This window comes from Stegostoma tigrinum, chromosome 5 (assembly GCF_030684315.1).
Source record: "Stegostoma tigrinum isolate sSteTig4 chromosome 5, sSteTig4.hap1, whole genome shotgun sequence".
NCBI classification, from domain to species: domain Eukaryota; kingdom Metazoa; phylum Chordata; class Chondrichthyes; order Orectolobiformes; family Stegostomatidae; genus Stegostoma; species Stegostoma tigrinum.
Genome location: NC_081358.1, coordinates 49,453,607 through 49,597,785, shown reverse-complemented (window position 1 = coordinate 49,597,785; position 144,179 = coordinate 49,453,607). Strand labels below are relative to the sequence as shown.

Below are 144,179 nucleotides of genomic sequence, written 5' to 3'. Positions count from 1 at the left end.
TCTCCCTCCACTGAGGTGTTCCATCAAAACCTTGAGTTGCAATTGCTTCTGTGGGCCAGGTTTCAGGGAGGCACTGACTTATGGAGGGAGAAGGAGATAAGAATTAGTTGGTGGATGATAACTGCATGTCAATGCTTCGTCGGTGTTGGGGGAAAGGTTAGTCAGACCTAGAGATTGTTCCCAGTGCTTTTGCTTTCATTTCATTTTTAAAATTTAAAATGGGGTGCAGGAACAGTGGGAGCTGAGTGTACAGGTGCACAGATCATTGAAGGTGGCACACCAAGTGGAGAGAGCAGTTAATAAAGGAGATAATGATTTCAGCTGCATTAATTGGGTACAACAGCAAGGAGGTGATGTTGAGTTTTTATAAGACACTTGCTGGACGTCAGCAGGAGTATTGTGTAGAGTTGTGGGTGCACAATACAGGGAAGGTGTGTATGCATTGGAGAGAGTGCAGAAGCAATTTACCAGAATGATTCCAGGAATGAGAAACGTCTATTTCGAGGATAGACTGAAGAAGATGGGACTGTTCTTCTTGAACAGAAGACAACTGAGAGGAAATTTCAAAGAGGTTTTCAACAAAATGACCAGGGCTGGATAGAGTACATAAGGAGAAGCTGTTCACACTTGCAAAAGGAACAAGAAAGAGAGGACATAGATATAAAGTGATGTGCAAGGGTGATATGAGAAAACGTTTTTCACACAGCAAGTAGTTAGGGCACGGAATGCACTGCCTGGAAGTGTAGTGAAAGCAGGTTCAATTGAGGCATCAAGACTGTATGAGACAATTAATTGAATAAAAATGGTTTGTAGGGGACTTGGGCAAAATCTTGAGATTGGCATTGAGTATTGAAACTCATTTGCAGAGCCAGTGCAGACACAATGGGCCAAATGGCTTCCCCCTGTTCCACAGCAATTCTGTGATTCCCCACCAAAATACCCAAGCTTCACCAATATCTTTTAACCTTCTGACATAGTCATCCTAAGAACAAGAAATGCTCTGTATTGTTTGTGAAGCTGTAGGTCAACTAAAATGTCAAAACATCAAGATTGCTGGATACTTATTAAGGAAGATTTTTAAGGTGTAAAGAGCAAGGCCTGTTAAGTGGAGTTAAGGTGCAGATTGCCCATGATCTACCTGAATGGTGAAGCAGGCTTGGAGCCCTGACTAACCTATTCCCGTCCTCTGTATCTCCATTGATACAGGAACAAGGCTTATTTCAAGGCTGGTCTTATTGTATTGACAGAAAAATTCATTGCACCATCCAAACTGTTGACAAGGAAATGTCCCCCTAAAAATAATGTTTGCAATTAGGCTCCAAGACACTACAAAAGCTATACTGCAGTCAACAAAGTGACAGCTCAGAAGTTACTTATATAATGACGTTACTACATGTCAGCCTGTCCACTGTCGTATCACAAATACAGTTGTGTGGTGAATCAATGAAAATTTAACAATGTCATTCAGTACTGCACAGGCTGAAAGAAATCCTTCATGCATTTGCAACATAGATTGTCACCGTTAGCATCACTTGTGCATTTTAATTCATTACAAATTATTTTAACTACTATAGACTCTTTTCATTATGAATGTTTACTTATTCCCTCTTTTGTAAAATGCAGCAGTAACTTTGTTCCCTTCCTAATTTGTCATGGTCCTCCTCATCTTTCTCAGTTTTCTTCAGGCCCAAAAGAACAAGTACCATCTTGACTGCCTCATCCAAGGGTGATTGGTCAATAGCAAAGAGCAGGCAGTTGTTGAGAAGGTAGTGGGGGTCGTGTGGGTTAGCTGGTGGCATGGTAATCAAAGCTGGGCCTCATCTTCTCCTGGCTCCCAGTTGTACAAGTTACCTTGAAATCGTGAGGTACAGAAATCTTAACTATTTGCCCCAACCACTCCTACACCACTGGATCAGGATATACTGTCATTCACCATCTTCCCCAAAACACTCATGCCTAATGCGCTTCACAATTGATTCATTAATGATCTCTTGATACATTTAAAAGCCACTTACTGAAGGATAAATGATGGCCTTTTCGGTGAGGATCTGATTTGGAGACTGATAAATTAATGACAAAGGACAGGACCAATGAAATAAATGACAAACTTTCAATTCTGCTCCCACATATTATGAAATCCAATATTTTGAGAATTTATGAGGAGAGATTAAGATTATAATCCATTGCATAAGAACAGCATACAGAGGAATTACCTGAGAAACTAAAAGAAATTGAATCACCAAAGGATCTTTGTTATGGCAAACAAAGCTGTATCACAGTCCTATCCTGAACACATTTCTATTATCTTTCACAAGATAGTTACAATGAGGAAGACCATTCGTGCCAAGCTGTTCAGCCTTTCCATACAAGTCAACACCTGCTTCCCAGTAAACAATCTAGTGAACTTTCCCTGGACTATTCCCAATGCAAGCACATCCTACCTTTAAATAAAGAGACCAAAAGTGTATACAGTACACCAGATGTGGTTTCACCAATGCCCTATACAACGGTAGCAAGATTCTGTACTTTTATACTCTTGCAATAAACACCAACGGGATACTAGGATGAATGGCTTTCCCCCTCTGCTAGCTAAGACCAATATGAAATTAGTTTGGAAATTCCCAACTCATCTCAGTCAGCTTGGGTTCACACTACTAAACTGCTCCATAATCTGAATTATTAAATCCATACGTGTGGCTGTTAATGTTATCGAATCATAAAATACCACAATATAGAATGAGAGCATTTGGGCTTTAAAACTGTGTCAACTGTTACATTTATGTTGTTTCTATGATTGTTATCGTTTGGACAGCATCCTTAATATAGGGCCAAATGATAAAAATTATGGGCTAGAGAATGGGACTAGCTCGGTAGCTCTTTCAAGAGCCAAACCATGCACAATGATTTAAATGGCCACCTTCTGTAATGTTAAATTCTGTGATGCTATGTTCCAAAATTTGCCAAAAAACCTGCCCGGTTGAGAGGGCTATTAAAGATTAAAGGAAGGCACAGATTGCTTTGTTAGAAGGAGCATTTATTGTCTCCTAGTGTAAGTCAATCATAGCAGATATAGTGGATAGACCCAAAATCCCAGGAAGGTGTTGAGGATGTCAGATTGTAAACAGTTATGCTTTACATCCTGACAAGCTCATCCCTTTACATCCGAGATAGTCTCAAAGATAGCGAACAGTGCTTCTTCCTGGATAGGAGACCTGTGTGTCTCATGTTAGAATGGGTGTAGGCTTTGAAAGGGGAAAGGTTTCTGAGATATCCAGGAGGCCATAAGATATAGGAACAGAATTAGGCCATTCAGCCATCAAATCTGCTCTACCATTTGAACATGGCCGATGTGCTTCTTGATCCCATTCTCCTTCATTTTCATCATAACCTTTGATAATCAAGAACCTATCTATCTCTGTCTTCAATATTCTCAATGACTCTGTGGCAATGAGTTCCAAATATTCACCACCTCTTGACTGAAGAAATTCTTCCTCATTGCAGTGCTAAAAGGTCATCTTGTAACTCTGACTGTGCTGTCCGATCATAGTCTCTTCTACTAGTGGAAACATCTTTGCCTTGTGCGCCCTATCCAGTCCTCTCAGTATTTTGGTTTGTTTTAATGAGATTCTCCTCCTCATTCTTCTAAAGTCCATTGAATATAGACCCAGAGTCTTCAGCCATTCCTCCCATGACATGCCCTTCATCCCCAGGATTATTCTTGTAAACCTCATTTGGATCCCCTCCAAGACCAGCACATCCTTCCTTAGATACAAGGCTCAAAACTGCTCACAATATTCCAAATGCAGTCTGTCAAGAACCTTATACAGCCTCATCAGTATGTCCCTGCTCTGGTATTCTAGCAATCTTAAAATGAATGCTAACATTGCATTTAGCTTCCTAATTGCCAAATGAACTTGCATGTCAACCTTAAGAGAATCCTGAGCTAGGATTCCTAAACCCTTATTGCTTCAGATTTCTGAAGCCTATTGTTGAATGAATTGGTCACAGACACGGTTAATCTGGCTGTAAGGTATTCTCTTTCTTCTAGATCTTGTCAAATATTTCTATGGTTCACCATTCAGGAATGTGGGTGGGAGCTCAAACTGAAATTTAAAAGGACAAATTTTTTGAGCAAGTCAAATGAGGCTGGAAGATTTGCGTACCTTGCACTAGAGAATTAATCATCAGGAAATGTCTGCACCTGTTCAGGGATTAAAATTTACCAAGTTGGGAAAAGAAAGGAAAGAAAATAAACCCTCAGGAGTTGAGAATCACTTTAGACTGCGTTCAGGAAAATCGAATGATGACTTCATCAGACAACGCACGGCGTACCGGTGAAATGGATTTTTCTGCTATGTTAAAAGTAAAAGTAGAATGTTCTGTTTCACTATTTAAAGAATAAGATGCAACCAGCAATTCCTTTATTTTTAATTCCAGTTGTGCAGGTCACCAAAGTCCACGTGTAGCAGCAACTTGCAGAAATGGAAGCCACCTGAAAGATTAGCATGCCAACACCAATTGCTGTATGTGGAATCTTGGCATGGCTACATGCTACAAGAATTGTGTCTAGTCAATAGTGCTATTAGTCTGTTGCAGTAATCATCTTGTAATATAAAGTATTGTCATATCATCCTATTAGCAATTAGGAAGTTCAATTTTCTTTTTTAAAAGTCATTGGTCTCTACAGGTATCATGAACATTGCTTTCAAAGAACTATCCAACTAAGTCCCATCCCCCTCTCTTTCCTTACAACTCTGCAATTCTTTTTCTCCTCCAAGTCTTCAAGGTTGCTGTTGAATCTCTATCTACTGCCTTATTGGGCAGCCCACTGCAGATTCAAACCACTCAATTGTAAAAAAAAATCTCATGTTACCCTGGTCCTTTTCTGAGTCACCTTAAATTTATGCTCTCTGATTATCTGGTCTTCACCCATTGAAAACAGTTACCCTTCATTTATTCTATACAAACGCTTTGTGATTTAAACGCGTTGATCGAACTTGCCCTCAGCCTCCTCTGCTGTAAGCAGTTATGATTTAGCTAAAGGGAGTTTAACTCTGCATGTCTACATCTGTCATGGGAGTGTCTCTTGCTGACACCGTGAAAAAGCTGGAAAATATTCCATTCCCCAGCAAGAACATCCTTCATCTGTATGCTCATAACATTCACACACACTGAAGGAAAAGGTCACTCACTTGTAAGATTAAGAAATAATGGACAAGCCACCTAGGACAACATTGAAGAAACTTAGTTATTGACCAACTGGGAAAAAAAATCCCCATTATCCAATTATAGATAAATTAACATCTTAATTCACAAAACATCAATACATGTGTTGTGACCTCTCATGTTAAAAGGAAACCTTTATGGCCCCCAGTATGCATTGAGATTTTCTTTTCATATCATTAATAGGATCCTTATGGATTTGACAACATGCTGTTTATCAATGTGCAAGCCCTTTTCTATATTGTATTTAAATTAAATCTCACCCCTTTGTTTATTTATCAAGGAACTGGAGCCAAAAGTGCAATCTGCTTTAATGTTATCCATGATTCAGTTGTTTTAATATGCAAGGAATCTACAAGAATAGACTGACTGATTACAATAAAAGCAATTATTAAATATAAATTTAAACTGTTGGAAAGATAATGTTAATTCGTTAAAGCATGGAATGGAAGTGTCACTGTTTCTGCTGGGGCTAGGTTGCAGAGACTGGGAAGTGCAGCATTACACAATAGATCAGAACATCCATTAGTAGTTTTAATCATGCATCCTGCTATCATAAAGACATTTGTTGTCTTTCACCTTGCTGTCTGCTGATGCTGCTTCAGGCCAGCTGTTTTGTCAGGTCATTCAGCCTTATGGGAAATTAAAATTCAATCAAATCCACTCGATGGGTCTAGACGGAGATATCGATTGCTGATTACCTTGCAAACTGGAATTTATACAATCTGCTTCAGCAGCTGGCAGATGCTGCGGCTTCTTTCCTGCACACATACTTACGAGACAACATTTCCAGTGGCAGGCACAGGAGCATTGGGCAATATAACAGTGGCATTTCTGCCTTGAATCTACGATTAATAATGTATGCCCAGAGCAATACAATGGAAGCTCTTCTTAACTGTAAGGGCCTATTAGTACAAGAAGAGGCATAGGTCTACAGATTTGCATCAAATGAGGCTGGAAGATTTGCGTACCTTACTCTAGACAGTTAGTCATCAGGAAATGCCCTCACCTGTTCTGGGGTTAAAATTTAACAAGTTGGATAAGGAAAGAAAAGAAAATAAACCCACAGGAAATGCATTAAAGATATCTGGGGTGGCTACACTGTTTTTAGAGAAATGCTTTTTATTTTGTTGACATGTAGATATTGTTCAGATAGATACGAGGTTGACTTTGCATCTAACATTCAATAGTTGTGGGTATTTGCTGGGGAAACTGCTTGCCTCAAGTGCGAGGTGTTTTAGAATGCATTGTCTGTGTCCTCAGTAGCTTACCTCTCTCGTCAATTCACCCATGTCTTTGATGGATTCACTGTTCTGCTTTGAAATCTCTCATATTGCTCTAAGGCATAAGGAGAAGGATGTTGTCAAATTCCTAATGAATGAAGAGATAGTTGAGACTCTGAATGGGTGAGAAAGTGTTAAAGCAGAGATGGTAGAAAGAGTCTGCATTTAAAGTTGGTAAGTCAAGGCTGAATAGAGTCATATAGTCATACAGCATGGAAGTTTCCAAGTTTCCCAAACTAAAACATTTGCCTATGTTTGGCAAATACCCATCTAAACCTTTCCTATTCATGTATGTCTCTCTGCAAATCCCTTTGTTCAAAAGCATTAACCAAGAAAGTACAAGCCTGTTTGTTTAAACTGAGCAGTAGTAAAAAGACTCAAAATGGCAGTCGGGGAAAAAAATTGAAATTACTGAGCAATCATGCATTAATTAAGAGAAGCTGCTAGGGATTTGCTGAAAATGAATCATATTGACCTACCTTGACATTTCATGAAGTAATGGAGAGAGGTGACAAGGGTATTGCTGTTGATGTAGCGTACATTGACTTTTAAACCAAATTTGATAAAGTGCCACAGAATAGACTTGCCAGAAATGTTTAAAAGAGAAAGAGATATCTTGTATAGAAGATTGCCTGAGAGGCAGAGAGACAGGAAACAGTGAGGAATAGTCTATTGATTTTTTTTTGGACAGGACAGATGTTTATTAATGGCATCACCAAGGATCAGTGATAGGGCCACTGCTTTTCTTGATATATACTACTGAACTAGATTTGGGGGAATGGGGCACAATTTCAAAATTTGCTGAAGATAGAGAACTTGGTAACATTGTGAATTAAGGAGTATACTGATAGACTTCATGAGGTAAGAGATAGGTTAGTGGAATGGCCAGAAACATGATAGATTATGCAGAGAAATATAAAGCCATTTATATTAGCAGGAAGACTGATGAGCGACAATACAAAATACAGGATGCAATTTGAAAGGCAACCCACGAAATGAGAGCTGTGGGAGTATGTTGGTGCAAGCGATTACAAGTAACAGGACAGGTTGAGAAGGGTTTTTAAAACAAATCCTGGACTTCAAAATTAAAATCAGAGATAGAAAGGCAAAGAAGAACTTCTGCAACACACACATTCAACCTCGAAAGGAGTACTATATCTATATCAGGAAAGATCTGTAGGTTTTCTAGATGATGCAGAGAGGATTTGCAAGACTGTTTCCAGAGATGAGGGACTTCAGTTATGTGGAAAGAAATAGAAAATAAGGACTGTTCATCTTAGAACGGAAAATTAAAAAGAAACTCAACAGGGGTGTTCCAAATAATGAAGATTTTAGCCAGGGTGGGTAGGGAGGGGTAAAAACCACAGCAAACACCATATAAAGTGAATAGCAAAAGAATCAAAGGCAACAAGAGAAAAATTGTTTTTATGGTTAGCATTTGTAACACACTGCAAAGAGGGGAGATGCAGATTCAATTGCAGGTGCTCAAAAAGGAATTGGTTGAGTGCGTGATAAAATGATTGGGAGATTATGCAGAGGGTCAGGAGGTGGGATTAAATAAATGGAGTTTGCAGAGAGCATGCACAAGCAAAGCAGATCAAATGGCTTTCATCTGTACTGCAATTATCACATCATTCCCTGGCTTCACCCATGCTATCCTTTGCACCTACACTGGCAATGACTTATTTTCTCCATAGTTCTTACTGTGAAAATTTTTCTTTAGTCTTAGAAAAGTCTCAGACATTAGGAGAGTTCAGACAACTGAACTAATTGCTGTCTGTTTCCTTGTGCACCTTTCCCAATATAGTTAAGATGCCACATTCACCATCGATTAAACATAGTGGGCAGATTCTTGGGCCCCAATTAAAAAATTCAACCACATTGCCTTCCCCCATCAATAACCATGTAATTGATTGAGAAGGCAATAGCCTAATGGTATTATTGCTGGACTACAGATCCAGAGGTCCAGATAACATTTTGGGGACCTGGTTTTGAATCCCACCATGGCAGATGGTGGAATTTGAATTCAATAAATCTCTGGAATTAACCCATCTGGTTCACTAATGTCCCTTAGGGAAGGAAATTGCCACCCCTACCTGGTCTGGCCAACGCGTGACTCCAGACCCACAACAAAGTAGTTGATCTGAACTGCCTTCTGGGTAATGAATGCTGCCTAGCCTGCAATGTCCTCATCACAAGAATGAATAAAGAAAAATGCCCATTAGAAAGATGGACATTGTTGATGTATGTTGGCAGCAGCATGGATACCTCAATGTGGAGATGCTCTCCGAAGACTACTCGGAGGCGAACAGCATAGAAGGGGTGCCCCTATACAGGGTTGTTATTGATTGTGGCTGTGGTCTTCCTGCCCCAGTGTGATGATGGGATTGAGGAGGTGTCATCCAGGCATCTGTCTGGCTTCAGCCTCAAAAGGGAGCCTAACATTGGCAAGATCCTACTTGTAGTGGCTTCTTGCCCACAAATAGTCCTTTACCCAGTCATAATTCATTATTTATTGCCAATTGGACACCCTAAGAATCTGCTCATTGTCCTAGCTTCAAATCTGCCTCCATGAGGCTCACAAATTTTGCTGATAATATGCAGCGTATTTCAAAATCTTTCTATTTGAAAGGCGGTGCAAAAAGATGTACAAGGAGGATACCAAACCAAGAGGTTATTCCTGGCAGGAAAAGCTGATCAAGCTCATGGCTCTCTTCCCTAAAAACAAGAAGATAGAACAGAGAACATAGAACAGTACAGCACAGAACAGGCCCTTCAGCCCACGATGTTGTGTCGACCATTGATCCTCATGTATGCACCCTCAAATTTCTGTGACCATATGCATGTCCAGCAGTCTCTTAAATGTCCCCAATGACCTTGCTTTCACAACTGCTGCTGGCAACGCATTCCACGCTCTCACAACTCTCTGTGTAAAGAACCCGCCTCTGACATCCCCTCTATACTTTCCTCCAACCAGCTTAAAATTATGACCCCTCGTGTTAGCCTTTTCTGCCCTGGGAAATAGTCACTGGCTATCAACTCTATCTATGCCTCTCATTATCTTGTATACTTCAATTAGGTCCCCTCTCCTCCTCCTTTTCTCTAATGAAAAGAGTCCGAGCTCAGTCAACCTCTCTTCATAAGATAAGTCCTCCAGTCCAGGGAGCATCCTGGTAAACCTCCTCTGAACCCTCTCCAAAGCATCCACATCTTTCCTATAACAGGGCGACCAGGACTGGACACAGTATTCCAAGTGCGGTCTAACCAAAGTTTCATAGAGCTGCAACAAGATCTCATGACTCTTAAACTCAATCCCCCTGTTAATGAAAGACAAAACACCATATGCTTTCTTAACAATCCTGTCCACTTGGGTGGCCATTTTAAGGGATCTATGTATCTGCACACCAAGATCCCTCTGTTCCTCCACACTGCCAAGAATCCTATCCTTAATCTTGTACTCAGCTTTCAAATTCGACCTTCCAAAATGCATCACCTTGCATTTATCCAGGTTGAACTCCATCTGCCACCTCTCAGCCCAGCTCTGCGTCCTGTCAATGACCCGCTGCAGCCTACAACAGCCCTCTATACTGTCAACGACGCCTCCAACCTTTGTGTCGTCTGCAAACTTGCTGACCCATCCTTCAATCCCCTCATCCAAGTCATTAATAAAAATTACAAACAGTAGAGGCCCAAGGACAGAGCCCTGTGGAACACCACTCACTTCCAGGCAGAATATTTTCCTTCACTACCGCTCGCTGTCTTCTGTTGGCCAGCCAATTCTGTATCCAGACAGCTAAGTTCCCCTGTATCCCATGCCTCCTGACCTTCTGAATGAGCCTACCATGGGGAACCTTATCAAATGCCTTGTTGAAGTCCATATACACCACATCTACAGCTCAACCCTCATCAACTTTTCTAGTCATATCTTCAAAGAACTCGATAAAGGTTTGTGAAGCATGACCTGCCCCTCACAAAGCCGTGTTGACTGCATTTAATCAAGCCATGCTCTTACAGATGGTCATAAATCCTATCCCTCAGAATCCTTTCTAACACCTTGCAGACGACAGACGAGAGACTTACTGGTCTGTACATACTGTTTTCTACTTAATAGTATATCAGGGCTTAAAGAGTTTGATTAGCGATACTGTATATAAACTTGGGTTATGTTTCCTTCAATTTTAATGCGTGAAGTAATCTAATCAAGCTGCTTTAAGTTATAAAGTCATTCACTTGGGTAGAGTTCTGCTCTCTGTGAAAGCTTCAGAACAGTAGGTCATTATGTTAATGATACTAGCAAAGGGTTGTAAAACAAAATGTATTAGAAAACCATGAGCTCTTTCTCCAAATGTTCAATTTAAATTAAAGATACAACATTTAAAATTATGGAATCCGATCATAAGGGAAATTTGAAGAAGTTGCTTCTACTTTGGACAAAAGTAGTATAACAGACCATATTTATAAAACATGACTCACAAATCTAGTAAAATTTTGGGCAAATTTCTTTATAAAGGGAATAATGTGTGGAATTTGCCACCACATAGATAATACAAATAGCATAAGTGCATTTCAGGGAAATCTAGGTAAGTACCTGGGGGAGAAAACAATAAAACATATATTGACAGGGTTAGAAGCAGAAAGGTAGGACAAGGCATGCGTGGAACAGAAAAAATGCTTGTTTCGTAAAGTCTATGTTGATTGAGAGCAATTTCCCTCCACAGTCTTTGTTACTCTGCACCAACTCTTTGTGTCACCTACAGATTAAATTTATTTCCAGCAGATCCTGTTATAATGTTTTCAAATATTAACTTACCAAATGCTGTCTTCTTCCCAATTATAAGCTGGCCTCCAGAATACTTCTTTGAAACATATTGAATGGAACCTCATCTACCAACCTAAACATCCACTCCATTCACTATCAACAATCTGCAAGGTCTCCTCTGAGCCACATAAAACCCAATCTTGGAACTAAATCGTCATTCCTTTAACATTGCCGGGTCACAATCCTGGAATTCTCTTCCTTAGAGCACTGAGAGTATACCTACATCAGGTGGACTGCAGCAGTTCAAGAAAGCTGCTGCCTCCTCAAGGGTAACTAGAGAATGGTAATAAGTGCTGTTTAAGTGATGGCTCATCTCATCGCTGAGCAGAAAAGTTCTGTTTCTTACTTTTTGCTCTATATCTCCTGATATTTCAATTAAACACATAACAACCAATCACTGTCTTAAAAGTTTCAATTGCCCCGGATCCTCTGTTTTGAAAGGGACAATTCCTACAACCTTTTTCAGACTTGGAGCCATATTATGATGCAAAATAAATTTACAAGACATTCTTAATCTATCGCACGATTTCTCAAGCAAAATGAAGAAATAGCAATGAACAGATTGCCTGTCACTAGTTTGATTGATTGTTCACTTGCTAACATTCCCTGTTAATCACTTGGAATGTGCCTCAGGTGTAAAAGTTCAGGCTGCGAAGGCCTTGGTGACTGCTAGAAGCTCCATTCACTGATGGAGGTTGTTCACAGGTCAGATTGTGCTGGTAGGACTAATCTATCACTGCCTCCACCATGTTGAGTTAGAACTTGTAAAGACATGTTTCTCCTAAGCATTTCCACATCGTCACCAAGCACAGGCAGTCCTATCCCAACACAGTCGACCCCTCCTTGGCCATCTCACCATCACCAAATGGTAAGAATACAAGAGATACCACTGCCATTTCATATCTAGACCTTTGCTTTAACTAATGAAGTATCTTTCAAAATAAAAACCTGAAACAACAACTGACAACCCCCAGCCCACAAGCCAGGAGCACTTTCAAATTCAGTACTCACAAGCTCAAAGTTTAAGACCTTTTTATTCTTAGACAATGCTGCAAGTGAAAGTACTGCTTTAATTTCTCCTTTTAAACATGGCCTGCCAATTGGAACATTAGAAAGAGGAGCAGGAGTTGGCCATCTGGCCTCTGGAGCCTGCTCCGCCATTCAATAAGATCATGGCCAATTTTTTTCTGAACTCAGCTCCACTTACCTCCTGCTCAGTATAACCTTTAATTCCTTTACTGTTCAAAAGCATATCTATCTTTGCCTTAAAAACATTCAGTGAGGTAACCTCAACTGCTTCACTGGGCAGGGAATTCCACAGAGTCACAACCTATAAAATAAGGAAGGCCTATCAGTGAGGAACACATTGAATCCTCGCCTCCTTGTTGCCTGGACAATGTAGATGCATGGCTTAATCCAGTGACAAAAACAGTAACTCATATCCTGCTCTCAATCATACACTGATGTATTGTAATGAATGTCTGGGAGGGTTTTGTGTAAGAGTAGTTTGGTCTAGCTGAGAGATAATGTGTGGTTCACAATGAGTTTTCTTTTTAATTCATTTGTGGGACATGGGTGTTGCTGGCTGGGCCATCATTTATTGCCCATCCCTAGTTGTCCCCTCAAGAAGGTGATGGTGAGCTGTCTTCTTGACTGTCTGCAGTCCACCTGCTGTGGGTTGGCCCACAATGCTGTTAGGGAGGGAATTCCAGGATCTTGACCTAGTGACAGTCAAAGAACAGCAATATCAAACCAAATCAGGGTGGTGAGTGGCTTGGAGGGGATCTTGAAGGTGGTGGTGTTCCTATATGTCTGATGCCCTTGTCCTTCCAGACGGAAGTGGTTGTGGGTTTGGAAGGTGCTGTCTGAGGATCTTTGATGAATTTCTTGTTGGTTATGCTGTTTAGCATACAATTAGTCTTGTTTGGTGGCTTCAATAGGTTGATACCTCACTTTCAGGTACACCTGGTGCAGCTCCTGGCATGTCCTCCTGCACTGTCCGTTGAACCAGGGTTGATGCCCTGGCTTGATGGCAGTGGTTGAATGGGGGCTACGCCAGGCCATGAGACTACAGATTGTGTTAGAGTACAATTCTGCTGCTGTTGATGGCCCACAGCGCCTCTTGGGTGCTCAGTCTTGAGTTGCGAGATCAGTGCGGTGATAGTGCCACATGACAAGATGGCGGTTGTTCTCAATGTGAAGGTGGTACTTTGTCTCCACAAGAACTGTACAATGGATGCTCTTATCAATACTATAATGGACAGATGCATCTGCAGCTGGCAGATTGGTAAGGATGAGGTCAAGTATGCTTTTCCTTCTTGTTGATTCCCTCACCAGCTGCCACAGACCCTGTCTAATAGTTATGTCCTTTAGAACGTGACCACCTGAATCCGTAGTACTGTTGCTGAGCCACTTTTGGTGGTTTGTAATGAAATCCCCTACCCAGAGTACATTTTGTACCCTTGCCATCCTCAGTGCCTCCTCTAAGTGTTGTTTAACATTGAGCAGTCATGCTTCATCAGCTGAAGGAGGACAGTACGTGGTAATCAGCAGGAGGTTTCCTTGTCCATGTTTAACCTGAAGCCATGAGGCTGCATGGGATACAGTCAATATTGAGCAACTCCCTCCTGATGGTATCCTATTGTGCCACCCTCTCTGCTGAGTCTGTCCAGGCAATGGGACAGGACATATCCAGGGATAGTGATGACGGTGCCTGGGACATTGTTTGTAAGGTATGATTCTGTGCGTATGACTATGTCAGTCTGTTGCTTGACTAGTCTCTGAGACAGCTCTTCCAATTTTGGTACTAACCCCCAGATGGTAGTGAGGAGGGCTTTGTAAGGTCAACAGGACTGCTTCTGCCATTGTCTTTTCCGGTGCCAAGGTTGATGCCGAGTGATCCAGCCAGTGACAGTGATCTACCCTCACCTTTCCAGCCACAATTTCTCATTTCACTCATCGTTGTTGGCTATGGTGGTTGGAAAATTTATTGTAAAAACTGATTTTTTAAAAAAAATATAGTTTGTTGCAGATAAAGACGTAAATAATCAGTACGATGTATTTATGTACTTATTTGATGTGGGCCCTCTAGCTTTAACCCTTGGTAATCATCAACTCATCCAAAAGTCTGCTGCTGGGTCACTCACTGATTGCCTGATTGAGAGTCAAGATGCCCATGTTACAATTATGTCCAAATCCCACTAAGGCCCAGCCAAATACCACACTCCCTATTCACTACAGACACCTGTCTCTGTGACCATCTCCAGTTCTACAACTGTCTGAGATCTGTGCACTCATCCACCTCTGCTCTCGTGCATTATACAGTTTTATCAATCCACCAGCTATTGACTGCCTAGGTTTTAAATTCTGGGGCTTTATCCTTAATCCTCTCCACCATGTCTCACCTCCTTTGAAGCATTTCCTTAGAACTAAACTCTTTGACCATCTTTTGGTCACCTGTCCTATTATTTCAGTAGCTGATTCACTGTCATGGGATTTTTTTTCAGATTATGACTCTGATGGGGCATTTTTACCATATAATTACACCAATGCAAGTAGTTGTAATGGGAAGTGAAACTTACTGAGTGACATTCAGAACAAGAGTGTTACTACTTTCCTGAAATTGTCTCTGCTCACTTAATGAACTTTGTCAACCCATTAATTTTACAACATTTGTTAAAATAGCAAAATAAAGACTATTAACTAGATGTGGTGATATGATCAGACTAATATTACACCAAGATCTATCGTGTGTTAAGGCACATACTGGAAATTTAAGCCTATAAATTACAGGCAATGTGAAGGATTACAGTGGCAGCTATTTCAGCAACAAAATTAACAGCTGACATTCTGAATTTCTGGCAGCAGGCTGTAAATGTGGAACCTTAAGACACCACAACGTGGGTGTAGAAGTAATCAACGATTTTAGTGTCAACCTGAATGCTAATATAAACCTGATGTATTGTAAGGGTCCTATGTGTGAACCTGCTGCATCCTTTACCGTGGTGGATGACTGGTGTTTTCTGTATTAAGCTAGTTCTTCCTACGTTCAGTGTGTTGAGGGGCATTTTGGGGGTGGAGGGGGTAGTTACTTACATTAATTTTTAAGTGCATTCCGTCTCTTCGCAGGTCTGTCAAAAGCAACTTCAGCTTCTTGCTTGTGAAATGGAAGGCTTTTCACACAAAGCAATGGTCAAATCACCAGCAATCAGGAGACCAATTTGCACCAATGCCTTTTCTAGTTGAAGCACCTGACTGTTAATCACTGTAGTGTAAAGAGTTAATGTGAACATATGAATGAAATAGTTTACATAGGGATGTAAATTTACATGACAACTGCGAGAGGCTTCTGTCCAACAGCCTCATGGTAGAGGTGATGTATTGAAAAATGCTCCTTTCTTACAGATTGCCCCATTCTTCAAGAATAAAATGTCTTCGACCAACTATTAAAGTTTGTGTACATTCTCTTCGTGCGAACTGAATTGAAGGCAAGTAAAGAAATAAAGTTCACAATGTCAGTTGAAAAAAAAATTGGTCTGGAGCTTTTTTGATGTTACAACTAGAACATTGGAGATTTTTTCTAGTATCAATGCACAATTTTGACATGAGAAGAGAGAGGAAATTTTCTTTTTCACACAAATTATTCTTGAGTATTACTGAAAAAGATACAATTTAATCAAAGCCTTATACTTTTCAGGACAATTCTCAAGAAACAGCAAAGAAAAACCAATATTTATTGCGTGTGAGTGGAGAAAATCATGGGATGCCCACTCGGAATAGAATTCTTTGTTGGGTTCCATGAGAAATGTGTTTCCAATGGAATGACATTTAATTTCCTACACCTCGCACATTTCCAATATGTGAATGGTACTTTTGCTATATTTAAATCAACAATTGCACATAAAATTAAGACACAGAAACAAATTCTTATCTATCTTTTGCTCAAATTCACCTTTGAGTTGGAGCAGTCAAATAGGTTCCCTTTCCTCAATGCCCCAGTTGAGGAAGTGGCCAAGTGTTCTGTCCCACTGCATGCTGAAAACCTACCTTCACTGATCAGTTTACACACACCGTAAGACTGGCTTTATCAACAAACGTATGATAGATTCCCAGCCATATCTCACCATATAAATTTGATGTTGAAATCAAGTGTATCAAAGACAACCTGGAGAATAATGGCCGTCCTGATTGGATCATTTCTTATGGCATATCGCAAAACTTACAATCAGGCCAAACGCCATCTCTTTCAGGCCTTAAGTGTATCCAGACTCCTCAGTTTATCCAGGAAGGGCAAGGTACCTCAACAGGTTGGGTAAAAGGTAAAGCTAACTGCTTCATGCTGCTATTGTGCACCAGCAACATGCATGGTGTTCGTCACTAACAGAATGCTGCCATCAAGCTCAAAAGGCAATTTTCGTATGACACAAATGAGCAATGCTGGAAATGACTTTCAGTGAGCAAGTGATGTTAGATATATAGGCTGTATGCCCCAACAACTGGTGGATTGAATTAAGCAAGTGACACAGTGGCTCACAGCACCAGTGTCCCAGGTTTGATTCTAACCTGGGGTGCCTGTCTACATGCGGTTTGTACAGTTTCCTCAGGTCTGTGTAGGTTTCTTCTCATTGTCCAAAGATATGCAGGTTAGTGGGACTACAGGAAGATAGTGTTGGGTGGGCTGCTCTTCACAGGGTAGGTGTGGACCTGATGGGCTGTATAGCCTGCTTCTACACTGTAGTGATGTTATAATCTATGCACATATCCCTTTAGCTGTTTGCAACAAGCAAGATACTAACTGTACCTAACCAGCTCATGCCTACAAAATTCACAACACAGTGCCCAATATTAGATGTGATTTTGTAATTGAACAACATTTTCTACATAATCACGAGTGAGCAAAGAGCTTTGCTGACAAATAATATAGGATTGTCAGTTGTTTTTTTCAGTATGGCACACTTAGTTGTGCTGGAGGCTACATATATTAATAATCAGGCTCTTATTCTTTGCAGACAGAGGAATATGAATATTTTGTGTCAGTGTATACTGTAGATAAGTCTCTGAGACCTGGTCAGGTGTATTCCAGAACATTGTGGAAGCTACCGAAAAAATTGTGGTGGCCCGAGCAGAAACAGTTGTATCATTTACAGCCACGGTGAAATGCTAGAGGATTGGAGAGTGGCTAATATTATGCCTTTATTCAATAATGACTGCAATGAAAAGGGTGGGACCTATAAACCTGTTAGTCTGTCATTAGTGGTGGGTATGTTGTTGGAGGGGATTCTGACAGATTGGATTTACAAGCATTTGGAGAGGCAAGTACTGATTAGGGATAGTCAGTATGGCTTTGTGCATGGGAAATCATGTCTCACAAACTTGATTGAGTTTTTTGATGATGTGGCCAAGAAGATAGATGTGGGCAGAGTGGTAGACATTGTCTGCATGGATGAGGTTCCACATGGTAGACTGGTCAATAAAATTAGATCACCTGGTATTCAGGGACAGCTTGGATACAAAATTGGCTTGATGGAGACTGATGATGGTTGTGGAGGTTATTTTTAAGAATGGAGGTGTTCTGCAGGGATCAGTGCTAGGTCCACTGTTGTTTGTCATTTATATAAATAATCTGGATGAGAATTTAGTAAGAATGGTTAGTAAGTTTGCAGATGACACCAGAATTTGTGTAATTGTGGACAATGAAGAAGGCTATCTAAGATTACAAAAGGATCTTGATCAATTGGCCATTGGGTGGAGGAATGGCAGATGGAATTTAATTTGGACAGATGGGAGGTGTTGTATTTTGGTAAGATGAGCAAGGGCAGGACTTATATAGTTAATGGTAGGGTCATGGGGATTGTTGTTGAACAGGTAGACCTAGGAGTTTATATACTTAATTCTTTGAAAGTTACATCACAGTTAATGAGGGTGGTAAATAAGGCATTTGGCATGCTTGCCTTCATTGCTCAGACCATTGAGTATAGGATTTGGGAATCTTTGTGATTGTACAGGATGTCTGTGAGGCCATTTTTGGAGTACATTGTACAGTTTTGGTCACCCTGCTGCAGGTGGGATGTTATTAAATTTTGAGGGTGCAGAAAAGATTTAGGAGGATGTTACTGGGATTGGGGGTTTGGGTTATATACAGAGGCTGGAATAAGTTAAGGGGAAGATTTATTGAAGTGTACAGAATCGGGAGATCTTTGTTTTTCTTTCAAAAAGGAGGCATTGAGGTATTATGGCAAGAAAACAGATTTATGCAGGGTGAAATAAATTGTAAAGGAATAAATGATACCATTTTCTGTTGGTCTTTAAGATTCTAAGGAATTGAATCTCTGTGAGAAATCTTCACCAGAACATCTATAGAAAATATGAGAAACCTTTTAATTATAATTCCAGTGGAATATGCATCTGTGTCATGGCTAGATGGCATGAAGAGAAAGCCCAAAGAAAATGTTCATATATATTGCTTCTTCAGGTTTAAAGTTCTGATTCTTTTAAAAATGGACAGCCTTATTAGGCTCATATGTCCAAACTTGAGCATATTTCCAGAAGTTTCATAACACTCTGCTTTGTCAAGGCATTCTATCTAGAGTTGATACAAAGGGCTGGGGATGAGCTGTTAGCCTCCAGACAGTTCTGGACACTGAAAAATATCAAGTCCCATTATGCTGAAATACACAGTAATGCTTTCACAGCTACTCTGACAGTACCTGACAGTAGAAACTCTGATGGGGGAGGTAAAGCTACTCCTAAGATGCTGCTTGGCCTGCTGTGTTCATCCAGCTCTACAACTTGTTATATAAGTTTATTGTACTTCTGATTACTCCTGATGCTTCTTTAGCACTAAAATATGTGCCTTTGTCGCATGACTGAAAGCTGAGGTTGTTGAAATGTTTAAATATGTGGTACTTTGTGATTCCAAGTCAGTTGCTATTTGACCTCCAGAGAGAGAGAGAACTCCAGACAGAGTTGATTATTTTTCTCAAACTCTTCACCTCTGTCTCCAGGTTGCTAATTGAAAAGGTGCCTGTACTTTACCCACAAGAAGGAAAAGAAATGGAACTGGGCTAATATAATGATTTTAGGACACTGATCTCCTAGCAGTTGTAACTCATATAAATTGATTTTAAGACCTCATGACCGTAAACTTAAGAGGGGGGAAGCAGTCATAATTTAAACTCATCTCCATTTGCCTGAAACATGCAAAAGAAGCACCCTAACTATCTTCCACTCGGTTTAACACTGACCAGGAGGACAACAGATCCTGCATCAACAGGATCACCTAGGTTATTACTCATTCAAATGTGATGTAAAGTCTAGGCACATCTCCCTTCTAGCCAATATTAAAACATTTCAAGAATAGAAGAGCATTCCCTGTTGTCTTGACCAATATTTGTCCCTCAATGCATAAAACTGCAAAAGGTTTATCTGTTCATTTGTGTTTGTGGGAGCCTGGTGTGTTTAAATTGCTGTGTTTCCTGCTTTACAACACGTCACTTAAAGTGAATGAGCAGTGTGAGCTTGAGGTTGTGAGAGGCACTATATCAATGTAAGTTCTTTCTTCTTTAGACTGTTGTTTCCTCCTTTTAATGTACAGTCCTGGAATTCAAATCTGGGGAAATCTAAAATCTCCTACACCCATGCTGCAGGCTTTGCTGTGAGTAAGAACAGTTCCGTACAGGGGGTTTTAAGAGGAAAGTCCAAGTGTTAGCCAAAGTCAGAAGAGATTTGTAATCTGCAGAACAGAGATAAGCAAATCTACTATGTGTGACCACACATCTCTTTGGATCCTAGCCCTGTGCATTCTCGACCCATGTGGTCAGCTGATCTTTTACATTTCTTTGCATCATAACTCGGGCAGTTGACAGTCTCACATGAGGTATCTAAATCCTTTCATTGCCTTACCCTGCCTATCACCTCCAGACCTGCAACCTAATTGTAAAAGGAGCAGTGGAACACAAGACTGAGGTATTCACTCAAATAAATCCTTGTAAGTGGCAGGACAGATTGATAGGGATATTAAAAAGCATGTGGGTGCTTGGCTTTACAAATAGAGTCATATAGCCAAAAAAAAAGGAAATTGCAGCCAATGCTTCTACTAAACTACATGCATGAAATATTAATGGTATGGGTTGTTAGGACACAGAGGTGAAGGGCATTGTTTAATTTAAACCAGTAATAAAAAGAGACTGCTGTGACACTGGATTTGCAGGTAGGAGGTAATACCTCATTCGAAAAACAAACCAGCTGGTAAGAAAACAATTTACGTCTAGTTTCATATTATGTACATGTCTCAGGATTCAATTAACATACCGGGCTGTACCAGCCTAGAAGATGCCTTGCAAAGCTTTTTTTCTGTGGCTACATTACGTGATTGCTTAGCTGAGCAAGAATATTTAAAGGTAACATGCATTTAAAGCACTTGCAGCATATGACAACAAAACTTGATTAGATCGGTCATTGTAAATATTTATAAACCAGTGGTTAAACCTTAGCAGGCGTATTGTGTCTGATTCCACGCAGCAGCCTTTAGGAAGGATGTCCCATCTCTGGAGAGACACTCAGGCACTTTGACAAGATGAGGGCCTCCAGTTCTTGAGGGGAGATTAGTGAAGCTCTTTCATGCAAAAAGAACTCAAGAAGACATTTGAAAGATTTGTTCCAAATAGTGATAGGTAGGGAGAAAGTCTTTGCATCAGCAAATACACACAGATCTATGATCAGAAAATGCAGAGGCATGGGGGTGCAGGGAGGCCAATGTTGTTAGGTGGAAATTTGTTACGATACAGAATGCACTAGTTGAAATGGTGGCATAAACAGATCAAACCAAAACTTTCAATTGCAGAGGAGAACACTGCAGTGGGGTTGACTAATTGAATATTTCTTTCAAGGAGCTGGCACAAACATAGTGGCACTGATCACCTCCTATGGCTATGTATGGCCTGAATATTTAATCTAGCCCCTCTGTTGAACCACCAGGAATTCCCTTTCCACCACTTCCTCAGTTGCTTTAAGACTCCTGTTAAATTCAATTGCTTCAACCCAAGCTTCTGGTCACATCTTTCTTAGCTTGGCATCTTATTATTCCCTTGATTGTCCCTTTATGTATTGTGTCAGGTAGACAGATCTTCATCTACGACAACCATGTCTGCTTCTTCCTTCATCTGAAATTTACAGACCCGTGCATATAAGGAACAGGAGCAGGAGTAGGTCACATTATCCTTTGAGAATGCTCTGCCAATCAAAATGATCATGGATAATTGTCTAACTCAACTCCACTTACTTACTCCAACATAATATCCATTGATATCCATTGATTCTTTTATCTATCAAATGCCTATCTATCTCAGTCTTCAACAAACCTAATGGTTTAGCATTCAGATCATTTTGGGGTAGAGAATTCCTAAGTTTCACAATGCACAATAAGGGTATTTCTCTCCTATCTCAACCATAAGTGGCCACGCCTTGACCTGACACTATAGCCCCATAATTCCAAACTCTGTGGTCAGGGTAAAAAAAAGCCTCGACATGTGATTAGTCAAACTCGTTAAACTTGTTATGACTTTCAATAAGGTCACATCACATTCATCTAGACTGTAGTGAACATTTTATTCAAACTCTCCACTATATACAATACGATACAGCATAGGAACAGGTCATTTGGTCCACCAAGCTTGCACTGTTCCTAATCCTTATTTAGACCTGCTGCCTAATGCCCTTACGTGATTTCCACCCTCTCTTCGCTTCCCATTCGTGTGTCTACCAAGATAAGCCGTAACTGTTGCCAACACACCTGCTTTCGACACCACCACTGGCAGTGTGTTCCAGGCATCCACCACCCGCTGTGTGAAACATTTTTCCCGCACTTGTTCCCTAAACTTTCCCCCTCTCATCTTCAATCTGTGCCCTCTTGTAGCTGAGCTTTTCACCCTAGGAAAAAGCCTCTGACTATCCACCCTACTTATGCGTCTCATAATTCTGTAGAATTCTGTCAAGTCACTCTTCACCCTCTATCTTTCACCCTCACCCCAAGAATCATCCAATAAATGTTCAGTGCACCTCTGCGAGGCATGTATATTCTTTCTCAAAAATTGAAACCAAAACTGTACACAGTGCTCCAGCTGTGGCCTCTTCTTAACTGCAGCAATACCTCTTTACTCCTGCATTCTAATCTTTTTGCAACATAGCCTAACATACTTGCTTTCTTTTGTTTATGAGGAAGTGAGAAACTCCCCTTTAAGATACTAATAACCCTCTCAGTAATCAGGTAAATGAACCCAGATTGGCAGTGACCATTAAATTCCGTTCAATATGTCTTATTAAAGGGTGTTTCCCTCTGAAGACAAATCTTGACCTCTTCAAAACTTGGTTTCTGCTGTGAGGTTTGAAAGCCAGTGTGTTTTTAGGTTTGGTTCTGCTTTTCTCTTTTGATTATTTTTATAGATTGCTCAAGTGTTATAACTTACTTATTTTATTCAAATAAAAACTTAAAATTCCACACAAACCTTGGTCAAAATTAACTTTATCAATTATGCTTGTGATGAATCAGTAGAATTTGCATAATATTTCTCATTGTGGTTGATACTGTGAAAACATAACTTTAGAAGTCTTTTTACACATCCTTAAATCCTTAAAGGTCCTAATCTTTCATTACTCATAAATCATGCTGCATTCATCTCACTGAAATCTTTAAATCTTACAAAACTAAAGAGTGCAATAAATTTAATGGTTCTGTGTCAATAAACCAGAGAACTGGGCATATATTCCAGCAAACAATAATCCAAATCACACCATTGACAACTTGAAAATTTGACATGTTTAAAATGCAATCTGGAAAACTTGGTCTTAATAAACATAACTTTGAAGCTGATGGACTATTGTAAAAGCCTAACCAGTTCATTCATGTCACTTAGTGCAGTGAAGTTGCAGTTTGGTGACTCCACCCCTCCATCAATGTAGTTTATTCATAGTTGCTTATTCTGACATGCAGCTTGGGATGGACGATAAATATTTGTTTCTTTACATCGTGAGAATGGAATTTTAAAGAAGCCTTTGCGGCTGCTGAGACATTCAACCAAGGTGTGCCGGTGTCATGTGATCTGGTGTCACATGAGCAAGCAACAGAGTTGATTCATTTGCTGCATTTTCTTCAACTGGGCAATTGGCTCAGGGTAGGATCTGCTGTGCTACATCTTACTTCTGTTGGAATGGTTATCGTAAGTTGCTCGAAGGTGAAGCAATATCAATAAATACATGATGCTTGGAAAAGTGCACTATAGTTTGGTATGGATGGAAAAGGGATGCTTTATAGCACGTGTAATTTATTTTTATGTCTGAAGTAATGGCAGGCTCCCCAGATACAACAACCTGATTCTCACACGCTCACCCTATCCTCTGTTTGATACAAACTAACCCTACCCAGCACTGTAGAGCTCTGCTGCAGGATAGGTGCATTGAAGACTGTTACAATACATACTTCCAATGCTGCAATGCTTCCAGAAGCTTGTACAAAGGGACATCATAAGACAAGGCCACTAAGCTCTTCCTGCCCACAATAATGAGGTAGCTCTTAATAACTGCAGACGAAACCTTATTGCCTACAATTTACAATCCTCAGTCAATATCTGAAGTTAGTCTTGAGCTTGGTCCAGGGCAGTGTGGGTAAGATCACAGCTCAATGGTTTGGACACTACAGCACTATAACTGAAAATTCTGCCCAGTTGTCCATTGAACATTCAAACCATCGATTTCCTTAAGGGACAATGCTTTACTTTCATGAAATGCACAAAGAACTGTGGATGCTGGAACAAACAAAGACAGAGTTTCAAATAAATCTAAGTGTTTCTCCAGGAGCTTCTGCTTTTGTTTGTTGCATTTCATGAAGCTTTTCAGAAGGATGAAAGGACAAGACAAGTTTTTCAACTACTGAGGTCTCCCTATCACTGTAACATGGACATCTAACCTCGCGTCCCATTAACAGGTAATAAACCCAGCCTGTCTGGGTTATTTTCACAGGATTTCTCTACAGATCTTTTGGAAGAATACAAGGCATTGTGAAAAATTAGGACAAGTGTACTAAAACATGGAACATGAAGCTGAACAAATCCTAGTAAAGGTTCACGCTCAGTGGCACCTTGAGAAAAGATCAAAAGTCCAGCAGAAAGTAACGAGAATACTCAGAGAAAATGGCAGCTTGTGACCGCCCTCAATAAGAGGAGAGAACCCAGGGATGGATGTTCTGTAAGCTCACAAGCAAGGTATCCAGCTATGGAATATACAGGTAGGTCACATCAGCGTTTTACATTGAGGAATATAAGATGCCCTAAAGGGAATAGACAAAGCAAAGTTAGAACAGATGGTTGTCAAGCAACCTAGAATGACGGGTCAGAATTTTAGAATAAAGGGGAGCAGATTTAAAGTAAAGGTGAGGAAAATTACTTCTCTCAAAGCGTTACGAATCTTTGGAAATCACTCCCTTACAGTACAGTGGATGCTGGAACATTGAGTAAATTTGAGGCGAAAGACAGGTTTCTAATTAGTAATGGGTTGAAGGGTGTTGGAAAGTGGACAGCACGGTGGATTTGAGGCTGAGATGAGGTCAGCCATGATCATATCAAATGGCAGAGCAGGCCCAAGGGGCTGAATTGCCTACTACACCTCTTAGGTCCTCCTAGCTCTTAGGTAGATACACCCCCAGATCCCGGTTACCCAACTGCTGAGAGCAAGAGACAGGTCCAAAAGGTCTACCCATGACCCTGCCATCATGGGCAGTGAGATTTTAAGGAGCAAAGAGACCTCTAGGTTCAGAAGGCTGCCAACGTAACCAGCTGAACCACATTTTGACTGTATCCACTAAGCTAAGCTGTGTCAGACATAGATGCCCTACCCCCTCCCCCTTTGTCCTCAGTCCATTGGCACAAGTCAGGACTATGGGGCAAGATTTGGTGCTGTTAAATGGCAAGAAGGGAGTCAAGTAGGTGTGACGCTTCCTGATGCCAGCTGGTTTGCTGTGTTTGCTTAACAGCCCAGATTCTCAGTCATTGTCTGGAGGGCAGATTGATCACCAGTGAACTGCAGCGGAATTTCTCAGTACATTTAATTAGAATTAGAATTAGAGTTTATTATCGTGTGTACTCAGGTACAGGGATACAGGAGTACAATGAAAATTGTACAATGTCACGATCTTAGATACAACGGTACCTAGGTACAAGATATTAGGTACAAAGTGGAAAAGTAAGGAAACATAGGTATAAGTTCGAAGTTATGTCCTTCTTAGTATAAAATAGAAAACCAAAGAAATAAATTTAAAAGTTCAACATTGCTGGGTTCGCATTCTCTAAAAACTTTCGATACCTTCCACACTGGGGTCAATCTCACTGCAATCTCTACTGCCATAGATGCTGGGGATCCAATTACGAGGCCCAATAAAGGCTGTTGATCAGAAAGCAATGTGCAAGTTTCCAGTTGGCCAGAGCTGCCTGACAGCATCAGATGGGGCCAATGCTTTAGAGTCACTGTGAGGACCTTGTGACACCAACATCTCGACCCGTTGAAGCTGTGATTGCTGTTGCCCCTTCACAACAGTGGTACAGAAGCTGTGGTCAGTGCTTTTCTGTGCTTTTGTAAATAAAAATGCTGAGGGGGCTCAAGGTAAAAAGCTCCCTCTTTCTCTCCTACCCACAAAGGCAGGCTGCAGCCTTTTATTGTTCCATCTGTAAATGGACAATGTTTGCACCCTCAGGACACTAATTAGCTAATCTCATAAAAATATCTGTCACGTAGTCCTGGGTCAGGAAAGACTTTAGATCCTTATGTTAGGGTCCTAACCCCAAACAGAAAGTCCTGCCCAAGGTTTTGGCGATTATTAAGCCGTGTGAACATGCCCCAGAAAGCCAAGAGTCAGTTTTCGCTAACCACATGCCAATAGAAGTGCAATTGTTCTAAAAAACATCAATACTACTTCCTAAGCTATGAGCCGCTGCTCCTGAATGAATAAAAAGAGTTTCAGCAGCAAGCAATTAGACAAGGATAACAACAACCTGCATTTATATGGTGCTTTTAATGGAGTAAGACGACACGAGGTCCTTAACAGGAGTGCTGCTAACCAAAGCTTTGCGGTGAGCCCCATGGGCAATGTTAGAGCAGATGAGAGAGAGCAAGAGAAGCAGAGAGGTAAAGTGGACTAAAGATTGCATTTCGGAGTTTTGGACCTAGACTGCTGTAAACACTGCCAGAAAAGGTGAAAGGATTCCATGGAGATGCACACCAGACTTGGAGCAGTGCAAATATTTCAGAGGATTGTCTGAGATAGAAAGAGATTAGACCAAAACCGAAGACTTCACAATCATCAATTTATTATCTAAATTGTTTAGTTAATCGATTACTGAACAAATTATATTAGAAGTGATTCTATGATACTGGATCAAAAAATAAATACTGATCAGTAGAAGAAACATGAAATGTGGATACGTAATATGTGAAAAATGAGAAGGAATGGGAGCTAGTGTGATTGATTATTGATCATTTCCTAAAGACTAAACAATGTATTAGTTCATCAGGTTAATCTGTAACATCACACATCCATTGCATTGTGAAGTCCATCAATTTTTGGCTGACTGAAGGGAGAAACACGTAGAGGCACAGGAAATAAATAACTTGTTGAATCAAGAAAGCTATAAGGGCATTGAGGGCTTAGATAGAGAGATTTAGAGTGCATATGAAGTCTCAGAAAGTCTTAAGTACAGAGAAACCATTAGACTGCATCTTATTCAAGTCAGTAAGAAAGCCTACTGAATTGAAACAGCTTGTACATTCTTTATTTTATTTAATAATGCGTAAGTATATTGTATTGCTAGAATTAAATAAACAGGATTATAACTATCAGCCTGCATGCGGACCTTACTGCAAATTAAGCGGTTTCTTAAAGTGGATCAGGTCTCAACTCACCAAGTGTTTGTTCAGGTATATCTTGGTTCAGAATGAAGAAATATACATGTGATAGATTGAAGTACCCCATTCTAATCCCACGCTTTTTGTTTATCCCTGAGTTGCACAAGTAAATAGAGGGCAGTTCACTTTCTACAAAAGTTAAGTGCTGAGATCCTTTAACGACAGACCCCAAGAATACATAGACTGCACAAATGAATTTATAATATGGCTAAGAAAATATGAATCCATTTCTAGGCTAACTTGAGTCAACAATGTTATTTTAAAACTGTTCAAATTGATAGGAATGCATCTGGAATATAAAAAATAAATTTGTGTATGCTACTTTCAAAAGAAATGAACAGTCGCTCTGAAGAATCTAAGACTTCAGACTTGAAAATTAAGAAGTGGGTCAAAGAACTATGCTCGTTTTAAAAAAAAATCAAGTGAAGAGTAAGATGATTGCTTTAAATGCTAACAGTGCAACTTCTGTTGAAGTAAAGTAAGACTTTTCTCTTGTCCACTCCACATTGCCTACTTTGACCTTCATTTTTAGGAGGAGGTGAATGCCAGAAATGTCATTGTAAAAGGAGATCCTTCAGCCAGTGATGCCTCTGCCAAATCTATCAGGAGAGATGGTTCTCTTTGCACCTCAGGTTAAGACCTTGATGGGGCCATTGCATCCAACACAGTCTCAGGGGCAGTAGCTAATTGCAACATCAAATGTCATATCAAGCCACAGAGCAGCAAAATCACCTTACTTTTAAGATTGAATTCAGTTCCCAACTTTCACATCATCTCAAGCTCTGCATTGCACATGTAAATTTTTAAGTGCTAACCCTTTATCCATGAACACTGTACAGAGACTGACATGGGGCAGTAACATTCGGGAACAGCATGCCACTCAGTGCTGTGCTTCTAATTCACCAACAGTTGGATCAGTAAATACAGATCAGGTCTAAGAATATCTATACCTACCTTGCTATAATTTTATTAAAAGCTTGAACTGATCTTTTGCAGTAAAGTGGATTCTTGCTTATATTCCGATGTTATGTAACTAGTTAAGTGACAGAAAAGGTGCTTCCAGTAAGTCTTGCAGTACAGTGGATAACTTTCCAGTCTCTGAGACAGAAGGTCCAAGTTTGAATCTCAGTCTTAGACTCAATGGGCAAGGAAGACACATTCATAATATGACCAAGCAGTTTGAGAATTGCATTCTAGGCTGCCCACCTGCTGTCAGTGACTCCTGCGATATTTCAAAATAATTTACCTCAATGGTATCGGCTAACAAATCCTTCCAAAGTATAACAACACCAGGCAGTAACTCATAGAATCTCTACTGTGTGGAAACAGGCCATTCAGCCCAACAAATCCACACCACCCCCTTCAAGGAGCATTCCACCCCAACTCATTCCCCTTACCCCGTATTTCCCGTGTCTAACCCACCTAGCCTAAACATCCCTGGACATCAAGGGCAATTTATCATGGCCAATCCACCAACCCTGCATATCTTTGGACTGTGGGGAAAATAAACAGAGCACCGGAGAAAACCCAGGTAGACACAGGGAGAATGTACAAACTCCACACAGACTGTCATCCAAACATGGAATCTTACCCAAGTCCCTGGGTCTGCAAGGCAGAAGTGCTAACCATTGAGCCCCTTGGTTGCACAGTTGCTGTGGGTCAGATCAGTGCCAACAGCATGATAGTTTGGAAATAGCAAGCACTGCAAATGCTGGAGCCAGAGTCAACACAGTGCCTATCCACCCCACTCATCCCACTGACCAATCCCCAACACTCCCAACCTGCATTCACCTGCCATATCCCCCCATCCCACCTCTCATCTCTCCATTTATTTCCCACCTTCTTACCCCTCTCCATTTCTAAAGAAGGGTCCCGACCCAACACGTCAACTTTCCTGCTCTCTGATGCTGCCTAGACTGCAGTGTTCCTTCAACATGATGGTTTGACCTTGTTCTGTTTGTGGTGAATCTGGGGTCTGCCCTCCATCCCCGCAACCGTAGTGGAAGTCAAGCCGCTCTATGTTGGGTCTGCCTTGAGGCTGAGAACTTTAAGTGAAAGGTGTGTCGGTACTTTTTATTACATTTTGGATACTTAAGCATGCGCTCTCATGATTGTGCCTTGTACCTGCAAGCTAAGCTTCTGACATCTCAGGCACTAGAGCACCTAGAGAAGATATGGGTCAGGAGAGGTGCAAACAGGGGAATAAACGGTTAGCAGTCTTCAAGATCGTGGAATGGATTGATGGTGGATGTAGAGTGGATGGGCAATCTTATGGAAGGACTGGAGAGGGGTGGTCTCAGCTACTGGCTAGAGAGCTTGTGAGACCTCGTTTCACCAATTTCAGAGAAGGTGTGCTGCATTTTGTGCCAACACGGCACTATGGGCCAACAGTGGGGGTTAGCCCTGGATAAAGGAGCATGTGAGCAGAAGACTAGTCTAACAAGAGCTGGTAGTCTATTGAAAATCCACAGTTATTATGAACTCAGTAGTGTTTTGGGGCAGTGATGGCTGCTCCCTGCGTTACATCTGTCTTTATTTTAGAAGAGGTCCAGGTGCAGACAGCGATGGCAGGTATAAGGTCAAGGGTTTGCATTAAGAGGAGAAGTGGAATTTGCTTTCTTTTCCTACTTCCCTATATCAAGTCCTACGGTTAGGCTCCTGATGGGACGTTGCAGGGAGTCCTTGGAGTTCTCCCCGCCCGTTAAGCTCTCTACCTGTCCTGAGTCAATGCTAACAGCAATTGAATGGGAGAGTGTTAATTGACCACGTGGGAGTGTGGTATGAAAGGCCATCCATGGGCCTAACTGTGTTAATGGTGACAAGGTCCCAGCTTACTAAAAGCCCTTTCATTAGAAAACTCATGGCAAAGGCATAAGTTTCCATCTGATTCATCGCCCCATCTGGGTGTGATCAGACCTGGAGGCCATAATTATTTGATGGTGACTAATAAATCTGGCTGGAAACGGAGGAGGACTTCTGTCATACAGAGCATGGGTAGAATGTGGAACTTGCTATATACTTGAACTTGAACAGATGCATTTAAAGGGAAGCTAAGCGATGAGATGAGGGGTAAAAGGGTAAGGTAAATTGATAGGATTAGATGATGAGTGGGAAAAGGAGACTTGCTGGGTCATAAACTCTGGAAGACTAGATGGATGGAATGCGTGTATCCATGTTACTAACTTCTTGGTAATGCACCACTTTGATTTTTTGATAGCTTTGAGAAACTGTGGTCAATGGAGGAGGTGTAGTTAACCCAGAAACCCCATTCTACAGCATAAAGGTGAGACCATCACCACATATAAGTTCCACCCCAAGTCATTTTGACTTGGAATGATATCTCCTGATTGTTGCCGGAACTTCCTTCGAAATAGCACTTTGAATGCCGCTACACACCAAGGCCTGGAGCTGTTCAAGAAGTAATGCACCCCACCTTCTTTTTAAAAGTGGTTAGGGATGACCAATAATTTCTAGTCAAGTCCCATTGATGAAATGAAAAATCCACCTGGGTGCTGGAATTGGAATGTCTTCTATTGCTGATTATGTTATGATCTTTGGAGTGATGTTCCTTTAAGAGTTCAATTTTCAATGAACCATTTACCCGGATATTATCACATGACCCTAAGCTTTCCACATTGTTTGTGATTGCAGCCCAATTTAATTGGTTGTATTTAGGCACATACTCTCTAAATTCAGCATGGGGTTCAAAATAGCTTTAATAGATGGGGTTTCATCAGTTAGCTGCCTATACTAACGTGGCCATCTCCAAGATACAGTTTGTGAAGAAATCTTATTCCCTTCTATTTTCTGTACAATGGAACTTGTGGAGTACAGTTATATTTTGTTTGCCCTGTTCTACAACTTCCAAGCTAGTAAAGATTTTTGTGTTATCCAACTACAACACAAATGAAATATGTTACTTCCATTTACTTAAAGATTTCTGGTGGGTGTATTTACAGCTAAACTAATATATCCAGGCACAGAGAGATAACTTGAATACATAACCCACTGAGCCAGGGATGCGTGTATAATCGACTGTCCTGCAGCTAACACCAAGAGTCAGTGTAAACTGAGATCAGCTTTAAAATTCACCAAATAACTCAGCCTCAGAGTGTTAATACAGCTGTCACAGATAGCATTTTTCAATGTCAGAGTGTCCCTTGACTTTGCATTACTTTAGCTTGTTCAGTTTGATGAATGGAAAATATCACCAAAAATTGTAAACAAGGTGAGAATTGTGTCACAGAGTATTCACGGAATGGTATTTTTCCAGTCCTTAACTGGCTTGTGCTTGAAATACAAATGAGGCTGAAAACAATTTAGGGCAGAATCTTCCCAGCACCTGGATGATATAGACTATGCAGAAAAGAATTGGGAAAATTGCAGTAGGTTTTTCTCAACATCAAAACCAAAAAAATCATGTATTCTAATCAAGTCCTGGTTGCCAAGTTGAGATTCTCGCTAATGAGCAGAGAGAGGCATTTTAGCATGGATTATTGCTCATCATCACTTTCATTAGTACTTAGCCTCACTTCACCGGTGTTTGGCACAAGTTCATCATTTGTTCCTCTAGGTCTCCATCTTGAACACCAATCACCAGCATCTTCAGGCACCCTGCATGGACAATGACTATGCCTACAGAGGTTGGCACCTGACAAGTACCAGTTTCACCGCATCACCATGGCATATTTACAATCAACTCACAATGCACTTTTGCTCTTTAGTCCTGCAATTTTGGAGCACATCAGCAAATTTCTTTGGAATGCTACTGAAGGTTGGGGATAGCACCCATATCATAGATTGGGCTAGGCTGCATCTCAATGTCCATTGCACTCTCTTTGCACTCACTCCCCTTGAGCCTGTTTGGGTGCTCACAATATCTCTGCCTTGACTCATCCCTTTTGCATACTTTCCCCTCAGCTATTGGTGAGAGGCTCACACTGCTTCTATCTTGATTTAATTTTTAGCTCATTCACAAAGCCAGGCAGCTTATCCTGGTTATCAGCAGTAATGATTCAAAGTAGTGGGCGTGTTGTTGTATGGCACATGCTATATCAATCTCTCTCCTGCACCATGTGCCAGTCATTGGGGTGCCAAGCACAAACCACATATACTTCAAGCAAACGGGCATTTTCAAAAGTCTAAGAGGAGTTCTCCTCAGTCAAGTCAAGGGAGACACCCTTCAGTCACTGGGACCCAGCACAGTCAACCCAGGACATCAGCTGATACCTGTCCAGGGACTTGGGCACAGTCAGTCAGCTGCTCAGGGCAGTCATGGTCAGTGCCCATTTCTTCTTGGCTCTTCCTAACCTTGTGAGGGTTACATTCTCCTGGAATGAGAGAAAGGGAACGATTGAGTGAAATGAAAATGGCTGGCATAGTTGATGGTGTTGGTGCAGGTTGTGGGAAATGTTGTGAAGTGTCAGTGATTGATTGAGGATAAGGTGCAGTTGCCATGCAATGTTGGGAGGGGTGAAATTTTTGGTAGGTGAGTGTGAGGTGCCATGGTGAGAGGTGCAGTACCAGAGGTTACGGTGACTGTGAGGTAGCAGTTGGTGGTATTTAACCTGGCACAGCAGAGAAGATCATTGACTTTCTTGTGACATTGCTGGGTGTTCCTCCAGTGGTTAAGATCTGACTGACCTAGGTGGCAATCTTGGAGCAGCCTGGCAGGGTCTAGGCACATGGCCTCTTCTGTTGGTGTTGGGGGAAGACAATGGTCCTCCTCTGTGCTACCCTATTAACCATATCCTCCAGTCTGTAACGTAAGCCCATATTACCCCTTATCTGCCATGTTCAGGACATAGGGCAGAGGTGTACTGACGATGTTACCTAGCAGGGTGATGAAACATCTGCAAATCAAACACATCAGTTCAGCGAGCAAGTCTACAACTTCATCCACAACCCGAGCTACAAATCCTCTCCAAAACTTTATACGTGATATTTTCCACGTGGCTGATAGTTATTGTTTTTATCATTTTTATGCAGCAATGAACAACCTCATTGGAGGCAGAGCAATCTGCTACCAGGACGTGGCCTGTTCAGACTCCTCAGCAGAACCCAATAAAACTAAGCCATAAGATTCAGCTGTGATTTTGTCAATTTAATTTATGGCTAGCTTTTATTTGCTGCTGAGGCATTTTTATAAATAGCTGCGGAAACAATATAGCTCCAGTAATTGAGGTTTCCAGACAAATAATTCTTCCTTTCAAAGTCACTTAGTGCTGAAAGGTACTGACTTTATATAACTACTTGGAGAGTAGTACTGAGCAGTTTCAATTGATTCAGCCTGATACCCATATTTAGCAGCTAGTTTGTGCAGAGTAGCTGAGTACCTATGTCTTTGATTTAGCTTCCACCACCCGATTTATTCTCTGAACCTCTACTCTCCACTGAACATCCATGGTCCACCTCATAAGATTCACCTGGGCCTTTTATTACAACCAGACTCCAGGAGAGTTGAATTGTAAGTTCCCAGGTGAGGAGGGATAGAACGAGTGTCCTTCTTTGATTAATCACATGATCTTACTTTCCAAAAGATCTCCTCCCTTTCTCCGAGTGCAAGTCAACTTATGTTTTAAAACAAACCAGTTTAGCTGCGTTTTCTTAAGTAAAAGCGTAAGTTACGAAGTGAGAAAAGAACTAACATGCCAGCACAAATACACACAGGTTAGAAAAGAGGAGTCGACAAAATGCTAAAGGTTAAAAGATGTACAGATTAGTATTTGGGTCATTCATGAAGAATAGACAGTGGACCGTTGATAATCAAACAGTCAGTTTTGATAGCCTTGGCTCTGTAGGTTAGTCAAGAATCTTTTGTCCTGTTCCATTTTGATGGTAGCTGGTGACGAGTGGTTACAAGATTGGGAAGGGTTTAGAGAGCTATGGGTCAAACACTGGCAAATATGAGTAGATCGGTTTAGCATAGCTAGTCAGCAAGGATGAGTTAGACTGAAGAGTCTGTTTCCATGCAGTTTAACCCTATGAGAAAGTTCTCACTACTAACTCTCCAACAGCTGCCAGTGCACTCTTAGTGATGAGGACTCAATGGGCAGATTGCTGTTAGCCTTCCTCTACAGCACAGCCACGATCAAGTGGGGCTCCTGAGCTCACTATAAGAGAGTTAAATACCTGTAAGGCAGGGTGACTAGTGAATGGTTCTTTGACTGTGACCTTCACAGCATACTGGCATTCAAAACCAAGTTATTATACACAAGCATCTCAGTCCATGAACACTCCTCATTCCACTGGCATAAACTAAGACTGAACTGATTTTTAACCCCTGTTTTTCTGTATACTTTTGTGCGTACCCATTCTCTTTTAAAAAAAAAGCACATGTTGGAATTGACGTTTGAGATGTCCATCAGTGATCCGCTATTATGATCCCACAGTCATGTCACTTGACATCAGTGCAAGTCAAACCTGCAAATAAGAGATGAGAGGCTGCCTACCTCAGCCAACCAAGAGGCCTGGGCGAATGCAATTCTCAATGTTCAACCACAAATGTGAATGTGGAAGAGAAAGAGCCTGTTTTTCACAAAGTCAGGACATCACAGTCTATGAAGTATTTTTAAAGTGTCTAGTGGCAGCTTTCCCTCTGGTAAGACAACGTTTTGTTTCATGGTGGTCAGTTAGCTACAGTCACTCAGGAGCCCCACTCGATCATGGCAGTGCTGTAGAGGAAGGTTAATGGCATTCTGCCCATTGAGTCATCATCACGAAGAGTGTGCTGGCCACTGCTGGAGAGCTAGCAGCCTAGAGGTAGCCCTTTCATTAGCTATCTCCCACAATAGCCACCATAAGGAGCAGGACCTCACCAACAAGCAAATCCAGATCCAAATATCTTGATTACACAGCCTTCTGATTTAAAGGAAAGTATGCAAACAATGAAGGCCAGATTGAAGATCTTTATTGCACACTGCTCCAGTATCTAACAGGCAGTAAATGGCTGAGCCAGTGATCCCCAAGTGGGGCAATAGAGACTGTCATTAAATAGCATGGACCATTTGGAGGGGAGGATGGAATTCTCATGGTGCCAGGAAAGGCAAGAGTTTTCTCCATGCATTAGGGGAGAGGGATTAGTTGGAAAGCTCATTCAAAGATTTGGTATGGGCACATTGGGCAGAATAGTTCACTTGTACTCAACAGTTTGTTAAATTTGTGTAGAAAGAGAGCCAAAAGCAAAGAGAAAAGGGAGAAAAATCAACCCAGTCAAAACTGAGCTGAAAATCTGTTCCTTTAGAAAATAGCTCAAAAGTTTACATCTCCCACTATATATAAATTCAATCTGCATTACTGTATTCTTAGTTCAAACTAGTTAAGTTAGGTTGCTCAAAAATAAACAATGAAACAGTCTAGTGCACTGGAAAAGCTTGATGATGGAATTCATGGGCAAGATCAGAAATCACAAGACACCAGATTGTGGTCCAACGGGCTTATTTGAAAACTGAAGCTTTTGGAGTCTTATTACTTCGTCAGGTGTTATATTGAAGCAAGGCCCAAGATATATCATCACTGAAGGGACGCTGCATTAATTGCCAATATACATGGCCCCACAGAGAATATGGAAATCGTTAATTAAAGATTTAATTAAAGCAGCAGCAGTAGATAGTTTTCTTGACAGAAGCTCTCTTTTCACTCAACAGCATTATTAACGCTGATTTGCCAAATCGTAGGAATTGTGAGCAAGTGATCAGATAAACAACAACATTAGGAAGTGTGACCATGTGGCTGAATGCAGCAAGAAGTGTGATGAGACCAAATGTCAGGCCAGAATCAGGCCACTCAGCCCAACTGCTCGAAAATTCAATTAAATCATGGCTGATCTGACAATCCTCAACTCTATTTGTTTACTATAATGTACAATTCCCTTACTGATTAAAAATCTTTCTATCTCAGGCTTGGATACACTTAATCACTCAGCCTTTGCACCCCTCTGTGGTAAAGCTTTTCACAGTTTCACAACCCTTTAAAAGACAAGATTCCTCCTCAAATCCATCTTAAATGGGCGACCCCATATTGTGAGATCATGCTGCCTGGACTGAGAGTCTCCCATAAGAACCACTCTGCATCTACTCTGTCAAGTCCCTCAACGTCTTGTATGTTTAAACAAGGTTGCCTCTAATTTTTCTAAACTTTAATAAGTACAGGCCCAATCTACTTAACCTCACCTCATAAGATGTCCATCCATATCAAGGATCAGCCTAGTGACCCTTCTCTGGACTGCCTCCGATGCTGATATATCTTTCTTTAGATGAGGGGTCCAAACCATTCATAGTATTGCAGGCGTGGTCTGACTGATGTTTTGTAAAATTTTAGCAAGACTTCCCTAATTTTGCACTCTATTCCTTTTAAGATAAAAGTCAACATTCCACTCTTTGGATATAGATGTTAACTTTTTGAGATTGATGTGTGAGAACTCTTTAAATTCCTCTATGCTGCGGTTTCCTATAGCCTTTTTCTATTTAAATAATATTCACCTCCTCTATTCTTCTTGCCAAAGTGCATCACCTCAGATTGTTTCACTTGGCTTAATCTGCAGACTCTTTGAGTAATCCCCACACTTGCCCTCCCATCTCTTGTGTCATCCACAAACTTAGTTATCATATATTCACTTTCTTCATCCAAGTCAATAATATATATCATAAATATTTGTGGCCCCTGCAATGATACCTGTGGAAATCCATCATTTACAGTTTGCCATCCTGAAAATACCTCACCTTATCACAAATCTCACCTTCTTTTAGTCCGCCAATCCCCTATCCACATTAATGCACTATATCCAATACCATTGGCTCTTGTCTTATTAAGCTGCCTGATATGTGACACATTCTGAAACACCTGTTAAAAATGTAGATATATTACATCCACTGTTTCTCCTTTATTTATCCTGTGCGCTACCAGTTCATAAGGATTTTACTATATTTTGGCAGGATTGATTTCATCTTTGCAAGGCAATGCTGACTCTGCTTGATTTTTCAAAGTATTTCTAAATGCTCTACTATTATATCCTTGATAACAGATTCTAACATTTTCCCAATAACATATATTAAGCTAACTGGTCTATAGTTACCAGTATTTTTGCCTCCCTCCCTTTGTAAATGAAGATGATATACTGGCAGTTTTCCAAATCTTTGCGACTATTCCAGAATTTAAAGATTCCTGGAAAATTATTACTGGTGCTTCCATTAAATCCGTGGCCTGTTTTAATATCCTAGGATGCATCTCATCATGTTCAAGGGTCTTATTTTCTTTAGCCCTATTTGTTTCTCTAGCACTTTCTTCTCTATTGGTAGATATTCTATTTATTTCCTATTCTCTTTATTTATTTAGTAATTTTGGAATGGTATTTTACCTTCTACTGTAAGGCTGATGCAAAGCATTTGCCATTTCCTGGTTCCCTATTGTTATTTCCCCAGTATCTTCGAAAGGCCTATGTTTAATTTTGTCTGCTTCTTCCTTTTTAAATATTTAAAGAAGCTCTTTCTGTCCATCTTGATATTATCTGCAAATTTACTGCAAGTTAAACTTACTACTCTTTATTACTTTTGCTCATGTTATGTTGGTTTTTAACATTTACAAATCCTCCGTCTCACCACTGATCTTTACTCAAATGAAAGCATTATCCTTCTATCTGATGTTATCCTGAACTTCATTTGTTAACTGTGGTTGGGTTGCCTTCTTCCTAGAATCCTTCTTCCTCAATGGGATATATCTTTGCTGTTGAGCCACAAACTATTTTGTTAAATATATGCCATTTTTCCTCAACCAGAATTACCTTCTCCAGTCCATTCCAGCTACCCCTGCCTTCCTTTATTTGTACTTGCCCTTATTTAAACTTGGCACATTTGCTTTGGACCCAAGTTCGTAACTCTCAAACTGAATACTAAATTCTACCATGTTATGTCCATTGTTTCCTCAGGGATTGTTTGCTCCTACACCATTTATTAAACTTACCTGATTACGTATTACCAAATCTAAAATAACTTGATCTCTGGTTGAATCCATAACATATTGTTCCAGAAACAGTCTGAAATACACTCTATGAATTCTTCCTCTTGATGATCTGTGCCAATCTGACTATCCCAAAGTACATGAAGATTAAAATCACCCATGATCAATGCACTGTCGTTTTACAGACCCTTAATACCTTTTGATTTGTTCTCTGTCCCTGTCATATAGCGACACTTGGAAGGCCTATATACTATTCCCATTAAGTGTCTTCTTCCCTTCTTTATTTGTTACCATGGCCTACTCAAATTCTACATCTTCCAATGCAAGATCACTTTTGCTATTATACTCCCGCTCCAACAATGTTACCCAACCACTTTTACCTTCCTGCCTGTCCTTTTAAAAAAGTGATCAATTTATATAAATGATTTGGATGAGAATAGAGAAGGCATGGTTAGTAAGTTTGCAGATGACACAAAAATTGGTGGCATAGTAGACAGTGAATAAAGTTTTCCAAGATTACAAACGGACCTTGATCAAATGGGTCAATAAGCTGAAAAATGGCAGATGACGTTCAATCTGGATAAGTGCAAGGTATTGCATTTCGGTGCAACGAACAATGGTACAGCTTATACAATCAATGCTAGGGCCTTGTGTAATGTTGTAGAACAGGGGGACCTGCTCTCACAAGTCCACAATTTGTTTCTGTTCTGGTCCTGTCCATGTTAACTGCAGAGGACAAGAATATTTCAATTTTCAGCTTTCAACCTTTCAAAGGAAGAGTACAATGTTAATCAATTTCCAGAGTTTGGGAATAAAAAAATTTGTACAATGACTTTCATTGGAAGAATGAACCTAACAGCCCATTTTTATCAGCTAAAAAATGACTCATTCCCACTTTTTGACTTCCTCACCTGCTGCAGGGAGGGGAGATGATCTGATCTGCTCATCAAATGACAGTAAAGAAGCAATGTCAGTGGGATGATAATCACCAGCTTCCCCTGAATTTACGAACATAATCACAATCCTGTACAAAATGGCTGGAAGGTGCAGTCAGTGCACAAAGGTGACAAACTGAGCAAAGATTCTCGCTGTCTTTAATGACTGATTGTTAGAAGTTTGTAACCCTATAAAATTTTATTGGTGCCTGTGTAAGAAATCTAATGTAATATTGCTTCTTTTTGCTTGCTCTTGTTCCATTCTCCATAACATCGGTTTATCTTTTTAATGGAACTGGATCATTAGCCAAGCTTCTTTTCTGATGAAAGCAGGCTGTTGGCATTCTGAACACTGGCAATTATTGGGTTAGGCATGTAACACTATCCAAGATTCATTCATAAAATAATTGCAGCCATAATTGCGACACATTGTCTGCAGGGCTACATATTATTTATTGTGCAATCAGAAGCTGATTCGTAAAGGAAGCAAGCTGCTATCCTGGTTGAACCATTGAAGAAATAAATCATCTTACCCATTTATGGCAAGCTAAATAAAATAGCAATCTGGGTGAATCTAATTCAATTGGGTCTGGGCGAGGGGTCTCAATTTTTTTGATGTCAACATATATTACTTTTTACATTGGTCACTACTTCACCTCTGCCACAAGGCTGCTAGAGAGAACCGAGTAAAGGTATCATAGTCCTACCAGACCACAGGGCTGCTCTCTCATAAGAGAGAGACAGCTAGTAGTGGTTTAACCCGAGGGTCACCATAATTCAGTTGACGGGAGAGATTGAGAAGAAGAGACCTTTGTGGTAACCCCAGCCAGTGAGGAAGTTGAGCCCAAACTCTCAATATCACTCGGCATTGCAAACTAAGCATCAGCACAACTTAATTGGATCACTGTCTGAACCTTTAGAAATTCGTCATGATAATTTCTCACAAGCAAATGTCTCTTCCTTTTTGGTGACAGCTCATACAGTGTTAAGCAAGAACAGCTCTTCTAGTTTTCTCTTCTAACTTTACATGCTCTATTGAAGATGTTGACTCACTAACCAGTGCAGAGGGTTTTGCTGGCTGCCCTATCATACTGGACCCAGGCAGCACTTGTCCATGTGTGAGCCTCTGGTGAATATGAACAAACCATCATGGTGATGCCTGATTCAGTCTTTATTTTGTGCTGACAGATGCATTTTGTCAGTAAAATTTCTGTGTGGTGGGTACCCATGATAATCCTAACTGTTTTTACACCTTCCTCAATCTGGGAGGGCTGCTGACTAATTATAGTGTCCTTACTGTTGTCCTGCCTTAGGTAAGCTGACAGCACAGACTGCCCATTGATATTCCTAGCTGTCTGCAATAAGCAATTTAATTGGGCAAGTGCATAAAATATGAGATTTTCCAAATAATTTACCCTTTTATGACACACGCTTTATAGCTTCTTGGCTCTTGCCCACTGATGGAAGTGACTTAAGTGCTTTTAAAAGGCCTAAAGGCACAAGCTAAGTCATATGCACATGACATTCTGTTATATTCTAAAGGCTTTATCAGCCCATAAAATGGGTGCTGACTTCCCTTACTTTCCAGCATGTTTTAGCAGGTTATCCCTGTTCCACCAAAGTAGGAAGCAAGTAGAAACGTTGTTGAAATTGTACTCATATCTCAAGACTTTGCATAGACTCTATGCAAAACAATCTATTTTCTTTTTAAATGTCAGTGCATTTTCGGCTAACAGATCCTGCTGCCTGTTTAACATTTCAGCTGAGAAAATATATATGAGAGCCAACATCAGTGTCTTTGCTATTTAATGCTCCACCCCACGTTTACAAGGAAAGGGGTAAATTTACCTCTGTGAAATGGAGGATGTCCCACTGATCATGCATAAAGCACTTTGTCTCTGAAAGTGAATCAGGCATGTTGTATAACAGGTAACTAATTCAATATAACATGATCAAGCAGGTTGATTATCAGTCCTGTGAGTCTTTCTTTATCCAGGATGGCAGGCAGGAAGAGCAACAAACTTTCATGGTCAACCTTCCTGCAGAAAACAATGGCTAACTACTGCAGTCCTTCACATATAAGCATGAACCAATCCCACAGAAGTCCATGGCACAGCCCTTCACTAACCCAGAAGGTGATAGTGGCACAGTGGTGATGTCAGTCATGCAGTTATCTAGAAGGTCAGACTTATGCTGTGGGGAGCCTTGGTTCAAATCTCACAACAGCAGGTAGACCTTAGATTCTACAAATAGAAAATCTACATGATGAAAGCAAATGTTAAAATCTGTGCTGATTTATCTTTGATTTCTATTCTTTCATCAATTTTGATTTGGAGTTATGGACTGGGAAATGAGAGCTAGGAATGACTTGTGAACTTTGAGACATCTTATGATAAAAGGAAAAGAACAGGCCAAACAAGCTTTGTTTGTTTATGAGGCCGTATCTGGAGGCTAATTGCATGCTAGGTCTTCATTAGAAATGTCCCAACAGACTCACCAAATCTGAGAAGAATATTATGTTTAAACAAAAAGCAGTGATTGGCTACTAACAAGGTCAGTAGCTAGGAATTGTCTCCGGCACGTCTGGGAGAGATCTTATGTTTAAGCAGGTGGCAGTTGTTGAATAGTTATGAGGACTTGGGAAGGGATGGTCAATCTAACAGAGTGGAACCAGAAAAGAAAGTTTTTTGAGCTGTGTTTTCTGGGGAAACAATATTGGTTGCTGACAACACAGAATGAATAGTAAAAAGCTTTCTGCATAATCTCTGGCACCAGCTTTCAAAAACCCAAGGAGCAGGAAGTTGAGTTAGAAGTATTACAACCTATACCAGAATGAACTGAGAAGGTGACCTAATCAGCAGTTTTGGAAAAGTAGTCAGGGAGACCACATCTTTGTCTGTGAAACAATGCGTAGTGAAAGCCATTTCTCCCCATCCCTCTTTTCTGATGAAGGGTCTAGGCCCGGAACATCAGCTTTTGCGCTCCTAAGATGCAGCTTGGCCTGTTGTGTTCATCCAGTTCCGCACTTCGTATTTTTGGATTCTCCAGCATCTGCAGTTCCCATTATCTCTGATCAGTAATCAGGCCAGTTTAGTTGTTTTCTTTCATTTATCCCTTAACTGTTTGTTTGTGTTTGTCTTTTGTGGTGATGGTGGCTGGAAAGAAATGTTTCACATTTAAAGCATAGGCATTAATTAGATTATTAAGCTGCTTAATTTTCTCTCTGCTAAAGATGCTGTGTAGTTAATAAATAGTTAAGTCTTTTGTTTAAGATACAAAACTGGTGTCTGGAAAACAATTATTTGCTGGAATTGAGTATTCAAAACTCCTGTTAGGAACCAGAGGAGTAATTAGTGGAGTTCTTCAATGGTTTTGTTTCACTGTGCTGTGGATACGGAGAGAGAAAGGCTGACTTGGTTCGGTCATCTGTCTGTGTTGTAACACAATTCTAATAATAATGATAATGTCAATTGTTGTAAATCCTAGCTGGATCACAAGACCCTTTTGTAGAATAAACCCTGCCATTCCTGTCTTGCCTACATGTGACTCCAGATCCACAGCAATTACTTACCTTCTGAAATGGCTGATCACCCAATTCAGTTCAAGGTGTAATAAGGGATGTGAAATTTATAATAGCTCATTCACATATGAACAACAGAGAAGCTTCAGAATTTTTTCCAGCCAACAATGTCGTAATATCGGTGCAGTATTGGATTATAGTGTTTGAAGATTCTGTTCTATCATACATGAAGGATATCTCAGAGCTTTGAATATAGCACATTAGGGGAAAAGCATCAAAATGCAAAAAACATTAAGCCAGATGCAGTCATGGAAAAATTTCAAAATGTCATAAACTGGCCATAAAGAGGTGGTTCAACAACTGTGGACAACTGGTGAAATGCCATCCAGAGAGATGTAGACCCTTAAATCCAAATTGGGTAATATTGAACATTAGAGACTACTCATCTGCATAAATGTCAACTGAGTTCTGCGTGTGAGCCTCATTAGCAAACTATGGAAATGCTTAAGATAATAAAATGTGAGGCTGCATGAACACAGCAGGCCAAGCAGCATCTCAGGAGCACAAAAGCTGACGTTTCGGGCCTAGACCCTTCATCAGAGAGGGGGATGGGGAGAGGGAACTGGAATAAATAGGGAGAGAGGGGGAGGCGGACCGAGGATGGAGAGTAAAGAAGATAGGTGGAGAGAGTGTAGGTGGGGAGGTAGGGAAGGGATAGGTCAGTCCAGGGAAGACGGACAGGTCCAGGAGGTGGGATGAGGTTAGTAGGTAGCTGGGGGTGCGGCTTGGGGTGGGAGGAAGGGATGGGTGAGAGGAAGAACCGGTTAGGGAGGCAGAGACAGGTTGGACTGGTTTTGGGATGCAGTGGGTGGGGGGGAAGAGCTGGGCTGGTTGTGTGGTGCAGTGGGGGGAGGGGACGAACTGGGCTGGTTTAGGGATGCAGTAGGGGAAGGGGAGATTTTGAAACTGGTGAAGTCCACATTGATACCATATGGCTGCAGGGTTCCCAGGTGGAATATGAGTTGCTGTTCCTGCAACCTTTGGGTGGCATCATTGTGGCAGTGCAGGAGGCCCATGATGGACATGTCATCTAGAGAATGGGAGGGGGAGTGGAAATGGTTTGCGACTGGGAGGTGCAGTTGTTTGTTGCGAACTGAGCGGAGGTGTTCTGCAAAGCGGTCCCCAAGCCTCCGCTTGGTTTCCCCAATGTAGAGGAAGCCGCACCGGGTACAGTGGATGCAGTATACCACATTGGCAGATGTGCAGGTGAACCTCTGCTTAATGTGGAATGTCATCTTGGGGCCTGGGATAGGGGTGAGGGAGGAGGTGTGGGGACAGGTGTAGCATTTCCTGCGGTTGCAGGGGAAGGTGCCGGGTGTGGTGATGTTGGAGGGCAGTGTGGAGCGAACAAGGGAGTCACGGAGAGAGTGGTCTCTCCGGAAAGCTGACAGGGGAGGGGATGGAAAAATGTCTTGGGTGGTGGGGTCGGATTGTAAATGGCCTTCCAGGGTCTATTTTCAAAGTTTTCTACTGTTAAAGATAATGAAATTGTATCTTTTCCTGCAGTCCCTGGAACAACATCAACCTACATGAAGAGCAGCATCCAGTTAAAGCAAGTGTGACACTCCTCCAACTACCTAAAGGCCTGGGCAATTCATATCAGATACCTAAGAGCTTTGTCATACACCCCTGCCCATTTTGAAAATCATGCAAGTGGTAACATTGCACCAAGTATTTAGATTGTCAGCAGAGGCTGAAACTCCAATCTGCCAAGATTTTTCCCTTTTAAAGCGTACAACATAAAATTCATCCATTCCACCCATTTTCAGTAAGAGCTGAGATTATAGATTTATGCCTGAAGAGACTTGAGAGGGAGAAGTGGGAGTGAAGAGTTAAATATTAATGGTCCAATGTTAATGGTTAAAAAAGGTATTGTGAGGATGAAAAACTTAGGGTTGGGTCATTGTGGTGTAAAAGTGCTGTTATTCTAAAACAATAGCTGCTCAACATGTGCATGAGCAGCTATGCTGTGAGAAGATGATCGTGAAATGTCAGTATGCAGGGTTTCAGGCAGGCTTTCTTCATACCTTCTCTGGTATACTGTTCTTTGTTTAATAAAATACCTGTTAATGTTCACATACGTGATCTTACTACATAGAGCAGAGTTAAAACAGAATTAAGACCACACAATATTCAGTTAGGAGGTAAAGTTACTCACCATTGTTGCCCAAACTTATGTTTGATTTGACAATTGTTGCACATATCTCACTGTCAGTACAGACAGCTCGAGAGACTGAGAGAAGTGAATTTGTCCACTATCATGGATTCAAAAGCATATTGTTTTGTTGGATGCAATTCAGAGAAGGTTCACTGGGATGTTCCCTGGTATGGACGAATTGTCTTATGACCAAAGGCTAAACAGGTTGGAACTCTATTCAATGGAATTCATAAGAAATAGAGGTGATCTCACTGAAATATGCCAGATTCTTAGGTGACATGCTGAGAGGATGTACCCCCTCATGAGTGAATCCAGGACCAGAGGGTATAGTCTCAGAATAAAGATGAGGAGGAGTGCATTTCACAGAGAACTGTGTGGTAGAGTTCATGTGTATATTTAAGGATGGGATAGATCAATTCTTGGTTAGTTGGGGAATCAAGGATTGCGGAGAAAGAGGAGGAAAGTGAATGTGGAGAATTTTAGATCAGCCATGATCCTACTGAATGGTGGAGCAGGTTCAAGGGGTCCTGTCGCCATTTCTTATAATCTTATGGTCTCAACCTTCGGCTCAAGATGGTGCTTGCCTGGAACAGGTTAATATGTCAGTTTCCTTCAGGTATTTTCTAATCAATCTGTTTGGATCTGTTATTATACACCTCTGGGGTAGGTGGGTCTTGAGTCCAGGACTCCTACCTCAAAGGCAGGGACACTAAGAGTCCTATTATTTCAATCATGCTGGTTGCAAGGCTAAAACTGAACTGCTTTTAGAAAATGAGAAGACAGGAAAAAAATACCAGACACTGAGGTGCTCACCTGCACTAGATGCCAAGCATCTACATCAGTCTGAGACAGTCATAACTGAGTTGGACTGGTCAGGTAGCCAGAACACGAGATGCTTGCTTAATATATCTGTGTGGAGTTTGACCCTGGGATGTGCTGACATGGCACTTAAAGGAAATGCTGCATAGATCCTCTGATAGCTTTAGCTAGGAGCTTTGATACTGATTTTGAGTTATGGGAGAAGCTCACTGTGATCGTCACAGTAATTGTTGCCAGTTTAGAATTCCACACACTTTCACCAGGCAACCTTACTCCGAAGAATCCATATGTTCAATTTCAGCTGGACTGAGGCTGGAAGGGCTCAGCAGTGCTCCTGCCAAGTCCACAAAAAGGAGCAGGGCAGCTGAGACACTGCGTCCCCTTGTCTACAGTAGCCCACCTCTCCTCTCTTTGCCTCTCCCCTGGCTCAGAGCTCAGACAGGTTGGTCAATATTGCCATGATTCCCAGATCTCAGTGTATCTGTTTCCCATATCCTTCCTGCCGAGTCTAGTTTGTGCTGCCACGAGGCTTACAGCTTAGGGTCCTATTCTGCATGTTAGAAAGATATTTTACCTTGTCTCTTCTTGTAAGGTTACCACTGGAATGGTTTCTCTCCTAGCTATGAAAGACTGCAATCTGAATCGGATTGGTTTCTGTACATTCTTTTATTTACATTATTGTACATAACACTGCTCTCTTTCGGTATATCTCTCATCAGCATGGACTGTTGCCACTTTGAAATGATGATATGCCTCACCATCTCATCACCATGACCATCCTCACTACAGGACAAAATGTATGCTTCTGAGGCCTGGCCTTCAAATCAAATTAAGCATCCAGTCAGGATTCCTGGCGTCATAAATTCTCTACTCCAGCCAACCTCATGAGCTCTGCCCTAGAACAGTGGGCAACATATCCACCCAGGTGTCTTAATGTTTATCCATACAATTTAGTCATTGAATGTTCAACTGTTATATGTATTAGGTGATTGGCTCTCACCAATTGTGATTAATTTTGCTGTCCTGGGTTAGTGTAGCAAGGCAAAAAAGGTACAAACTGTGTATCTGGAATGTTGGATTGTTCATCTGCTGATCATTCCATACATTCTTTAACCTGGCATTATACCTTACAATAGTGCTATCACTGCCTTAATGTACTTCTTATTCACTCCCATGTGATACCCTGAAACCTTAGGAATTCAAATTAATCAGATGTCTTTCATGTGGAACTTAATGAAAAACACTCTGAAATTCTGAATAAATCTTTTTTAAAAATACAAGTTTCATTACCTGCAATGCCTTTAAAAAGTCATGAAATATTGCCAGACATGTACTTCCTAACTTCCTCAGTCCATGACGACAGTGCATTTTGTTTTAATTTTCTAACTGGAATCAATGTCTGGGGCATTGAGGAAGAAAATCTGCCCAGAAAACATTTTAAACTCATCCAGTTTCAGCAACTTAAGTGCATCTTGAAATTTCAAACCTTTGCCGAGAAAGAATACATACATACATACATACATCTTTCTTATAATTCTTTGATGAAGGAGGATTTGTAAACTTCCTTATAAATGGTTCGCATTGCAACTCAGAACTGCAGTAAGTTAGCCGAAATTGGTTAAACAAGAGTTAATGGGACTCCTACCTGCGGTTACTTGTGTCTCTGTATTCAGCTGCCTGGAAGATCTGAGGAAGTTTTCACAATCTCCCACTGTAATTAGGAAAGTCTAATGCAGTGCATGAAGAAACAGGAAAAAACACCCACCTGCACCTCTGACCATCAGAATGCATTGAGCTTCTACTGAACTTATGGTGAAAGATTGCGAGAGGTATGAGGAAATTTGATTTAAGAGAATCTACAAATAATAATCAGTCCTCATTTCATTTTTTTGTTAATGGGAAGGGGCAGCATTTAACTCTCAAAGGGACCAGAGATAAGAAATAAATTTTGTTATCACTCCACCTGATCTATCTTGTTCTTAACACTACCTGCAGAACAGCAGAAAGGGCAGGAAAGGCAAGATTTGATACTTTAGGGAAACAAGATTTTTTTCTTACATTTATCTATGAAAGTGAAACTGTAATTGAAAATACTCATCTTCATGCATACAAACAACATTCCCAGAGACTGGACTGCTTAAGAGTAGCTGGCCAGCAACAGATCCTATTTATTTTGAGGGGATACAGTCTCAGTAACATTGAGCCAGAGTCTGCAACCATATATTGTGCACACCCAAGTCAGCAGGGTCCCTACAATATCAGGCCATTTGGACCTACTCTGGGATAGGAGAATATAGAACCAGGTGGCCAGCAGGCCTGGTCTTGGGATGGCGAAGAGCTAGTACAACAGAGGCCCAACATGGTTTCTATGGAGCCTGCAAGAATATATGTGAATAAGTATGAGCAACGATTCCCTTTTCCAAGCTCCTTTGTTAACAGTGGCCAGGTAGTAGCACATGGTATAAGTGCAAAAGATGATCCACCAAGTGTGCTCCACAAAATGACACCAAGGCCTGGAGCCACGATTTAAATATCTAAAAATGTTGTTCTTTTTCTTTGGGCAAGGGTTAACCTCCACAGTTGTTTAAGAATATCTAGGAGTTAGGGCTTAATCTTCCAGGGTATTGCTGAAAGCAACCTAGGAAGAAAGAAATATGACCTGTAAACAAAACTGAGACTTTATGTTTTGGACTTTCATCAAATCCCTCCGTTGTTTAATTCTTGCAGGGATGGGATGTGAAAGCTCTTTTGTTCAGGTGAACTGCAGAGGGGTACCTTCCAGTTTGTTCCTGTCCCCCTGGGGTGAGAAGACAGTGTCCCTGGAAGATCAAACTATGGTGTGAATGAAGTTGGGGGTTCAAGGTGGAAGGTTACATACTGAAACCAGGAATATTCCCAACAAGAGTTGATAACCTTATTTCAAAAGGTTGCCTGAAGTACCTGATCAGAGGGCTCTGGGATAATGCTGCAGTTTTGATGTTGGCTGCTCAGTAAGTTCTTTACTAAGCCAAGCCATTCGGCCTTTGCATCAGGCAAGAGACCTGAACATTCAAACCCAGATTTAACCAGACAGAAATAAACAGAAGAAAGCATTTGTCCAAGTCATCAGTTATCACTGATTGGGCAATCAGAAATTGACCCTGGTTCGTGATTTCCCTGATGACGCACCTGGTGCTGTGCAAGGTTCAGCACTGACCTTTCTGCAAAGGCTTTAATCACAAGCTGAATCTGCACTGATGAAAAGCAGCACTGAATAAAACAGTTGGTGAATATTAACCAAACCTATCTGCAGGGATCAATATTTCAACAGGCCCCAACCCCATGGAAATGCTCCTATGCTAAAAGTCACAAGTGACCTTTATGCATCCAGCACAACATGTTTGTTATCAGAAGTTGTCAGCACACAGCCTCCTGACGTCCTCACTGTCATTGTTCAGCGTCAACTAGCCAGAAATACATTGACAAAAGCAATGATTTTCTACATAGAGTCAACAGAGCAACAGGAAGTGGGTGACTCAGAAACATAAGATTTTGGACAGAACTATCAATGATATTTTATCAAATAGGATTGCATCACTATTAAGACATTGTTTTTAAGCCTGACTGGAGAAAATCTTCAGCTGGAGCCCCTGCTGGATCATGTCTGATGAAATCACCAGATAGATAGCCAAAAAGAACTGGCTAGGCCCTTTTCCCCAGTTTTTTACTAATTTTCCATCCAAGTTATGGCCAAGGTTCCAAACAGCCCCCACAGCAATTCAACCCCTCCCGCCCTTGGGCCTGTGTGAAAGCGTGTCCATTCACTACAAAGCAATAAATAGCCAAATTGACTTTGCTGATTGTGGAGGCCAACACAATTCTAAGCCTGGGCAATACGGTTTCATAACTTCAACCAATCAGTTCCGAAATAAAACTAAAGCTCAAATCTGTCCATTCAGTTAACCAGACCATAGATATAAAACAGAAACAAATATATGATGCTATAGGGATCAATATACTAAGTAAACCAACTTCACCAAACAAAATAGATATGCTTTTGTGGCTTCCTATATGTTAGCCTCTATAACAAACACCATAGAAACTAAGGTTCTTGCTGAGTCAAATATCTTGAACTTTATTTACATCATTAATTTATACTGCTACAATGCCACTGGTGGGCACATATAGCCTGGGTTCTGTGCTTTTTGAAGTTCCAGTACATGTATACATATAACTGATATATTGTCTCCATTGCATAGTTAAAATCACCTGTCATGATGTTTTGTAACCGTTTTAAAGGGTGCTGATCTGGATGGTTTGGAATCTATACCATAATACTACAAACACCAATAAAGAATGCAATGGAGAAGATTTAAATTTTTATAGTTTCAACTTTAATAATCAAGTCAAAATCAACATAAATTTATCATGAGTTAATGAGTGAACAATATACAAATTACCCATTAAACAGCTGATCTAACTAAAATAGGACTCACAAATTTATCAGGCAGCCCATCTAGCAAATGTGGCACCAATTTCAGCCACAAATTCCTTCAACACTCATCTTCCTCAGCCAGAACTCCAGCTCCATTCCTTCAAGAGTTTAGACACTGAAACTCACTTGACAACAGATACCCTACTCAATGGTGATATTACAGGTACAATATTTTCAACAAACATGAATGTTCTTAGCATTACTTCAGTTAGTATTGATTACATGGATAGACTAGAATCACTTTTATCTGTAACCACAGTAACAATCTTGTCCACTTTACAACCATTCTTGATCATTTGATACTTTAAAAGTAACAGAAAGAGAAGTGAAATCTTATTTTTGCTCAGCTCCTATCACAGATTCATCCTTAGAGTCCTCCTTCTCCAGTTGTACCCCAGCTTCCTCAGTGCAAACCCATGAGTTCCATGGGTTAGTTCCCCTTGTTCACGAGGTTGCAGCTTTTCATGCCCTTAACCATTCTGCACAGAATCATCTTGATGTTGTAGTTCTTCATCCAGACCTTCTGTTCGCTTGAAGGGAAAAACTTCAAGCCCAGGCCACTGGTCTGCAATGGTCCTTCCAGGAAGCCTGAAATTCATGACGATTATAGGTCATGCCAAATGGAGTTGCTGAAGTGCTAGGCTGGAGCTCAATGGCCCAGCAGGGCTGAAGTGTCAGGCTGGTTACTACCTGCAGCCCCACACTACACCCCTTAGGAAGCTCATCACCCCCCTTAACTCTGTAGGTAATATTCACCATGACCATCACATTAGCCAACTAGATCACTGAACAGACCAACCTGCACTACTGCAGTGACCAAGTAGATCACTGAGTGGATCAAAATTAATTGATGGTAATTGTGGGTCTAAGCAGGGAAAGTGACCATGATATACACAGAAAAGTGTGTTTTTAAATATTTCTAACATTTTAACAGGAGGACATGGCTGAGTTTCCAGATAGATGAGGGTCTGGATATAATGATTTGGTGCGAATGAGGTGTTTTCTATTGGGAGCATCCCCATGCATGGTTCTCCAATTTGTCACAGCTCCAGAAAGCAGACATCAAAGGTCCCAGGGTGTGGGGTGGGGTGGATGAACTGGCTCTTACTGGTTATTCACCCACTCTCTTGGTTGGTTGCAACAAGCTTCTTGTCAACAGGATGACCTAGCTTTCTCCCAGATTCAAATGAACTGATGTTTTAAAAGTAGACTAGGATTTCTTAATTTAACAAAAAGAGGGAGTTTATTCATTCTTAAGCAAGGGAAGTAATAATAATACAACACATATATGGACAGATTATAAATAAATCGAGAGTCTAAAAGGATAAAAGTTAGGAAAAAGATATATGGATCCATCAACTGAACTGTTCCTGAACAGCAGATAGCTAAACATTGAAGTCTTTGCAGTGGATGTTACCACTGCTGGAATGCCCTCCCTAACAGCATTGTGGGTCTATGAACAGCACATCAACTGTGGCAATTCAAGAAGACAGCTCACCACCACCTTCTCCAAGGAAATTACTGACAGGCAATAAATGTTGACCCAGGCAGTGATGCCAACATCCTATGAATGAATAAAAAATAGTAAATATCATCAATATTATTTATTAAACAGAAGGTTTTGAGAATCTTAGCTTTGTAGGTTGATTGAAGTTTCTTTTTCCTGATTCCTTTTGCATTGACTGACTGGAACACCATGAGTGTGAGAGAGTGTTTGCCTTACTTTAACTGCAGTTCAGGGACATTTGAATGGCTATTCTCAAAGTTAAGGCTCACACAGCACTCTGGTCCAAATACCAGAATGTCACACTCACTTTTAACCCCCGTCCCTATGTACGTATGAGACAGAGGAAAATGCATATGTACCACTTGTCTGGACTCTCTTTTTTTAATGATCATGTTCTCAGCCTGAGATACCTCAGGAGATTATTAATTCAATTTGAATGCATTTTTTTACCTAAAAGGCTTCTTTGACTGTTTGCCAGGTGTGACATTCCAGAGTCTCTCTCTCCAAGCAGTCATGGATTTTACCAGGTCAGGCAAATTTTGGCTGTATGGTCTTTCTTTTAAAAGGAAAGACATATGCATGATAAATAAAGTTTGATATGTCAGGAGGTGATCGACATCGATCACCTGTGATGATAACACTTCATGTTGACCCCAGTCTAGCTAGGTTCACGTTGGAGATCATTAGTGAGCAATGCTAATGTAACCATCGCATGTAATTCTTCTTTGGCTGTCTCAATAATCTGTTTCATGTGGCTGATTATTCACCATATTTGGCTCTGTCTGACTGAAGGAAATCAGCCACCTAGGAGAGTATATAATGCCTCAACATCATCCGCTGCTGGCTGAAATACATCAGTCTTCTTCCACAGTACAAAACAGTTCCAGAAAATTGTATGCCACAAGTCCCTGTGTATGAGTTAACCTTTATCCTATGGCATAATTATGTAAAACATAAAAAAAATTCTTTTTTTCTGTTTTAGTCCCATAATTTGCTCTTCTCTCATTGTCTATTTGTTTGGGTTATTCTAAAGCATTCTTGCAATTTCATGGGAATCGTTTCCAAAAAAAAGTGAAACTGTGGGATCTTATTTTTTCGGCAGTTTAATTTACAGAAAACAGTGGAAGGTAACTGAAAATTGGATCATTGGAAGAAGAGTAAGCCATTTAGCACTACTTCACTATTCAGATGATAATGGCTGATCATTCACTTTTATCTGCACCAGCTCTGTCCATTATTAGTGTCTAGAAAACTGTGTATCCCTACCTTAAACATACACAAAGGATGAGCTTCCACAACCCTCTGGGATAGGGAATTGCAAAGAATCACAACACCCTGAGTATTAAAAACTCCTCGTCTTGACAGTAAGTGGCTTTTCCTTATTTTGAATTTGTGCCCCCTCGTTCTAAACTCCCCAACAAGGGGAATATCTTACCTGCAGCTGCCCTAACTCTCTAAGTATTTTGTATATTTTAACAAAAACAGCCTTCATTCTTCAAAACTCTAGAGATCTCAGGCCCAGTTTCCCAAATCGCTCTTCATAAGATAGTCCTTCCATCTGAGGAACAAGTCTAGTGAACCCTTACTGTTGCTGTCTCTCAATGGCAATCCTATCTTCACAAAGGGAAGGGATTTAAAAGCTGCACACTTTACTCCAGGTGAGGTCTGACCAAGATCCGAAATACAACTGAAGACTTTGCCACTCCTATATTCGAATCATATGTGATAAACCCTATAATTAGCTTTCGTAATTGCTTGCTGCACCTGTATGTTAATGTCCAATGACTTAGTGATGAGGACACCCTGATTTCTTTGTACATCTATGCTTTCTAACCTCTCACTATTTAAGAAATACTTTGCAGACCTGTTCTTCCTGGCAAGTGATTTTTTATCTCATAGTTTTTCACCTTATTTCCTATCTGCCATACTCTTGTTCACTCATTAAGTTTTTCCAGGTCCTTTTGAAGTCACTTGCAAATGAAGCCAAATTCAAATCCTCTTGAAGGCACACCATTCTCACAGCAGACATTCCAACCTAGTGGTTTGTTATGTGCAAACTTGGAAATATTCAATTTAATCTCCACATATAAACCATTTATATGTATAGTGAACAGGTGGGGTGCAAGTGTGATCATTCAGTGATCTTCTCAGAATATATATGAAAGGTGAGTAATTGTAGCTAAATCTGGGAAACCATAACCAAAATGCTCAACTATAATAATAAAAAAAGGGGCTTTATGTAAATAAATCTATTAGCACACACTTAGGAGGAAATACAGAAGAGATTACGCTGTTGTTTGATTTGACCTTATCTGGAAAGCAGTGTTCAGTTACGCTCATTCAATGGCAGTTAGAATATCCATTGGATGCGATTTTAAACTGACCTCTTACCTTCTCTCGAAAATGGACACAAAAATTCCACGCCATGATTTTGAAGAACAGTCTCCTTGTCTCTAAATCATCATTACTGAAACAGATGATTTGGTCGTTAGCTCATTGCTGGTTGTGGGAGATTGCTGTGTAGAAGTTGGCTGCCATGTTCCATAGATTACAGCAGTGACATTGTATTGGCTGCTCATAGCTTTAAGGCAGGATCGTGATGGACTTGCATTTATGCAACACCTTTCTGCTTCTTTGAAAGGTGCAGTAACGTACAACAAAGATAATTGCCCAAATAAAATCCTATTTTAAAAAGGAAGATCATTAGGTGGAGAAATTCAGAACAAGAAAGCACAACCTCATGATTTGAATTAGGTCCAGTTGGGAGAAAATCAGGAGGCAATTCTCCACGCACAATGCAGGATGTAGAGTGGATTGGAGAAAAGGTGAGTAAATGGGTATGGAGGTACAGATTAATCATGAACTTATTGAATGGTAAAACAGGCTGAAAGGCTGGAAAAATGAAAGGTGGTGAGGTGACGTCAGTTTTCTGGATTACTTGATGGAATTGACATCCAAGTCGAGTAAAATACTCACTGTGATAATGGATTTAACTCACAAAGGACAAATTATATTTGGAAATTGTGGGTTACATGACAGGAGAGGCCACCGAGTCAAATCCTTAAGTGGGTTTGCAAAGCAGACTGAAAGAAAGTCTGAGAGATATGAAGAGGAGCAGCTAAAATCATTCAGAAGGGTGTAGATTATATCTTAATCTACAGAGTTTACTTGTTCTAATTATCTACCAAAATTACATACTGACATGAACATTAATTTCAAAGCCAAACATTAGCTCAGCCCAGCATAAATGCAGCACCCACTATGTTCATCTAAATACAGTGGGTATGAAAGAAAGCAGGAAAGAGGAAAAAAGAAAGACTTACATTTACACCTTTCATAAGCAATGGACACCTCAATGAGCTTTATTGTCTGTAAAAAAAATTTGAAGTGAAGTCATTGTTGCAATCATGCAGCAAATGTAGGTAAGGTAGCAAACATTCCCACATTCACACAGCAAACTCCTATAAATAGCAATGCAATAACTGCCAGATTAAGTCTTCTTTCGTCATGTGGATTGAAGGGTAAATATTGGTCAGGAAACTAGGGAGAACTCCCCCCTCCCGTGTTCTTCAAAATAGCACCATGGAATATTTTAAATCTGTCCAAGCAGGCAGATTGGGCTTCAGTTTAACATCTCATTCAAAAGACTGCACCATCTTAATACTGCTCCAAAATGTCTGTCTTAACAATATGTTCATTCCTGAAGTGGGACTTAGCCATCTGTGAGTTAGCCAGAAAAGTTTTACCAACCCAGTTACAGTTCACACACAGGAAGAGAAGTGGCACAGACCTTTGTTCATTCCGCTCCTGTTTGTTTGAACAGAAGGAATACCATAAGTAACAAATCGCACTATCAATTTCAGTGCATCCTCCCAGAACTTAGGTCTGGAAGAATTCTAGCTGTACAATATCATAAACTTCATTATTACCTAAGCATGTCACCCTGTGGCCAAAAGGTTAATTTATGGAAAATTGTTTCAACCTAGAGAATGCAGTAATATCAGCAGATATTGCATTAAATTAAAAACTGGATTATTCGCAGATGGTATTGACAGGTAACTTCAGACAGCTGGTTAGATTAAGGAATGAGAATTGCTTAAATTAAAGATTTTCCCTCTATTACATCTATTGCTAGACATAAGCACAGTAGTGTCAAGATTATATCAACCCAGGCTAAGCTTCTTTGTTATTCCCAAGACAGTGCTGTAACACAGCCTGAGAACCATTCTTCACTACAGAAGTGACATCTCTGCTTTTCTCAATCTGAATACTACAGACCTGTGATTTCCGAGTGGTAGGGAGCCTCTACTTGCAGGTCTTCAATCACTTGTTAGTAAATTGCAGACTTCAGACTCATTTCTCTGGTGGCGCTAACAGCAATCTGTCAGCAATGACTAATGGACACTATCCGAGATTAGGGTTGCCAACTCTGATTGTACGTATTCCTGGAGGATTGATCATGTGGTCTTTGATCACACGATACTCACCATTATCAATGTACTGCAAACCCTGGCTCATCATGTTTGTTATACAGCACTACTGGGCAACAGTCTTCAGAAGGATTCTAGCACTGTTGCTATGGTGAGCAATCCTTTCACAGAACAGAGCGTCCATCCCCAAAAGTGCCTTAGCTTAACTTGTGGTAAAGAAAAATTTCAAATTCATACAGTGGGCAAAATACTCCAAAACCAATAGAATTTTCCCCGGAAACTGTATAGCAAATTCTGAGTTGGCATTTTATGTTATATCCTCAAATCTTCCCATACCCCCACCCTTCCTTTCATATAATCTATAAACACTATAATAAAGCAAACTTCAAGCTTCAGCTTTACAATAATCCAATCTCTCAGCCCTCTGATATACAGTCTGGTCAGTAAGCAAACTGTCAGGAACCTGCTCACACCCATCTTCCACACAGAGGCAGAAAAGGCCCAATCAAAATCTGAACTTGCTGCATTAATCAGTTCCTCCAACCAATCACAACATTAAAACAGCGATTTTGTAAAACAAATACATTAACAATTATTCTTTCCTGGGATATGGGCACTGCTAACAGGGCCACCATTACTTTTTATTCCCAGCTGCCCAGGAGAAGGTGGTGATGAGCTCCCTTCTTGAATGACTGCAATCCATTTGATGCAGATAGATCCACAATGCCACTAAGAAAGGAATTATTGACCATGGAGTTCCCAGTTTCCAATCTATTTTTCAAATAGTATTTAAATGGCTGGCCCAGTTCAGTTCTAGTCAATGGTTAGCCATAGGATGTTGGTAGTGGGTGATTCACAGATGGAAATGGTAATGAAGAACCAAGCAAGTTATACAGAGTAAAAACACAGAACAATCTTAATTTGAAACCATTGGATAAATGATAGACAGATGCCACTTTGTCCAACATATCTCTGGAAGCTCTTTGAAAGGTCAATCAATTTAGTTTCATTCCTTTGACCTGTTCCCATGGATTTAGACATTCTCCCCCCATTAATTTAAATAGCAGAAATGCTACGAGAGGCTTACCCCTATTCTTCATACATTAACAAAAACTTTGCCTTCAAAAGGAAAAGTGAAGAGAGTTCAGCTTTTATGCCTAGTTGGATGGTTTTAAAAGTTATCTTCAGTTAGTTGGTGGTCTACAGGAAGATAATATGAGTGGTCATTCAAGGTGTCACCAAAACACACAATGGAAAGAACATGTTGCTCATGATTGCTGATTCTAAGAGATCCTGGAATAATCTTGGAGTGTTGATAACCTAGAACAAAAGAACAGTACAGCCCAGGAACAGGCCCTTTGGCCCACCAAGGCTATACTGGCACATAATGCCTCTCTAAACTAATTATCTTTTGCCTCTATGTGGTCCATATCCCCCAATTCCCTGACTATTCTTGAATCTGTCAGGATGCCTCTTAGACAATGTTATTGTGTCCACATCCACCATCTCATACGGCAGCACATTCCAGGCACTTACCACCCTCTGTGTAAAAAGCTTGTCTCCCATATCCTTTTAAACTTTCCTCCTTTTACCTTAAAAGGTATGTTCCCTAGTAATTGACAATTTATTCTGGGACTATCCATACCCCTCATAATTTTGCAAACTTCTATCAGGTCGCCCCTCATTCTTTGCTGTTCAAGTGAAAAATGCGATCTAAACTAAATTATAATCCGACTCTGGGGTAACTTTGGGGCATGGTGTAAATCTATGTGCAGTGTGGAATCAGGTTTATCCCAGGAGAATTTATTTTCAAAGAAAGCAAGGGGAACCATTGAAAACTGAATTGATACTGTCAATCTGAAAAAAAGTTAAAGTCCTTCCAATTAATTGCATCTTTCACCCACTCATTTGGTTTTACTTTCCTGCTCCAAACAATGACAGTAAATAACTAAATAGTACATCAAGACAGCCAAAGCATAATGGAAGACAAACAAACAGTCATACAGCATAGAAACAGGCTCTTTGGTCTACCATTTTCATGCTAGCCAACAAACACCAAACATTCCATTTACCTCCACGTGGTCCAGAGCCTACTATGTTTATTTACATTTTAAATGCTCATCTGAAGGTTCTTATTTGTTGGACGTGTACCTCCCCCCACAACCTTTAAGGCAGCACATTCCACATATCTACCACCTTTTAGGTGGAAAAAAAATTTCCTCAGATCTCCCCTGAAACCTAACTCCTCACTTTAAACTTCTGCCCTCTGATCTTAAATGTGTCTGTCATGGAGAAGAGATTCTCATGATCTACTCGGTCTATGCTTCTCATATCTCAATCACACCCCTTGTCAGCCTCTTCTGCTCCAAGGAAAATAACCTCAGCATTCCCAGCAATTCATCATAAATGAGACTTTTCATTCCAGGCAACATCCTGGTGAATCTCAACTGCACCCTCTCCAGTGTAATCACAGCCTTCCAATAGCGTGGTGACCAAAACTGCACATGGTATTCCACGTGCAGACCAACAAATGTTTTCTAAAGTTGTAACAAGACTTCCTTTCTCCAATATTCTACACCCTGGCTAATGAAGGCAAACAACCCGTATCCCTTCTTCACTACCCTGTGTCTATTTGAATTGACACCTTCAGGAATCTATGAACTTGTACACCAATGTCCCTTTGTTCGCCATACTCCCGAGGACCTACCATTCATTGTGTATACCTTTCCTCATTAGACTTCCAAATATGCATCATATCACAATTTATGAGATTTAAATTCAATCTACCATTGCTCTACCCAATTTACCAGTCAGTCAGTAATCAGACTGGAGGCTGAGTCCATCCTCATTACTATCAACAACACCCTCAATTTTTATGTCATTTACAGACTTACTAAATATACATTCTACATTCACATCCAGGTTGTTAATGTATATAACAGTCAGCAAGGGACCCAGCACCAATCCCTGTGGTACACAGCTGGTCACAAGTTCAAGTCATAAAAACATGTCTGCACCATCACCCTTTGCTTCCTAAATGCAAGCTAATTTTGGATCCCGTTTGCCAACTTCTCTTGGATCCTATAGGATCTTATCTTTTGGACTAACCTTCCATTTGGCACCTTGTCAAAGCCTTACTGAAGTCCATGTGATGCACATCAAGCCTTTGGAAAGTTTCAATCGTGTTTTGTCATTGCTCAGACAGCACATTTCTCAAATCTGCGACAGTAGCATTTGCTCTCTTATGGTGCTAGGCAAATTAGGATAGAATGTACCTTCAAGGGAACAGAATATTGTTTGCAGGCACTGTTGGGTGTGTGTTGCGGGTGGGGAACACAGTTGCGTGAGGAGGACAAAGAACAGGTGGAGGTAGTACTGCCACACATTTCTTGCCAGTGCCAGTGTGAATTTCTACCTAGCCACCTGTAATTGTTCAGAAATAAATCAGTAGTTTGTAAGGCACATTGTAAACAGCAATAGCGTATTTTTGGGTGGTAACATTAAGGCAGTAAACATCTGAAAGCACTTCACAGATGTGTTATTAAAATATAACACCATATGACATAAATTGATTATTAGGTCAGCTGAGTAAATGCTTGGTCAAAGATTAAAAGTGTCTTAGAAAAGGCTAAGAAGTTATATTAGCAGATAATTTTAGCGAGTCTATTACCCAGTTTAAGTCCCAGGCAGTTAAAGGCACAGCCACCAGTGATGGAGCAATTAAACCAGGTATACACAAGAAGCCAGACTAGGGCAGCATGGGTTTGATACCAGTGTTGGGTGACTGTATGTGTGGAGTTTGCACATTCTCCCCATGTCGGTGAGGGTTTTTACCAAATACTCTGGTTTCTTCCCACAGTCCAAAGATGTGCAGGCTAAGTGGGTTGGCCATTCTAAATTGCGCAGTGGTGCCCAGAGATGTGCAGGCTAAATGGATTAGCCATGGGAAATGCAGGGTCATGGGGGAGGGGAGGGGTTGTGTTGTGATGTTCTTCAGAAAGTCAGTGCAGACCAAATGGGCCTAAAAGCCTCCATCTGCACTGTAGGAATTCTGTGATTCTAACCCATGATTCTGGAGAATTGTAGACATCTCAGAGGTTTAGGGTTGAGGGTGATTGCAGATACAAGAGGAGTGAGATGCAGGAGGAAAATAGGATCTTATTCCTTTATTATTTCAAGTCTGTTCAAGGATGTTCATTCCAACTTTGAGTGTTAAGAGTAGAGGAGAAGATATCAACACAACTAATTGTTTTACCTCTCTGTTGAAGTCAGAGCTGAAAATTAGTAAAGATGGATAATCAGGAAAGACTTGATATCACTCATTTTCCATATTTCTCTAAGGCAAAATTGTCCCCAAGAAGATAGTCAAAAGTGTATATTGTATCATTGGATATAGGTGGTGAGTAGTTTACTTTCTCCTTTCTCTCGAATTTCAGAAGAATGCGATTTGTACTAACCCCTATGTATGACTCATCATTGCAGATATGTTCCTAATCAACTTGTTGCAGAGATGTATTATACACCTCTGGAGTAGGTTGGATTGAGCCCAGGTCTCCTGTCTCAGAGGTCAGGAAATTACCATGCTGCTGGGGTTCATCATTGCATTACCTTATGCCCAATTTTGCTTATCTGGAGCTCCCTGACATTTTGCTGGGAATTCTAAAACAGCAGAAATACCACATGATGCCCTTCAGTTTAATCTGGACGCCCAGTTCTTTACAGACGTATATAATGAGTAAAGGAGTGGATGGTAGTGTGTATGCTATCATCCATATCCTCTAAGTGTGTGGTTTCTTTCCGAGTTTGCATGACCTACAAGGCCCTTTAGGTCTAATGAGAAAAGTCTGGAGTTTATTGCATCTTTGCAAGTATTTACATGTTATAATTGGCTCTGCATTACTGCACAGATAGTCGAGTGAATCTAGCCTTGGCTCCATCTCCCACAAGGTCCTACTTTACTTTGCCACCAATTCCTCATGACATCTTCACAGTGGGTGGGTCTGATTGCACTCAGTCAGATATTAACTCTTTCAAACCTTTCCTGACATACACAAAAACAAGAAGTTATACTGACAGAATGAGATAAAGAGAAAGTTATGTGAAGCATAAATTTAGGTTTCAATGTTGACCATTGGGCTAAGTGACCAAATATACATGAGAAAAAAGCATCTATATCAAAGAGGCAGAATATTCAATTCTTAGTCTCCAGAGTCAGCAGAAATAGTCAATGTTTTTTAGCACAGTTAGGAAATGATGAAAATGGTTTAACATTATACATAATTAATTACTGAAGCCTGAACTTAGCATTGTCGATATGCCTGAAGAAAAGAATATTGAAAGGTAATAAGTGATTCTATTTTTTTTAATGTTGTGAATTAAAATAAAAGACTAACCAAGATGGCTATCCCTTGACTCACTGGTAAAGATTTCACTGGTGCACTTAAGGCAGGAGAATAAAATCAGACAATGAATTATTCACCAAGGTCAGTATTAATGGCAAGGTAAAGCTTTCTCTGTATATATTATTCATACAGAAGAGTCTCCCAGTTACAGATTAAGTGCACCACGCTTAAATGAACAACATACATTGTACGATAGTAAAGTGCTTTCAATTCTAGTCAGCAAATGGAGCTTTCCCTCCTCTTAGAACCTTCTCCCTTTTGCACATCAAGCCACAGCCATTAAAGTAGAATCAGAATGTGACTGTATAATTAAGGCTCTGCTCTACTCCCTACTTTTCCTGCTTCAATCATGGTAATACTAATGTCCTTCATTTCCAAAGTCACTAGTTGCTATCAAGCTTCAAGCCATTTCCTCTCTAAAAGTGTGAAACAGTGAAAAAGTGTGAAGTTCATTTTAGAGGGCGTTCATGGAATTAATCCCAGATCAAACATATATCCATGCTCTGTTCTAAGCTTTCCCTCAAGATGGAGCACCTCACTTGCAGTTGGAGTTAATTGAGATTGTGGAAGGAATTGGCTAAAAGGATGGCGAGATACACATTTAGGCACTTTGCAGTGTCTGACAGAAGTCTTGACTGTTGACTATAAGAGGTCATATTCACTGGTGGAATTATCTGTTGGTTACCAACACAAACTAGATACCCCTCAAAATAGAGAAGTCCAATATTCAACAAAGCAAAGTGTTACAAAATCAAATAAAGGACTGACTTAAACAGTGAAATGTGCAGACCAATGCCATGATTTTGGATGCATTTGTACAGAGCAAGATGTACTGAGAAATTACACATGGGATAGATCCTGACTTGCCCTGCACATTTTTAATTATCCAATTTTCTGTCTTCTTGTCCAGAAAAAGCTGGAATCTGTTTGGATAATGTCGCACAGTCGGAGGAGACACTCCATAATGTTCAATTGATCATTGCAAGAAAGCAAACATTGACAGCAGCTTTCCATGGATTATTGAACAATTGCTACAGGATCTAGAAATTAGTTAGCAGTTTGGCTATCGTAGATTCTACCTCAGAGTCCAACAAACTAAGTGTTGCATACACACACACACACACACACACACACACACACACACACACACACACACATCTTGAAACCACTCAACATATCGGCTTGGACTCCTTCTTTTGTGTTGCGTGGAGGATGATGTTGAGCAATAGAAAGTAAGTCTTGCCCATAGATTTTCAAGAAGAAGGTGATTATGGACGCCTTCACAAAGGATGCTATTATCAAGCTGTGTCATCTTCTGCGGTCAATTGAAGAGAGAGACCAAGGGTTAATTTTTAGAAGAGGACAGCCTTGAATTGGTGTAGTGCCTTTCATGACAACAGACCATCCCAAAGCACTTTTCAACCAGTGAATTACCTTGCAATTATAATTGCTGTTGTAAAGTCAGAAATGCAGCACTAAATTTGCACACACAGTATGCTGCCACAAACAGAATGTGATAATGACAAGAGGATTTTTTTTGCGAATGCTGATTAGTGGATGAAGGTTGGCTCATACACCACAATTTCCTTGCTTCGTTTTAAAATAGCAGCACAAGATCTTTTACATCTTAAGATGGCTTCAGTTTGACACTTTGTCTGAGGAGGATGACACCTCTGACAAATAGCATACCACAAGAATGGCACTCAAGAGTCAGCCTAAAATTGCTCACGTCTCTGTTATGAACCTTCAATGTGACAGAGAGATGAACATGTTACAAACAGAGCCAGAGCAAATGAAACCATAGAAGGCAAGAGACGTTGCAGTTTGAGATGCAGGGTGTGACAGGCAGGTCAGATGGAAGGAAAAGAGAAGAAAGCACCAAGAAACCATGCTTGCTGATGGTCTCTTTCCCCTCCTGTTGGTCCTCATCATAGCCATATCTGTCTTCCTCCCTGTCACATTATATGTGCGTATGAACATATGGGCATACCAGGCCAAAGCAGCAGTTGGCCACTTGGCTACTTGAGCCTGTTCCACCATTTATGATTATAGCTGAGCTGGTTATCCCCTCAAATCCACATTCCACAATCTCCTAATGGCCTTCCAACCCTATTGCTTACCAAGAATCAAATCACTTCTTTCATCAAAATATTTAAGGACCCCACTTCCTCAGCTTTTTGAGGAAGAATGTTCAAAGACCCACAACCCTTTGAGGGAAAAAAATATTATCCATATGTCAGTCTTAAATGGGCAGCCCCTTAAATTTTTAACAGAGTCATGGAGATGTACAACAAGGAAACAGATCCTTCAGTCCAACTCATGCATGTCGACCAGACGTTCTAAATTAATCTAGTCCCATTTGCCAGCATTTGGCCCATATCCCTTTAAACCCTTCCTGTTCATGTACCCATCCAGGTCCCTTTTAAATGTTGTAATTGCACCAGTCTCTACTACTTCGTCTGGCAGCACATTCCACACACGCATCACCCTCAGCGTGAAAAAGCTGCTGGTTAGGGCCTTTTGAAATTTCTTCCCACTCACCTTAAACCTAGGCCTTCTAGTTTTGAACTTCCTTACCCTGGGAAAAAATATCTTGGCTATCCATGCCCCCTCATAATTTGATAAACCTCTGTAAGGGCACCCCTCAGCCTCCAATACTCCAGGGAAAATAGCCTCAGCCTATTCAGCCTCTCCCTATAGCTCAAACCCTTCAAACTTGGCAGCATCTTGTAAATCCTTTTTGCACCTTTTCATGTTTAACAACATCTTACCTAAGGTGACACCTCTTTTTGCTCTACACTCCAGTAGAAACGAACCTGGCTTGTCCTATCTTTCCTCATAAGACAGCTCTTTTATTCCAAGTAATAGTGTAGCAAGCCCTCTGTGAAATGCTTCCATCATATTCACATCCTTCCTTAAATAAGGTGTAAACAGTACTCGAGATGTAGTCACACCAGTAGCCCGCATAACTGAAGCATAAGCGCCCTACTTTTGTATTCAATTCCCTATGCAATAAATTCATTGTAAATTTAATAATAAAATTATGTTCAGTGTGCTTTTTGTTTCCCAGGGTCAACAGGATGTGTTGACAGACAATCTTTGCCTGCAAAAGAAGTGTTGTTTAGAGGCTGTCTTGGAAGGTGTTTGGAAATTGTGCCATCACAGCCAACTAGTTGGGGTATGGGTCTGGGAAAATGCCTACTGTAATAGTGCCAAGAGTGGAGAATTTGTGGTAGAACAATCGCGGGAGAGTGAAATTAAATGTAGGAGGGAAGTACTACAACATTTGAGCCTGGAGATGTAAGCAGAAAGTAAGATAGCATACCTTGGTGAGGTCATTGAAGTTGTTCCACAACTGCATGCATGACATGGAAGGCAAGTTTCTGGTATCGACCTCTTCAGTAACCTTTTCTTACTGACCCATTACCTCAGTCGGCCCTTAGGTTGACTAAGATGTCCAATGTTACCTTAGAGATCTTGAATATCCTGGTTGCATATCTGCCAGACATTTTCTTCAACCTAGTCTATAGCCTCGCTTTGCAATGCCTGCCTATCTTTAAGTGGTGCCAGGAATGTCAGATGTCACTCCTCCCAAAAATAGCTGAGTGGATAATGAATACATTCAAAGAATGACACAGCATAGAAGGAAGACACTTGGTTTACTAACATGTCTTTGAAACAGCTATCCAATATGTTCCATTCTCTTGCTAGCCCTGCAGACCTTACTCCTTCAAATATTTATCCAACTCCTTTTTTGAAGTTGTGAGGAAGCAAATATTAAGTTGCGTTCCAGAAATAGTTCTTCTTTATTTTTGTATTCTTGCTACAAAACCAAGGAGTGATAAGTTGCATTAGACATTCAAATATGTCTGAATCCCAGGCTTAAGCAAACACTAGCCCCTCATCTGTGGAACGATTTTTGCCAAGGTGTTGTGCATTCTGTCTTAAGCCTTCACATTCTTTCCACAGTGTGTTGCCCAAAATGTTTTTGAAACATGTAAGGTCCTGAGGAGATTTGATAGGGTGGGTACAGGCGATTTCTCCCCATGTGGGAGAGACTAGAACTAGAGGATGAAATCAAAGAACACAGGGTCTCTCTTCTAAGACAGATGTGTATTTTTCTCTCATGGGGGACCTTTAGGCCTGTGGAATTCTCCATTCCAAAAAGCATTGAATTTATTCGAGACAGAGTTATTCAAGGCTGATTTTTGATGGATGAGGGAGTCAAGAGTTATGGGCAGGGAGGAGGGAAGGAGATGGGCAGACAGAAAAGTCAGTTCAAACCACAATTATTGAGTGGTGGGACATGCTCAAAGGAATGAACGGCCTAATCCCATTTCTAAGGTTGATCCTCCTGTGTTAGTTTCCGAAGTAAACTCCATGGTCATCTTATGTATTTTTTTCATGAAAAGATCCTTATCTGCAACAAAAACTGGAGGTCTGTTTCGAACCAAAATGGCCCTTTCCATATTTGGACTTCAAAGGGGGTGACACTTGCCATCCCTGGAGGTAGAAAGAAAGGGAGGCAATTGAGCGAGATGGCCCTGGAAAGAAACTCATCTCCTTCTCCACCTCACGAGCTAGGTTCTCAGCGAGACAACCCACAGCCGATCTTCCTGAACCATCATCACTCAAGGTCCTGAGGCAGTGAATTAATGCTCACTTAAGGGCCTCGACTCACCTGACCCCGAGAGCGAGAGCGAGAGCGAGAGGTGATTGGTTCCCAAGAGACAAACCAGAGTCACCTACCTGCTGGACTGTGGGAGAGCTTCCAATTGTCCCAATATGAGGGCAATCGAAGGCATGGATGGGAGCAAGGAGGTGTTCTTTGAAAACCAACCCCTGAGCTTTTCTCCCGCAATCCCTTCCTCATGGGAAGAGTATAGAAAGTACTTAGCTTCTCAGAGTTGAATCTACCGCTGGGTAGAATTGACCAGCAGACTTTAGGACCCAGGAGTCACTGGCTTCTGATTGGCCGGCTGTTTCAGGCCACCTGGGACTCCAGTGCCAAAACTGTGATTCTCTGGGAAATTCATGCACACTCAATTGTCAGCTCTTAATGGGCTAATCAGTGGCCGAGTGGGCATGCTTTCTTGGTGTGGATCTAATGTGATTGTTACCGCCTACCGTGCTCACGCCCTCTTTAAAAAGAGTGGGAAAATTCCAACCGTTGGAGTCCATTGGCTTCTCTTACTGTCCAGACTTAAGCCGGAAGAACTGGCACTTTCTTAGGGCACTGAGTGGTCCTGAGTGGTAACTGATGCCTGCCAACCCTCACATCAGTATGGCTTAGTATCTTAACAGGGATGTAAATTGGCATTTTAACGTGGAGGGAGGAGGGTAACTTCTTCAAGATAGGCATCCCTAGAAAAGACTTCACACTGGGACCCATTTCTGAAGAAGGGTCCTGACTCGAAACATCAGCTTTCCTGCACCTCTGAGGCTGCCTGGCCTGCTGTGTTCCTCCAGCTCCACACTGTGTTGTCTCTATAAATTGGGGGTTGGTTTGCTCAGTTGGCTGGTCAGCTGGCTTATTATGTAGAGTGAAAACAACAGCACAGGCTCAGTTCCTGTACTGGTTGATGTTACCATGGAGATACAGCCTTCTCACCTTCATCCCTCACCTGAGGTGTGGTAATCCTCAGGTTAAACCACCACTAGTTATCTCTGTCTAAAGGCGAGCCAACCTAAAGTGACGTTACCCTTACTAAACGAGAGGAATAAAGGGGTGGGGAAAACAGGCCTGTCAATCTGGAGAAAAGTCAACTCGTCTCTGGCTACAATTTGTTGGTCAAAGGTGCTCTGTCGCTCAGAGACAGTATAGCCAAGAACTGCAGTACCCTGATATTTTGCTTCTTAAATGCTACTCAATCCATCCCATAAATATAAAGGGGCTAGATTCCACAGAAGCAGCAAAAATGGGAGTTGCAGCATCCTGATGTGATCCTGCAATATAAAGATGGTGCAATCCTGAAACCCCTGCTCTCTGTAAATAACCACAAAGATCTGACTGTAATTCGATGCTACCTTCCAACAATAAATCCCACTTGCATTTTAGTTTCAGTATCCCAATACTTGTGCAGCCCCACCCGACAACTCCACAAGACTTGGAAACATTAATCCCAAAGTGACATCCTTTACTCCAGTGTGGCTGCTTCTGTTAAACCAAGCGTAAGACGTGAAAAACAAAGCAGTTTCCATGAATCTCAGAGTGAGCTACCAGGTAACAGAGATGGAGGTCTTTGGCTGCAGTACAACAAAAACTGCTAGTGCCATTTCACTCTGACTGAGTCTACCCAGGCTAAAAGGGTTCAGTTATGAGATTTAGTTGGGTAGATTCAGTTGGTATTTCCTTGAATAGAGAAGACTAAGGAGTTGATATAATGGAAGTGTTTAACATGAGTTGATACAGTAAATAGAATATGGCATGATCTGAAAATTGGGGTCAGGAATCATCTCCCATAAGATAGTGCAATTCTTGAATTCTCTCACCAAAAATCCTGGTGAACCTCAAGTTAACCGACAATTTCAAAATTTAAATGGATAAGTTTTTGTTGCACAAGTTAAAAAATACAAAGGTGGTTAATTGAAGTAAAGCTGCACTTCTGCTATGATCTAATTGATAACACAGCAGACATAAGGGGATGAATGGCCTACTCCTGTTCCAAAGCACCTACTTACCTACACAATCAAGTCTGCAGGTTGCAGTTCTTTACATACATCTACATAATTTAGTGGCATTCAGCCTCACACAGTAGCTTCAAAATTATTATCATGAACAGCTGTTAACAATTAATATACAATATTGGAGATAATGGGAACTGCAGATGCCAGAGAATCCAAGATAACAAAGTGTGGAGCTGGATGAACACAGCAGGCCAAGCAGCATCTCAGGAGCACAAAAGCTAACGTTTCGGGCCTAGAGCCTTCATCAAAGAGGGGGATGGAGAGAGGGTTCTGGAATTAATAGGGAGAGAGGGGGAGGCGGACCAAAGATTTCAAGCCCACCAACTCCCACAGCTACCTAGAATACACCTCCTCCCACCCACCCTCCTGCAAAAATTCCATCCCCTATTCCCAATTCCTCTGCCTCCGCCGCATCTGCTCCCAGGATGAGACATTCCATCCCCGCACATCCCAGATGTCCACGTTCTTCAAAGACCGCAACTTTCCCCCCCCGCAGTGGTCGAGAACGTCCTTGACCGCGTTTCCCGCAACACATCCCTCACACCCCGCCCCCGCCACAACCACCCAAAGAGGATCCCCCTCATTCTCACACACCACCCCACCAACCTCCGGAAACAACACATCATCCTCCGACACTTCCGCCATCTACAATCCGACCCCACCACCCAAGACATTTTTCCAGCCCCACCCTTGTCTGCCTTCCAGAGAGACCACTCTCTCTGTGACTCCCTTGTTCGCTCCACACTGCCCTCCAACCCCACCACACCCCGGCACCTTCGCCTGCAACCGCAGGAAGTGCTACACTTGCCCCCACACCTCCTCCCTCACCCCCATCCCAGGCCCCAAGATGACTTTCCATATTAAGCAGAGGTTCACCTGCACATCTGCCAATGTGGTATACTGTATCCATTGTACCCGGTGTGGCTTCCTCTGCACTGGGGAAACCAAGCGGAGGCTTGGGGACCACTTTGCAGAACACCTCCGCTCGGTTCGCAATAAACAACTGCACCTCCCAGTCGCGAACCATTTTAACTCCCCCTCTTATTCTTCAGATGACATGTCCATCATGGGCCTCCTGCAGTGCCACAATGATGCCACCCGAAGGTTGCAGGAACAGCAACTCATATTCCGCTTGGGAACCCTGTAGCCCAATGGTATCAATGTGGACTTCACCAGCTTCAAAATCTCCCCTTCCCCCACCGCATCCCAAAACCAGCCCAGTTCGTCCTCTCCCCCCACTGCATCACACAGCCAGCCCAGCTCATCCCCTCCACCCACTGCATCCCAAAACCAGCCCAGCCTGTCTCTGCCTCCCTAACCTGTTCTTCCTCTCACCCATCCCTTCCTCCCATCTCAAGGCGCACCTCCATTTCGTACCTACTAACCTCATCCCACCTCCTTGACCTGTCCGTCTTCCTTGGACTGACCTATGCCCTCCCTACCTCCCCACCTATACTCTCCTCTCCACCTATCTTCTTTTCTCTCCATCTTCGGTTCGCCCCCCCCCCCACTCCTTAATTTATTTTATCCCATCCCTATTCTCCCCATCCCCCTTTCTGATGAAGGGTCTAGGCCCGAAACATCAGCTTTTGTGCTCCTGAGATGCTGTTTGGCCTGCTGTGTTCATCCAGCCTCACACTTCGTTATCTAATATATAATATCGGTTATTTTTTGTTTCCTGGTGTTCTCCCCTTTTACTAAAGACCCTGCATCTTAGTCGACACAATGTTTAGACATTGACAATCCTGTAGCATCTTGTCTTAATGTGCCTCTTCAGGTCTGATTGCACTCACTGAGTGTTTGTTGACCAGCACTGTGCCTGAATATTAGCAAATCGTAGTCACATCTTTGTCTGACAAACTCTCTCAAACAAGTGACCAAAAAGGAACTGAATGCTCATTGCCCACCCCAGGAAAGAGTCCAACAATCATTCTGGCACAATCTCTGAAATCAACAGACACAGCATCAGAGGGATTGAAGCTGTGATCATTTCATCCTTATGGAAGAATTCCACATGAAGCATTTCATAGAATCAAATCACATGGAAGGAGGTCATTCAACCTAACGTACCTCTGCTAAATCTGAAATAGCTATCCAATTAGCTCCATCCTCTGCCCCTTCTATGTAGCCCAACCAATATTTCCTTTTCAGATGTATATCGAACATTGCCTTTCGAAAGTTATTGCTTCAACTATCCTTTCAGGCTGTAAATTCCAGATCCTAACAACTTGTTGCTTAAAAATATTTTTCTTCATCTGCATTGACGTCCTTTTGTTAATTTTCTTAAAATATACTTTATTACAAATAGGTATTAACACAAGAGATAAAAATCAAACTGCAATTTTCAACATCACAATGCAATGGAAGCAGGTGTTAAGTGTTCAGATTTGTTTATTGTAATAACAACACTTTGAGGTGAGGTGGAGACACATTTGTGCAAAAGAAAAAAAACTTTCCCAAGTCACCTTACACTCCAGCTGACAACTACGGCACAAGACATTCACCAATGGCAAAAAGACAAGTATGAATAACAAACTGTTGACATTGTTCTATGATTTTGCCCCTCCCAAAATTCCCTCATGCCTGCTGAGATAAAGAAAGAATTGTATTTTTGTCGCAGCTTTCTTCACCTCAAGATGTCCTAAAACTCATTGCAGGCAATTAATTATTTTTTGGAGTGTAGTCACGCTGTCACATAGGAACTATGGCAGAGTTCCACAAACAGCAAAATCCAAATAATTTTTTTTCATTATTTCAGTGACATTGATTGAGGAATGAGCGCACTTTGCAATGCAGATATATGTTGAAATACATTGGGGTATTTCCCCTCTTTATCTTCAAAATAGCGCTGAGATCTTTTGCATCCACCCGAGATGACAGACAGGGTTCTTGAATATAAGATCTCATCCAAAAGACAAGATGTGGTTCAATAGAAATCAGTAGATCTGATATTTCTCTCAAATGTTCGTAACTAAGTCCATGTATTCAGTACCTGGCAGTTTGAATTTAGAAGTGTCTACAGCCAGGATCGATTTCTCTTACTCATATATAGATGCCTTTCCAGCAGAGATTATCGTTCTCTTAATGGTTCAGGTGGTAACATTACTGTGCAATGCAGTCCAGCATCACAAAATAATGTCGAACCATATTGAATAAATTGAGCTAAACTACTGTAGCTAAAACTGATCTTTTGGACCCAGGATGAGGATTAAATGGTCTCGGTTTCTCAACATTCTCCAGTGACCTCTGTTCGAAAATTTAACTGGGGGGAATCTAGTTGAGGACAAGGCTGGCTTGGGCTCACTTCCACCTCCTCAAAGACTATTAAGTCTCTTGAGGCCAGTGTGCATAATCCCATATGTCAGTGCCACCTGGAGAGTGAAGAAAGTTGTAGAGAGGTGGGCTGTTGAATTTCTTTTTTTAAGATGTAAAGTATTCTTGTGTTTTAATGCACAAGTTTCAACAAAGAAAGTCTTGAATTTAAAACTGCTTTTATTAACAAGAAGATTTTGTATAAATCACGACCTTGTTCAGGGCAAGCAGCTGACAGACAAGGGAGTCTGCAGTCACAGGATCTGATCACTCCCTTCTGCAGCTCCTATCAGTCACAAATCAATAAAGAGCAAATTCATGCGTCACACCCATGTCTAAAACAGAACTATCAGATAACATAGATGAAAAATTCCAAAACAGATGTTTTGTCGTTTAAATTTATTTTTATATTCAGTTTGTTACTTTATTCATTGTCAAATGGTGAGCGCTAAGGTCATTGCAGTAGCTAAGAGAGTTAAAGTCCAAAGTACTATCATATCATTTCCACAGCATAGTGAATGATTTTGCATCAAAAGAATCATATCTTCAACTGAGGAAAATCATGTAGCAGTTTTTTTGTAACATAAATGTATTCTAATTGTTTTCAAGGCAACCATATTCTTTGTAAGAGTTGCATGTGAATATTATTGTAGGCATCTCTCACTCAATGTCATTCTGGGCTATATAGGGCAGTAGGAAGTAAAGGAGACAATGAGTGAAATACAGGGAGACAGATGTCAAGGGAGATAGGAATTGAAACGCAGTACAAAGGGCAGAGAGGGAGGCAACAGTGTGACATCAAGACAGTGCAAGAGAGAGAGAAAGAAAACAATGTTACTTTTATGTTTCAGTAGTGGCATAATGCACAAATCCTCTTCTATTAGGTGTACTACATAATATGTATTCAGGAAACTATTGACAATGTACATCTATGAAAATATTAGTTTGTAAGCATATTGTCACATTGAGGGAGCCAGTTCAACACAGCAGTGATGTTTTCTCATTACACAGTGGAGCGATGTCCAGGGATTGTTTTGTGCACGAGATAATGGATAGTAAGCTGTGGAAGAGGATCAGAGACCATTCAGGAGACAGCAAAGCATTAAGACAGAATAAGAAATAAAGAGCCAGAGAAAAAAAAGACAGATATTTAGTTTTTTGCACAATAGCACCAATGTCAAGTTATCTGGAAAATGGTAAAATGTTGAGTTTTGACGTCTTGTTGCACTAAGTATTCTGGTCCTAAAAGAAATCTGTTTGGAGGTAAATATTTGAGTCACAATGTTGTCTAGCATATGATTGAGATTAGCAACATGAGGGACCACGTGTATGTTCTTTCAACAACAGAAGATTTGATCATTTAAAGATAACAGTGCATCTAAGTAGTGATGCAGCATTAAAGGACCTGCTAAGGCTTCAAAAGGTGGAATCCTGTGACAGAAGCCACTGGAAGAGAAACCAAGATTCAGGAGCAAGACTCAGAAGAAGCCTGGGGATCCTTTCAGCACAGTTGTGGTTCTGAGCGGGAGTGGCTTTTAAAGGAAAATACACAGACTGAATTTTTAGAAGGAAAGGGCTGAAGGCCCTCAAGAGAAAAACCAGACTGTTAGAGATTTTCATGATTCACAGTGATTGCTGATAAGTGGATTGACTGTTGACAAATCCATGGGCTCTATCTTGGTCATATCTTGCATTTGATATGTGTTTGTCCATGTGTTCTTGTTAATTCATCTTCATGACATATTAAGCATAGATATTAAAGTATAAGATAGGTACTCTAGATTGTATTACTTTTCGGAATCTGTGTGGTAAAATATACCTTTGTTTGTTTAGAAACCATGGAATCTTGTTTTATTATCATAGTACATATGTGGCATTTATAATTGTGTCTACTCTTAAACAGAAAGTTACTGGTCTCCAGGTGGATCATACATTTGCAATCTGGGCAGAGATCATAATACATCTTTGTTTAAGGATGGAGAAACACGAGAGAACCATAGAATTGGTAAATGAAGGGATATCCAGGATTATGGATCCAAGAAATGCCCAACTTTAACTTTTGAACTGGCATTCATTTAGTCAGAGAATGGTGTTCTTGAGCTGACTCTGCACATTATACCAATACATGTGGCCTCTTTATCCTGCAGGTAATATTTTAGGCCCATGAGACCATGAAATTTTCATCTATATTTGCTAAAACTCCATATGCATCTTCAAAAACTTCCTTAAATCTTTGTCTCAGTCATCTATCATACAATCCTTTTGAAGCACAGAATCCCTACAATGTGAAAACAGGACCTTCGGCCCTTTGAGTAATCACCAATCCTCCAAAGAGTATCCCAACCCCATCCCTATAACCCTGCATTTCCCATGGCTAACCCACCTTGCCTGCACATGGGTAATTTCTCCTGATTGTTCTCCATCTTCTGTTTGATATTCCACATCGATGAAATACCTTGGGATAATTAAACAGATATTGGATTCACAACGACTTGTTCTACAAATGTCTGCAGTTCAGAAGAACTTATATAAAAATTGCTGCTTGTCTTTTCTGTCTCACATTTCTTGAGAGCATTTGTAGAATTTTAACAAATACTCTGTTTTAACAATACATTTTCCCTTTAAGACATCTCTACTGTTCACATAGCTGGGCATATTTAAATCACCAATAAAAGAGACTACTTGCTGATACTATGTAGATAAAGTAACCTACAAAAGTAGTAAAGTTTCCACTCTGGGGATCAGTAGGGTGCCTTTAATCTGCGCTGCTGCTACATGGAAATTATATTATAAACAAACTGAAAAATGATAGCCTTGTCATATTGTGTCAGGATTAAATGTTTCTTGAGTTGCAGGAAGTCATGGTCATTTGTAAGTGAATTATTATGGACTTTCCATTAAATTTAAACTTTCCAAGAATTTTAGATGATGTTAGAGTACAGCCCCAGTATTAATCACCTCCAACACACAAGGTTGTCAAAGTCCAGTGCACAACTTGAGTTAAAAGGGGACAAATGCAAAGTAAAGTTATAGAAACAATATTCACTGAGTGAGTAGCCAATTTATGGAACCAGCTCCCTGAAAAGACAGAGGAAGAAATTGGAATTGAGTCATTCAAATGCAAATTCGGTGGATGATTTTCATAAAATAAGCATTTTGGGATACAGTAATTTGTCACAAGATGGATTCAATGTAATCTGTTTTGGAAACAAAAAGAGACATTCAGGCTCCTGGTATCTGGAGCTTTCCAATACTCAAACTTTTCTTCTGCCTTTTCTGGCTGTGTAGACTAATTGATAGAAATTGATTATAATGATTAGTCAGAAGGCCCTTTGTCAATAGGTCACGTCACTTACCAGAGCATTCAAAGGAAGATTTTATGGCCCTTTTGTGCATGGTGATTCATAAATTGTAACAAACTTTCATTAACATTAATGAGTGGAATTAACTTCTCGATTGGTCCGTCCCACTGGGCATGATGTGTTAAAATTATACCACTATTGAAAGGTACAACTGGATATAGAGTTGATACCTGGGTTTTCTAGAACCGAAGTAAGGTGGGAGAACCCCAAAAGTAACAGAGTAAATATTGTATCCTGTTTCCATTGCCAATCTGACCTACACCATCTAATGCATGGTATCAAGTACCTTCCTATATCAAGACATAATTAGAAGTTGTCATTGTAAGAGACAACTGTGCAGATCGTGCAATGATGTGCATAAATCTCTCCCAAAACTGGTAGTTAATATTGTTGCTGTTGGACTGGAAGAATCTGAGTAGTCTTCCCTTGGTAGCTGAAAAATAAGTTGGTGCCCCAGGCTCCCCTCTTCCATTCTTTCCCCTTTTCGGATCCAGCAACTGGCAAAGAAGTGCTGCTATCGTCTTGATAAACAGATTTCATCAGCACTATTAAGCTGCTGTTCAACTACTAAAGTCTGCCATTACATTCTACACCCAATGGCAAAATGTTGAGGATTAAATCTCTCAACCATTTTTCCGAGATGCAGTGAAAAGGAAGCTTAGTGAATAATTTAATAAAGTGTCAAGTAATGGAAGAGAGAGTGACTTGCATTTATACAGCACATTTCATAACTACAGGCTGTCCCATAGTGTTTAAACACCAATGAAACACTTTTGAAGTGTAATCATGACTGTAATTGGGAAAATAAGGCAGCCAATGTGTGCATTGTAAGATCCAACAAGCAGCCACGTGATAATGAGCAGCTCACCTGTCTTCAGAATGCTTGTTGAGGAATAATTTTGGTCAGAGTGTTTGGGCAGATCTTTGCTCATCTTTGTAAAATATCACCGCCATATTGCATCAATCTGCAATGGTAGGCAGGGCTTTGGTTTGGCCTTTCACCCAAAAACTGTTGTGCAGCACTCCCTAAATATTGTACTAGGGATTTAGCCTACATTTTGTATTTAATAAGGTGACATGTCTTGGGAAAATTCTTCTTACCTCATATTTGGTAGTTTATCAGATTTCAGTTAGGGCAGATTCTGATAAGCCTCAACACTACTGGCTGAGGAAACGGGAGAAACCAGCTCCAGGTCCCTATCCAATGATCCAGCTGGGAGCTGCATGGATATGATTACCAATCAAGGACACTGTAACCTACAGACACCCACTGGATTTTCTGCAATAGCAAAGCTATCCAGTTGCATGGGACTGCTGGCTCCATTGACTTCAGACTGCATTATGAGCCAGAACAGAGGCGAGAAGAGGGAAGAGTATCAGAGAAATAACTTACATTGACAGAGACCTTCTAATCCACGAAAGGACCAGAGAGTCAGAATCAGAAATTAGCCAAATGCCAGGCAAAAAGACATATAGGAAGGTTGACTACTGGCTTGGTTGAAAAGTGAATTTCATGGAAGTGTGGTCCTTAATGGAAAAGAGGGTAGTTGGGAAGCACAGGAGTTTTGGAAGAGATCTCTAGATACTGGGGTCCACAGTGAAATGAAGGGTACATGAAAGATAAAAGACCAGAGTCAGAGGAACATAAAGTTTGTAATGAAATTATTAACATACGTGCATCCACAAATGTTGAAATGTTCACATCCATGGGTGGCTTTGAATAGTTCAGAAGAAGATTTGTTGCTGGTGTCCATACAACGGAGTTAGTGAGATATTTTAAATGGTGTAGGGGAGTGCTATGTTCTTAGTGCTTGGAATTGGTTGTAACAGAACGAGAGGTGCAATCTTAGGGTTAGAAACTACACTGGCGTTTTGTGGGATATTTTCATTTGTACTTGTGATAAACCCATCCATGCCAAAATCATTAAACTGGGTTTTGGACAGTTACTTGTTTTGAACGAAATGCTAAAGTTTGACAACACTTTTATTATTTGTGAAACCAGAGACATTTTGTGACAGTGCTTGGCTGGGGACATGGCTACTGCGTGCATTAGCTAAGTGCCAGTTTTCTTGCTGAGGCTGCACAAGGCTGCCTGTGTTATCAAATTACAGTTAATTAATCTCTTCATGCTAAATGAGCTGGGCTTCTGATTTCCCAACCCACATTCTTGATAATTCTTTCCAGACTACTACATTTAGGATTCGACCTCAGCTGCAAACTGCCTTTCACTAATGTCAGGGACAAAGTCGCACTGCGCGGACGAGGATGAGTCAAATACTCAATGTTGAGTGCTCAGGTCATGTATATAGCTGCCCTTGTCAATTTCTGCAGTGTCATCCATTGATTCAGGGAAGTCAGCCGATGGATATTGTGGATGCTGTGGCTGTCTGCAACACCAGTGTAGCATGATGCAATCTCCAGTAACTACTGCACTATATTCAACAGCCAATTTCTGAAAAATGACCAAGTTGAGGAGGTTATCCCTTGAGGGTCTTTAAATCTCATTGGTGTTGCATTACCTCACGTTCTTGCAGCCAAAAGATGCTTACTGTTTATTGCATCAGTTGTATAACCACATGCACCAGCTGACAGTGGAAACAAAAAAAATATTAAAATGTGTGGATCAAAGATAACTTTACTAAATATTGAAACCACCAGGAGGATCATGACATTCAGTTTCAGAAGTGCATTGAAAATACCTTGGCCAGCCTGCTACAGAGGAAGAAATAATCACGACTGTCAGAGTGGAAAACATGAAACTAAAGCAATGATTCTATGCAATGCATTTCTTGGATTTAGGTATGGAATGTTGTGACATTTTATTTACTTGCAATACCTGTTACACTTGTAGGGAACACTGTGGAGTGGATTGTCAAAGTTAATCACCACTAATATTAGTAGCGCCACAATGTCTTATGTCAGGGACCAAAATAGCTATAGAAATTAAAGTTTCTTCAGAAATGAAGAAATATTGTCGAAACTGGTCAATAGGCCTCTGGCCTTTGAAACAAATGGTGTTTCTATAAACTTGTATCGAAGCCTCTTCACACTTTGAGATATTGAGACCTTTTCATTTATCAGAGCAAGTTAAATTTAATGAAATTGAAACAAGTGCATTTTTTAAATATTAGAAAATCAGGCCACCCTTCTCCACATGAAGTTCTTCTCTAACACCCCTCACTGAGGTATATTTCCTGCTGCTCTGATGTAATGCCTCAAACATCTACCATCTCCCCTTCCCTGAGTCTGCACCCCACATTCTCCTGTTGCTCTTCACCCCACCCCCAGCTCCCTATTTATTCTTTGGCAGAGTTACCAGCCTCCAACTCCAACAGCAGATGTCCTGGAAGACTCATGTTTAAGGCTGCTGGAGGTAAATTAGTAACAGACATAGTGTGGAGAATATCTGTAAGTGATTGATTAACATTAATGGAGTAAAGAGAAACAGCCACTTCCCATTGACTCCGTTGATAAAAGGCATCATCTGGCTTACAGCTAAAGTATCAGTCTATGCTGAGTTAATTGGTTTCAGGCAGAAAAAGCAATTGGTTTCCATGCTGCCTGGGATAGCTTCAATAGCTGGGATGGTGAGGGTTGAGGGTGGGAAAGTTATCTTAACAGGAATAATTGGACAAATGGGGCTTGTATCCAATGGAGTTTAGAAGAATGAAAGGTGATCTTATTGAATCAATAAGATTCTGAAAGGACTTGGCAGGATAGGTGCAGAATTGATGTTTCACTTTGTCGGAAAGACTGGAATGAGAGGTCACAGTTTTAAAATGAAGCATCTCCCATTTAAGATAGCAATGTTGCTGGATGCTTTTCTCTCAGCTGTTTATGATTCTTTGGAATGCTTTTCCACAGAGACAATGGGGAGTTGGGGGTCATTAAATAATTCGAAGGGTAGAAATGATGGACTCTTATCTAACAAGGGAGTCAATAGTTGCCAGAAATCGTGGGAATGTGACGTGAAGGCTACAATCAGATCAACCATAATCTTATTGAATGCCAGACTCTGGGGCTGAATGGCCTACTCGTGCTCCAAGTTCATGAGATTGTAACCATGTATGTTCTCATGTAAAATGGGTGGCTGGGAATGAAGAGTCAGATTTACATGTCTAACTGAGGTCTAGGGGAAAACGTCCTTACTGAGGACAGGGTCAGGCTTGCAAGTGACATGATCAATGGTGAAATTATTTATGAATGTTACCCATCTGACCACTAGCATATGATCAATTGAAAAGAAGGTAGCACAGAAGTGCATCAAAGTAAAAATCAACATTTTCCAGAAGGAGAACAGACCAGGCAGCAGAAAGAAAAGTTTTGCTGCTACCTCTTACTGCAGTATCCAAGAAGAGTGGGAGCAAGTTCATATCTGTCTGTCTATTGGTGGTGGGGGAGCAGCAAGAGGAACAAGGTGGTCTTTGCCCCATGCATGTTCCTGAGCAACACAGGGTGGGCAGATTGCAGATCATGTTGGCAAGGCAAAGCCAAATTCTGTGCTGCCAGTTCAATGTGTTCCCCATGTTCTTGGCGGGCGGCCTTAGGGTTTGCAGTGAATTTACTTTGGAACTGATGCAACTGGTATGAGACTCATTAGCTGTGAGATAGCAGCCCAAACACTTCACTCAGTTCAGTAAATAAGCTGTTTTAAATTGCAGTTTATTAGTCATTCCTGTGTTCTTCTCAAAATTGAGAACAGTTACTAATTTATTCTAAGTGAATGTCGCTATTACACTGACGACAACTGAAACTAACATATTTAATAAGTAACCAGAAATAAAAAGTATCAAGTCTCCAGCAGTAAATGAATGACTTAAATCGATCTCATCTCAACTCCTCCAAGTAGAGGATGTAGCCATACTGAGAATGAAAATGCGCACTTTATTTTACACTTCACCATATCACAATATACTATACCTAAATCCAAGAAATGCATTGCATAGAATCATTCCTTTGTTTTCCTGTTTTCCACTCTCGCACAGGAAACACTGCTCATTGCTGAGTTATAACTCGGAGGTCATTTTAATAATAACAACCAAAACAACTTAGATTTATATATTGTCTTTAACACAACATGGCATCCCAAGGTCCTTCACTGGGCCACTATAAAATAAAGTATGATACCCTGTCCCATAAGGAGACATTAAGACAAATGGCCAAAGGTTTGATCAAAATGAGATTTTAAGGAGTTTCTTAAAGAAGGAAAGTGAAGACAAGTGGCAGAAAGGTACAAATGGGAAATTCCAGAGGTAAACTGAGGGCAGTCAACACATTGTTAGACTGGGAACCAATCTATGATAAGGTCAATAGGTTGCTTGACTGTAGAAAGTACAGTACGTTCAGTTGCCCCTCATGTTCATGTTAGACCTAAAATAGTTATGTAGTCTTAATTTCTGTTTTGCCTCGACCAATAACCTGAAGTCAATTGGAGAATATCAACTGCTTCCCTCAACTCCATAATATAATGCTACATCATGTGATGTATTTCCTCACCAAACCACCTGAGGATCTAGTTACTGTAAAGGTTTCAACTCAGCATCACCACAATAAAGGATATTAGTTGTAGACTTAAAGGAAGTGACTAAAGGCGAAGTCAAAGAGGAATGTTTCCAGGACACTTTTGAATGTGAGGAGTGAGCTGACATGGAAGCAGCGTTTAGAAACTGGATTCTAGTACCAGCAGCAAGCTTTGTTACTGAAGGGACAGCATAGGGAGAAGGGACAAACTGCTGATAGGAGGGACTATGAGTAGGCACAATTGCAAAATCCATGAACAAATATGGATGAATTATGTGTTTGTAATATTGAGGGACCAATGAAAATCAACAGATTAAACATAATAAGCTAGCAACATTTATTGCAATAACCAATGTGGACTACAGAAATCTACATGAGTTAGATAACATCTAGAGAAGTTTGAATGATGACATGGAGAGTATTGGTTAAAGGTAACATGGAGTGACAAAGGTATGTATAATGGTGGGTTAAAGTAAGAGTAGATTGTTATTAGTTTAGACATTGAGGGTGGTGTTTTGGTGGGTTTGAGAGGGCTTGAGATTGAGCTCAAGTGCAGAATGCTACATTTAGCATGTACATCTCTAGTCTCACTCTGAAAAGCAACCAGGACTAAGACTGCCATTGGGGATTAGCTTAAATAGGTTACTGCAGAAGGCAAACTTAATAATGGCAACCATAAAAGCCATTAAGTCAAAAAATAAGGTATGCATCTAAAAATGTTAAAGAAATGCAAAATATAAGTCTGAAGTGAGTATTATTTTAAATTAAATTGCAGGAGGAAAGCAAGGGAATAGTGTACAGAGTTAGATCACAGTTTGAGGACTGGTATGTCATTCTGGTTACCACAGAGGAAGTATGTCATCATTAAGGGAGAGGGTACAGAAGAGATTGTTATGTGAAATGTTAACATAAGTAGAGAATCTAAACTATAAAGGAAAGATTAATTAGACTGAGGTTGTTTCCTTTCGAACACAATAGACAGATAGGAGACCTAATGGCGATGTACAAAAGTATGACTGGACAGGGTGGAAAGTGTTACAGTTTATTAAGTTACTGTGGCAACATACACTGTTACATGCATGTTGCACTCTGGAGCTCTGGATGGTGATGGAAAAACTTCAAAATTCTTCTTGTCACATGTTTGACCAGAAAACTCTTCTGCTCTTAACACCTGTTACTGACATACATTGGCGATACTCAAACTGTTTGGCCAGGATTTAGAAACATATCTTCCTTCACCATCAAGTGCCGAGGTGAAACTTGAACCCAGAGTTTCTGGCTCAGAGACAGGGACTGTAAGACTGCACTGCTAGACCTTCACTTAGAATGGATAGGAAGGGCATCTTTTCATTAGCAGGTCAATATCCATGGGGCATAATTTTCAAGTAGTTGAAAGAAGGGTAAGAGGGTGAGTAACTAAGTAATTCATTTTTTTCAGAAGGTGTTGATGATCTGGAACCCATCACCTGCAAAAGTGATGCAGGTAGAAAAACCCTCATTATCTTTAAAACCACACTGGAATATGTCCTTAGGGCAAGGGCTGGAAGGTTGTCAGTGTGGATATTTGTTTCTCAGCCGATGTTAACGCAATGGGCCAAGTGACTTCCTTCTGTGCCATAAAGTATCATTCCACTTCTTTCTCTGGTTTCATGCAGATGTCTCTATAGGAGAAACTAGACTCTAGAGGGTGCTAATGTTTAACACAAGCAATAAGAAAGACTTGCATTTATATAGCTATTTCCTTTCCTGGTGCAAATTGTTTCAGAGACAGTAGGAACTGCAGGTGCTGGAGAATCTGAGATGACAAGGTGTAGAGCTGGATGAACACAGCAGGCCAAGCAGCATCAGAGGAGCAGGAAAGCTGACATTTCGGGCCTAGACCCTTCTTTGGAAATATCTGAAGAAGGGTCCAGGCCCGAAACATCAGCTTTCCTGCTCCTCTGATGCTGCTTGGCCTGTGTGTTCATCCAGCTCTACACCTTGTTATCTCCTTTCCTGGTATAGTTGGTTTTGCTATAATGCGTGTTCTAGCAACTCGAATTTGCTGTAACTCAATTGACGAATAGGGGAATGCTGGTTCTAAAACATGAACTTGCCTCACAACAGCCTGAACAGCTTTACACCCTGTGAAGTTCCTGCTGTAATGTAGATACCCAATGGCCAAAATGCAAGCAGCAACTCACCCTGGAGAAAGCACAAGCATTTTCTTTTAATCCGCAATTACGGTAAAAATGATAACAAGGGAAAAGGCAGCATGAATGCTTACAACTGCAATGGTAGTAATGTACTTTCATCAATCCACATAATTAATTTATAGTTACTTTTATCAATCTGTTTGTAGCCTAATTTTAGCAGTGATTCCACCTCAGTTGAATTCAACAGACTGGAAATCTATCCCCAAAACTAAACTCATTAAAATGATACAAGTTCAGTCACAAGGTTTAGTATTGCCACTGGAACAAAGCTAGTTTTTAATAGAGTGTTTTAAAGTTTGAACTGATGTTAAATTAAATACCCTTTAACAAGACAATTCTCTGTTTTATTAAGTGAATGAGGAATAAAATGTAGAATGAATATTCATTGTGCGGAAGCAGGTATAATGGTAAACTTCAAAATGAAATTGGATCAAAACTTAAATGAGTAAACATGGTGTGAGACCAGTTGTTAACATTGTTTGACAGAATAGTCATGGGCAAAATTGGCTGAAATGGCCTCCTGTGCAGTGCATTTTTAGGATTCCAAACTAACACTAATCTAAAGGACAATAGTGGACCAAGATCTGCTGTCATTTTTGCACCTTCAGAGGCATTTTCCTCTGCTCAACCTTGTTTCTCTCATATATACACAAATTACCATTCCTGATGGAAATAGATGAAAAATCAATACAAGTAGTGGTTCTACACTCTTTTCTCTCAGCACTAAACTTTGTAACTCATTACTATAATTCTTCTTCAACCTCTACATTGTGGTCACCTGCCCTAATATCTCTGGACACGGTTGCCTGATGGTATTCCTTTGAAGCAATTTGTGAAAACAAGGCTACAAGTTTTTTTTGGTTGATGTTTCAGTAATCATGCATCCCACTAAAGTTAGACAGGATAAGATTCAGGTTGGCACTAGGACAGGCCTGACTGTAATTATGTGCAAAAATTCAGCATGATTCCTTAGATGGCATCTTCTGATCCCATGCCTACAGCAACCTTGAGGGTCAAAGACAGCACATACATGGGAGTAACACCATCTGTGGGCTCCTCTCCAAACCACTCACCACTCTGAGTTAAAAATACATCACCATTCCTTCAGCTGGGTCTAAATCCTGGAACTGGAACTGCGATTGAATTGCAGCAATTATAGTGAGAGACAGTCCTTTAGTTGGGCTGTTCCCTTTCGACTGGCAGTTAGCTGATTTCCAGCGCTCAGACTGAGAGGCAATTACTGGAAACACAGGGCTGACTAGGAGTTAGTTCCTCAATTGAGACCTTCACAGGATGCTAACACTCACCTAGGCTGGCACACAAAACACTTAACTCCATTTGCACACTCCAGTAGAGTTGAAACTGGCTTTTCAACCCTGTTAACCCTTCTTCAAAGATCAAAACACAAAATGTGTCTGCAGTTTGGGATATAATCTGTAGGGGTAGCCTGCTGTTGAGGAGGGGATCGTTAGCCCTTTGTTATCTTTGCAGACCTAAGGATCGCAGCCCAGTCAATGTTGATTTGCTTCTTCCAATATTGAGAGACCATCCTTTGAAGTTCCATCCTCATCCATTGGTGTGACATTCTGAGAGTCACCCAGACACCAGACAGCTGCTTAATTTACATCTGCAGCCATTATTGGCTATATAAACATATTTGCAATTTGTCATTTTGGAACTACAAGTTAAAAATGTCTGCATTACTTTGAGGTTATGACCTCTGGTCATGGCACCTATTAGCCCTAAAGATTAGTAAACCTCCAAAAAGAAGCAAAATTACAACTGACAGAAATCAGGCATTAAGAAAAATAAATCAGTCAGCATGTGTAAAGGGAAGAGAAGTTTGTGCTGTTTCTTTCATTGGAACTGAAGGTGAAGAGACTTTGAGATTGGAAAAATATCAGGAGGAGAGAACCAGAGATACTAATAAGGGAGAACACATTAATCTGAAAATGATCTGAAAATTGCTTATTCAAAATTGAATTGGATGATATAACAGATCATCAGTGATATAAAAAACCATGTAGAGTGAATAAACAGAAGAGAGAACCGTGCGCAAGAACGGAATCAACGAGACCCAGACACGACACAAATCACCAGTTTGTTGATGTTCCTGGAGAGTGCTCTGCTTTGCGCCAGTGTCTGTTTCAGCACGCACCCAGCTGAGGCTCTGTATTTCAGACTGACAAAAGAGTTTGAGGAACTGATAAGATTCTGCCTTAAATACTCATGAGTGACTTCCGAATTCTCTTTTCATGGTCTCTCATTTGAAATATTGACCCTTGCCAGAAGTGACCATTTCATAAATAGGGCAAAACCGAGAGGATTCATCACTTAGGAGAAGCAGGAAAAGCTTCTCTCCACCACGCCTGCTTCTAATACGCCCTTCCCACAATACACACTGCCATGAAGAACATGGCAGGTGCTGTCTAAACTCACTAAAGCCATCTCCTTTCATTTCTGAAGAAGGGTCTTGATCCAAAACGTCAGCTTTCCTGCTCGGCCTGCTGTGTTCATCCAGCTCTGTACCATGTTATCTCCTTTCCTGGTATTGTCGGTTCTGCTTTAATGTACGTTCCAGACACGCAAATCGGCTGTAACTCAATTGACGAATAGCGGAATGCTGGTTCTAAAACGTGAACTTGTGTTGCCTACAACACGATTCCATCAGTGCGCTGAGGAGTGCATGTTGACATCATATGATCATTTCACAGGCTTTGTCCTGCGAATATGCAGTGTTGGTGCTGAAAGCATCTCCATGCCAGCATCACGTGATCATTGCACAGACATCGTGAGAGGTATAGCACTCTGCTAATATCGGGGGTTTTTTTTTGCAAATTCTGCCATGTTACCTGTCAAAATGTAAAGACAAATTGACAAGAATATTAGCAAGAAGGGTCCTGGTGATAGAACTGCAGGTAGTGAACGTTAAAAAGAGGCTATAACACTGGAAGAGAATAAAGCATTCTGAGCGTAATGAGAGAACATGTGATATAGTTCATATCACAGGGATAAAGGAGTCTACCTTATGCACCATTAGAGGCAAAATAGAAAAGATTAAAGCGAGCTGTCTTGCTGAAACACGTTTGAGAGCTAGCAAATCTGTGAGGTAATGCATAAAGGAACTTGGGGTGATGGAGCAGCTAAGTGTGTGGATTGAAGATCAAATGAAAAAGTGATCTGGGATCACTCTTCTCACCATAAAAGAGACAGCCTATCAATTTATTAAGATGTAACAAAAAAAAGCTGAAAATCCTGCAGATGTGCCTGCCTTTAGTGCTAACAGTGGCTGGTTTTAAGAACGACTATGCTTTTCATAACAAAGTTATGGGGCATAGCTGCCAGTGCAAATGAAGAGCATGTGATGACCTGTGAAGACTTCTCTACAGATGTTCTACAACAACTAGTGTCTGAGGGGCAAGTGGAAGTTGGAGATGAAGAAGATGAATTCCAGGATGCAGCACCACAATGACTTTCGATTTCTGTTTTGTCCCCTTATCCTGAGGGAAATTGAGCTCTTAGAGGACAATGTTTACAATGCAGAACTCAGCAGGGTGGCAGTTTATGGAATAAGTTCTTATTCATCACCCAATGAAGAGCTTCTTCATGAAAGAAGAAAAAGGATAAAGCCACAAAAACTGGATGTCTTTTTTAAGCCAACCCTCAAGAAACAGACAGAAGGCAATGAACCACTGCCATCCACTTCTGGGTTAACTATTTTTCGCCCTCACCCTGCAACCACAACTGCACCTGAATGGTGATGATGATGATGATAATAATGACCCTCAACCCCTGCATTAACAAGACAGCAACCTCAAAACTTCCTCCCCCGTCAAGTCGACTTGACATTGTTTTCAAGATGAGGTGTTAAATTTACTTTTATTTCAGTAATAGATATGAATTAAAAATTTATTCAAACAGTGCTGTCCTTTGTGTGAGGCTTTTGAGTGATTTTTTGGTGGTCTTTAACAAACCCACTTTTCCCATAGGTCCCATTATTTCTGTAGCTCTATTTTCAATAACGCAATGTTGCTCGGGAATGCAATTATCCTGCTTTAGTAGAACCAACTGTATTCAATCACTCTACAGCCACCTTGTCCATTATGGTACTGGCTTGCACCACTATTTGGAAATGAGTGAAAATTCTAGCATTCAGGGTCCACCTGATTGGCTGATCAATCCACGGTTGCCTAGTTTACCATTGATCTGCCATATTCAACCACTGTCTGTCACAGGAGGGTTAAGTATTGTCCAATCGATCATTTTCAGGCACGCCATCTCATTGATAAAGTTTAAATATAGATTTGTGTTCTCAAAATAAGGAATAGCAGAGGGTTTTATAGAGTAGTATGACACGTCTCATGCAATTCATACAAATTATGAAGCACACAGCCTATTTTTCAGAATATGCACCTACATTTCTAATCTTATTTTAAAGTCAATGGAAATGAAGGGGTGTCAGAGGAGAGGCAGGACTTTTTGAATTTCACAGAGTTGAATTACTGAAAACAAACAGCACTTCAAACAAGTGAGGGTGTGTGCAATCCACATAATCCTGCCTAACCCATTAATGTTAACAAATCACTCAAAGTTAACACATAGAATCGACTCAAGCCTTCATGAATACAGAAATGGAAAATAGTCATCCAATTCCTAACATGACAGAATTTGTGATTATTTTACACTGCTCCTTATGGATAAAGAAATGTCCCCACATTTAATGTACATTAAATGCACTTATTACTCAATAATCAGAGCAGTGCTGTGGCAACTTAGAAGTCCCAGTAAAGAGGCACAGAAATGAAATTTTACATTAAATTCCATGTGCTCTGTTGATCCCTACATCATAAAAGACACACAAACGTCAAACTTAAATCTGCCAGGCTACAGTTCAAAGTTAATTAGACTTGTGAATCACTTTCCCTCTTACTAATGCTACAATATTCTAGAAGGTTTAAATTCAGCTGAAACTGCTCAATTGTACACGACTAGTGCCCTGACTAGGAGCAGGCTTTATCCTGCTTGCTAGTGGCAACCTATCTGAGAACACAAAGGATCCACTCAGCAGACTTTGTGCTTCTCTAATCATTGCAGATCACCGTATCTGATGTTAACAGAATTTCAATTAGATTTTGTCAGTAATCCTTCTGTTCTGTGCGCAGACCTGCTTTAAGAGAAATAGACTTTGATTTGTCTTCTCATACATTGTCAAAGCCCGAGAAAAATCATAACGCCAGAGAGCTTGAAAGAAGAAAAAGTCATTCAACCAATCAATCCCACATTTTCCACAGACCAGGTACAAATTACTCTATAATTGGTTTTGTCCACCTATTTAATCTCCTGAGGGAAGGTTTTGTTTGAACACAAGATTAAAGTGAGTTGAATGGAAAGTGAATTTGCAAGGCTCGGACAATGGGTGCCAAATTAAATCTTTTTGTATGTGTTTCACTGCAGACACAACAATTCAGCACAATAATTATTTGAAGACAATCAAGCAAATAATCGTGACATTTATCCATTTCCAAAATCTGCAATAGTCAAACAAGATTCATACTTCAAGCAAATTGATTTATTCATTATCAATCAAATAAACAATACTCACATTTATAAGGCATCATTCACAACCTCAAGAACACTTTACACTCAATAAAGTACTTTAGATGCCTCACTACTGTTATAATATCAGAAACATGGCTGAAAATTTGCACACAGAAAGACTCACAAAGATAATGAGTTCTTTTCTTTGGTGATGTTGGCCAGGGAAAGCTCCCCAACTCTACTTGGACTTGGGATCTCTTACACCAACTGCATGGGCAAACTGAGTACCATTTTAACTTTTTAAAATGAAACACAACTCCTCTGACACTGTTACACTCCCCCACATTTCACTAACGAAATCAGTTCAGCTATTGTCTTCAAATCTTTGGATTGGGATTTAAATTACAATTTCTGACTCACAGGCAGGAAGGCTGCCACTTGCTCAAGGTTTATAGAATTGCCAGTACCTGATACATTAACCACATGAAACATTATTCCCAATTATCAGTTGAAAGGCGTTGAAACTTTACAAGTTTGGTGACCAGTTAGGTAACATTATGGATCAGGCCAAACCCTCTCAAAATATATTAAGAAGACAGCCTAAACCCCAACTTCTTCTTAGTTGTAAAGACAAGTGTAAGGCGTTGTGTTCCAGATGTAATTCAATTGCTCCAACTACCAGGCTTGAAGCAAAACGCACTTTATGGTGTAAGAACAAAGTGCAAATAAAATTGGAATAACTTAGCTCGATTGAAAAGCATAACAGAATAATAGATTATTTAACCACCAAACAGCAACTGTTCCAATGTAGTAACATCCCATAAACATACCCTTGGCAAAGGCAAATTCAGGAAAATAGATTGTCTCATATGCAATTCTAGCAGCAGGAAGAGAACCCCAGTTTTTAGCTATAATACCAAGAGAAATAGTGCCTTCCACATCCAGATTCAAGACCCCAGCAGCTACTGAAAGTTAAACTAAAATCTTGGTTCTGTGGGAGCTTCACCCCACCCCTTCACGCTGCTTCAATTATTCCAACTTTAAAATAAAATCCCAAGACCTCACAAGCTGTTTACTTTATTGGCTTGAAACAGACTATTTGGTACCTCTGTCTCAATCTCTCTTCATAAAAAAAGGACAACATACACACATAGCATCATCACAGGCTCATACAAGAGTGGGGCTTACACTTTCAGATCTCACAACAAAACCTCTTTTCTTAAGAGCTCTAAAGCTAAAAGCAACCCAAACAGACCTGCCTCGACAGTTCAATACCATTAAAACAAACCGTAAGACAAAGAACTGCAGATGCTACAAATCAAAGAAAAATAAATTGCTAGGAAAACTCAGCATCTGCAGAGAAAAAGCCGAGTTAATGTTTCAAGTCCAGTAATCATGCTTCGGAACTCACTGTAGCTGAAAAAGCATTGATATATATATGCTGAAATGGGGTGGGGTGGAGATGGGATAGAAAGGAATAAACAATAGGCAGAGATGGAACTCAGAGAGAAAAACAGCTGGGCAGACAACAGAATGGTAAAGCTTAGCCTGGGGGAATCAATAGCTGCTACTGGGGACCATTAGCAGCTGACAATGGATTGTTTGTGGTAACAGCCCATGTGATGACAAGGCCTGGTGTTTGGGGGTTGGAGTAAGGACATGGGAGAAGGTGCTGAAGCCCTAAAATTATTGAACCCGATATTGAGTCCTGAAGGCTGCAGGGCCCCTAAGCTGAAAATGAGACGCTGTTCTTCCAGCTTGTGCTGAGCTTTGCTGGATACATGCTGCAAGCCCAAGGCAACAATGTTGTCTAGCAAACAGAGTGGTATGTTGACGTGGCAGTCAACTGTAAGCTCGGGGTCATTGTTATGGACAGAATGTAGGTGTTCCGCAAAATGGGCACGCAGTCTATGCTTCATTTTTAGAGGAGACCACATTGTGAGCTGTGAATGTAGTTTCAGCACTAGATTGTCTAACGCGCAGGTAAAGTGCTGCTTCACCTGGAAGGTGTGGCACCTTCAGCGATTGCAGGGGAAGGTATTGTGGGGCTGTGTTGGGCGTGAAGGAGGAGTGAGCCAGGGTATCCCAGAGGGAACAGTCCTCACAGACAGCTGACAATGAAAGGAAGAGGAAGATGTATCTGGTGGTGGTATCCTACTGGAGGTGGCAGAAGTGGCAGCGAGTTATCCTTTGAATGTGGATTCTGGTGAGGACTATGGGCAATTCCCTATCCTGTTGTGGCAGGAAAGAGAGAGGGTGAGGGCCAAAACACAGGAGAGGGGTCAGACTTAGCTAAGGGCCCTGTCAACTACGGTGGTGGGGAATCCTTTGTTGAGGAAGAAGGAGAACATTTCGGAGGCTCCCTGATAGAAGCTGGCATCATCAGAGCATACGCAAAGGAGACAAAGGAACTTGGAGAATGGAATAGAGTCTTTCCAGCAAGCAGCATGTGAAGATGGATAGTCATTGTAGCTATAGAAGTTGGTTGGTCTGTTCTGGATATTGAATGCCAGCCATCCCCAAAAATGGAAACCCAGAGATCAAGGAAGGGAAGGGAAGAGTATGAGATCAACCAGTTTGAGAGCAGTGTGAAAATTGGGAGCGAAATAGATAAACTTTTCCAATTCCAGGCAAGAGAGGGAAGCAGCACTGATGATGTCATAGATATAATGGAGAAATAGTTGCAGGTAGGAGCTGGAATGGGACGGGAACAATGTTCCACATACTCCACAAAAACACAGGCACAACTGGGGCCCATGAGAGTACCATTGGCCACCCCTTTGACCTGAAGGAAGTGAGAGGAGGTAAAAGTGAAGTTGATCAGTACGAGGACAAGTTTGGGGCCAGGTGAGGTAAGGCGGTGATGGATGGGGACAGTTCGGGCTTTCCTTCAAGAAGTGAAGAGTCCTGAGACTATCCTGTTGGGGGGTGGCCATGTAAAGGGATTGCACATCCATGGTAAAGAGGAGACAACTGGAGCGCATGAACTGGAGATTCCAAAACTGATGTAGAGCATTAGAAGATAACAAAGTGTGAAGCTGGATGAACACAGCAGGCCAAGCTGCATCTCAGGAGCACAAAAGCTGACATCAGAGGGTCTGATGAAGGGTCTAGGCCTGAAACATCAGCTTTTGTGCTCCTGAGATGCTGCTTGGCCTGCTGTGTTCATCTAACTCCACACTTTGTTATTTTGGATTCTCCAGCATCTGCAGTTCCCATTATCACTACAGCGTTAGAAGAATTGTGTTTGTAAGTGAGAAGGGACTGGACTAGAGGAGAAAAAAAAAATACAGTTGGGGTAGGAAGAGTTGACATTGTTGGCTAATTGAGGCTAGTGAGGATGTTGCAGATTACAGGTATTTGGGCCAACTGTCATTGATAACATGCTCCACAGCCAGGCATGCAATGAATTATCTGGTCAGACCACCTTAGCACTGGCTGTGGAGGTATCTAAATCCAGTCAGTACTTTTTTAACTGTGAGGCTAGTCAAACTACAAATTGACACAAATATAATTAAATTTGGACACAGATTATAAGTAATTTACAGGCATGACAGAGTACCTCACCTTTACATCATATTGAAGAAATTAAAAGCAGAAATACTACTAACTGACAACTTAAACGCTAATGTACAAATTTAGTGAAGATGTGCCAAATTGGTGATACACTGAATCAATCTCGAGTGATTAATTTAGGTTAGATTTGATAACACGCTTTAAGAAACTACCTAAAACTGAGTACTGATGGCCATACCATATTTTCTCATGAAACATTTGTGCTAAAGCCCAGAATTTAGGAAGAAATTCATCAGCTTTAACTTCAAGCACATCATGACCTGCAGTCTGCATTTCGAAGAGGCATAAACTAGCACAAACTAGAAGGTCTACTCATGCATGAATATCAATGGCTAATGATACAATTTCTGGGCCAGTGATTATTTAACCTCAGAACTGGGACCAAGACGAAAATGCCAAGTTGGTGCACAGTAGGTACGAAAGGAAAAAAAGTCAAGGAAAAGTGTTTTATGGTCAAATGCTTCACAATTCTGAAATCAGATTCAGTGGAGCACACATAAATCACAGAATCATGGAATCATTACAGCGCAAAAATAAACCTTTTGGAATTTTATCTCCAAGTTCACTTTTAAACTTTATTCTGTGCCCTGAAATTGGGCCACGTCAATTATCAGGCGTTAAGGATAGGCCCCTAATTAGGGGCATTAGATCCATGCTATTCTTAACATTTCTAAGGTATTTGTGAAGGAAATTACAAACAATTATTATACTAAATAAATTGAGATGCTGCCGTGTTCTGAATTCTCAGAACATGTCTATTTTCACAAGTGAAAGGTTTGAGAAATATGTCGGCTCTGATATTGGGTAAGCATGACTGCACGGAAGGACATATTTCGTTATACTGAGCCATCGAAATAGTAAATAGCCTTAAATGAGTTCTGTTTGCACAAATAGAGATTCAAAATGCAACAAAACAATTCAACTGCTCAGTGTTCAAGAGCTCAGAGTACAGTTAGGCTCCTTCTCTGAACTTTTTCATTCATGGGCACAAATATGAACAAAAGGTTTGTTCAGCAGGAAATCTCTCTTGCAAACCATTACAGTGGCGATGTGAAATTTAACAGGGTTAAGCCCTGAGCCAATTATGCCAAATCTGGTACTCGATATTGCTGTTGAACAAGAGCATAAAACAGGTTTCCGCATATTTTTAGGATTCAAACATCATAGACTAACTTGAGCTCTTTCTCATATGTAATCAGCAGTTTCTACAATCTATTGTAAAAAGGCAAAAAGAATCGCCTTCCAACTCTGCAGGCTATAAGCCAGCCTCTTGGAACCCTGTCTCTATTGGCTGCCTTCCTATTGTTCATCATTTACTTCTTAAATACCTTAAGAGAATGTCCTAGTTTCTCACATTTCAACACAATTCTCAGTTACTTCGCACACCTCATGTTTCACATACCAGGAATCCATCTCCCAACAGTAACTTCCGTGTATTATTGTCCCACCAGCATCCTTCTTACCATTGATCTATGATATGGGTGAGCAGCTCAAGCTTCACATTCCACTGATACTTTCACACTGGTGTAGCACTCAACCCACTTCAGGTTTGACAGCTCACCACTAATATTTCTCAAACAAACAATTTCACATGTTTCCAATCTACATGATCTAAAACCTTCTCTTTGTTTTCCAGGGTGAGAGCATCAGTTGTGTAGTCTGAGTTGAATTATGTGGAAAGCCCCTGTTATTTTCTACTCAGTACCAATACATGTTTTACTCAACTCTAGCCGAGATAGAAATAAATCACAAAAACGAGCAATTCGGCCTAACCAGGCCATAGGAGTACCCCACCCCCCACTCAACCCTAAGATTTCTGGTTCCATCAGCACAGCCCTCTACTAATTTTTCCCCCTCACAGGTTTGTCTAATTTCCCCTTCAATGTATCTATGTGTCTCAACTACTGCCTACTATAGCGATTTTGGTATTGACATGAGGCATTTAGCAAATGGTTTCTCCTGTATTCTCGCATTTAATTCTTGATGACTACCTGACACAATGATCTCTAGTTTTGCATTTCCTCAAGAGAGGAGATTCTGGGCCCATTTTTGAACAACAGAGTAGCTTTGTTATGAATTAAAATCGTACTCATTCCCTCTGTGACTTTTCAATCAAAACCTTTCATGATTTTGAAAGGGCTCTATTAGATCATGCCTTGGCCTTGTCTTTTCAAGAGAAAAGTGATTCATTGTGCAAGATATAGCTGCATTGTTTTGTTCTTTTCCAATTTTATTGCACAATCCCCAGAATCATGTACAGAGTTAAAAGTGTGGCCTAATCAGGTTTGGGTAAAATTTCACTACTTCTAAATTCTATCCCTTTATAAATAAGCCGCAGTGTTCTGTTTGCTGTTCTCATGAACTCATTAACCCGTAGTATGCACTCCAATATCTGCATATTTTCCATGCCATCTTTTTTAGTATTGAATTCCAAAATGGGCTGCAAATTTAGAAGGTATGAGTGGAATCTTGTTCTCCCAGAGATGGCAATGCTAGAGATGAGAAGGACACTTATTTAGATGAGACTATGATGCAATCCTTGTTACCTTCTTATCTCTGAGATAATGGGAAATGCAGATGCTGGAGAATCCCAGATAACTAAGTGTGGAGCTGGATGAACACAGCAGGCCAAGCAGCATCTTAGGAGCACAAAAGCTGACGTTTCAGGCCTGGAATCCAGTATAAGGTGCAGGGTCATAGTTGATATCCCTGGCCAACTGCTGATTGATATCCATAAGTATTAACCCAGCACGCAGACATATAGTGTTCCCAAAAGGGAAAATACAATGTGTGGGCTATTTTTCAGCCGGTGGGAGGCAGAGGGCTTGATCGAAGGTCCTCAGTATCCAGTCGAGGGACTGGAAGTCAGACAAAGGGTTGCTGGCTGAGATCTGCTCCTCTGCCCTATTCTCTGATCCCCCAATCCCTCTCCAAGTAACTCCTATAGGAAGGCCTGTCAAGGCATTGGAATGGCTTGATACGAAAAAGGCATGGGGGCTGTTCCTTAGAAGACGCAATATAGGTCTCTCACAGTCTGCCCAGCCAGCAATCACACCCACAATACCTCCGTAAAATTCCCTCAATTGTAGAAACTGCCTTTCCTTGCCCCTTTACTTACCTCTTCTGGCAAACTGACATCAAGGTAGGTGAAAGCCTTTGCGATTATTATTCTATACTTGTTATTCTTTTCTCAAATTGGTTTGTATATTTGTTCCTTCTCTCTCCACAAAAAAAAGATATTGCCTAAGCTAGCTCTATTAGTGTCATCGATCATTTATTATCTATCATCTCTATTCTGATGGATTGTATTTCTGTTTCACTGATTAAAGAATTAAGTTCAAAACACATAGCAATTAGGCAAAAGTAACTTAGTGCATAGGGTTCAATAGTGATTTATCTGGTCATTTTTAACCACGGTGCTCAAATAAAACATTTCTGTGATTAATTCAACAGATATTCTATTTTGGATAAATTCTTTGACAAGTATACATGTCTAAATGGCATTGTACTTCCCTCAGGATGATTCTCCACCTATCACAGCACAATTAACAGCTTTCTAAATTTCTTTGGCTGTCAAAGCAAGTTGCTTTTCTGACGAATCAGTGAGCAGAAAATGAATGAGTCATTTTAAATATTGCTAAAAGCTACGTTTACACTTTTTGTCTGCAGTTTCCTGCAAATGCCTTCATATTTCAGTGCCAGTTTTACGGTAACTTAATGTCGAATGAAACATTAAAATGCATCAGATTATTGACTAAATGCTGGGAGACAGTTGACTGAACAATAAGGCCAGCAGTGAGCACAGTAGAATGGGGATTACTCACTACTCGTACCTCACAAAATCAATGTTTACTCACTTCCAATGACATACATTAGGAGCGCTCGCACGAGAGCACTCAATGGAAATGCTAATACAAAATCAAAGGCCAGACACTCCACAGCAACTGCAAGATCAGTCCTTCTTCTAAAGGTGATACCATCGTGCTGTTGAAAGTTAGCTTAGACAAGTTTTATAAGCACTTTTTTAAAAATTTTGGACAAACATCAAAGGTGATGGAAACAGAAAATTATTGCATTTTGCTTTAATGTGTGGTACGCATTAAATGTGCAAACTTAACTATTTCTGAAAGACAGCATGATTGAGAAATTGTTCAAATTAAATCATTTTCGCTTACATATCGTTCATCTCCTAGACAGGCAGCTTCCACCATATCGTTACATTCCACAGTATAAGCCAAACTCAGTGAGCATTCAGAATAATCAAGGACAACTGATGTAGATTTGGACCAGATGTGTGATGCTTGACCATTTTAATAGTTTTAGGAAGAATGACTGGATATAGACAATGCAACAAATGTGAAGCATTTACTTATCTTAAGACTTTCAATGAGGACCCTGTTACAAAATCTTGGTCAATGGTATACAAGCAGAAGTGTAGATCAAAAGTTGGCTGATGGGTAGCGAACAAAGAGTCACAATAAGTAAAATGGTGTTTGAAATGGAAGATGTGTACACTGAGAGGTCAGTTCTGGGCTGGATGCTAATCTCTTAGTGAATCAATTATTTATATACATAGAACAGAATATTGAAATTTACTGATGACACTAAAATATTAAGAGTGGCAAACAGCCAAGGCAGCTGTAAAAGGGATAACATAAATAGCAGATTTTCATATGGATACATTTTGAAAGAAGAAGCAAGGGACTGGATTTTAATCAGGATAGGGAACCAGGTATGGGGTCTCCAGGAACTGACTCCACATCAATACATCCTTTCAGTTACAGTAACTGGTTTCAACTGAATTCCTGCCTCTCCCCAGCAAGTAGTCCATCCAACTCCAAAGGATGGGATTGCACGAACAATAGGTATGGATGCTAAAAAGTATGGTTCAACAGGATAATGGAATTTTGCCACTAGTTTATGTAGTTCCTTCAATGTATTGAGCCAGCACTTGAACAGTGAATAAATAAATACTATCAGACACTACCCACATCCTTTCCATTTATTTATAAATACATTCATGCTACTTAAATAGAAACCTTTATTTAGATTGAGTGGACCAGTAGATGTTACACCTGTTACTCTCTGATTAACCACAGAAAAGTGGTACATCACCACCAGGATTTCTGACATGTGTTGACAATCTACTTTATCACACCTTAGCATCAAAACCCTATTAATTCAAAGTTTCAAACATTTCCTTTGCAAATCATTAAATCTTTTTGCCATGGGTGTAAAAAAATTAGTTGATTTACTGCCAATAAATTAAATATGCTTAGAATTCAGAGTACCCCAGAATTAATTGGTGCACACTAAAAATATGAGGAGAATCAATCTGGTTTCAAACCTGTTTCAGTTAGCCTTCTAGCTCAAGCTAACCTTTGATTACTTTTCAGCCATGCTCATTAACAAATTATACATGATATTAAGCTGCAGATCAGCATGTTTTGAGCTCTACAAATCCCAACCTCCTGGAAATGCATTATCACTTGATCACTCGGGTCACAGTTACACTGCTGCTTATCTCAGATACTCATCTCCATATTCATTAAAATGTAAGTCTACAAAATTATTCCAGGAACAGGATAGTTGTGTTTGGTTTTGAATTTATTGCTAAGTCTCCCAACACCGTTTGGAAACATAGTAATTTTTAAAACCCTTTCTCAGCTTCAGAGCACCTACAAAGCAGCTAAGCAAAATGTTCTGCAAGACAGTTGAGTGTCATGGGACATATAGGCAGCCAATGACCCTTGTCATTGCCCTGAAGACATGGTGCCCAATGGAACTAGCCTATCGGTTGGTGATATCATAAAGGTCTTGCCCATTCAGCCTATATATCTCTAAAGTAATTGGTGATTGTTCTCCTCAGTAGAGAAACTCTAAGTAGATATATAAATAACCTGCTGCATTTGAAAAGAAATTTGCAAAGGTAATTTTAATTTTTGACTTTCTCCGTTGAATCTTCCCAAATCAACCAATACTCACTGCAGAAGGGGAAATTGTACATGGGATCTTGTCTTACCTTTACCCCAGCAGAGTTGAGGCAATTTGAACGAGAATGGACAATGGCTCAGCAACAGCTATTTTAGCTGCAGGCCCAGAGACCTGGCAAGAGAATGGAAGACTGATGATTGATTCAATTATCTTGAAAATGACTCTTTTCTCTGGAGCTTTCTCCCATTGTCTTTCTCCTCATTTTTCCTATATGGCTTGATAGGCTTTGGGATCATGGGGGGGGGGTCATTCAGAAATTACAAAATCAGTTTAAAAAATGCATGCGAGTAGAATAAAACAATCATGCAAGTCATTGGGCTAAATTTTACAGAAAAGAGGCTAATTGTCAATTTTGGTGAGTTTCATGAAGGGTTTGTCTCTGCATGAATGATTTCATGCCATTATTTCAAAAAAATGAGCAGGCGAGTCATCCTCAATTAACCTGGTCAATATTTATCCATTGATCAAAACAAATTATCTAGTTTTTACCACATTGGTGTTTGTATGGATTTGCTGTGCATCAATTGGCTGCCATATTTCCTACTTTGTAACAATGACTACACTTCAAGATGTACTTTGCTGGTTGCAGAGTGCTTTAAGACATTCAGTGGCCTTGAAAAGTGCAATGTAAATAGAGTAACACATTCAATTAAACAAAGTAGTGGGATGTCAAATGAGATATAACTTTGTCGAGAAGACTCTCAAGGTGACAAACTCCCCTGGAGACGGAGAAAATGAAAATCGTACATCTCTCAAGGATGTCGCTGTCATCGCTGTCATCAGTCAAAAAGCTTTTGACAAACTTTTTGTGCCATCACTAGCCAAAACATGATGTAAATAACGTTAAAAGGCATGGTTTGTGTGAGGCGTTTGTGGCAGAAAAATGAAAAAGAATTATTTCACCCTATTTACTTCTCTATTTAAGCAACAACAAAAAGCTCAGTTGCTCATGACATTGGTGGTCCATTTAAAGGTTGCAGAATCACAAACCAAAGTGACCTGGCAAGGCCAGGGTTCTACACTTGGAATTATTGCAGTCAGCTAATCATAAGGATGAAACTTATTTCAGTGTATTCAGTGTATTAGTGTTGACTTTCCTTCAGTTGATATTCAAAATCAGTATGTTCTGCCGCAAGCTGTTATGATTTTTGAAATGTGTGAATTAATATATTTCTTTTTTTTTTCCCTTTGGTCTAAGTTACCTGCACTTTTACATGTTCCCTCAAGGTGTTGTCTCATACAATATGACTACTCACTGAACTATTCTCTAGTCCCTCACTAGTGAATGAGCATAGGCAAAATATTCCAGTAGCGGAGTAGTGGTCAGTAAAAAGGAATCACACACAGATATTTTGGCCTCCTCCCTCTATAGTATGGGCACTGCTGCAATATTTCAGTGAATTCATGTCAGAGATCCGCTTACTCTTCATTGAGTAGGGGTTAATATTGCATCATCCATGTTCCAGTGTGACATGGAACCAGTTATTTAACGAAACATTATAAAAGGTTTGCCCCCAGTTATTACTTTGAGAAAAAGCTCGGGCAGCCCTTTCGCCATCTACACCAAGACCACAAGTGGACTTTTTGATGTTCTCACATCTATTTTGTGATTTTGTCAGACAATCTGTTCCCCAGAGTATGAACGTACCAAGATACATCGCAACACATGACCTCCAAAACATCACATTGTGCTGGCTGAAAACCCAGTATTTTTAATAACTACAAACATTCGAGTCTCCATCCATTACTTATGAGCCCAGTAAATGCCAGGCAGCCTAACTGGCTGCATAAAATTTCAGCACCTTCAGAATTTGAACTGATTGCAATGGAAAATGAACATTTGAAGCGAAGCATAATGTTTCCCCTGTCTATAGAACATAGCGCTCAAAACGTACACCATCTCAGAAGTGAACCTGACAACCCAACTTCCAGCTGACTCCCAGCACAACCTTGTTCTTGCAACACCTATTCACTGAAATAACATTTTTCAGATTTTATATATTATAAGGCTTTTGCCCTGCTCCAACCCAGGTCCTACTCCTTCCCCAGCTGCTCATCCTTTCACCCAGCTAATCTGAAACATCCCCTATTTCAAAGTCCTCAGTATATCAACTTACTTATATTAACCTTGCCCAACCCTTCCTCTGAAATACTTTAAAGTCCTCTGGAATGTAAATTTAAGAGAACTTCACTCAACAATATAAGCTCTCCAGCTTCACTCTACTGCACATAATACCAAAATGACTGTGTCATGCATATCAGAAAACATGAATCAAGCTGATAACAAAAAATGATTTTAAGAAAAAGCAATGTTTCAATAATCTTATTTTCTGTACCAGTTTGGTAAAATTCTGCATAATATTGACAAGCTTAACTAATCCCAACTGTGAGACCCACACAAAAATGATGTCAAAGCTCAGTGACTAGCAAAATAATTGTTTCAATATTATCCATTCTAAACAATGCCACAAAGGTCTGTCAAGTCATTCCGAGTTATAGATTACAATTTATGGAGAATGAGTCATTTAACACATTAAATTCCAGCAAAGTTGTAAACCTATTGATAAATAATATTTCTGATTCTGGATAAGAAGGTCCATTAGGGACAATAATCATATAAAATAAAAGAACAAATCTAACCGTCTTCCTCTGACGTTCAACAGCATACTATCACTGATTCTTCAACTACTGACAGGTTACCATTGACGAGAAACTGAAGGAGACCAGCCGTAGAAATAATTTGTCTACATGAGCGGGTCAGAGGCTGGAAATTTTGCAGGAAGAAATTCGTCTCCTGACTCCCTGTTTATTGTACGTGATCTACAAAGGTGCAAAGTCAGGAGTGTGATGAAATACTCTCCATTTGGCTTAGAGAAACTCTAACAACACTGAAAAGATGCAATATAATCAGGACGAATCAACCTGACCGCTACCTTCAATATTCAATCCTCCACCTCTGTCAGCAGTGTGCACCCTCCACAAGATTCACTGCAGTAGTACACCAAGGCTCCCATGATAGCACATTTCAATCCCATAACCTCTACGACCTAGAAGGTGAAGGGCAGAATATACCACCACTTTTAAGTTCCCCTCCAAGCCATTCACTATCCTGATTTAGAGCTAATTGCCATTCCTTCACTGTTGCTGGGTCAAAAATCTTGGACCCCTTGCCCACAGCTCCGTGGGTGTATCTACATCCCCAGGGACTGCTGTGGTTCAAGCAGGCAGCTCACCATAACCTTAACAAGAGCAATTAAGGATAGGAAACATAATGCAAGCATCTGATGAACGAATAAGAAAAAAAACAAACTGCTATGTCTTTGATGGATTGGTCATATTTACCAAATTAGTAAGGTTTGCATTGCAGTATGGACTGTAAATGCAGTGCACATGGTAATGTTTGCAAGCAGTTTGACCAGATACATGCCAGCAGGCACGGGAATACAGGTAAAGCTGATGACACAAAGCATTGTCTCAACTTCCAAAACAGACTAGTGGCTTTTGTTAAGGGATGGAATTGAAGGTGAAAGCATGCCAAAACAAATGACCTGTTAACTAATGAGAAAGCTTATTTTGTCTCCTCTCAAAAATGATCGCTTCGTTTGTTCTGTATACTTAGTAGAGTATTAAATCCAGATAAACAATCAAGGCGGAATCTTATAGGAGTCTGAGTGACATGGCTTACGGCAAGATGGATGGCAGAATCAGGTGAGATGTCTGATCAGGTGCATCTTGACATTGAGATCAACTCATCCCATCTTTTATTCTTCTCACAAACAGTGTCAGAGATTCTTACTCACAGCAGTAATTTGATCATGAGCAGTAAGCAATATTTATTGACTATCTTATTGATGGCCCTCTTTAATACTCACCTCTTTAGTATTCTGGTTGCAATCTTACTGACCTCAACCAATTAATGAGATGTTAAGAAAACATGATACAGGAATCAGAGTTTGCACTTGGCAGGTTTAGTTTATTCCTTGCTCCAAACAATCTCTATGTTGGACCACAGGCACCAACATCTCAAGGCATTGTCATGGGCACGGGGAGAAAAGGGATGTACACAGGCTGAGATGTATACCTACATATAAATTAGGAACAAGAGTAGGTCATGCAGCCCCTTGAGTCTGCTCTGTCATTCAATGAGATCATGGCTGATCTGTTTGTGTTTCAAGTTTCACATTGCTGTCTATCCTAATAATATCTACCTAACCAAAACTTACTTCCTTCAATGACCCTGCTCTCACCACCTTCTGGTGTAGTGAATTCTACAGTCGTACAACCCTCCGAGAAAAACAATTTCTCCTCGTCTATCTCCTAAAAGGATGTCCTTTAATACTGAAACAGTGCCCTCTAGTTTTGGACTCGTCTACAAGAGGAAATGATGGCCTAGTGGTATTATCACTGGGATCCAGATTCGAATCCCCACCATGTCAGATGGTAGAATTTGAATTCAACAAACATTCAATTCAATTAAGAATCTAATGATTGTTGGGAAAACCCATCTGGTTCACCAATGCCCTTACGGGAAGTAAACTGCCAGCTTTACCTGGTCTGGCCTACATGTGACTCCAGACACACAGAAATGTGGTTGGCTCTTAACTGCCCTCTGGGCAGTTAGGGATGGGCAATAAATGCCGCCTCACCAGCAATGCTGTCATCCCGTGAATGAAAAAGGAAAAAAGTATTTATCTTGTCAAGACTGTTCAGGTTCTTATGAACACTAACCAAGTGATCTTTTACTGTCCTAAATTCTACTGAAAACAAGCCCAGTCTGTCCAATTTTTCCTCATAAAAACAATCTGTGTGTTCCAGATATCAATCTTGTGAAACCAGTTTGAACTGCCTACAATGCATTTACAACCTAAGCAAATTAAAACTGCACAGTATTTAAGATGTGGTCTCAGCAATGCCCTGTATAATTGAAGTATAACATCCTCACTTTTATATTCAACTCCTTTTGTCCAAAAGGATAGCAGTCCATTAGCTCACTTAATTACTTGGTGTACCTGCAGACTAATATTTTGTGACCCAAGCACTAAATATGTCTGTATCTCAGGACTCTGCAATACTTCTCCTCTTATGAAATACTGTCTTTTTGTTTTATTCTTCCTGCCAAAGTGAAGAATTTTACATTAAGATAGCAGTGTTTCTTGAATTTGCAACTGAAAGATTCTCAGAACTTCTCTTGAAGTTTTGGTTTGAGTGAATATTTCCCAGAGATCTTTGTGAAAGTCTGTCATATAAACAGGAAAACAAGTTTGGCCATTTTGAACAGGTGGGACGTGAACAACTACAGAGAAATGAAGATAATAAAATGTGAGGCTGGATGAACACAGCAGGCCAAGCAGCATCTCAGGAGCACAAAAGCTGACGTTTCGGGCCTAGACCCTTCATCAGGTTGGAATCTAACATTTCTCATTTGTTACTTGGCTAAAGTTAATCCACAATTTAAGTTAAAGGATAGGTCAAAAAAGATGCAGTGGCAAACATTTAAGGCAATATTGCCAAACACTTAAAATGTATACATTCCAACATGTAAAACAAATTCCAAAGGATATACAATGGTTAACTGGTAGAGTTAAATATAGTATCAACCAAAAATAAAAGCACATAATTGTGCAAAGATATTTACCAAGTCAGAAAAATTGAATGCAATGTTAAGAAAAAGTAAATAATGTCTGAAAAGTGAATAAAGAGAGAAAAATTACCATATGAAAGAAAGCTAACCAGAAATATAAAAAAAGTAAGAGTTTCCATCAATGCCCAAAAGAGAAATAAGTTAATAGGTAAGGGTTAGTCCTGTAAAAAAATGGAGAATTTAAAATGGAAAATAAGGAGATGGAAGAAGAATGAACAGGCAATTTGCATTAGTTTTCATTAATTATGTAGTACAGTACAAGTAACATCACAGAATCAATGATAAATCAGGAAGTGGAAAGGAGTAAGGAACTCGGGAAAACAATAATCTACAAAGAAGGGCTACTGAGTAAATTGTTGGAGCTACGGGCTAAGACGTGCTTATGGGTGGGGCTCATGCTAGGATCTTAAAAGGAATAGCCAGCAACATTCCCTTAAGTTTTTTTGCTTTTGTGCAGAGATCCAATATCCGTGTATGGCAGCAGCTTCTGAATGGAGAAGCTATGCATCAACTTGCTGGTTGGTGTGTGCAGAGCTTCCCTGTGGCTGTGCATCCAACTCACTTTAAGAAGAGGAAAAAAGAAACGATGCCTAGTCAGATAGTTGATGTATTGGTTTTAATTTTCCAAAGCTCCCTAGATTTGGAAGAGACCTAAATAGATTGGGAGATGGCAAACCCTCCTTTATGCAAAGAGGAAAGGGAACAGAAAGCAGGAGACTACAGGTTACACGGTATGAAGCTGGATGAACACAGCAGGCCAAGCAGCATCAGAGGAGCAGGAAAGTTTGACTTTTCAGGTCAAGACCCTTCTTCAGGAATGGGGGAGGGGCAGGGGATTCTGAAATAAATAGAGAGATGGGGGAGGTGGATAGAAGATGGATAAAGGAGAAGATAGGGTGAGAAGAGACAGACAGCTCAAAGAGGTGGGGTTAGAGCCAGTGAAGGTGAATGTAGGTGGGGAGTTAGGGAGGGGATTGGTCAGACCAGGGAGGATGGACAGGTCAAGGAGGTGGGATGAGGTTAGTGGTTAGGAAATGGGGATGAGGCTTGAGGTGGGAGGAATAGTTAGGGAGGCGGGGACTAGCTGGGCTGGTTTTGGGATGTGGTCAAGGGAGGGGAGATTTTGAAGCTTGAGAAGTCCACATTGATACCCTTGGGCTGCAGGGTTCCCAAGCGAAATATGAGATGCTGTTCCTGCATCTTTCGAGTGGTGTCTTTTGGCTAGTCCCCATAAAAGCTCATGGTGTAGAGGGCAGGACATTGGATTGGATAGAAGATAGGTGGGCAAACAGGAATCAGAGCGTAAGAACACAATAACTGTTTTTATGTTGGCATGATGTGATGAGTGCTTTGCCACAGGGATTGGTTCTGCTTACAATTTATACAGATTATTTTGTTGAAGAGACAGGTTTTGGCTGCCAACTTTTCTGACGAAACAAAGATAAGCTGGAATGTATGTTGTGAATGGGATATATGAAAGCTACAAACGGATATAAAGCAATCAAGTGAGTGGGCAAAGTTCTGGCAAATGGGGCATAATATTGGAAAATATGAAATTGTGTATTTTGGCAGAAAGAATGCAAAAGAAATATGTTATAAACAATAAGAGATTGCTAAACCCTGAGATGCAAAGAGATATGGGTGTCCCAGTGCAGGAATTACAAAAGACTAGTATGCTATTCCTGCAAGTAATTTGGGATGCCTTTAGAATATTATTATATGCTCTGCAAGGAGCTGAATATCAAAGTAGAGTGGTTATGCTTCAGCTTTACAGTGCACTTATGAGACAACATCTGGAACACTTCATACAGAATTTGTCTCCTCATTTAAGAGAGGATGTAAATGCGTTAGAAGACATTCAGAGAAGATTTATTTGACTAATACGTGAAAATCGGTGCATCGTTTTATGAAGAAAGGCTTGTATCCACTGCAGTTTAGAATAAGAAGAGGTGACTTAATTTCAATAAATTCTTGTTTTTGATTGGTGCAGACTCAATGGGCCAAAAGAGTAGACACAAAGAGGATGTTTCCTCTTGTGGGCAAATTTCATACCCAGGGTCACTGTTTAAAAATAAGGTTTTCTTATCTTTAAAATAAATCATAAATGAGGCAAAACATTTTTTCCCACAAAGATAGTTATGAAACTTGCTTCCTGAAAAGGCAGCAGAACAGTAGTTTTGAACACTTCTAAAGCAGGAGCTGATAGAGTCTTGTGAAGCAGAGTTGGGAGAAGGGTGGTGAAGTGAAAGGTTATCAGGGGTGAGTGCAGATACAGATTTGAGGCTCCAATCAGAACAGCCATGAACTTATTAAATAGCAGCACAGGCTTGAAACACTGAATGACCTACTCCTGCCCCTTATTCACATGTAGCCTGAATCAATCTATTCCCCACCAACCCTATGCTTGCTTCTGACATTTCGAACTCAGAAGTTACAATATAATTAAATAAAACGTGACACCCGAAAAGGTAACAGAAAATTCAAAGTCAAGGTAACTTAATTGGGAAAATGTCCAGCAAATTGCAGCAAGACAAACAAAATGGGCTTTGCTCAGATTAAATGGATGGGGAAAGAAATAGCAAATAGAACTGTAGATCAGCAATAAGAACTATTTGAGCTGGAGGTGGAAAGGATTCCAATTAACGACATTCCACTGAGGAGAAAGGGAAAGTATATCAAAAGCTGAAGCTCCGTGGATAATGAGAGAAATTGGATAAAATCTGGACAAGGCAAATATGAAAATGAAAGTCAGGATGAATCAAAAGAATAAAGGGAACACAACTAAAGAGGAGATTTGAAAGGAAATAACAAAAGGAGAGTTGGAATCATGCAAAGTCTAATCATAGCCACTTTAATAGCCAGTGAAAAGACAAGTTAGATGCAGCACTGTGTATGGACAAACCTGCATGGCGAGCAAGAGAAGGATGGAACTGCTGCTTTATCTGTTTTCAGAAAAGGACATCTTTCATCGGGTTAGGTGAAATGGCAAATATAGGTGTAATTATACGCATCTGATGTGTATTCTGAATACGAACATTGAGCTGGAGCACAGCCTTACAGCAGAGGTGCTGATAAGATTATGCAACTTGCGGTTTCAATTGTGGGTGCTTATTTATGGTCTGCATATGGTTAACAATGTTAAGCTCTGAAGCTGCACTAAAAGCAAAATTTAAAGTTATTCAATTTCCCTGTGAAGTTCGATTTCATATCGCTGCAAGGCAATCTGCAGCCCAGCCAATGGGATTAGTACAGCTAGACAGTCATATCCTTCAAACAGTCCCCTGCAGACAATGGATGCAGTCATACAGTTACTTGTGTGAACTGAATCGATTTTGCAGCTTTCTAGTCACTTTCAATTTTACTTTGCTTCCCTCCATGAAAGGAGGCCATTTAAGGCAACTCATTTTGTTTGCTTATAAACTGGGGACTAGATATGAATCAGAAATTTGCATTTATTTCCTTGCCCTCTTAGTTCCCATTCCCCTCGTACTGAAGAACTAGGTCCATTAACGCTGGTCTTCCTCCAGCGTGATACCACAGAGGGAAATGATCTGCATCATTGGGAACCTTTTTGGTCATGAACTGGGAATGCTACATTTCCTTTAGAATACAACATTCTCTGTAATGTGGATTTCCAAGCATTTTTGACTTCTGAACCAGTTTTTAACCAACATTTGGGTGTAATGCAGCGAAGCTGTAAGTCAGAAAATCCATTTGTACATGTTCCATGCTGTCTAGTGCACCTCCATTTCTGTCCCTAACGCTAGGTTTTCTGAGTCTCAATATATGGCTGTTCTTGCCACTTGTGTTTTGACTGCAATTGTCAGCAGATTGCCATTTTACCATGAGGGCCTCACAGCCAATACCCACACCCAAGGCCACTTCTCACACAATGATACCATCACTCTGATCTGCCTGGTATTTGTCAATTCACCACAGATCAAAGATAAAACTAAATCTGTGTGTTTGGCACCAGATGAGGGCAGTGCATTCACTACTGGGGCCACACGTGGAAACACCCAGTTTCCAAGCACAGCACAATGACACAGTGGTTAGCACTGCTGCCTCGCAGTGCCAGGGACCTGGATTTGATCCCACCCTTGGGCAACTTTCTGTGTGGAGATTGCACGTTCTCCCCATGTTTGTGTGGGTTTCCTCTGAGTGGTCTGATTTCCTCCCACAGTCCAAAGATGTGTAGGTTAGCTGGATTGGCCATGCTAAATTGTCCATAGTCTCCAGTGAGGTGCAGACTAAGTGGGTTAGCGATGGGAATTGCAGAGTTACAGGGATTGGGTGGGATGTTGTTTAGAGTATTGGTGGGGACTCACTGATGGGATTCTATGAATTTCAAACAAAGGGCAGTTTAACCTCAAAGTAATGGTCCCAGTCTCATGCGAGTAACTATCATCTTCTGCTTTGCTGCAGCATGAATTTATGAATTAGAACAGGAGAAGGCCATTCAGCCTTTCCAGATGACTCCACCTTCAATAACATCACGTTTGCTGCTCTGTTTATGTTCGGAATTAGACATTCCCATCCACCCTGGCAACACTTGATTCCTCAAACTAACCAGAATCTGTCCATCTCTGCCTTAAAAATAGTCAATGACCCCCTACCTCCATTTCCTCCTAAAGTCAAAGAGTTTTAAAGTCACACAACCCTCCGAATGAAAAGAAATTCCCCTCATCTCTGCCCTAAAAGGGCGGCTTCTAATTTAAAAAAACTGTTTTTGTTCTCCTGTGTGAGTCTGATCTAGGGAGCACGTCCCCCTTGAAGATCCACTGCTTCAATTGATCAGTTTTCTCTGGGTTCCAGTTACTACAGTTCAAATCCACTTCATCAAGACATTCAGAGACATTCGTACAAAGCACTTTATAAATGCAAATCTTTCTTTTGAAATCATAGTTGACAACTCGACATTCAGTTTAGGTTCAAAAAATGATCCCCAGTTCTGAGGAGAAAGTGGGAAACGGGATACTTAGTTGGATGGTCAGCTGTGATCACATTGAATGGTAGAGCAGACTCAAAGGGTCGAATGGCCTACTCTTGTTCCCTTTTTATTTACGTTTCTAAGTGTATTTTTACATGTGTTACTTCAAGAGTTTGGGCCAGGAGAAAGACAAATTTATTTAAAGTGTTTACAAAGTAAAAAAGTGTCTTAAAAATTGACTAGCAAGAGTCTCAGGCAAGTCCCAAATCAAGCAGTGAGAATTGCTTGTTCATAGACAGTGGGCTGTTGGATTCTGAAAGGCAGGCTAAGATATTCTCTGCAAAGTGCGAGTCAGAGCAATACATTGTGCTTGTAGGCTGCCCATGGGGTCACAGCAGTAACTAATTACATGGTTCCATCGGGGGCAGCTGAGCCATTGCCTTTCCCACAACTGGTAAAATGGCCATTAGCTGGCAAATACCTGGAAGTCCTTCTCCGTGGCTTCTCACCCATCGTTTTATAGTGAGTGGGTGGGTCGTCAAGGAGAGAGCCTGAATATGGCAGTGAATGGGTGATAAAAAATCTAAGAAGGGTGCTGAAACCAGATTTAACAATAACTTTGCAAAGAGAATTGAATAAAAGGCTTGCCACACTGTAGGGAAAGAAAAGAGGAGTGCGATTAATTGGAGTAGTTCTTTCATGAAGCGGTCACTGGCATTATTGGCCATATGGCCTCATTCCGTGCTACAAGACTCTATGACTAAAGATTTTGCTCAGGGATGAGCTCACTGCATTTACTTTACAGCGATTGGCAGTTTGATTGATGATGAATCTGTTGCTTCCTTTTCCCAGGTGTTCCCCGACAATTAGGGAATGCAACTATCAGAGGGGACTATGGAAGGTCTAGATTTTCCCTTATAGAGTGGAAACAAAGGTTGGGTTAAATTCTGGGTCCTGAACCCACAGTAACACCCCCATCCCTGAAGGGGAGAAATAGCCACTCATTAGGATTGTCCTTCAGTTGGCCTGGAGACAGGCTAATTCTACAATTCAGGATAGTGGGGCAGGGTTGCGAGCTGGAACGCCAGAATTCAAAAAGCAAGTTGTTATTGAGTGTAACCAAGACAGAACTGCCACCTCTCTAAGTATTCTACGTCTTAAGTTAAAAGATGGCCTTTGTAGCCAGGTGGCTGGTGTTAAGGATATGTTGAGGAATGGTGGAGAGGAGCCTATGGATGTTCCTGCACCCAGGCAGTCTCTATACTTCCCTGGATCACAGGCCCCCCAACACCAGGAGGGTGCCAATCTGCCTCCTTTATTTACTCTCAACTTGGCTCTTACAGAGTTGGAGTAGTCAGCCCTTACGGGTGAGCAAGTAGCCCTGCTGTCCTGGTTCAAATGTGGCCAAAGAAAATGGCTCAGAACTGGATGATCATGGGTCCCTGCCTGCCCCTGATCGGTGCCATAAGTCCAGTCCTGACTGTCTGTGGTTAGCCACTACTTTGATTTCCATAAAAGTGCATTCAAACTTGCTCTTGTGCAGCAGGGACAGAGATCCTGTCTTTTAGAGAAAGCGCTGATCATCTGCCACCTCAAAATGGAATTCAAAGGTCTGATGGTGCAATTTCAAAGAAAGCCAGGGGGAATTCTCCCCAGTGGCCTGGTCAAAAAAAAAATCACTCGCAGTACCAGAAAACATTGTCTGCTCATCTCATGACTAGCTTGTGGGAGCATACTTGTGTGCAACACTTCTGCTGCATTTCCTGCATTAGAACACAGTACACTTCAAAGGCAGTTCATCAGCTGTAAAGCTCTTTGGGTCTTTACCTCTCAGGACGTGAAAGTCCTTCAGACTAGCAGATAAGAGTTGATTTCCATCAATAAATTTCAATGTAAATCTCTTCATGGAACAAACCAAATAGTTTTAAACAATTTCAACTGATAACCAAAGGTGTCAGCTCGGGCGTCTTTTTGTGAACATAAAACTGCAAACTTAATGTTAAAAAGTCAGCCATTCAAATGAAAAAGGACTTGTTTTTAATATGGCACTTTCCACGACCAGTGAATATTTCAATGAAGTACTGTTCAGGTACAATTACTGTTACAGTATAGAACACCCAGCAGTCAACTCTGCACACTTTGAGAGAAGCAAAATGATATTAAGCAAATCATCTGTTTTACGATGCTAGTTGAAAGGCAAGTAATGGTCGGGGCACCAGGCAGGCCTCCTCTGCTCTTTTTCAAGGCAGTGTCAAGGGATCTGTTAATCCACACAAGCCAGTAGAGGGGCCTCACTTCAATGTCTCATCAGAAAGCTAGCTCCTCTGACAATGCAAGACTCCTACTGTACTGCGCTGGATTGTAAATTTGGATCATTTGTGCTTAGTCCCTAAGGTGAAACCTGAACTCAGTATTTTGTGACACAGTGGTAAGAATGCTCCCATGCGAGCCATGAGTTGAACCGATCACAGTTATCTGATGCTCATCTCTTAACTTCCTTGCAAAACATTCCTACAAGAGAGAAGGCTTGGAAGGAAATCACCGCTTTGAAGAGTAACTCCCAAAATCCTCTAGCCACTGCAAATGTAGGCCAAACCTCACAAGCAGCAATGCATGGGCCATTGACTCAATATCTACATTAATGCACCAGTTACATGGTGCAGGCTTGAATTGGCTGAACAGCCTCTTTCCACATTGTAGGGATTCTATGATCTAAGTGGAGATAAACATCAGCATGTTTTGGTATATCTGGGTGTCCTTGCGTATGAATCACAGAAAACTAGTTTATGGGTAATAAGGAAGGTAAATGGAATTTTGTCTTTTATTTCTAAAGGAATAGAACATTAAAAGGAGGGAAATGTTGCTGCACCTGTACAAGGTATTAGTGAGACCACACTATTGTGTACGATTTTTACCCCTTATATAAGGAGGGATATAGTTCCATCGGAAGTAGTTCAGAGGAGGTTGACTACATTGATTCCAGACAGGAGGCATTTGTTTCACGAAGAGAGATTGAGCAGTTTAGGCTTATACTCTCAGGAGTTTAGAAGATTGTGAAGAAATCTAATTGAGGTATACAAGATGCTCAAGCAGATCGACAAAATAAATGTAGAAAGGATGTTTCCTAGTGTTCAGCAATCTAGAATGAGAGGTCAGTTTTAGGATAAGGGGAGCATATTTAAAGCAGAGATTAGGAGAAATTACTTCTCTCAAACAACCATAAATCTGTTGTAATTTGCTACACCAGAGTGTGAGACACTGAGTAAATTTAAGGAGGCAATAGAGAGATTTTAAATTAGTACTGGGTTGAAGGGTTATGGAGAGTAGGCAGGAAAGTGGAATTGAGGCTGAGATGTGATCAGCCATGATCATATTAAATGGCGGAACAGGTTCTAAGGCTGAATTGTCTACTCCTGCTCCGAGTTCTTATTTAATGATGAAATTACCAAAAGTAACTATTAGCCTGCTAACCCGGATTTAAATAGAGTAGATTATTATTTTTCTAGTTTGATAGAAACAGTTTTAAGTTAAATATTGCATATACCTGTAAAATAAAGCAGCTTGTCAATTTAGACCTGGCTTCATGACAGTGAATTGGTATCTGTGCACCAACTGAAAGATTGTCAAAGAATGTGGAGACATTTGGAAAATGGGAAACTATAGCTTAGTGGTATTATCGTTGGGCTGTTAATCCAGAGACCCCAATAATGTTCTGGGGACCCAGGTTCAAATCCTGCCATTGGCAGATGGTGGAATTTGAATACAATAAAAATCTAGAATTTATTGTCTAACGAGTGCCACAAAGACTGTTGTCAATTCTTGGAAAGGCCCAATTGGTTCGCTAATGTCCTTTAAAGGAAGAAAATTGCCACTCTTAGCTGGTCTGCTCTACAATTGACTCCTTGTCCACAGGAACGTGATTGCTACAGTTATGAAGTCAAATGACCTTATAATATAGTTGTATTTCAAAATGCAGGATGCAGAGATTGGTCACTGGGATGTCCAGTATCATTGAGACTCTTAACAAGGAAACTTGGTGTTGGGCTCAGAACTACGTATTACAAAATATTGTACGCACTGTCAAGCTATTGTCCATTTATACTCTCTCATTCCGAGCTCACACACAGCTTTAAACTCTTAACATCTTCTGCATACCTCTACCTTGCTCTCAAGGTGCAGTTTACAACTGAACATTGTGTTACACATACAAACATCTCTCATGTTGCTAGTCATGGCAAATGAAGATAGCTGGGTCAATGTTCACCATCACAAAGACCATTCTTAACATTTGTTTTTCAAGTACCCTTACCCACTCCTGACCTTTTCCTGGTTGTTCAGGGTCAAAGACCACTGAGAGCTAAGAACAAAATTGATCCTGTTTCTTTGATAGGAACAAATTGAATGGTTGAATATGTGCATGATCAATCTTGGAGATTAATCTCCTTCAGATTTCCCTCTTCATGAGGCATGGATAACACTGAGGCATTCCAAACTCGAACACCTCATGACTACAATTTCACACACTGGCCCTCCTTGATTTTTCAAAAATTCAGCCATGGGACGTCAGCATCACTGACAAAGTTAGTGTTTATTTCCCATTCCAGATTGAAGGGGATCTTGAAATGCCATGGTCCATTTGGTGGCGAGGGTTCTACAGTGCTGATGGGAACGGAATTCCAGGATGTTGACCTAATAAGAGTGAAAGGTCAGTGAAATATTTCCAAAATCAGAAGAGCGTGTGACTTGGAGGTGATCTTGATGCTGCTCATATGGATCTGATACCTTTGTCCTTCTTGTAGCAGTGATGGGTTTTGAAGGTACTGTCAAAGGAGTCTTGGTGAGTTGTATCTGGTAGATGATACACACTGTTATTGATGGGCAGCAGCGGTGGGGCTGAATAAATTTGAAGGTGTTATATGGGATACTGATTAAGTCAGTGCTTTGTTCTGCATCATGTCAAGCTTCCACGGTATTGTTGGAATTGCATTCATCCAGGCAATTGGAGATAATTCAAATCATATGTCTGATTTGTGCTTAATAGATGGTGGGCAGGCTCTGGGGAGTCAGGAGGTGAATTAGTAGCTGCAGAATTCCTAGCATCTGACCTGCTTTTGCAGCAACTGTATTTAATAAAGCCAGTCCATTTCAGCTTCCAGACAATTGTGATGTCTAGTGTGGAAGTATTGCTGATCCTGTTGATGATGTTGACATATAGATCCCTCCTGCAAATGATCAAATGAGGAATTCTCAACACCAAAGAACAATCTGTAGTGATTGGCCATTTTTCCCTTTGCATATCAGAGTACATTCCTGAATGTTTTGTAATACCGGCCTGCTCTCGCACACTCCATGCTGGTGAAAGTAATTCTGCATTCTGGCCATTGGAGAATGCTGTCATTGTCCATTTGAAAGTTTGCTAAAAACTGCATTCCAAGTAACTATTAAACATAGAGAAGAATTGAGAGCATCTGGCCCCTGTAGAAGATGCCAATGCGTGGCCAAGTCCACCAAGTGCTGCACAGACTTTTGCAAATGGTAAATGTGGGTACTTCTTCTGAGTGAGAAGTGTTGCTTCTCAGGCCACCAATGGAAAGAAAATGTCATTGTTCCTAACCACAATGTAATGATCCTTGCAGGAACTTGTGGCTGTTTATTTGTGTGGAGGTTGTGTGAGGACAGGTTCTTGATTTGTTTAGATCTACTGCTGTAACATACCAGCCCTGTTTTGAAATGCTCAAGCTCCAGAAATTCAGAAACAGCACCAAAAGAAATTCCTTCAGGCAAAGTCAGCCAGGAAACCCTTACAATTACGACAGAATAAAAGGCAGTTTCATACCTGTTCCTGCAGCAAATGAGTCATCCGGGGCCAGGATACAAACTCAGTAAAGTCCGGTCAGCACCTGGACACTTTTTTCTGATAGCTCCAGTGAGGGAAATATAAATGAAGCGCAGAAACTAAAGCGGAAAATGCACCATTATACACCAAATACAGATGTGATAAACTCACTTCAACGTCCCTGTGTACTAACGGATTCTTTGCGTCTTACTCAGCTGTGTCCAGTTGTGGACAGAAAGAAAATTGACTTGCCACTAAGACAAATGGAGCGAGTGACTCACCTGGACCTGATTCAGCATCAGGCCTTATTTAAACAGAAGTATGATCTGTAGGCACGACACAAGAGACCTCAGGCCAGCAATGGATCCGCAGTATTATTGTGGGGGCAGGGAAACACTCATTTTCATCCTGGCTTCGGAAAAGTATTCACTTTGCATGAAACTTTGTGGTTGCTTTCAAAGTAGCCCCCTCTTTAAGGACTGCTGGATTAGGCAACTCAAGGCCAGGTACAACCAATTGAACGTGCACCATGAAAACTCCACGCATTAGTGCCTGAATGTTACATCAGATGCATGTGTGTGTTTGTATGTGCGCGCGCGCAGCCCCTAGTTCTGGACTGACCCACAAGGGGAAATATCACTTCCATATCCACCTTGTCAAGGCCATTCAGGAATGCATACACATCATTCAAGTCAACTCTCAATTTTCTGAACTCCAGATGAACAAGCACAGTCTGTCCACGCTATCCCAGTAAGACAACGTTCATTCCAGGCATCAATCTATTAAACCTTCTCTGAACAAACTTCAATGCAAGTACATTCTCCTTAAATAACACTGCACACAGTGCTCAAGATATGGTCCTCACCATTGTCCTATTTAATTGAAACATTATATCTTTGCTTTAATGCTCAATTCCTCTTGCATTAAAGTACAGTATCTATTAGTCTGCTTGATTACCTTCTGTCTTTGCATATTTAGGTGCACCAACGCACCTAAAGGCCTTGGTATCTTGGAATTCTGCAATCACTCTCCTGCACCATGCTTTTCTATTCTCCTCGCCAAAGTTAATTTATTCACATTTTCCCACATTAGAATTACAGATTTTTGCTCCAACTTGAATTATCTAAATATATCTGCAACTTCCTCATGTGAGTTTTTATTTTTCACAATAACCTTCAATGGTGGTAACTTATCAAATGCCCTTTGGAAATCCAGGTATGGTATATCTACAGAGATAGTAGGAATTGCCGATGCTGGAGAATCTGAGATAACAAGGTGTAGAGCTGGATGAACACAGCAGGCCAAGCAGCATCAGAGGAGCAAGAAAGCTGATGTTTTGGGTCCAGACCGTTCTTGCTGCTTGGCCGGCTGTGTTCATCCATGGTATATATACAGGGTCCTTTTTAGTCATAGTGTCTGTGTCTCCTTCAAAGAACTCCAATATATTAGTTAAATGTGGTTTCCTTTTGATAAAACAATGCTGATTATTCCCAACTACCTGGGTTTTTCTTGGTGTGCAGTTACAGTTTCTTTAATGATCAATTCAAACAACTATCCCACAACAAACATCAATTGTTTCTATAGATAAGACATTGCAGAACTGGAGAAACGCAGCATCAGAAGAGCAGGAATGTTGTCGTTTCAGGTCCGGACCCTTCTTCAGAAATGGAGGGAGGGGGAAGGGACCTTTGAAATAAATAGAGACGAGGGTGGGGCTGGGGAAGGTAGATAGGATGGTGATAGGTGAGTGCAGGTAGGCAGTGGTGGGGATTTGTCAGTGAGGTGGGAGCGGATAGGTGGGAGAGCAGATGGACTGGTCAAGGAGGCAAGGATAAAAGGCAAGGTTGGTCATGGGATGAGGCTGGGGGGGGGGGGGGGGGAGAGATTTTGAAACTGGTAAAGTCCACATTGAGACCATTGTGCTGTAGGCTCCCAAGGTGGAATATGAGGTGCTGCTCCTCCAGTTTCTGCGTGGCGTCACTATGACACTGGAGGAGGCCCAGGATAGACATGTCACCCAGGGGGTGGGAGGGGGGGTTGAAATGGTTGGTGACTGGAAGGTGTTGTCGTTTGACACGAACAGATCGCAGGTGCTCTACAAAGCAGTCTGTGAATCCCTGCTTGGTCTCACCGATGTAGAGGAGGCCACATCGGGAGCTGCGGATGCAGTAGACCACATCGACAGATCTGCAGGTGAACCTGTGTCTGATGTGGAATGTTTTTTTGGGGCCTGGGATGGAGGTAAGGGTGGTTGTGTGGGGCTAGGTGGAGCACTTCCTGCAGTTTCAAGGAAACGTGCAGGGAGTGGTGGGGTTAGTGGGGAGTGGCAGATGAGGGAGTCATGGAGACTTCTCTCCCATCTTCTCTCCCACCTATCCGCTCCTGCCACCTCACTGACAAATCCCCACCACTGCCTACCTGCACTCACCTATCACCATCCCATCTACCGTCCCCAGCCCCACCTTCCTCTCTCTATTTATTTCAAACGTCCCTTCCCCCTCCGTCCATTTCTGAAGAAGGGTCCTGACCTGAAACATCAACTTTCCTGCTCCTCTGATGCTGCTTGGCCTGCTGTGTTTCTCCAGTTCCGCAATGCCTTATCTATAGAAAACAATTGATGTTTGTCATGGGAGAGGTGGTCGAATTGATCATTAAAGAAACTATTGCTGCACACCTAGAAAAACCCAGGTAATTGGGAATAATTAGCATTGTTTTATCAAAAGGAAACCACATTTAACTAATTTATCGGAGTTCTTTGAAGGAGTAACATACACTGAGACTAAAAAGGAGCCTGTAGATATAACATATCTGGATATCCAAAGGTCATTTGATAAGTTACCACATCAAACGTTATTGTCAAAGGCAGATCGGGGTGGGGAGGGAAATATATCTTTGGTTGTAGGGTCAGATTGCAGGCGGCGGAAGTGGCGGAGAATGATACATTGAATCTGGAGGTTAAAGGGGTGATAAGTGAGGACAAAGGGGATTCTGTCTGTGTTTTGGTTGTGGGGAGGGGATGTGAGGGCACAGGCACAGGAAATGCAAGAGATGCGGTTGAGAGCATTTGAGGGCATTGAGAGCAGAAAGTTGCAATCCTTGAAATAAGTGGGCATCTGGGATGTTTGGGGGTTGAGCACCCCATCTTGGGAGCAGATGCAGCAGAGGTGGAGGAATTGGGAGTGGGGGATGGCATTCTTGCAGGAAGGTGGGTGAGAGGAAGTGTAGTCTCGTTGGCTATGGGAGTTGGTGGGCTTGAAATAGATGTCGATTTTGAGGTGGTCACCAGAGATGAAGGCAGAGAGGTCCAGGAAGGAGAGAGAAGTTTCAAAGATGGTCCAGGTGAACTTGAGGTTGGGTGAAAGATGTTAGTAAAATTTTTGAACTGTTCGAGCTCCTCGTGGGAGCACGAGGCAGCGCCAATACAGTTATCAGTATAATGGAGGAAGAGGTGGGGGATGGGACCAGTGCAGCTGCGGAAGAGGGACTGTTTCACGTTTCCTATGAAGAGGCAGGTATAGCTTGGGCCCATGCAGGTACCCATGGCCATTCCCTTAGTCTGTAGGAAGTGGGAGGAATTGAAGGAGAAGTTGTTAAGGGTAAGGACGAGTTTGGCTAAGGGAATGAGGGTATTAGTGGATGGTCAATTGTTTTCTACTGTTTCCTGTCTCCTTCCCTTCTATATTTAGTACTTTTCGGTCTATTGGAGTACAGTTATGATCCCTTTAATTACCAATTCTAACACCTCTTTCATGAGAAACATCAATTGTTTTCTATTGTTTCCTGTTTTCTGTCTCCTTGCCTTCTTGAACAGAGGGGTTATATTTACTACTCTACAGTCTGATGGAATGTTTCCGAATGTAGGGAACCAGAAGAAGCGCACATCAACTACTTCATCTGAAATCTCTTTTAAGGCCCTAAAGATAAAATTCATCTGGACCTGGAGTTCCATCATTTTGCTGAATTCCAATTGTCTCATGTTTGTAATTTCACAAAGTTCCTCTCTCCATTGTACCTCTTGATTTAATAGTTATTACTGCAATATTTTTGAGTCCTCTATATTGAAGACAGAAACAAAATATCTACTCATTTCATCGACCATTTCCTCGGTATTTACTATTAATTCTACATTCTCACTCTGAGATGGTCTACACTCACTGTACACACTCTATTTCTTTTTATAAAATCCGGTAGAGACTCTTGCTAAGCATTTTTATGAGACCTCAATGGCAAAGTCATATGGGTCAGGTGGCTAGAGATAATGGGAACTGCAGATGCTGGAGAATCCAAGATAATAAAATGTGAGGCTGGATGCACACAGCAGGCCAAGCAGCATCTCAGGAGCACAAAAGCTGACGTTTCGGGCCTAGACCCTTCATCAGGTGGCTAGGCTACTTCCTCATTTCCTGGTCCATTTGAACATGGTGTCAAGTGAGTATTGGACATCAATGGGCCTGTTTCCTTGCACTTGGTTATTAGACACGAATCACAAATTACTGTGACAAATCTCTCCTCTGATGTAATTTGGGTACAGATTCAAGAGGGTCTCATTGTTCTCCTTGAATAAGATGGCTGACAGGAGATTTGATAGCAGGGGTTCAAACAGATGAGGAGCCCAGGCTCAGCAGACAGATGTTCCAGTTGACAGAAGGTTCAGCTCAAGAGGAAGCCAAAATCAGGTGACTGGGAAAAGGGCCATTGGTAACATGGGTAAAAGTGATTATACACAGCAAGTGGTCAGGATTTGGAATATGCATCTTGAAAGTGTTGTGAAGGCAGTAACGCGTAGTTCCGAGAAGGGTCCCATGTAAGCTCCCGAAGAGAAAAGAAATTTTAGAGCTTTGTGGAAAGTGTGGGAAAACATGACACACTGAGTTGTTCTTGCATTGAGCTGGTACAGAAACAATGGGATGGATAGCTTCCGTCTGTCCTATGATTTCAACAGCCTTCTTAGCAGAACCCATCAGAAGTATTGGGTATCCTGTATAGTTGTACTGCAGTTTCTAAACTGAACTGCATTAAAAGTTAGGGAGCGTTGATACTTCAGTGTTATAATAAAGGTGCAGTGATATAGTACAGAGTGAAAGGCATGAAATATAAAGCACACTGTGAAATAGTGATAATGGGAACTGCAAATGCTGGAGAATCCAAGATAACAAAGTATGGAGCTGGATGAACACAGCAGGCCAAGCAGCATCTCAGGAGCACAAAAGCTGACGTTTCAGGCCTAGACCCCTCCTCAGTGAGATCATCTCTGATGAAGGGTCTAGGCCCGAAACATCAGCTTTTGTGCTCCTGAGATGCTGCTTGGCCTGCTGTGTTCATCCAGCTCCACACTTTGTTATCAAACTGTGAAATAAATTACTGCTTGCCCATGTAGCCCTTATCTATACTCACCTATGGTACAGTACGTGTTGACAAAACACAGAATGTAAGTGTGTGTGGATGATTTCATAACTGAGCCATATTCGGACCCATTACCTGCATTAGATCAAGCAAGCAGTTGATTCAACCCCCAAGATAAGATATAGACTAGCTTAAAAAGGAACAAAACAGCAACGGTCTCCCCAGCTACCAATTTGCTAAACAATTAAAAGTGAACACCACTAATCGCACAGACATATTAAACATCACAAGACTAAATTAATTGGAACACAAAATGCAGTCTCAAGCTACCCAATTGTTCAATTCCCAGGAAAGATGCCGATCAGAGTTCACACAATAAATTGTTGTTGTAGGTTGCAAAGGGGAATGCACTGCATGTGTTCAGTTTGTTTTGTAAAAAAAAAGTGTTGGTGAGGCAACTCTCATCAGTCCTATGTTGTTGAATAGCATGCTTTCTGGTGATGGATAGGCTTTCTACTTCTTTGTGCACCAGAGGTTGAATAAGAGTGAGGAACTTAAAAGTAATTAATACCAGAAAAGATAAAGAACTAGGAAATTAAAAAATACACAAAACCGAGAAGTACCCTAGACTCGATGGTTTACACCCTTGTATTTTAAGGGGTGGCTGCTGAGATAGTGGATGCATTGACATGCCAGAGTTGCCTGGATTCTACAATGGTCCCTTCAATTTGGAAGTTAGCAAGTAGTATCCTGATGTTTGTGAATGAATGGAGAGAGAAAACAGGGAACTAGAGAAATTAATAGTAGTAAAAATGTTGAATCCTATTAAGGCCTTGATATGTTTGACCTATCAGCATTTTGTTTTGTGTTAAGTGTAACTAGCAGCGTAAATGAGGAAGGTGCAGTTCATGCAGCATACGACAATTTTCAAAAGGCATTTGATAATGTGCCATATGAGACATACTGCAGAAGCTAAGAATTCATGGCATTGAATGTAATATGTGAATTCAGGATTGGGTAATGGATGAAAAAAATAAGAATAAAACAGCGATTTTCTAGCTGACAGGCTGCAACACTGCAAGGATCAGTATTTAAGTGTCATTTATTTAAGAACAATGTCAATGAATTCGATAAGGGCACTGAGCATGATATGTCCCAGTTGGAATATTGCTGCAGAGACAGACATCTTGCTGGAGCTTTTCATTTTGCACTCATCAGGCCTAATGCCAAACTTCAAAGGATGGCAACAATTCAGACTAGTGCAGAAAAGGATGCTGATAGGTCAACAAGTCAACTCTGGTTGACTGAGGCATTGCTATGGAGAATGCTTCCAGTAATTTAAAAAAGACACAAAGTCTGAGCATATGTCTTTCGTTTGTGAGAGGAGGTGTTTGCAGATGAATACATTTTCAGCAAATGTAAAGGAGCCAAGGTACAAGCTCAGCTGATGATTTAAACTAGCAATTAGTAGAGCTATTAGTGCTCTCAGGATTGCTCTGATAGTGCTGCACAATCGTGAAATAACATCTAACAATAACAACCGTGTTCTGAGGAAGGGTCACTGGACCCGAAATGTTAACTCCTTTTTTCTCCTCCACAGATGCTGCCAGGCCTGCTGTGTTTTTCCACCAACTTTGTTTTTGTTTCTAACAATAACATTTTGTTTTGGGTTTCACATACACAGGCAGATTTACTGTTAACTGGCTATTATGAATCTTCTGCTTGTCTGCTCCGATATCTTCTTTGACAGGTGAGAAGGTGTCAACATTTGTTTGAGCATGTCCTGGGACGTATCATGCAAGGTGCTATATGAATGCTTGCTGTCGAAGAGAACCTCAAGGCCAACTGGAATGAGCCTCCTGGGGTCATTCCAACCCCGTGGAGCTCAGTTAAATGCTACTTCACTGTCTGCAATTTGAAAAAGTCAGGATGGACACAAGGGTCATTGAGCCAGAACAGAAGCTAGAAAGGGAGACAGAAGTAAATTAGTGTGGGAATTTAAAGTGTATGGAACATGCAGCATTAAGGCATATCATCAAAGATGTGCATCTCCCAAAATGCTGTGCAGTTATAGTAAATATGTTTGCTGTAGCCTAAAGTCAACATTAATCCAAACCAGTCAAAATTTGCAAGTTGTGACATAACAAGTGCTCGTGGTATTGCATGAAATTACTGCAATAAATTCTAAATATATAAGCAGTGTGGGTGAGTGATGAGCTCCTCTCGACAGCACTGCACTTGTCTTCTGAATTTTCCAAACGCTCGGAAGACACAACATTCGTTTACCGAGCGTGTACACACAAAAATGTGGCCCCAAGATAAAGTCCCATTCCAGGCATATTCCAGGAACAGCTCATTCTGTTTGGAGATCTCGATATTCCATTACAGCCTGCCAAGAATAAGACACTGTGCAAATACAGCAGTGGAAAAGTAAACCCACCAGCGCCAAGGCACCATCAAATGAAATGTCATTTCGCATGGCTTTTTTTAAATTAACTTTTGCTGCAATCCACAGGTTGGGTAATTTCACACCCGAAAATCTCAATAGTACACCGAACATAGTTTAAAAAATAGGATTAGAGAGGAGGGAAAGTCGCCTAACCCATTAATCCTTCCACATGGTTTATTTTCCACGCAGTTTGTTGAAGCTGATTGGACCATGCCCCCGTGCTGCAAAGAATATATCTTCGTACTTTTATGTTTGAAATTTATGCAAATAATACTCAAATAAAAACAATCTCTTGGTTCCATGTAACATTTGAGTGCTAATGCATACTGCAAAACTCATTCGCACATGTAGCTCCAGTTTTGGGCATCTCCGATCACAATAAAATACTGTGAATGCCGAAAATCTGAAATAAAAACAAAGCGTTGAAGAAACTGAGGAGATCTGGCAGCATCCGTGGAGAGAGAAACAGAATTAATACCTCAAATCCTTCGTGATTCTTTGGTTGTGTGATACCACCTGCGTCTGAAGAGGCATGATATATCACAAGCATATTTTCAAAAGGCGTGGGATACGATTTGCCTGTGCATTTATACAAGACATGAAGAAAGACAATTTGCAGTCACTTTGGATACACAGCAGTGATTCAGCTAAAAATACCTACGGCCTTTCCCTTTTAGTTGCAAACAGTGTAATTTCATAATGCGTCTGTGGCAAGGTCAGTTGCTGCAGGAGAGAACATGCTGAGAGTGCTGGGAAATGTGTAGTCGACACAGGCCAAAAGCACAGCTGAGAAGGATAAACAAGCCAATAATGTAAAAGATCTGTAAACCACACACACACAGACACACACACAGGGCAAGTAGCCTGTGAACTTTCATCTGGAGCAGTGTCAAATCACTGTCCTGAACTTTCATCTTCATTCATGTGCACACGCATATATATTTATACAATCCATTAGTTTGCAGTTCTTTCGGAAACTGGAGAGAAAACGTGGGCACAGCTTGTATTTTTACGTTGATAGGCTTATCATTTACTTGAGTGGTCTGAATGGTTCCTTTTGAAAAGGTATCTACAAACAATGATTGTATTAAAATTCACTGGATCTGAGCATTAAACGGCTTCATAATTACTGAAGTAAAACTTTAAAACCTATGTATGAAGTAGTTGACTGCAAGCTGGGCTATCTATTTAGGATGCTTTGTCTGGTGGAACCATGTCCTCAATCCCTCACTGTGGGATTTCATTGCTGAAAGGCATTTTATATAAGAACCTTACACAGTCGTCACTTCAAAAAGGAAAGCTCGATTTAAACCTGTGTGCACCAAAGTGTCTCCCAATAACATTCATTTATAGAATTGGACATTGGCAGGGCAGGTTAATAAAATTTTTAGAACAGTATGCAGGATTGTTGAATTTGTAGAGACACAGTACATAACTAAGGATTCATGATGTACTTTTATAAAACATTGGTTTGGCCTCAACTGCAGATATGTGTCCAATTCTGGGCTGCAGACTTTAGGAAATATGTGAACGCATTAGAGAGGGTGCAGAAGCAGCTTCAGTTGCAGGGATAGGTTGGCAAAGTTTGATCTGTTCCCCTGGGAGAAGATTCAAAGGAGATTAGATAAAGATGTTCAAATGACCAGGGGCATAGAATGGAAAGACAGAAACTCATCTTATTGGTAGAAGATTCAAGAACCAGAGTACACAGATTTAAACCAGTTTAAACTAAACCCAAAGGCAAAGATAAGGAAAAGCATTTTTAGTGCAGTGAGCGGTTCAAGTTTGGAATGCACTGCCCAAGGATGTAGTGGAGGCAAGATTCAATTGTGGCTTGCTAAAGGGGTATGGATGAGCAGCTGAAAAGAAAAATGCTTGCGTGGGGAATGGGCCAGACTGTTGGTGGAGCTAGGTTATTTTTGCAAAGAGCTAGCACAAGCTCAACAGGCACAGTGGCCTCCTTCTGTGCAGTAACCGCAATAGATTCTACGTTACTGTAAAATATCTTAGTGTCCTGTTCATGAATTGCCATGGATGCTGACCTTTGGATGAAACTTCAGAGCAAGAAAATGTCTATCTGTCTGTCTGTTCAGACTTAAATGCATTAGTCAGGCAGCAACAAATTCTCGCAGTATCTGAGCCAAAATTTCTGCCTCAGTCATCACCTTAATGAATAATGAAGTAACCTTTCATCTCAGTAACCTTGTAGAATTCTGACATTTACAAATTAGTTTTGTACTTAAGTAACAATAATAACTGAATTCATTTTAAATGTAATTCACTCGAAGCCAATGCTTTAGGATATCTTGAGGGGCTAAATAAATTTTACCCTTTCAGGCCACCAATATTCAGATCAGTTAGAAGGCACAGCTGAATGGACTGGACTCACTCCTCGTGACAGACAGCATTGTATTAACCTGCAGAGCTATTTGCTTCTCCATATAGTGAGTGAAAATTTCAAAATAGAACTCTTGGCTAAAAGTCCGTTTCTTGCAATGAAGAACCAACTCAACTGAAAACATAAATAAAGAGAAGAAATGTTTTTATTGCCAAGATAAATATAGACAAGTGAAATAACTGCACAGAGGCTGGTATCCCATCACCAAGTCACCCTTCGTGTATACATGGAGGATTCTTGACACTGATCCAGATTCCTCAGAGCCAGCTCTCAGAGTGCAGAGAACCTCTGACTCCCCTGTTTAAATTTGTCAGCCAGGGCTCTCTGATTGGATCGGGTTAAGAACACCAATCAGGGAACTCACATTCTACGAGCTCCCTAGATGACCTTGTTATAATCACTACAACAAGGAAGACTATTTATTCTATCTAGGTTCATCAAAGTACTATCACATTGTTTGAAATTGATTCCAAGGCTTTAGCTTCATTAATTGGGAGTCAATTCAATATGTTCAACTTTTCTGAAGGATTTCTTGATATTGGTGCTAAAGTTACGTTTTCCTAGTTTAAAGCTGTGGTACCTACGCCCTACTTGGATTTAATTTGAATTAATTTCTAAATTAAACTTTTAATCTACATACCACATAGAATCTTCTATTCCTCTATCAAAGTACTACATCTTTTCGAGATTGACAATCTCTGATTTGTCCAATCTTCCCCCATAACTCAGGTCATTAAGATTATGGATCAGCCATGTGATTCCTTTCTGCAGTGTCTGAGTATATACTTTCTATCTCCACAGTCAGAATAGGGCACAGTACTGAAGTTACAGTCTGACCATATAGTTTGATCATAGCTTCCTTTGACTTGTATTCTAATGTTCAGCTTGCAGATTACCTGGTCATCAACTCATGGTTGCCATGTGGATTACAATGCTGACTAAGATTTGAAAATACTTATGGTTGTAAAGTGCTTTGGGTGGACTAAGGTCATGAATGTTACTTCAAATGCAAGGCCTTTCATTACAGCACAGTAGCCATGGCTTGATCAGCAGTTCACATTCATGCCTCCATCTGAACCATAAGGCCAGAAATCAATGTTGACATTCCTGGGAAGTCCTGAGAGAATATTGCACTGATGGAAGTGCCATGAGGACAGGCACTGAAGTGCAGCCTCAGCTGTCTGCATGAATGGATGGAAAAAAATCCCATTGTATTGTTTCAAAGTACAGTAGTGGAGCTATCTCTAGTTTCCTGCTCCATATTAATGAATACATAACCTGGTTATTATTATAATGTTGCTTGTGTGAGCTTACTGTGTGCAAATTGGCTTCCACATTTCTTTGGTACAGAATTGACTACAAGTGAAAAGCACTTCATTGGCTATAATATACTTGAGATGGCCAGTGGTCATGACAAATGTTGTACATATGTAAATCTTTCATCATTCTGATAAACAATGCTTGCTGTGTGTGAGTTAGTATTGTTAATATTGCATTTCACTTCAGGGTCTGGTCTGGTCTGGTTTCCTACAAATTGCTGTCATTAGCCTTTTCCTCAAATAAAAACACAACTCTGGACCCCTCGGTCCTTGAAAACTACTGTCCCACCTTTTCCAGAGCTTGATGTTTGAATCCCTCCAATCAGGTTACCTTCCACTTCACAAAATCAAAACAACTCTTATCAGTGAGAAATGGCAGCTCATGTGACTGTGTCAAACATAAGTGAATTTTCCTTGTCCTTCATGGCCTATTTTCAGCCTTTGAAGCAGTTAATCACACCATCTAATGACATTGAGGGTCTAATTACATCAAATGGACAGCAGCATTTCAGGAATGCAGCTCACTTCCACCTTCTCATGGGAAACTAGGCACAAGGAACAAATGCTGGCCCAGCCAATGGTGCCCACATCCTGTCAGTGAGTAGGAAAAACTTCTCCAGAGGCTCTCCACTGCTGGGTTGGTTCTCTGATTGTAAAATGTGAGGCTGGATGAACACAGCAGGCCAAGCAGCATCTCAGGAGCACAAAAGCTGACGTTTCGGGCCTAGACCCTTCATCAGAGAGGGGGATGGGGGGAGGGAACTGGAATAAATAGGGAGAGAGGGGGAGGCGGACCGAAGATGGAGAGTAAAGAAGATAGGTGGAGAGGGTGTAGGTGGGGAGGTAGGGAGGGGATAGGTCAGTCCAGGGAAGATGGACAGGTCAAGGAGGTGGGATGAGGTTAGTAGGTAGCTGGGGGTGCGGCTTGGGGTGGGAGGAAGGGATGGGTGAGAGGAAGAACCGGTTAGGGAGGCAGAGACGGGTTGGACTGGTTTTGGGATGCAGTGGGTGGGGGGGAAGAGCTGGGCTGGTTGTGTGGTGCAGTGGGGGGAGGGGATGAACTGGGCTGGTTTAGGGATGCAGTGGGGGAAGGGGAGATTTTGAAACTGGTGAAGTCCACATTGATACCATATGGCTGCAGGGTTCCCAGGCGGAATATGAGTTGCTGTTCCTGCAACCTTCGGGTGGCATCATTGTGGCAGTGCAGGAGGCCCATGATGGACATGTCATCAAGAGAATGGGAGGGGGAGTGGAAATGGTTTGCGACTGGGAGGTGCAGTTGTTTGTTGCGAACTGAGCGGAGGTGTTCTGCAAAGCGGTCCCCAAGCCTCCGCTTGGTTTCCCCAATGTAGAGGAAGCCGCACCGGGTACAGTGGATGCAGTATACCACATTGGCAGATGTGCAGGTGAACCTCTGCTTAATGTGGAATGTCATCGTGGGGCCTGGGATGGGGGTGAGGGAGGAGGTGTGGGGACAAGTGTAGCATTTCCTGCGGTTGCAGGGGAAGGTGCCGGGTGTGGTGGGGTTGGAGGGCAGTGTGGAGCGAACAAGGGAGTCACGGAGAGAGTGGTCTCTCCGGAAAGCAGACAGGGGTGGGGATGGAAAAATGTCTTGGGTGGTGGGGTCGGATTGTAAATGGCGGAAGTGTCGGAGGATAATGCGTTGTATCCGGAGGTTGGTAGGGTGGTGTGTGAGAACGAGGGGGATCCTCTTGGGGCGGTTGTGGCGGGGGCGGGGTGTGAGGGATGTGTCGCGGGAAATGCGGGAGACGCGGTCAAGGGCGTTCTCAATCACCGTGGGGGGGAAGTTGCGGTCCTTAAAGAACTTGGACATCTGGGATGTGCGGGAGTGGAATGTCTTATCGTGGGAGCAGATGCGGCGGAGGCGGAGGAATTGGGAATAGGGGATGGAATTTTTGCAGGAGGGTGGGTGGGAGGAGGTGTATTCTAGGTAGCTGTGGGAGTCGGTGGGCTTGAAATGGACATCAGTTACAAGCTGGTTGCCTGAGATGGAGACTGAGAGGTCCAGGAAGGTGAGGGATGTGCTGGAGATGGCCCAGGTGAACTGAAGGTTGGGGTGGAAGGTGTTGGTGAAGTGGATGAACTGTTCGAGCTCCTCTGGGGAGCAAGAGGCGGCGCCGATACAGTCATCAATGTACTGGAGGAAGAGGTGGGGTTTGGGGCCTGTGTAGGTGCGGAAGATGGACTGTTCCACGTAACCTACAAAGAGGCAGGCATAGCTGGGGCCCATGCGGGTGCCCATGGCCACCCCCTTAGTCTGTAGGAAGTGGGAGGAGTCAAAAGAGAAGTTGTTGAGTGTGAGGACGAGTTCCGCTAGGCGGATGAGAGTGTCGATGGAGGGGGCCTGGTCGGGCCTGCGGGACAGGAAGAAGCGGAGGGCCTTGAGGCCATCTCCATGCGGAATGCAGGTGTACAGGGACTGGACGTCCATGGTGAATATGAGGTGTTGGGGGCCAGGGAATTGGAAGTCCTGGAGGAGGTGGACTGAGAGGTCCAGGAAGGTGAGGGATGTGCTGGAGATGGCCCAGGTGAACTGAAGGTTGGGGTGGAAGGTGTTGGTGAAGTGGATGAACTGTTCGAGCTCCTCTGGGGAGCAAGAGGCGGCGCCGATACAGTCATCAATGTACCGGAGGAAGAGGTGGGGTTTGGGGCCTGTGTAGGTGCGGAAGATGGACTGTTCCACGTAACCTACAAAGAGGCAGGCATAGCTGGGGCCCATGCGGGTGCCCATGGCCACCCCCTTAGTCTGTAGGAAGTGGGAGGAGTCAAAAGAGAAGTTGTTGAGTGTGAGGACGAGTTCCGCTAGGCGAATGAGAGTGTCGGTGGAGGGGGCCATTTCAAGCCCACCGACTCCCACAGCTACCTAGAATACACCTCCTCCCACCCACCCTCCTGCAAAAATTCCATCCCCTATTCCCAATTCCTCCGCCTCCGCCGCATCTGCTCCCACGATAAGACATTCCACTCCCGCACATCCCAGATGTCCAAGTTCTTTAAGGACCGCAACTTCCCCCCCACGGTGATTGAGAACGCCCTTGACCGCGTCTCCCGCATTTCCCGCGACACATCCCTCACACCCCGCCCCCGCCACAACCGCCCCAAGAGGATCCCCCTCGTTCTCACACACCACCCTACCAACCTCCGGATACAACTCATTATCCTCCGACACTTCCGCCATTTACAATCCGACCCCACCACCCAAGACATTTTTCCATCCCCACCCCTGTCTGCTTTCCGGAGAGACCACTCTCTCCGTGACTCCCTTGTTCGCTCCACACTGCCCTCCAACCCCACCACACCCGGCACCTTCCCCTGCAACCGCAGGAAATGCTACACTTGTCCCCACACCTCCTCCCTCACCCCCATCCCAGGCCCCAAGATGACATTCCACATTAAGCAGAGGTTCACCTGCACATCTGCCAATGTGGTATACTGCATCCACTGTACCCGGTGCGGCTTTCTCTACATTGGGGAAACCAAGCGGAGGCTTGGGGACCGCTTTGCAGAACACCTCCGCTCAGTTCGCAACAAACAACTGCACCTCCCAGTCGCAAACCATTTCCACTCCCCCTCCCATTCTCTTGATGACATGTCCATCATGGGCCTCCTGCACTGCCACAATGATGCCACCCGAAGGTTGCAGGAACAGCAACTCATATTCCGCCTGGGAACCCTGCAGCCATATGGTATCAATGTGGACTTCACCAGTTTCAAAATCTCCCCTTCCCCCACTGCATCCCTAAACCAGCCCAGTTCATCCCCTCCCCCCACTGCACCACACAACCAGCCCAGCTCTTCCCCCCCACCCACTGCATCCCAAAACCAGTCCAACCTGTCTCTGCCTCCCTAACCGGTTCTTCCTCTCACCCATCCCTTCCTCCCACCCCAAGCCGCACCCCCAGCTACCTACTAACCTCATCCCACCTCCTTGACCTGTCCATCTTCCCTGGACTGACCTATCCCCTCCCTACCTCCCCACCTACACCCTCTCCACCTATCTTCTTTACTCTCCATCTTCGGTCCGCCTCCCCCTCTCTCCCTATTTATTCCAGTTCCCTCCCCCCATCCCCCTCTCTGATGAAGGGTCTAGGCCCGAAACGTCAGCTTTTGTGCTCCTGAGATGTTGCTTGGCCTGCTGTGTTCATCCAGCCTCACATTTTATTATCTTGGAATCTCCAGCATCTGCAGTTCCCATTATCTCTGGTTCTCTGATTGGTTGGGTTTGCAAGCACCAGATTTACATCTATCGAGTCAAAGCCTGAGAGCTACCTTTGGTCGTTTCTCTGACTGTTCCTATACCATTGCCTCTGGTATCCCTCAAGGATCTATCCTTGGTCTCCCTCATTTCTCATCTGAGGGCTTACCTTCAGTGACATCAGCCACATCCATTGACACCCTCCAGTTCTACCTCACCACCACCTCTGACTCTTCCATTGTTACTAAATTACAAAGTTGTTCATCTGGCATTCAGCATGAGATAAGCAAAAATGGTGAAGGTCCTGACTGATGACTTATTGTCCGTGCCCACCAATGACAGAGCTCGCTGTATCAAGCTCCACTCACATAACTGTTGAAGCCCTTGTCCATGCCTCTATACCTGAGTATTCCAATGCACTCCAGGCTGGAATTTCACATTCTATTCTTTGTTCACTTGGGGTCATTCAAAACACTGTGCTCATTTCTGAACTCACACCAGGTCCTGTTCCCCTATCGCACCTGTGCTCGCTGATCTGTGAGTCAAGCATTATCTTAGTTTCAAACTTATCCTAATTTTCAAAAGGTTTATGGCTTTACTCCTCCCTATCTTAGCTCCAAAACCCACCTAGATATCTGCACTCATATAATTATAACCTCTTGAGCATGCTTGATTTTGATTCCTCTAGCGTTGCCACGGTCTTCAGCTTTGGATTTTTCCCCCTTAATATTATGTATATTCAACAACTCATTCTTCATTTCAAGTCGACCTTAAAACCTATGTTTAACTGCCAGAATGCATCTTCACATAGTGTGACGAAGCATGTTGGGACGGTTTTAAATTAAAGATGCTAAATAATTATGAGCTGTTGTTGGTGAACCTTACGTCCAGACTTACCACTTAGCGCTTACCGACACCGGAGACACCCTGGAAACTGCACCTCATCCTAAATCAAGACCTTCAGGAAAAGCGTGAACACAATTTGAGGGGTGCAGCGCGGGATGTGAGCGATTGACTTCCGGTGAAAATGAATGCTAGCTTCCAAATTGTTCATGAATGTACACAGTCTATCTGCAAATGCAGTTGATTAGGTGAAACATTATTGTTTTGCATTTTTCACAATCCATATAATAATCTCTCATTTACGTATTCTGCGCTTAAGTTATAAGCACTAAAACTCTTTACGTGCCTTCGAAGGGATTGATTCATTTGTGCAGCAGTTAGGCAGATAGAGGTGATTCACATATTACCCCAGACTAACCAAGAGATTTAGCAAGAGATTTTTTTTTAAAAAAAGGAAAAGACCGTGTCTGCATGTTTTACTTCTGCTTTGCTGCAATTAAAAAAAACATATCCTCATCCGCTACCGCAACTGACAAGGGTTTGCAGCTCCTTCTACTCGACAATTCATTCATAATTCTGTTGGGCGAGAAGACCAATGCAAATTGAAGTTTGAAGAAGCGAATGCTGGATTACACAAGCAATACGGGACTAAACTATTCTCATTAAGACATTGACCGAAATGACTTGTGCAACAGGACGGTCTTAAATGTTGCTGGTGTAGTGTCTACAAATCGAATGGTGTTTTCAAGTGTTTAGGTTTTGGTCATATACAGTACAACTATCAGAGCACAGCAGTTTCAGAATGACAGCCTGCAACTGTAAAAAAACTGACATAGAGATGTGAGGTAACAGGAGCCAATTGCTCCAATTTTAATATGATTTGCAACAGTTAAAATCCCAGGAGGAGATTTTAACTTCACTGTCCATTGGAAAATTGATGAGACTAGGGACAATGCTGCTTTTACAATCCAAACTGCTCTGATTTTTCCTGAATTCAATGGATAGCAATGTCAGATGGAGTGTAAAACTGGTACTCCATTAGATCTTTTGGTTTCCAGTGAGTACAGCTAAAATTGGAGGTGCCCTGCTACCTCTAAATCCAGAATGCTTCATCGATTTGATGCTTCCATCTCTTCCTAGACAGCCTGGCAAAGCATATATCAGGCCATTTGTTGATACAGTCTCCAGATGATCTTATTATCAATGCTTGGCTAAGTTCCAAAACTCACTGATGGATTAACTCATCAGGGTCCTGTTCAGACTAGTGGAATTGAGTGTCTGCTGAATTCAACTGACCACTTTATATGGTTACAATAAGTTAGTCTTTGATCTGTTTCTCTCACTGCCTGTGTTTAATTGGACAAAATTTAGGTGTGTGAAGGGATGCAGTATTTCAAGACAGTTAGATTGACACTTTTATAAAGTTATAAGAGCAGCAGTTTTTTTTAATGAGGCATTTTTCTGAATAGGCAATTTTTATCATGAGCATTTCAAGAATTGCTCCTGTCACTGTGCGGTACTTTGCCCCAACACATGGATAGCTTACCATGGAGGGGGCATGAGGGGATGGAAAGGCCACGGAAGGAGAACAAATGACACTGAGGAGACATGGGGAGTAGGTGGGGCAGGGTGGAGATTGAGGGCATGTAAAGATGTGTGACTTTTAATATAACTGTGATAATGTCCCAATGAACTTAAGCAGCCCTTCTCACCTACTGCCTTGGAGCTCACATCTGATGTTCTTCCAGGGCTGGTGGGCCCACCTGGACCCTAGTCCACCTTTCCAGAGCCAGAATTGTTTGCTCAGCTAGCAGGTGGATACTGGTTGTTGTCACGTCTGGGTCATTTCTATGGAGGCTTTTCTGCCAAGTCAGAAAATATCCCGACTCAACCTTTCCACCCTGGCTTGGCGGATGTTCAGCCTTTGAGAACCTGCAATCTGTTAGCCATTTGGCAAGGAGATAGCCTGCACTGTCTGTGCTATCAAATGGGCCCGACACCCGAATCTTTCACTGTGCTCAAATTCTAAATGAGGCTTCTATTTTGGGTTATGAGATGCTGAGGTGTAACAGAACAACAGCCCATGCCTCAATTTTGCTGTAGAGCAAAGGAAATAATTGCTCATTTTGTAGAATCACAGAGTCATAAAGCACAGCAGCAGACCCCTTTGTCCAACCAGCCTGTGCCTACCATAATCTGAAACTAAATTCTCACCTGTTGCACTTGATCCAAATCCTTCCAAACATTTCTTATTCATGTACTTATGCAAATGTTTTAAATGTTATAACCGTATCCACATCCATCACTTCCCCTGGCAGGTCATTCCACATATGAACCACTGTCTCTGTGAAAAAGTTGCCCCTCATGTCTTTCTTAAATCTTTCGCCTTTCACCTTAAAAATGTCGCCAAGTCTTGGAATCCCCCACCCTAGGGAAAAGACACCTGCCATTCACCTTATCTATACCCCTCATGATTTTATAAACCTGTATAAGGTCAGGTCTCAACATCCAGTGAAAAAAAGTCCCAGCCTATCCAGCATCTCCTTATAACGCAAACACTCAACTCCTGGCAACATCCTGGTAAATCTTTTCTGATCCCTCTCCAGCTTAATAACATCCTTTTTATAGTCTTAATGTTTACACTAATGTTATTGTTTTTGACTTTTAAAATTTATGTTTTCAGCATTTTTCCCACCAAAAGTCTGTTGTAATACTGTCCCACACTTGTAGGAACGTAACTCACGTGCAGATGTTCAAAAGGTAATAAAGTCTGAGGCTGTGCAGCACCCAAATTTACTCTTGGTTGGCCAGGTTTCAAAAGCTGCTAATCACACTGTTTTAAATAGATCAGCACACACAGACAATAACTTAGAGGAACCTGACACCAGTTGTGGTTGAAATTACCTGGCCAGGGTGTCAGCTGTGGCCAAGTGATAGTTGCCCCAGCAGGGGGCATTCCACATCACTCCAAGAACTTGCGCACAACTTTGTGACTGACACCCCAATGTATGACTGAGAGAGTGCAGTGCTCATGGAGATGCTATGTTTCAGATGAAGTGTTAAACCGAAACCAGACCTGCCTTAATGATCCCATGGCGCTGTGTTGAGACTGGCAATATTTCGAGCAGGAGTCTTCCTTGGTGTTCTGACCAGTATCTAATTTTTAACCAACGTACCTGAGGGAGGAGGAGATGAAAACCTGTTTATCTGGTGCTGTTTGTGGGAGTCTAGTTGACCACAAATGTGACTGTTGCATTTCCTACAACAGTGATTACACTTCAAAGTACATTCTGGGCTGATGTCATGAGGCTGTGAAAGGCACTATGTGAATGCAAGTCTTTCTTTAAACATGTTCCTTACTGCACTGCGCTTCTGGTTCTTGCTATATTGTTTTTTATTCATCCATCCAGAAGAAAGGCTTTGCCAACTAAGTCAGCATTTATCACCCATCTCTAATTTCTCAGAAGACAGTTAAGAGTCAACTACTCCAGAGTTTGGAGTCACCAAAATAGGTAAGGGTGACAGAATTCCTTCCCTAAAGGACATTAGTGAGGCCTATAACCGTAGGTGATATTTCTATGACAATTAACAGATATTACATGGTCGCTGTTCGGCATTTTTTTGATCCCAGAACTTTACTGGAAGTCGAATTTCACTGTCTGCTGTGGTGGGATTCAAATCCATTTTGCCATGACACGGCATTCTGGATTACTAAACCAGTGACATTGCCAGTTACATCACCACTTGCCCATCATGGATTTGACTGAGGACTACACCCCTTAGACTTTGATACATGGCCATTTGGTTGAAGCATGTGCAGTGTGTTTGCCACAGACAATTGCTTTCATGTGATGCAGATGTAGGATTAACAAAGCACAGTGACATATTGCAACGCATCCCCTTTCTTGACTGATCATTGCAGATAACCATAGGAGGCTGCCTGGCTTTGTGTCTGTGCTAAAAGACAAGTCAAAACAGAAGTGTTGTGGGTATTTTAACTCTGGTTGAGAGGGGGCAACACACTGAAAGGCAAGTCAAGTCACAGATGCTGTGATCATTCTGGTAAACACTAAGTGAGTGTGGCCTAAGAATCTTTGCAGTAGCATTGCAATGATAGTTACTGTTGTGCTCAAAAGTGCAGCACTGAAGTGCTGAAGCTTCAAGTGAGTAGATTGGAGATGTGCCATGATGGTACAGAGAAGATGGTGCATGGGAGTGAATGTGAACATCGTCCAGTAGACAATAGACAATAGGTGCTGGGGTAGGCTATTCGGCCCTTCGAGCCAGCACCACCATTCATTATGATTATCGCTGATCATCCACAATCAGTATCCTGTTCCTGCCTTATCCCCATAACCCTTAATTCCACTATCTTTAAGAGCTGTATCTATCTCTTTCTTGAAAGTATCCAGAGACTTGGCCTCCACTGCCTTCTGGGGCAGAGCATTCCATATATCCACCACTCCCTGGGTGAAGAAGTTTATCCTCAACTCCGTTCTAAATGGCCTACCCCTTGTTTTTAAACTGTGTCCTCTGGTTCTGGACTCACCCATCAGCAGAAACATGCTTCCTGCCTCCAGAATGTCCAATCCCGTAATAATCTTACACGTCTCAATCAGATCCCCTCTCAGCCTTCTACACTCAAGTGTATACAATCCCAGTCGTCCAATCTTTCAACATATGCTAGTCCCGCCATTCCGGGAATTGACCTTGTGAACCTATGCTGCACTCCCTCAATGGCAAGAATGTCCTTCCTCAAATCTGGAGACCAAAACTGCACACAGTACTCCAGGTGCAGTCTCACCAGGGCCCTGTACAGCTGCAGAAGGATCGCTTTACTCCTATACTCAATTCCTCTTGTTATGAAGGCCCGCATGCTATTAGACATTGGTGCCCACTGTGCACGATGGAGGTCCAGAGGAGGAAGATATCCGTTCAGACTTTCACATTGTGAATTGTCAGTGTCTAATTTCTATTCAGCAGGTCGTAGATTGGATGGGTACATATTAATAAGGCAAGATTAAGTAATGATATGAGTGATAATGAGCAGTTAACACCTGATTGTAGGCTCTGTCGTTTGTTAGCAGGAATCTCGTCTTGACATCTTAGTTGAAAAATGCAACTTATTACTTTGGCTGTTGAGAAAAGTCATGTTTGACTTCCCATGGGATTTTTCCAAATTTCCTCACCATAGCCCATATTGCACTGGGCCTGGGAAGATTCTGTCCATTAGGTCAGAAGATCCAAAGCTTAGTCAGAGTTGATTTTAAGAAGTGTCTTGGAGGAGGAATATGATGTAGAGACCAAAGTGTGTACAAACATGTGAGTTAGGAATGGAAATAGGCCATTCAACCCCTTCGGCTTCCTCTAATATACAATAAGGTCATAGCTGACTTCTTTGGGATTTGAATTCCGCATTCCTATTTATTCCTAATAAGCTTTGATTCCATTGCTTAATAAGAATTCAACTGTCTCTGCCCTCAAAATATTCATTGACCCCCATCTCCACTGCCTTCTGAGGCCAAGTATTCCAAAGTAACACAACCCTCAGAAAAAGTAATTCTATTCATCTTTGTCCTCAAAGGGAAACCTCTAATTTTTTAAACAGTGTTCCCTCTCACCCACAAGACGAAATATCACTTACATGTCCACCTTGTCAAGACTGTTCAGGATCTTACATATTTCAATCAGGTCACCCCTTGCTCTTTAAAATTTCATTGAAAACAAGTCCAGCTTGCCCAACTTTTCTCGTAAGACGTCCTGCCTGTTCCAGATATAGCAAAGATAGAGCAATTAAAGTTGGGGATACACAGGAGACTGAATTTAGAGGTGTGTTCACAATGGTAGGGCTGGAGGAGATTACAGAGATAGGGAGCATTGAGGCTATGACGGGATTTGAAAGCAAGCAGGGAAATTTTAAAAACAAGACATTGCCTGATAGGGAGCTAATGTAGGTCAGCGAGTACAGACATGATGATGTGTGCAAGTTTGGGTACTGGCAGCAGAATTTTGGATGAACTTAAGTTTAAATAAGATAGAATATTAGAGACCAGCCAGAAGAAATTTGGAATAGTCATGTCTAGAGGTAATAAAGATATGATTGATGGTTTCAGCAGCCAATGAGCTGAAATATTGACAAAGGGCAAAACTCCAGAGGTGGAAATAGGAAATGGTGAGAGCACAATATGAAGTCAGAAGGTAATCTTGGGATCAAATGTGACATCAAGATTGTGAAGGCACCACATTAATCTCAGACTGTTGCTATGGAGAGAGATAGAGTCAGGACCTACTGAATAGAAGTTGGAGAAGGGACCAAAAGCAATGGTTTGTGCTTTTAATGGAGCGGTTAAGAATCCTTTAAACCCATCTCAGTGTTTCATCTTACAACTGACTGCGGTCACAATTAACATACAGTTTCCAAAGTGATCATTGTGACTAAGATAGCTCTTTCAAATTTTTTTTTCATCTTACTCTGACTTGACACTGGTTTCTAGCTGCAAAAAAACTGATAGCAACCTGGATCGACAACTGATTCCACAGAAGTGGCAGGTACTGAGATCAAGAATGATCTCCAACCAATAAAACCGCGGATAAGGGTGACCCAGCATGTACAAACAAGGTCTCGAAAGTGTGAGTGCATTCTCCACCCAAAACCACTTCAAACGGCATCCTATTCCAAATACTTGAGTGACCAGTCAATATCTATAAAAAGCAGTTTTAGAGAAAATTGAAAGTCTGGCATTTATTTTTTAAAACCCAATGACGGTGCTGCCTGTGTGTTTTATTTGATGTTAGCAATGAGAACACACTCTAGCTTGGGGCGATGCATGACAGTGCTGTGAGGAAAGAAATGTATTTCTTGGTCTTTAATGGAAATAAGCAAGGCAAGGGGTGTAAACTGGGTTGCGACTCAGTGCCACCCACACTATATAGTCACAGTGTTAACAACTGTCCCAAAAACTGTTCCAAAAGAAAGTGAGCAATTTTCCAAAGCTTGACATTATGAATTTTTGTAATTGATAATAGTTAACTTTGATGTGGTGATTTAGGTAGATTGGCAAGTGTGTATCAGATCCACTGAATCACCATCAACTAACCAACAGTGAAAGGAAACAAATAAAAACCCACATTGTTTTAAAACAATGTTCATCCCCCTCAAGTGGAGTCTTTGGGTTCATAGAATCAGTTCATAGAATCCCTGTAGAGCAGAAGCAGGCCATGTGGCCAATCAAGTCCACACTGACCCTCCAAATAGCATCCCACCCAGACCCATTTCCCCCCGCGCCGCCAGGCTTAACCTTTCTTTCCCTGCAATCCTGCATTTACCATGACTAATCCACGTGAACTACCCATCCCTGGATACTATGGGCATGGGCAATCTACCTACTCCGCACATCTTTGAACTGTGGGAGGCAACCCACACAGACACAGGGAGAATGTGCAAACTCCACAGTCACCCAAGGTTGAAATCAAATCGAGGCTGCTGGTGCTGTGATGCAGCAGTGTTAACTACTGTGTCATCGTGCCACACAGCTCATTGCATGGATATCTTTGCCATTTGTAAATCTCGCTTGAGGAAAAGAAATCAGAGCCCAATGACAGATACTGTAATAGAATAATGCTTAACCTACTTGGTGTCCATAGCAGACTTGAGAATGTTACTTGTCTACCTGCCCCTTGAGAATTAGCAGATGCTACAGCATAGGCTTTTGTGTTCTGGATGCAGTGGAAAGAAAACTGGAGAAAGGAATAAGGTGGAACTATCCAGCTTGTGTCTCAATTAGATGTCCTGCCATTGGACTGTATTACAAGTGGAGAAAGGATTTTAGAGAAAATTGCAGCCAAATCCACTTAGTCCAAAGCAAAATTCAGAATTAGATGCCCTTGGCGGGAGAAAGGAATGTTAAAAATAATTAATAATACAATAGGCATCTCTGCAATTTATTACAGTTCGAAACTGTACAATCAGAATGGCCCGGGTTTACATTGTCTACATTGTGTTAGGTAATTTTACTATAAATGTTGCTGAGAGTGTTACAGTTGAATGAAAAATAAAATCAGCTGTAGTTTCCACTGATTTCTGTCCAGTGTTCCCTGCTGTTAGTACATCTATGTACATGTCAGGTACAGAGAAGATTAAGTATGTCCCAGAGAAGTAATAGCTGTCACTCTTTTGTGGATGAAAACTCAAGAAGTGAGTCACTCATAAATGGACTTGAGGAGCTGTTCAAACCAGTGGATTTGTAACAGAATAAACAGATGGTATCTTCATAGGTGGGAAGTTTGCTAATTGTGTCAGAAGTACCCCAGTTACTGTCACTTTTGTGACAGTAATACAACAAAAAACCTTTAAAACAGCCTAAGAGAACGGCCACTGGACATGCACTTCTAAGATCAGTATCGATCAGCATTTCACTCAGCATAGACCAAAATGGAACTCAATGGCAATGAATCAAATTCTCACCTGACTTCTCTGTAAAGTGTGATCTGTGTTAACTGCATTTTCGCTTCATTTTTGTATAATGAGGGATAGGCAAAATCAGAACATTTCCTTCACACAAACTCACTTATTCAGATACATACATGCATTAGTATGTCAAATTAGAACAAATATCATACTTTAATGAATTATAACCCACTAAAGAGAGAAAAACAAGGTAAATCCCCAATAACCATTTAAGTCAGATTTAATCATAGCATGTCACCAACTGCTGGTACCCATTTGACTGTGCATTCATTAGAGTCATTCAAGAAGCAGTGCAGTGGTTTTAGAGGAAGGGGTTCCAAACTGCAGGAAATTCAACCAACTTGTTACAATGTTTTAGAGGATTGAAACCAACATGTAGCCGTGTATAGAATGGTTGTCAACCTTTACGCTTCAGAGCCCATCACTGTCCTGCAATATAAGTATTTACAGCTTAAAAAGAAGCACAGAATTAAAAACAAACCGTTAATATTTTGAATTCCCTTATTTAATGTAAAATCTTCAGTTGATGCTAACCAACTGCACTGCCAAGACATGGAAGTGTTGTATTAAAAACATATTCATTTCATGTGTGTTTACAATGACTTTTCCTATTTGTCATTTATCTTGCTCCATTTAGGGCAGCATGGTGGCTCAGTGGTTAGCACTGCTACCTCACAGTAGTAGGGACCCAGGTTCAATTCCACCCTCACCAACTGTCTGTGTGAAGTTTTCACATTCTCCCTGTGCCTGTGTGGGTGTGATTATATTAGATTAGATTAGATTCCCTACAGTGTGGAAACAGGCACTTCGGCCCAGCAAGTCCACGCTGCCCCTTACAGCATCCCACCCAGACCCATCCCCCTGTAACCCACACATCCCTGAACACTACGGGCAATTTAGCATGGCCAATCCACCTAGCCTGCACATCTTTGGACTGTGGGAGGAAACGGGAGCACCTGGAGGAAACCCACGCAGACACGGGGAGAATGTGCAAACTCTGCACAGACAGTTACCCGAGGTTGGAATCGAACCCGAGTCCCTGGCGCTGTGAGGCGGCAGTGCTAACCACTGAGTGCCCCTTTGGCCCAACAAGTCCACACTGTGCTCTGGCTTCCTCCCACAATCCAAACATGTGCAGGCTAGGTGGATTGGCCATGCTAAATTGCCTGTAGTGTTCAGGGATATGTAGGTTAGGGGAGATGGGTCTGGGTGGGATGCTCTGAGTGTTGGTGTGGACTTGTTGGGCTGAAAGGCCTGTTTCTACACTGTAGGGATTCTAATTTTCAAAATGCCGTTGGCAAAGTGCTTTCACGATTAGTAAACCTTTATGTGTGGGTCAGCTTCTGTTGAGGCTGGTGGTGTCTTACTGAGGTTGAAAGACTGGTACTGAGATTGCTCTGCATAACATCCATGCTGTAGATATCTATGACTCTACGAAGACCACCTTTAAGGATGGTAAAGACCGATTTAAGTTAGTTGATTGTCACTGAAATTAGTAGGGTTACACTGAAAGTTAGTTGATTGTCATTGAGTTTAGTAAGCTACACTGAAAGTTAGTCAATTGTCATTGAGGTAGGTTACACTGAAAGTTAATGAACTGTCACTGAAGTTAATGAGTTACATTGAAAGTTAGTTGATTGTCATTGAGGTTAATGCATTACATTGAGAGTTCATCAGCTGTCACTGAAGTTAGTAAATTTCACTGAAGGTTAGTCAATTGTCATCGCGGTTAGTAAGCTTCATTAAAAGTTAGCTGATTGTCATTGAGGTTAGTAAGCTACACTGAAATTTAATGTACTGTCAATGGGATTAGTAAACTGTTAATGCCACTGGCAGTTATACTGAAGTTTGTAGGTGGTCTTGTGGCCCAAGAGGGCAGAATTCCTGTTTCTGACTCAAATTCTCCGCATACAAGTCCCACTCAGGGCTTGATCGTCAAAGAAGGTGTGTACATGAAATGGTAAAACAGGTTGTACACCGACCTGCAAATCCCTCTCAGACATCCCATTGGCATGGACTGGACAAGCACATGATGGAAAGAAAGGCATTCCCTGTCACTTTTCATAGCTCAGGCTACCCCATACATGTTGCCACTGTAGCTCGGACTCTCTGAGTGAAGTGCATCACATCCACACATAAGTTGGATGGGCCTATAAATTAGGTGGTATTGTGTTTTTCAGGCACAATGGGCTTCTTAAGTGTGCAAAACGGCGGGCATGAAGTGAATACATTTATAACTTGAAGATTCTTTATTAATTTTAAATATACAATTGCCACATATATCTTAAAATCTTAAGGTGAGTATTTACGTTATAACTATATTGAGGGAAGAAGAAATTACATAGCATTATGATGTGTATTATAAATATAAAAATAACATTTGATCTGGCAATAACACTCTAATATTATCTGTCAATTCATCATTGTCTCAGTGGACTGCAAACTCAGGACACAAAATTCTGTCTGTTGATTTTCTGAAGGCTTATTTTTACCGAAATAAACAGTACTGAGAGATGTATTTCTTCCCAAAATAAGAATATGTTTATGCATTGTGTCAAATGTAGTTAGGTTGTTTACTGTAGTGACTGTAACAGGATTGGCCAGGTGGGCCCATAGAATATGAGTTCCCTCATTGTGGCTGTTAATCTGCTCCAGTCAGAGTGTTCTGGCTGACAGAAATAAACAGGAGTATCAGAGGTTGTGTTCACTCTGAGAGCTGGCTCTGAGGGAGCTGGATCAGTGTCAAGGACTCTCCACATATAAATAAAGGGTGACTTGGTGATGGGATACTGGCCCTCGTGGAGTGATTTCACTTACAACTGGCACAGACTTGGTGAGCTAAAAAGTTTTTTTTTAACCTCTGTTGACGTCTATGACTCTATTGAGCACACAAATATGTTCACTCAAGTTTATGGCACATTGCAATGGCAGCAGAATGAACTTTAATGATACAGGCTCTTGACCATGGTTTCCTCTATAGCATATTTTTAATCATCATGGGGAGGCTATTAATTTCAGGTCAGATATTCACTCACATGGTAGAGTGATAAATAACTTATGGGTGAGATAACCAGACTTGGTTTCAGATGATCTGGAGCAGGGGATCCAGAACGGCAAAGATGAAAGGTTTAGCAATTGCTTGGTTTCTTGCATCCTCCCGAGCAGTCTGCCGTTTGGAAGAGATAGAGAAAGGATATATAACAATACAGTTTCAAAATGACTGCAACAATGCTGGAAAACTCTGGCCCTCGTACTTTCATCAGGGCAGGATTCCTTGATCAGGATTGTGAAACTGCAGCACTCGCATTCCCAAGTGACAGCGATATCGCGATGTAATTTTCATCATCCTCCTCCTGAGATCAAACGTATAAATACATCCAGGAACAACCTTTAAAAGAAGTGGAAAGAGTCAGTTATGACAAGCAGTGATGTACACAATACAAAGACTGAAAATGACCATTTTATGGTCCCATTTCTATGCATTATCAAACATTAGCATTTGAGACTTTAGCACAATCCAAAAGAATTTGTACTGACCAAACACAAGGGAAACCCATACTGGGGAATGAATGTTGGTGAAACTGGCCTGATTTCTCATTACATTGTAGCTGACTCCCACTGTCAAAGCTGCCACAATGCACTGGCCTCGATTCAGCAGTGTCTCAGAGGCAACACTCCCACCCCCAAGTCAGGCAGTCATATTGAACTTAATCCAGATTGAAGCTGCACTGCAGTGCCTGAGGGAGTGCAGCACTGCCAGGTGCACCGTCTTTCCAAAGAGATGTTAATCTGCCCTCTCAGTTTTTATTCATTCATGTGATGTGCGTTTCATAGGCTTAAAAATGCTAGCCTGGGCAAGTGTCCTGGAGAATGTTAGAATTATAGAATCGCAAGAGCACAGATACAGGCCATTCAGCCCATCGAGTCTGCACCAACCGTGCAAAGAGTATCGACCCAAACTGATCCTAACCCCATAACTCCATGTGAACCATGGCTAATGCACATCCCTGGACACTATGGACAATTTAGCATGGTCAATCCACTAATCTGCATTTTTTTTGACTGTGGGAGGAAACCGAAGCACCTGGTGGAAACCCACACAGACGCAGGGAGAATGAGCAAACTCCACTCAGTTGCTTTGAGGGTGGAATCAAACATTGGTCCCTAGTGCTGTGAAGCTGCAGTGCTAATCACTGTGTCACTGTGGCAAGGGTGTGATGGTGAGCTGCCTCCTTGAACTGTCGCTGTTCTTGCACTTTAGAAATAGCCACAATATTGTTAGGGGAAAAGGTTTTAACACAGCAACACTGAAAGATATATTTCCACATCCGAATGGAGAGGAATGGTTTGGGGGGGACCTGCAGGTGTTGGTGTTCTAATGTATTTGTTTCCTATGTCCTTCCACATGGTAGTCGAACATAAAAAACCTGTTCACACTTGATGATTAGCAATGGATTCCTCCCCCGTGTCCAAGCTAAAACTTAATAGCTCAACCAATGTAATTAAAACAGATTATTTGGTTATTATTATTACAATGATGTTTGTGAGGGCTTACTGAGTGCAAGTCAGGTGCTGCCAACAACACATCATAAAGGATTTCACTTTAAAAGTAGTTAATGGGCTGTAAAGCCCTTTTCAAAACTTGAATATAATGAGAAGTGCTGTAAAAATACAAGATTTTCTTTCACAATAATTGGCACTACATATTGATGCAGCATTTTGGAAATTATAGGTGCAAACATGTGGAACCAGCGGAATAAACAATGACATAGTCTGTTAATTGGTGTGTACATTTTGATTTGGTCATTCCAGTTACTCCAGATCTGTCACCATCTCCACCACTTTGAATGTGTTTACATGATGCTGTGGATTTTAGAAAAAGAAATAATTTGTCTCAGTTTCAAGAATCAAATTTCTGCAGATTTAGAACTACTTTATTTCACTGGCTACGGTCCTGAATTGAGGTAAGCTACATAGCTTGTAGGCAAATGCAGTGAAGCTGGAAGAGCAAAGCTTGACACTTC

At 41.3% G+C, this 144,179-nt stretch overlaps 1 long non-coding RNA gene across 1 annotated transcript; it reads right to left on the bottom strand.

Annotated features, from left to right (window-relative positions):
* Window positions 1-50,065: 50,065 nt before the first annotated feature.
* Window positions 50,066-130,836, bottom strand: LOC125452130 (uncharacterized). The gene is made up of 2 exons (XR_007247471.1): window positions 130,743-130,836; window positions 50,066-50,777 (listed from the first exon to the last, which is right to left on the bottom strand). It is a non-coding gene; the product is annotated as an uncharacterized LOC125452130 (long non-coding RNA).
* Between the last annotated feature and the right edge of the window lie 13,343 nt (window positions 130,837-144,179).